General features: G+C 41.9%; 1 protein-coding gene across 1 annotated transcript; it reads left to right on the top strand.

Moving 5' to 3' along the window:
- Nucleotides 1-77,140: 77,140 nt before the first annotated feature.
- DAP (death associated protein) lies at nt 77,141-139,879 on the top strand. Its single transcript, XM_076330341.1, has 4 exons — nt 77,141-77,307; nt 89,843-89,939; nt 133,781-133,823; nt 137,007-139,879. The coding sequence occupies exons 1-4, from the start codon at nt 77,253-77,255 to the stop codon at nt 137,124-137,126; spliced, it is 315 nt and encodes a 104-aa protein (XP_076186456.1). The 5' UTR covers nt 77,141-77,252; the 3' UTR covers nt 137,127-139,879.
- Nucleotides 139,880-144,179: the final 4,300 nt, after the last annotated feature.

Here is a 144,179-nt window from a genome sequence, read left to right as displayed (position 1 = left end):
CTCCAGACCCTTCACCAGCCTCGTTGCCCTTCTCTGGACACGCTCCAGCACCTCGACATCCTTCTTGTAGTGAGGGCCCCAAAACTGAACACAGTATTCGAGGTGCGGCCTCACCAGTGCCGAGTACAGGGGGACGATCACTTCCCTATGTCTTGTTGCATTATCGAGGTATGAACTGACACAAAATCATGTCAGATTGCCCAGGAAGTTTGGATCCTGTCTAGGGTAGGAGAGTAGGTTTATAACACAAAGCATTTAAAATTAACAGGTTTTGTAATGCATTTTCCCCTAGCAGAATAGAAGAGAGTTTCTGAAATTGCTTAGTTTTGTTCCAACTGCTCAGATTTTGCAGAAACTGTAGTAGTTTGTTGAGGCTACAGGGGAAACAATTACATGTCTTCCAGAAATGTCAGTAGCAATTAAAGTGTCTCTAAATCAAAGTTCCAGCAAAACATTTCTTATAGTTGTGACTTCGAATATCATAGAATCATAGAATCATTGAGGTTGGAAAAGACCTCTAAGATCATCGAGTCCAACCGTCAACCCAACACCACCATGCCCACTAAACCATGTCCCTAAGTGCCTCATCTACTCGTCTTTTAAATACTTCCAGGGATGGGGACTCCACCACTTCCCTGGGCAGCCTCTTCCAATGTTTCACCACTCTTTCAGTAAAGACATTTTTCCTCACGTCCAATCTAAACCTCCCCTGGCACAACTTGAGGCCATTTCCTCTCATCCTATCGCTAGTTACTTGGGAGAAGAGACCGACACCCACCTCGCTACAACCTCCTTTCAGGGAGTTGTAGAGAGCGATGAGGTCTCCCCTCAGCCTCCTTTTCTCCAGGCTAAACAACCCCAGTTCCCTCAGCCGCTCCTCAGAAGACTTGTTCTCCAGACCCCTCACCAGCCTCGTTGCCCTTCTCTGGACACGCTCCAGCACCTCAACGTCCTTCTTGTAGTGAGGGGCCCAAAACTGAACACAGTATTCGAGGTGCGGCCTCACCAGGGCCGAGTACAGGGGCACGATCACTTCCCTACTCCTGCTGGCCACACTATTTCTGATACAGGCCAGGATGCCATTGGCCTTCTTGGCCACCTGGGCACGCTGCTGGCTCATGTTCAGCCGGCTGTCAACCAGCACCCCCAGGTCCTTTTCCGACAGGCAGCTTTCCAGCCACTCTTCCCCAAGCCTGTAGTGCTGCATGGGGTTGTTGTGGCCAAAGTGCAGGACCCGGCACTTGGCCTTGTTGAATCTCATACAGTTGGCCTCGGCCCATCGATCCAGCCTGTCCAGGTCCCTCTGCAGAGCCTTCCTTCCCTTGAGCAGATCAACACTCCCACCCAACTTGGTGTCGTCTGCAAACTTACTGAGTGTGCACTCAATCCCCTCATCCAGATCATCGATAAAGATATTGAACAAGACCGGCCCCAGTACTGAGCCCTGAGGAACACCGCTCGTGACCGGCCGCCAACTGGATTGAACTCCATTCACCACAACTCTCTGGGCCCGGCCGTCCAGCCAGTTTTTGACCCAGCGCAGAGTCCACCTGTCTAAGCCGTGAGCCGCCAGCTTCTCGAGGAGAATGCTGTGGGAGACGGTGTCAAAGGCCTTACTGAAGTCCAGGTAGACCACATCCACAGCCTTTCCCTCATCCACTAGGTGGGTCACCTGGTCATAGAAGGAGATCAGGTTGGTCAAGCAGGACCTGCCTTTCATGAATCCGTGCTGGCTAGGCCTGATCCCCGGTTGTCTTGCTCATGCCTTGTGAGCGCCCTCAAGATGAACCGCTCCATAATCTTCCCCGGCACCGAGGTCAGGCTGACAGGCCTGTAGTTCCCTGGATCCTCCTTCCAGCCCTTCTTGTAGATGGGCGTCACATTGGCAAGCCTCCAGTCGCCCGGGACCTCCCCCGTTAACCAGGACTGCTGATAAATGATGGAGAGCGGCTTGGCAAGCACCTCCGCCAGCTCCCTCAGCACTCTCGGGTGGATCCCATCCGGCCCCATAGACTTGTGAGCGTCCAGGTGGCGTAGCAGGTCTTTGACTGCTTACTCTTGGATTACGGGGGGTTCATCCTGCTCGCCGTCCCTGTCTTCCAGCTCGGGGGGCCGAGTACCCTGAGGATAACTGGTCTGCCTGTTACAGACTGAGGCAAAGAAGGCTTTGAGTACCTCAGCCTTTTCCTCATCCTTGGTGACAGTGTTCCCCCTCGCATCCAATAAGGGATGGAGATTCTCCTTGGCTCTCTTCTTGTCATTAATATATTTGTAAAAACATTTTTTGTTGTCTTTAACGACAGTGGCCAGATTGCGTTCTAACTGGGCTTTTGTCTTTCTCATTTCTTCTCTGCATGACCTAACGAGATCCCTGTACTCTTCTTGAGTCGCCTGCCCCTTCTTCCTACTTCACATGGAAGTAACATGGCAGGTGAGTTTTCAGTCATTCTCTTTTAATTTAGAGATTCAGCACTAGGAATAGCTCCTGGCAACATTATTGTGCAGTAACTTCTAAAGCCCCACATCAGGAGTGTCTCATAGTACAATATCCATGCTTAATAAGAGGGTCATGGAGAGGAGGAGAACCAGAACAGCAAAACATGTCTAAATCTTCAAGGCTTTATTAAACTAGAAACTCAAAGTTTAAAAAAAAGTCTCTTTCATGCAGTGGCTAGAAGTGCCATCTTAGAACTTATCTTGTTAAATACGAGAGTAGATGCAACCTAGAATCAGAGAGAAAATAGCAATAACCCCCTATAACTTCTATTAATTTGGCTGTCGAAAGCCCGGGTTTTCTATCGGGGTAAAAAGTTGTAAAAATTAGTGTATTCATACAAAACCATGCACATTGTCACAACCTGGGGTTTCATTCCTGTTTTGCAATTATAAAATGTTTTCCAACCATTAGATTGAGGACTTCACTTGTGCTACTGGAGATTTTACTTGTGATGGTTCATTGTCTCTCAGTAGCATGGAGCTCAACTCTGGCAGTATGGGTCCTCAAGCTGCTCTAATATAAAAGCAAAAGAAAAATGACTCCATACAGTGGCAGACAATAATAAGAAAGAGCAAAAGTTGGCAGACGTGACCATGGGAGAGATACAGACTCAAGAAAATGTTTACATGAAGGAAACTTACAAATATACCTGCTTAATGAAGTCCATCAGCTTTCTTTTGTGAGCCAAAATCTGTGTATTGAAGGAACTGAACACAGCAACCTTTCCTGAATTCATAATTGCCACAGTTAAGGAAGCAGAAGTAAATGCATTTGCATTTATGGAAGTTACCTTCCACTGCCTGCCCTTTAAAGTCTTTGCCCTTGCAGAAAGTGACAGCAATACACTGTGAATTAATTCCCTTCTTCCACATGGGCAGGAGAATATCTGTGCCAGAAAAAAACCAAACCAACCCAAGTCATACTGTGATTAACAAATTATACACAGAAAGAATCTCTTCCTGTCTTCAGGGATTAGCTGACAAGTATTCCTCTTGATGTCACCCTAATTGGTGGAGAGGCTCAAGTCTGGGCTGGAGGACCTACTTAACTCCATGTCATTCACAATGATTTCCATGAATTTGGAATATGCAAAACAATTTCTATTTTTCGTTTACATTTTGCTGATTATGGAATAAGTAGCGTCCCCTCACCTACATTTTACAGACTGGTGGTAATGAGATCTCCCGATTACCCTTTACTATATTATGTATTAAGAATGTATTAAATGCCCGATGGGTTTGGAATAACAGTCTACTTCTTAGAGGTAGCACATGACTGCCACTATCTGCAGCCCACCCTCCTCGTATCCCTCCAACATTCAGGACTGTGTGTAAGAGATGTTAGAGGGTACACAGCCTTGCTTGTTCCCTCTAACATGTGTGCGTGGACCTGCAGACCCTGAATTTGACTACTCCCCTCTCCCCTTTGGACCTGCTGACAGTGTCTGCCTCCACAACGTCCCGCAGCAACAAACCCCAGATGCTCACCACCCACAGCCCAGAGAGGTGCTTTCATTTCTCTGTTTTAAAACAGTCTCCTACTAGTTTCCTCGAGCATCCCAGTGCTAGTACCTCATGGGATCTGGTTAACAGCCCAGTTCTGCATTCGCTTCATCTGCTGCCTTTGTGATTTTGTAAACCTCAGTCATATCCCCCATCCGTCTTCTCCTCTACTCACTGAAGAGCCACAGCCTCTTTAGTCGCTCCTTATGAAGCAACCCCTGCATCCCTTTGATTGCTGCAGTTTCTCTTCTCTGTACCTTCTCTAACACCACCACGTCCTCCTTGAAATGTGGCATTTCCAATACTTTCCTGATGGTGCCCAGAACCTTGTTGGCTTTTCTGGCTGCTGTTCCACAGCAGGTCAGTGATTTTGGAAAACAGTCAGCAATGGCTCCAAGATATCTTTCCTGAGTTGTAGCTGTTTGTCCTGAGTTGCAACAATATTTTATGTTCCCTTATCATATCTTCTCTTAATACTCTTTCCAGTAATAGCCATGGTCATTTGCAACTCACTTCACGCAGGCAGCAGCTCCAGCTTTCTGATCTCCTGTTGCCGTTCTCAAGCTTCTATTTCACTTATGTTCCTTTTGAAACAAAGTAATACAGTCTGATTGGGCTACCCAAGGCAAGCAGAGCAAGACGTGGCATTTCTGAAATATTTTTTATATTGCACTCTGGATTTTTCTTTGTATAGTCTAACTTCCCAATCAGAAATTTTGTTTGGTATAGAAACTATGTGGTGTTTGACATACAAAGTATGCCTTAAGTAGCTTCTTCATTTTATAGTTCAAAATGATTCCCAGTTTTTGAAGAAATTTCAGCATATCCAGAAACAATGGAGTATTGTATTCTTTGGGTGTTACCAAATGATAGATATTTGTAGAGTTTGGAGTTCTTCACAAGCATTTCTAAAATATGGAACAACATACTGTGCTCTCTTACTCATTTCCATTCCTCTTCCAAACCAATCAAGACTTCAACCAGGTCTATCGGGACCAGCTGCATACATGCCCATGTATTTCTACCTTGTTCTTTATCTGTAGAAGTGTTTTTGTAGATGCTAGGGCTTCTTGCAAACACTATACCACTTATCACAGCACTTATCCTTTCAAACACTCAGGTGCTGGAACAGGTGCATGAAGGCTATGAGTAGGTTTCCAAAAATATTGCCCTGAAGAAGCTCCTGCCTGGCCCAGCTACACTGTGCATATCAAGAGAGAGTAGGGATATGCAAAACTGATTCAAAAAAAGAATGGAAAGTGTGCCTTCCAACAATTTTTTATGTGAACAAGTAAAAAACATTTTTAAGGGCTAGAGAGCCACAGCCGTTTTTGGAAGATGGAAGTAAAAAGGGGTTACAAAAGCACACAGAATATTGCCAGGAGAAAGAGAGAGAGAAGAATTCATTTGAGTCTTAGAAATCACGGTCTGCAGTGAACTCTAATTATTGTTTTCCAAGGAAGGCTGAAAGCAATAAAAGCACTGATAAAAGATAACCTGAAAAGCAAATCAAAGGTGCCTGGGTTTTTGCTGGGTTTTTTTGTTCTTCTGTAAAGCTTTGTAATTTCTTATCATATATATAGAGTATATCACATAGTTGTGTACTATATATTGTATATTACATATTTACATAAATATAAATCAGCATTCATATATGTAATGTTTTCTAATTATATATTCATAATATACATTTCATAAAATACTGAAAAATATATGCAAAGTTTTCCTTTAGATCACAGTCTTGCAAGAGGTGCTAAGCCAGAGAGATTTTTCTATCTACTTCAGGAGAAAAAGTTATGAGGAGGGCAGTTCAACCCGTACACAGAAGAAGAGGCCAAAGACCATTTCAGTCAAGAGGATCAGGTTCATGTCCCACACATCAAATTTAACCAAATACAGTCCTGAAGATATCTGGTGCTATGGTCGAACTTCATACTCTTGCAGGCTCCCTGACACCTATTTCTTGCTAATACTGAAACAGCATCCAGAATACCTATGTAATTTCTACTTTGAGTCGTCTTGCAAACCCTAGTGAGGAAAATCCTTTCTCTGCTAGTCTTTCCACATTACAAGATTTTTTCCGCTCATCAGCTGCTCTTTTGCATGAAGAAGGAGTCTCTGAGTGGAGGCAATACTGATAGCCTTGCTCTCCCTAAATGGCAACTGCCAACCCCCCCCCCCCCAAAAAAAATGAGTTGCCAGTTGGACTTTTCTTTTGATCTGGGGCTGCTCTTTGATTAGCAGTTGGCCTTCCTTCCCTGGCTTGCCTGTGGCACCTTTAAACATCTGTTGCATTAAAGGGGTCACGTCATGGAGCATACTGGGGATCGGCCTTAAGCCCCACTAGCTCTTAAAGAAGAAAGATTGCCTGCCCTATTACAGGGACAAAAGGTATTTTCATTGGTATTTTAGACGATTTTAGGAAGTTTATTTTTTTAAATCAGTTTTCTGGGGAAGAAGCAAAGCATGATCTGTATTTGAGTCAAGTATAGGCCTCTTAGCCATGGACCAAACAGATGCACAAATCAATGCTCTTGGCAGCTATGTGAATGCGTGTAACCACATCTCCTATTCACTTCCAAGGAAGTTGCTTGTCTAGACGTTCATTCAGTGCTGTGAAAAAGCAAGGCAAATGGCACTGCTGTGTCTCAGTGCTCTTCTGTACATTTATCACGTCTTCATTCTTAGAGAATAAACCAAGGCATTGCATATGGTGTTCGTTGACAGTGCAACAGCTCCTGTACCATTAGATGTTTTCTAATAGCTTGTCTAGGCTAGCTACTGGGCTGCGTGCCTTCCATCATCTGTCTGGCAACTGACTGGCTTCAAGGGAAGGTTTGCAATTTGTAAGACCTGGGACTACCAGTCTACATTTTCCTGTCAACTGGAGTAGCTGAATAACTCTGGTAGGCAGGCTCATTTGGATGCCACCTATGGGGAACGAAGTTGCAGGCATTGGTGCAAGCATTTCAGGAAGCAGAGCCCAGCCCCAGCTGTGACGGATGCCTCAGAGCACAAAACGTGTTGCTGTCTCTTGAGACACTTCTCTGCTGTACATTTGGACATATGGAGCAACAGATTGGTGGACAGGGAAACTGGTTAAGTTAGTCTGTAAGTTTACTGACATTAAGTCTGATCAGTCTTCCTGAATGATGATTAACATATTTGCAGTTGAAAGGGTACAGTTTCAGGTCTACTTTAGAGTGAAGCGTCATTGTTTTGTGATCTCTGGACAGATTGTTATAGGGGAATGTTTTTGCAGGCTGCTAGTAAGCTAATGTCATTACTGCTAAGCATTCTGCCTGGGTGATGTTTACCATATTTTATCTTTAAAGTGCTCTGTGGTTGTAGGCCTACTTGTTAGAAAGATTTCACCTTTCTGTGCTCCTGAGAAAAAGAAATGAAAAAAAAAAAAAAAAAGGCTTTCAGCAGTGCAAATAATATTTAGCCCTGTAATGCTATGAAGGAGACCAAAGCCAAGAACGAGATTTGGCAATGTGGATTCCAGGACACCGAGATATGACTAATATGGCTCTCTAGCGTGCCCCCTTTTGCTTGTTAATGTTTGAGTTATGCCTACACTGTTCTTCAGAGTAAATTTTAAGACCATGTATCAAGCAGTAAACATCCAGCTGTTAATAGTGTCAAACATACAGTTAAACCAAATGAGTAACATCAAACTCTTTCTAAATAACCTCAGTTTTTCAAGAAAATACCTATCTCTTTCCACTAATACAAAGTAGAAATGAACAGAGCACAGGCAGTCATTAACAAAGAAAACTAGTTCCATCTCTCAGGATTCCTTTTATATACATTTTTTTTTCATCTGGGATATTGTCTTCCATATCTGTTTGTAGCATGATCATCTTGTTTGGAAATTGAAATTCAAAACTATAAGCATATACTGTTCTATAGCTACAATGACCAAGCAAACAACCTGGCTAGTGAGAAAGGGAAATTAGACATGATCTAAAAAAAATGCTGTAACGTACCGTCTCATGTGCATATGCATCTGTGCCATGGAGCCACAAGAAGTTACGTACTGCTGGAAATCTAAAGGTTATTCCCCTTACGTCCAGGTGGCAGAGTCCTGTGCATTTGCAAAAGAGGACCTGTCTCTGTGCCCCACTGCTGCTGTGAAGTGGCTCTTACACGCAGCAGCAGCACGCAGGAAGCTGCACGTGTTTACACATTTCCGACTCTAATACCATGCTGGGCTGGTGAACACCAAACGATGCATGGACCTTTTCTGATTAGAGTGATTTATTAGGAGCTGTGTACAAATAGTACATGCAAAGTGTAGACTGAAAGGACTGAGGGGAAAAGTGAAGAATTGTTTTTATGTATTTATGTATTTACATATTTACGTATTTATGTCATTTGGTGCATGTTTACTGTCATGCAAGAGGGACAAGGATACACTGTGCACATATGCTATAGAGACAGAATACAGATGGCCTAGTAGGTTTATAAAGCCAACCTATAATAGTGATTTTCTTTCATCTCAGATCATGAGTCCTGACCCTTTAAAGATAAAGGATCTGGGCTCTCGCTGAAAAATTAAAAGCTGCCATTCAATATAGTACATTGGAAAACAGAGAGCAGTGTAGGGTCACAGTTTTTTCCCAACGTGACTGGGTATTTGAAATTGTTATGAAACGTATTTGCAGATGCAGAAAAGCATAACTGCAGGGTGTTTGGAATCAATCTAAGTCTTCAAAATAATGATCAAAGGAATGAAATAAAAAAATACGTGAAGAGCATCCAAAGATACAGAAACCTTTGTTATCTGGTGATTCCACACGTATGTATGAAGTAACCTACCCGGGTCCCGGATGGATCTCCTGAGAGGTGGTAAGCAGGAGGACTTCACTCTGAACACACAGCAACTCAAACATCTGAAGATTTGGTTCTCTGAATACAGCCTACAAGCAGCTGACAGAGACCTGCTTAAACCGTACGGGACGGGAAAGAAGTGCCTGCAGTCAGGAATTCTCCACTGATCCACAAAGCAGAGAGAATGTGGATGGCATAATATCCAGCAGCAGCTGGAATATCTATTTTCTTAATGATGAGCAACTACCTATGTAAGCTGCTGTTGGAATAACAAGTTTCAAATTTGAAACTGCCTGATTAGGTTATGAATAGGCCCCATGTGGCATGCCGTTTGGTTATCTTTATATATGCTTTTTAAAAATGAAGGAGTCAGGCTTGGAAAGATTATGCTGCACTTTGAGTAGTTTACCTTTCAGTAGACATTACAGAAAATAATTTGCAGAGTCCACAGAGACTGCATATTACACAGTGCATAAGACAAAGAAATGGATACCATTTAAAACAACGAAGGAAAATGTAGAGAGATGATCTGAAAATAACAGGAACTTACTTTGCTTTTACACTACCTATTCCAAATTGCAGAAGAGGGAAGAAGCAAAGTGAAAATTTTGAGGAATTAAATGAGTAGTGTGTGAGATGAAAAAGACTAAATGCCCTTGTAAAATTAAAATCTCAGTATTACTTGTAAGCCTCTTATGTGCTAACCTGTATATTTTTGTGAAGAGTAGAGAAGAGAGCAAGTTTACGTATTAACACCACTTCCCAGGAATACTAGTGGCATGGAAAGAAAATATATTTTGGTGGTATTAACAGGGCCGACTTTAGAGACAGGAGACACCAGATGATGGACAGATTCCTCTCCTCTGAGGGGGACCATGCGGTGCATGGTCTGGCTGGAGGGAGCCTGTGCAGGGTTGTCCTTTCAGATACCCTGACATCAGAGCTGTAGGACAGAGCAGTAAGACCACGGTGGCCTTTCACAGCAAGCATGGTTTTCAGATAACCTCTCTGGAGTATTTGAGAGGATTCAGGTTAATGTGCCCAAGATCCAGGTGGGAAGCATATTGAGAGTTTCTTCCTTTTTTGTTGAACATCAGGGTCTTCTGCTGAGGGTCCTGGAGAAAACTTTGTGAAAAACAGATAGCTAAATACAGCCTCTTAGGTTTCCTTTGTTCCCAGAAGTGACTGCTCTCCTCAACAGTGTACAAGCCAGGTACATTTAGAACAGACAGTTGAAGTCAGGGAACAAACTATGCTTTTTTTGTGTCCTGCTCTTTTAGTGCTTCCTCAAGGAAGCTTCACATGCTGCTGAGCAGCACAGTCACTTCTGGGAACCAAGACTTCTTCTTTGTATGTAAAGCCTGGCTTTCAGACCTAGGTTTTAATCACAAGCACTAAATCCTTTCTTGGCGTCAGTTGCAATCAAATCCTTCTACATTTCCATTCTCAGTGTTGCAGACACCCAGTAGGTAAAGCCAATTTGCAGAAAACGGAAAGTCGGTTTGGGATGGACTGGAGGATTTATCACGTAAGTGTGGGGCAGCTATGTGCTTGCTGTCTTGATAGCCTTGCCTAACTTCCAACAGGAATCCTGGCTTGAATAATCGGTTACTGTTGTCTACATGCAAAAAAGGACTTGAATACCTACGTGAAGTTAGTGTCAACATGCACTTCCATCCAAGGCTGCGGGTGAAAGAGCTAAGCTGGGACGTCGAGTGGCCCCTGCAATGAAGTGATTGCAGCCTGAAAAGAACAAATGGGACATTCTGCAGTTGCACGCTGCAGTTCTGGAGAAAAGTGATATGACCACCTGGAGATCAGATATAAATATGAAATTAGCTTGAAGAACTTTGTCCTGTGCACTGAGGTGTTGAGAATATAGCCATTTATGACTAAAGAATGCTCAAAAATGTCTTCAATTAAAAAAATGCCTCAAAATAGGGAAACTTCAGGATAAAAAAGTTCTAGCCCCCTGATACTACTGGTGGTTCATTGGCAGGACTACTCATGTTTGTTTTCTTATGTTTATGTTTGCATTTTAAAAACTATAGGCAGTTGTGCACAAAATGCATTCACAGGAAGGGTGTCATTGCAGCTGCAAGGTCATGCCAGTCTAAGTCAGCAAGAGCCAGAATGCCCTGTCACCTTAGCTTGTACCACTGTGTCTATGTGTTTATCTACATATGCAACTGCCTGGGAACTTGATTTTCCACTATGTGGGAAATCGCATCATTTTACAAAAAAAAATCTTCTGCACTGGATAGAAAACAACAACAAAAGTTGGTATCACTGGAATAGAGGGGGAAGTTATGCTTATTTTATCAGAATGAAGGGAGCTCTCTGCACTGTACATAGTTTTATGTTTTCTGTATCTGTATCTTCATATCTGCATTCTGGGTTGTGACACCCTGCCTTGAAAGCTTTGTTCATGGTGGCTGTGATGGAAAGAGACATGAAGAATTAAAAAGAGGGGGGAAAAGGATGGAAGAAACTTTAGACAGCAGCAGCTGTGCTAGGTTGAAACTCAGTAGCTCCTCCATTCTTTAGAATGTCAGTAACACCTTGCTGTTGACATTGGGCAATGGTAAAAAGCCAAAATGAAGAGCTAGAGCACTGTAGCAAATAGTGCTTCTACTGCTCACATTAACAATCAGAGCATGTAGCTGGACTCCTTCCCTCGCCAGAGACTAGGCAATAAATGAAATTTCAAGGGTCTGATGAGCAAAAATTCCAAGGTCACTCAACCTGAGTAGGATAAATGATAATAAGCTTTGCTATAAATAGCAATTCAGTGACCTGTTGTTGCAATTCTGGGTGAGTTATCAGTGATGAATTTTCAAGTATTCCCCATTAAGACTATTATGCACCATGTTGAATTTCAGTCTCTAGAAGTTGCAGCTCTTTTTCTTCCTCAGACACAGGGTGAGACACATCCTATCAAACTGCAGCCATTTATGAGGCATCTAGTTTAAGCTAGTTATTTAGGCTTCCTCTGTAATAAAGAGGGATTTATCTTAGTATTAGATGAATTGACTTCTGGAGGTGCCTATTTTCCTTTCTGTTAGCTATGAAGGGAGCTTACATGACCGTCCTTAAACCAAGGATCTGTCTTTCAGGACGATAAAGCATGAATTCCATTATTACGTTTAGTGATACCCAGTGTCTGTATAGTCACTAGTCATGACCTTCCATCTCACCCTACGGGGTTAATAAAATAAAGCGCAATACTTATTCTAGATATAGACATTTAAAACACAAATGTTGCTACATTCACATGGGAAGAAAAGGACAAGATGATGGCAAACACCTGGCAAAAAAGAAGGCATTCAAGTGAGCTTTCAAAAGCATCACTGAGTGGAGGCAGCCATGTGAGCTGGTTCTCCTTTCCTCCATCAGAAAGGGTCAAGAGGTTATGTTTGTGTGGGTCGCCGTTTGTAGTGTTAACCACAAACACAAGTGACACAACAGGCAACCCTTGATGTCCAGCAGTCTCCAAGACTTTAAAAATTGTCTTAAAAAGAAAGGTAAAACCCTAGTATAGTCTCACGATTCCAGGAGCTGAGGCTTTAAAAATAAGACTTCTGAGGGGGAAAAAAGCAAGAAAAACCCACAACAACATGACAGATGACAGCCTTAACTGCTCTCATTAATCTCAGGTATGTCAAGGCCTGACCATTCTCTCATGATAATATACGTCAATGTAATTCCACTGTAGTCGTCTTCATCTTCGAAAAAAAATGAGGGGATGGTTTACATTATCAGTAGTATGGGCCGCCTTCTTCTATTGATTACAAGTTTTGCATCTCAGCAACCACAATGAATTCAGTGTAAATATTTCTAACTTTTTACCGTACAGGCAAGAAGAAACTGATAAACATGATGATTTATTCTTTGTCAGTCAGAATCTATTTAAGTAAGGCATATTCTCTATTGGGTTCTCAGTGATACTGTATGAACATGAACTTGCATTGTTTAATATCAATTTGCTGCTAAACAAAGCCTCTTCTGACTTTAGTGTGACTCATGAATAGCAAATTAATCAAATTTGGAGCTGTTTGTTTGGTCTCTAAAATGATTTAATCAGACATATCTCATTTAGAAAGTAATTTAATAACAGAGGTAAAGTAACAGTTAACACTGACAGAGTCATGCTTCAGTGTGAAGCAGATTGTTTACATCAATTGGCTTATGAAGCCAACATGCAGTATATAAAAATGCAGACCTATCACCCTACTCTTTTTGGATCGATAGCTTTAACAAGTTCCTAATAACACGTTCCAAAAAAAAGCATATTCCAAAAAAAGCATTCAAGTGGAATTTTGTTATCCTTTTGATTTGTGAAAGTAAGTGTTTGGATTCAATACACAATTTTAATACACAATGTATCAAAAAGTCAATATGGGTCAGATTAATACTAATTTACAAAATCTGAATCACTGATGTCACTGGAGCTCCTCGGGTTCAATTCCTGTGATGGACGTATCCCTAGACATGTGAATACATTGTAGAATAGGAAAAGTGCAACATGAAAATCATTCTCTGTGGAGAGAAGACTTCATAAGAAAAGTCATGAGTAATAACTTGTCAGTGCCCTAACTCCATAAGGAAAGGATTGCACTTGTTTAAGGAGCAGGACAAAGTCATCCTGCCACTACTGTAATGTTGTCACAGGAAGAGAAAGGAGACAGATGCTAAGAAGATCTGGGTTTCCCAACAAGCGTTGTCGAGGCCTTCTAAAATGTATGCTTTAAAAGTGCACTACCGTTGGTACAGGAAAGGTGAAAATAATTAAGAAAAGCCATCACTTGTACGTCCACACTGAAATGATTCATGCTGCTATATAAAAACCTTCATGTTTCAGCAGGCACAAAAAAAGGACTCAGCTGGGATACAATGTAACATTTTTTCGGGTTATAATTTTTAGTACATAATTTAGGGTTTGCATTTATCACTCTTCAGCTGAGAGATGTAAACTGTTGGTTACACAAATAGGAACTCTATGATGAGTCAATCAGGCGTACATTAAAGACTTTACTAAAATCTGTACTGGATCTCCTCTTGATATAAGGCGATGTTTACATGAGGAATCATCACCACCTCAGCTCTCCCATAGTCCCTACCCACCACTCCTGTGCTAACCTCACCCTCCCTGGCCTCTCACTACATGTTCAGCATCATATCATGCTCCTCACCCTGCCACAAAATGCCCTCAGCTCTGCAAACTCTATCACACATCTCACTAATTTTGCCCTTCTTCCTTCAGATCCAGTACTAGCCTTTGTTTCTGTTGTGGTTTAACCCGGCAGGCAGCTAAACACCACACAGCCGTTCGCTCACTCCCCCCACCCCCAGTGGGATGGGGGAGAGAATCGGACAGAGGAAAAAAAAAAAAGTAAAATTTGTGGATTGCGATAAGGACAGTTTAATGGGACGGAAAAGTAAGGGAAAATAAAAGTAAAAGTAATGATAAAAGAATATACAAAACAGGTGATGCACAATGCAATTGCTCACCACCCGCCAACCGATGCCCAGCCAGTTCCCGAGCAGCGGTCACTGCTCCCCCCGGCCAACTCCCCCCCCAGTTTATATACTGAGCATGACGTCACACGGTATGGAATGTCCCTTTGGCCAGTTTGGGTCAGCTGTCCTGGCCGTGCCCCCTCCCAGCTTCTTGCTGGCAGGGCATGGGAAGCTGAAAAGTCCTTGACTAGTGTAAGCACTGCTTAGCAACAACTAAAACATCGGTGTGTTACCAACATTATTCCCATCCTAAATCCAAAACACAGCGCTGTACCAGCTACTAGGAAGGAAATTAACTCTATCCCAGCTGAAACCAGGACAGTTTCGTCAGACCCTCAGACAAAAGGAAGCACAAACCAGGATGCCTCCCTGCTAAAGATGTGCTTTTTAGGTGGTTGTTTTATAAATGCAGAAGGCCAAGAGGCACTGGCATCATGTATAACTGACAGGATACTGGCTCTTGGCTCCATCTGTATTTACAGAGACATAAAGAGGACTGCAGTGGGTCAAGCCAAGCATCTGTCTAGTCCAGGATCCTCAGTTCAGCAGCAGCCAACAGCAAATGTACATGGAAGAGTCTATAAAGTAAGGTAACGTACAACAAGGGCAATATTTTCTTAAACTTTTCTCCTAGTTGTAGCCCTGTAACTACGATCTTTAACAATAACAAGCAAAAGGACACAGGCTTTAGCCATGGCAGCAATTGCCTGGTGGCCACGTGCCTGTTGCATCCTTGCATTTTCTTTGCTCTGGGAGTGCCCAGGGCAGAGAGCTGGCACCCCTACGTAGTCACTGCAGGACAAACAGCCCCTCCAGGTTATGGGAAGGCAGCGTGCAGCTCCGAAACTTTGCGTGGGAAGCAGGGAGAAGGAGGTAGGCTGTGATAAAACATTATATAAAAATATCCCCAAAGACACCCAAGGCTGAGGAGAAAGGGACCCCTGCTGCAGTCATCACACTGCTCACAGCAAAGACCTCAGGACACTGATGACTTGTTGCAACCCCACTCCATTTTTCATGGAGTCCCCTCACTGAGAGGGACCCTTGGAAGGTCCTTCAGAGCATCAGAGAAAAGGAGGAGATATCAATAAATCTTCTTGTAAAACAATTTTAACTGTATTACTAATGAGGTTTCTCTATATTAAATTTGGACTCAGAGTGCATGTTATTGTAAATGCACTAGTAATTTGGACTATTAGACTGTTAAAACATAGCTAAACTGTGTTCCCTTTCGCCAATAACAAGGTTTGAGCGTAAATAGATTCTGAATGTAAACAGCTTCCAGTAAACTGCCAGCCCTCTCGGGAATTCCTGAACCAGAACTGGTGTCTCTATAGTTAGTAGCTGTGAATGGGCTGTTTCTACCATGATTTTGTCCAGTCACTTTTTAAACCCACGCAGATCACTCCTCTTGCAAGGCTGGGCATACATCATGTGTTATCTCACAGGAACTAGTGAGCTGAACAAGGGCTTTGGGGCACATGCATTTTGTAAATCTGCTCTGCTTTACATGACAGAAAAACAGAAATTCCCATATTCTCATTAAGCGTTGCAAAAGCTTCTCCATAATTGTGAAGATGTGTGAGAACATATGACTGTGCATATTATTACAGTGTCCGCACCAACATCTTCCTAGTGTCCAAAAAGCTTTATCTATGCGGTTCTCCAACTGTGTGGAATGGTTGATTTTGGTTTTGTAATGTACCTACTACTGGTAGCTGAAGTGCATTTACTTAAGCACCTTGTAGGCAGCACTTCACCTCGATATGCAGAAGCGAAGAGGTGGGCTTTGAACAGAATCTGGAATTCCTAAAGGAGGAAACAATATTTGAGATATCTGGCCTTGGTGTTGACCCTTGGCTTACAGAAACTACAGAACAGCACAAGAAAAATCTGTCAGATCAGCTAAACCCAAGAAACAAATCAGCTCAGGACTCACTGGAGACTCTTTCCTGTGTTTGTACACTGCAAGCCACAGCTTTACATCCACAGGCTTGTTTGCTGATGATATCGTTTCTCCCCACCTTATAAATGAGTCAGGCATGACTCTGCTGTTAGAATATTCAAACATGAACTGTGACTTCAGTAATTTGCCACTGAGTTGTGCCTTTGCCCTGGGAAATATGTATACACTCTCAAAGGCAGTGAATGAAATAAAACTGTCACAAAAACTTGTCTGCAGTTCTTTATGAAACAATCTGTCGGAACTTCTCTGCCTGTGCAGCAAGCAGCAGGTGCAGAGACCCAGGATGCTTCATCAAAAGCATTATGAAAGTGTCTGTTTTCCCTGGGAGGCTGAAGAATATGATTTTCTGAAAACGCCACTTTATTCATTATTGGAAGAAAAACCAACCCAGCAGTTTTAACAACTACTGGAAGATAGTTATGTTGTGGTAGTACTGAGCTAGACCTTAGAAGAATAGCATTTATCTAATAGCTCGTCTTTCCCCGTTCTAAGCAATGTTCAGTGAATCACGGCACATCTCCCTATCTCAATTTTCCACTATATCTACTCCCTTTCTTCCATTCTTTTTCTGCCCTAGGCTGCCCATTCATTACGGCAATGACTCACTGTTACTATGGGTAGCAACAGACACAGTAGTGAAAGATGTTTTGGCACTGCTAAATGTTATCATTATGCAAAAAAACAACAGTGTTTAGTCAATCTTGTTCAATATAACATCATCAGAAGGCCTATATTAACTTTTCTGTTTGGGGAAGGCAGAAATGTTATTGTATACATCCTTATTTCAGGAAAGCACCCTAATTTTGGACATCCTGTGCCTAAAGCACATAAAGTAGAAGGTAAAATTGAAAAGTGAACTGTTGGAACTGTTCCTCATCAGGAAAAATGTAATACAGTTCTTTTGAGAAATTAATATTGTGCTCATAGCTTGTGTGGATAGATGATCTCAAATGGCTTTGCGATTGCTGATGGTACAAAAACTCTCATTTGTACTACAGGTTGGTGAGCAGATCAAAGAATCATAGTCATGCGGGTGGGAAGGGACCTCTGAAGGCTAGTCCAACATGCAACTCAAAGCAAAAGTATCACCAATACAATATCAGATCAGCCACGGCTTTGCCAGGCCAGTTCTTGAAAATCTTCAAGGTTTCTCATGTTCCCAGGTAAGCTGTTCCTGTGCTGCACTGACCTCTTAGTGAAGAATTTTTCCCTCGAGTCCCACCTGAACCTCCCAAGACACAACTGGTGTCCTTTGCACCTTGCTCTATCATCTGTGACTGCTATGCACGATTTGGCTCCCCCATCTTTGTGACTTTCCCTGAAGTAGCTGTTGGCAGCTATTACATGACCCCTTATTTTCCTCTCCTCCAGACTACACAAGCCCAGCTCCCTCTAACTGCAGGCCCCTGACCATCCTGGATAGTGAAAGGCTGTCAGCACCACAGCTTTGTTTGATTCTCCTAAATTAATGAAAAGACCTCCTAGTGAAACCTAGGTGAGAAAAACAAACGAACAAACAAACAAACAAAAAACCCAACCAACCAGAAAACAACTTGAGTGAGGTTTTTAAGCTTTTTTGGAATAATGTCTCTCACACAAAATCAGAGGGATTTTTTTTTTTCATATGAAAGCCACATTACATTGAACTTTAATTTTTTCAGCAAACTGTCCACAACCAAGTACCTTCACAGTACTGTCTCCTGTAATAACCGAAACTGCAGTTTGTATTTTAATGGTTTTTGGTAGTATTGAAACAGTGCATCAATTGCTATTTGCATATTAAGTACAACAAGCAAACCCCTGCCTAGCACAGCAGTACAACTATGCATTATACAGGATTCAGCATCTACATAATATGTATCAAAAGACATATTTGCATGCAGGCAACCAACCACATAATATAGGTTAAAAAAGTGACAAACTCCAAAAGAACTGTGGGATAACGGATTCAAATATGTACAGAAATGACTGAGTCAATTCCAACATTGGTTTAGTGATCTGGAGCCGTCCTGATATACCTTAACAGTACACCTCCTTCTATCCTCAGCAGACACGGGTTCTATTCCTGCTCAGCACACGCACATCTACTACAGTAACCTCATGTATTTTAGGCTGGACTCTGTGGCAAACCTGAGCACAACGTCTGCTGTTTCTGCAGTATTTTCACATTTTTGGCAAGACGTCTGCAGTGATCGACAGTATACTGCAGCTGTAAAACTGGTTTTTGGGTGTGTCTTAGATTTGCTGTCTTGCAGCTCCACGTGTTACCTTTGTAAATTTTCACAGGTCACCCTCTGAACTGTGTCTGTCACTGTTTTTGTTCTGAGAGGTTCTTGTCACATGGCATCTACTCTGTTTCCAGACAGGCACGTGATGATCAGTTCCCTGGAAAAAGCTGCGCTCTGTTCTTTTGACTGCCTGATCTTTGTCTGGGGTGGCCAAAGATATTCAATTAGATAGATCGTTTGGTTTAGATCTTTAATGCCATGGGGGCAACATGCCATTTTTCTTCCCTAAAGAGCAGCATGTAGAGTACAAGCTGGCCTACTGCTCCAAGGCAGTACGTAAGCAATGCATACCTTCACGCTTCAGAAAGCTCTTTGTCATTGACTGCAAGTATATAATTTCAAACACCCTGATCCAGTCACAGGCCCCAGTGTGCACCACAGGGATGGTGAAGCTAGACTAAGGGCCCATCCTTGTCACCAGCTTGTAGTATACCCAGGAGAAATGAAGGAGTGGAGTCCTTGGAAGCTGTTTACGCAGGGAAGTCTCTGGCAGTACCGCACCGCCAAGAAAAACGGCAGGGCACAGCACCCGAGGTCACTGTATCCATCCCCTGCTTTTCTTTTCACGTGGGCACGTAGAAGCATTGCACACTCTCGTCCAGTACGAATCCTGCAATGCTGCACAGCTTCCCATCTTTAAATAGCTAGTTATGCAGGGCAGCTCACTTTAGCCATCCTTGCAAGAATATCGTGCCTGCTGTATTGTTATTTCATATTTACTCCTTCATGAACAATCTTCTCTATAAAAATCTGTCTGATCAAATGATAAGTAGTGTGTTGGGGGGTTTCAAAAGCTGCTCTTTCTAGCTATGTGCAATGAGCCTTGAGTAGCTTGGTTTTCTCCAGTTGTGAAACATGGTTCTCCATTTCTGGGAAGGGTAGAAAACATAGCTTTCTTTTTAAGGATTGCTGAATCTATATAAAGTAAACACAAACCATCACTAAGACAAAAAGAAAAAAGAAAAGGTAGTGTTAGACAGTCTTTCTGTTAATGAAGACCCTGTTGAAACCAAGATACATTTTGTTCTCATTGGAGCTGTCCAGTTTCCGATATGGAGGAAATACCCTGGGACATCTAACAAATGCTTTCTAGTGCCTTCATCTTTTTTGAAAATTCCCATTGAAAAAGTGGAGGAAGACTACGAGCTGAGATTTCATAATCCCTGTGTGAGGAAATCTTACTGAAGCAGTGCATTTTCGTTAGCAGGGAAAAGAAAGGGGAGAGAACCTGTTAAACGAAGTGAAAGCAGGAGGGTAGATTTATATTGTAAGACTTCTGAATTTTGTTTTCAAATGCAGAACTTTATCTGCTGTTCAAAACAAGAAAATAATTTCCTCTGGTCTCGGTGAAATCCAGAAATGATGGCAACCTGCTGCCTGCTGCTGCTTTACTTCAATGGCAGCTTCTAACAGCAACTCCCTTTCAGGAAAGCTATCTTTTATCTCTGAGGGGGGGAAGAAATAAGCTCATTAGCACGTTTTCTTTGTACACTAGGGATGCTCTTCTATGTCAGTCCAAGATGTGGGGAGAGGCACTGTAGGGTTGCTGGGACCTCAGGGTTGTCCAGTTTCATTTTTCCTTCCCTTGTAATTAGGAAATAGTCTTAAAAGTGAGGATACAACAGGCCAAAAAGAGCAGAATGACAGAAGTAGGGCTTTGTGTTCAGCCTCTGAGAGCTTTATTGCACACAAGATTTGGAGACTATTCGTTTGCTATTAGCTTCACCTTTTTACCTTGATTTGCTTGTGTTCATGACTTTCTCTTCAGCCTGACAGACCTTAATGTCCATTACCAGGATTTTTTTCTCTGAATTTTGCTACCAAGCTAAACAACCTGCATTGAAAAAGTATCCTGATGTTAATGATAATCCAGCTAGAAAGCACTCCCTAAAGGAAAAAAAGGCATGAGGAACAGGGCTTCATAAAAACTGGAGGCTTCTGTATTTTTCATGTATAATTTTTTTCCTAAGATGATGAAAAATGTTGGCTTATAGTAACATGCCCCCACCTCCCAATAACCTTAGCAGGTCTGGGCTTGTGACTTCTTTAAATTGGTATCATAGTCATCTTACCCCTTTCCTGGGCAATAAAGCCCCAGAGTGCTCGGTTCCTTTTCTCACAGGATTTGTTGGGGGCTCTTTCTAACTCCATAAAGTTCCTGTAGTCTGGCTGTAATTCAGTGAATTATTGGCTAGGGGAAAATTACTGAAGCTCATGATGACAACATTGTTCATCACATTAAACAGTGTTGCTGAGGGGGGAAAAGTTGTACTTCCAAGGCAATGCACCTGCAGAGAATTAGCTGATAAATGAATAACAGACATGTGGCTGAAAACATTAATGGGGAAACATATTTTTAAGAAGAACTTGGGTTTTTTTGCAACAAACTCTAAATGTGTGATCTTAGCAGTTAAAATATTTGGCAGTCCAAAGATGCAACACTACACTTTGTGCCATGGGAAGCAAATTGCTCAGACATTTTTCCCTCTTGCGTGCTGTTTGATGGTTCTCTTCCCTGTCATTTTGCCACTGACACTAGCATTGCACAAATAAATCATCATGGCTGGTGATTCTTTTCCACTCCCACAGAAAAAGTGGGAGCAGGTAACTACCTGCCCAAAAGGGGTGACCATCTCTGTGCTATTTATACATCCTTGCTTCAAGTATTGTTAACTATACTCTGCAAGTTTATGATGATTATTTTATATTTATACTACAGTAGCAGTAAAAGATATCAGCATGTTACTGCCAGACCCTCAGAAGTATTATTTGGCTGTCTAACTCCTGGGCTTTGGTTGTTGTGCAGTGCCTGAAGTGAGAGGAGAAGGCTGTGTGCAGATGGAAGAGGTAGTCAAGCATCAAACTACACTGTTTGCTATAGCACCCTTGATTCCCATGTTGCAGCTTTTGGGAAGTATGGGGTCAGTAAAGAAGGAGCCTGCAGGAATAAAAAGGGATGAGCCAGCGGAATGGTGCCATGGAGAAACGTACTTTATCCCCCAACCTCCTGATGGAGAATTCCTACGTGATGCTCATTATTAAACTTTCTGGAATAATTAGGTCCTTAGTACCCAAAACCAAGCACAGAAAGGGCTGGGTTTGCCGAAGTGTTGATCTCTGAGAACAGTGACTGAGAAATCTTGGGGCTGCACAATGAACTGCTGTTAGAAAACAAGGAAGAAGAAAGCGATGAAACTCTCCGCTAGTCGGTTTCACGGTCATTCCTGAATGCAGAAGAATGCAAACAGAGGACTTTGTGGAAGTGTCTGGAAAGCAGTGTGGTCTGGAAACGTCTGGGAGGCAAGAAAGCTTTCTGACCATCTTTCCGTGTCTATACCCCAGACCTTTATACGGATCCAACTAGGATAGGGTCTTCTGTGCCAGGTCCTCTCTGACCCCTATCCTCACCTTTTTATCTATCCTTACTTTCCCCTCACCACCTTAATTTATTCCCCATTGCTTCCTCTCACCTACTGCCTCCTACTTCTTCTCTTCAATCTTCCTTCTGCAATGATATTTTCACTGTACGCCACACCTTTCCTCTCTCCACATCACAACTTGTATTATTTCCTCCATTTCTTTCATTCCCTGGCATGAGTAGAGTAGCATCAAATTCAGTAATTGTCAGGAAAGTTTTGATCATTCCCTGAGTCCCCATTACGTGTAGTCCCCTTGCTGAGATAAATCAACCTCAGTTGACTTAAATTTTCTTCTTTCTGTGGGAACATGTAGTATGCCTGATATCCAGATGTCTAACCTGAATCTTTCCTCCGGAGTTTAAACCTATTACTTTATCCCCTGCCTTATTACAGACATAGGAAAGAGCTTATTCACTTGCTTTTAGCAGCAACATCTTTACACATCTGAAGACTGTTATTACACTACTCCTTGACATTTTTCTCTCTAGATTAAATAACCTCAACTGACTTAACTTTTCCCTGTAGGTGATGTTTTACAGCGCTCTCATTGTTCTCTCTGCAATGCTTTTTTGCACACCCTTTTTAAAGCATGTCACCAAAAGTGGACATAGTCCTCCTGCTGAGACCCTGGCAATGCTGACTGCAGTGGAATTCAGTCTTTTAAGCTATAATCCCTTCTTTCTCTACCTATATATAGAGATATAAAAATAGAAAATATCTTTCAGTATAGCGGGTTTAGTGCTGCTTTTTTTTTTTAGCAATAACATGACACTGCTGACTTATGTTCTTCACTATAAAATCTTTTTTTTTTTTTTTCCTGCAGAATGATTTCTTGCCCGTTCTTGCTCCTAGTCTGTTTACATAAAGGACTGTTCCTGCCTAAGTGTATTACTTCTCATTACTGAATGGTAGCCTGTCTTCTTTGCAGAATATTCCAATTCAATAAAATTATCCAGAATCCTAAGCTTGCTCTCTAAGGTCCTTTCTAGTTTGACACCATCTGCAGATTCAGTAGTCATACTTTTCCTTCCATTGCTTCCACTGTCCCACTTTCTGTTCCCAAACTTCCTGATCGAGATTATTCATGAAAATGTTAAAAAACACTGTATACAGATCAACCCTTAGTGGAACGCAGCTTGACATATTTTCTCCCATTTTGACAGTGAATTGTTGTTATGACAGTGTCTCATTTTCTAGACAGTTTTCCCCCGTATAAAATTAATTCATGTAGTAGTCCATGTTTCTTTAACTTACTTATAGACTGTAATGGAAGGCAATGTCTTTCTAAAGTCAAGATATATGAAATCTGATGCTTCCTCCATATACACAAGACCTGTAATTCTGGCATAAAATAAGAACAGATTGGAAAGTCCATGCTGGATATGCCCCCTCACCTTATTATCTTCTAGGTGCTTATGTACAGTTTGCTTGATTATTTGTTCCGCTATTTTTTTGTGAGTGAAGTCTCTTTGTTACCTGTGCGTTAGCATAGGTGTTTACTGTAGCCTTTGTTCATTGAATCAGTATTTCTGACAGACACTGTTAGTATTAATGCATGCCATTTCTCGCACACAGACCCACAAAAACAACGGAGAGACAACTGAAGGAAGTGAGTAGCTTTGGCAGTTGGCATCTGCTGTATTTGTGGTTTACTACGTAGCGTGCATTACCTTATTCCACAGCCTTGTCCTGGCTGCTGCAGTCTGAATCGGGAGGAACCTCTGGGTGGAGCAGAAGATTGTGCTTTCCCTGGGAGCCACTGAGCAAGGCCTGTGGAAGGCGTCAGGGGTCAGGATGGGCCCAGCTGAAGGGAGGCGGGGAGCAGGCAGTCAGGCAGCAAGGAGCCTTCAGAACGGCCAAGGAGACTGCTGAGAAAAGCAGAAAGCAGATGAACAGGTAACAGCAAGAGGAAGTTTCCTACAGAGCCAGAGGATATGGTGTAGGTCTTGTTACAACCAGAAGTTAGCAAGTAGCAAGCCTGTAAGAAGGGACTTGCCCTGCAAAGGCATGGTGGTATAATAAAGACTTGTAAAAAAGTCCTTTTATTTCTGTTCGTTCTCATCCTGAATTTTCTTTGTTTGAAAAAGTTTAGTCTTTTAGTTTATGGTACAACCTGACTTCAGCTTTTAACTACCCTTTTGATGTCCTGACTACAAGGAGAGGTCCAATAGTGCCATCTCAGTGCTCTGGGTGATAAAAGGTGTCATTGTAGTAGTCATGAAACCTCGGCTCCTCATTTTTCATCACCCCATACCAGCCTGCTCCCTCTAAGTATTTTGGGCAACACTCTCATTTCCAATGTCCCCTGCCTGATTTTCCCATTTCACAACACCACCGTTGGTGATGGTTGGCATATGAGTATGAAATGCAGGGAGTTTGGTTAAGGAAGCTCTGGAAGGCTCACAACCCTCAGCCAGCTGAATTTTCCTCCAGAAAACTCTGATCGTGGGGAGAAGCATATCTGTGGTTGAAGGGGATTATGGCATGCACTACAGGTGACATAACAATTTAATTTTCTTTGAGCTTGTCTCAGACAATCTAAACTACTTCATAGAGAAGTGTTACATTGATTTGTATAGCTGATATTTTATTTATGAATTAGATATCTTCCAAATCCTGAATTATCTCTATCATCAGGCTCCAGCTGTGACACGCATAAGCAGAGCTGGCTCAAGGCATAGGAAATATATGCAAAATCAAATTTTTCTCACCCAAGTATGACACACCAACACCAATCCCTTGTCATTAAGAGTCCTGCAGAGTTGGGCTTGCTACTCATAGGGCTGCCTGGGAGCAGGAAGGGGGGAGGTGGCAACCACAACTGCTGGGAGGAGCCAGGGTCCCCATCTCATGGAGAGCCTGGTACCTCCGGGATAGCAGCAGTGGCCAGCCTGGCATTTTAGGACTGAGCATAGGCAAAATAGGCAGCTTCCTCCTTCTCCTGCCCTCCCACCCAGTGACCATTTTGCTTCCCCATGGCTTTAGCCAGAAGGCAGGTGACTGCCTAGGGCCATATCCACCATGGGACTTTGTCTAGTTATGGCTGATTTTACAGCATCTTTTTGGAGCCTGTCATACCCCAAAAGGGTGTGTTAGGAACATGGGTGCCATATACTTGCATATCTTGTGCCCTGTTGATTTTGAGAAGTTGGGAGAAGGGTTAGGAAGATGGCAAACTCCACGTGTAAAGCTTTTGTGTGCTTGACAGCTTGACACACACAAAAAAAAGGGGAGTTTAGTGGCAGAAGGGTTAAAAATATTTCCTCTTCTTTCACAGGGTTTCTCTGATTTGATGGTCCTCACACATTCTCTTAGGTTTATTTTTTTTTACTTTTAAGCTACTTTGAAATCTTTAGATATGAATGTATACTAAATAAAACTGTAGCCACAAGGACATAGTCACTGTTAAATTGCAACAAGAGTCTGATGGCTTTTTGCTGGGCAGGGCTTTTCTCCAAGAGGATTCCCAGAGCAAAGATTTGTGTAGCAACGCAAAATCCAGGCAGCTCAGTGAGTGCCTAAAAATGTGGCCCCTAAGCAATGAGCCCAAAATTAAAACCTCAGTACCTTAGCAAAGCACGCCAGATCTTTCTGATATTATTTGCACGGCTGTTCAAATCTTTTTCTTCAGTGGCAGCTCAGAAAAGCTTCAATCCTGCAAACTGATATGCTTGGAAGACCCTGTGCTGTGCAGAGCCTCCTCAAATACCATAGCTTCTGGAATCGCAAGACAACTCTTCAATTATGATCAGTAGAATTTACTGTTTAAGAAGGCATTTTTAAATAGGAATTTCCATTTTGAAACCTCTGGAAACTACAGCAAATAGACTAACAAACTCTATGGCAAATTATCACTTTCTAAGCCTTACGTTTAAGAAGACCTGCTCACTGATACCCTTGAATATATTAATTTTTAGGGTCATAGCAACTGAGACCATCTGTCACTATCACAGCTGTGATGATTACTGCATCATAGAGGCTTTGGAGTTTCGAAAGGGAGGATTTAATTCTTTCAAGAGGAAACATGGATAATATTCCTCCAAGCAGAAAGTCCACCAAGTCACTAAGTTCTCATTACAGGGATTTTCTGTAGGAGAGAATTTTGCACATTGGCCTGAAGCTGCCTCAGATGTCCAATTCTGGTCCCTGGCACTCTCTATCAGAAACAGGGCAGCTGAGAGTGAAGATGATGATCGCATTCTCGTTGCAGATTAGCTTGAAACAAGATTTCACTAAGTCATGGGTACTAGAGGGTTTCTCTGGGTTATTGTGGTCATGACTTGCGTGTGTACTGCAGGATGTAGATTGTTCTACACAGGCTCCCAGGCATTAGTGAGGCTACGGAAAGTAATCTTTTTGGCAGCAGCAGCCTTTGTTGATTGCAAAAACTGTAAATGCCAGGGGCTACTCCAGCCAAATAGCATATTTCATCCTTTGGAGTCCTGAGAGCGCAGGCAGGCTTGGTCAGGCCTCAGTGACTTATTTCATCTCAAGTAAGGGAAGCAGAGTCAGCGCCAGTGCTGTTGAACGGGCCGTTATCTCCTATGTCAGATTATTCACACAAAAGAGTTCTTATCAGGAGAGAAAAATTTGTCACTATAAAATAATACTTTTAGCTTTAAAGTATTACTTTAGCTACAAAATAAATTCTTTTAGCTTAAGGAGCACTTCAACTTTGCCCTTTTATGATTTTGATGCATGGGAATGATTCTAGAAACTCTTAATATCTGATTTGTTCTTCTAGCATAAATGTCTCTTTGCCTTCAACCTCATGCATATACAGTGTATTAAATATCTAAACTAATGATACATTGCAAAGTAATATAATTTAAGTATTAATGAATTGTCAAACATCTACTTGGATTTTCTTAAAAACCAAGCAAGGCTGAAAACAAAAACCATTTAGATTCTGGAGACAAAACAATTATTACTCTGTAGTTCCTTCTCTGGTAAGACACCTTTTTTTTTTTTTAACACTAATCGTGGATGTTACTAGGACATCTTGTATTTAGTGTAAGGATTCGGCTATATCATGGGGATTGCTACCCTGTGTGAGCCACATCAGTCTGTGCTATTATTTTCATTTTTCAGGCGTAACCTCAGAGTACTATGCCTAGTAAATAAGGAAATAATTGAAGCTTGAAACTCATGGAGTGCTTTAGCACCTTTGTTTAGCACATTGGCACATTGAGTTTTTTCACTACATTTCGCAAACTGCAGTTTATATTGATATAATAGTTACTGATTAACTAAAAATATGCCATCATATTAGCTCTACCAAATGGCTGAGGAACAGACTGGGAAGTCATTACCCATCATTAAGTCAATGGAGGAAAAGGAGGGTTTCACAACTGTTCTGTTCCGTCTGCTGATCTTTCATCTGCTCTTTCTTAGCCTGGGCTAATGGATCGAGTCTTCAGCACAAATGGAGCTGTTTGTAAGTTCCTTAAAATCTCACACACACACTCTCTCTCTCTCTCTCTCTCTCTCTCTCTCTCTCACACTCACAGAGGAGAAGACTAGGGCAGAAGGTCGAATAACTGCAAAACCAGAATATTTCCCAGTCCTTGCAGCATTAATTAGTGGGATGTCATTGGCGTGTCGGCCTTTGCATGTCAGGGAAAATCACACTACACTATTGGCAGACTATGCCTGTCATGGGATAGAAGTGGACTGACTTCCCAGATATAAAAAACAGATCATGCTGCAATGACTCAGAGCTGAGTACAAACACATGCAGAAGGTGAGGGGGATTCTGAGGGAGCTGTCACTTTGCAAAATAATTGTTGAAGTCTATTGAGTGACCATATACACCTTCCACTGCTAAGATGATCAACAGTTGGCAGGTCCATCTCAAAAAGTTCTACTTACCAGGGAATGTCTGTCTCTGTCTATATATTTATACCCTGTTTACCTTCGTGGAAGAAATTGGCACACTTCAAAAGCCCTTACCTGTATCATAAATAGACAAAAAGTAAAACTCGCTTCTTTTTAGACGCCTGAATTTGTTGTTACATCCTGACATCAGTGAATCTAATCATGGCATGTGGTAATAATACAAACAGTAGAACAGCTCTCAAATTCACCAGCTTGACTTGGACAGCAAAACCAGAATTAATTCTACTCTTATTTATCATCCTCTCTGTTCTTTCCCACGTATATACACTGCAGTCTTTAGGTTAAAAGGTCCACTCATAATAAAAGATTTTCTATTCTTGTTCATCAGATTACCTCATTTAAACACCTCTGTCATGGCTGTTTTTTGTACAATTAGCTTTACCCTAAGTGAGAACTGGAAATCTAAATTGCCTGGCACTCTCTTGCCCAAGAGAGTCAGATTAGCTGGGAATACTGGGAACACTTCCTGAAATTTTTCTTCCAGTAGGTCTATAACAAGGACTTCAAACCTTAAGAATTTAGGGTATCTGTATAAAATTTTGAAATCCAGCTGGGACATCTTGCCTGAAAGAGGGGCTGTGACTTTCAAATCATTCCCCCAAACCTCTTTCAAAGCCCGTTTCACAGTTCTTTCCTCTTTTTTCTTTGTGTGCTTAACAGCTGCCAGGTCTCTGCACTGTATCATTCTCCCGTGCTTCTCTTCTGTACCCCTTTATCATCCTCTGATTTCAGCACTGAAAGGTAAGTTTTACTGAGACTTGCATGCCTGGAGTTAAGTCTTTAAATAAGGACCTTGATTTTCAAAGGCACTGGACACTTCCTACTTCCACTGGAGTTGGTGGAGTTGCTCTGGAATTACTTCACTGGCGTTTTGAGAGAAGAGTGCAGTGGCATGCACCTCGAATGCCAACCTTACCATGGTGGATGGGAGAAGAGCAAACCAGCCCAAATGTTGGTGACGTTCTGACAGCAAAATTATCTTACCTTCTAATGATTTCATGATCCTACATGACGATTAAAAAAAAAAACCCCAAAACCCCCACATCTAGATTTCAGTTTATTAGCATAAGTACACTGCTTGGGTTGGAATTACCTGATACTTCATAACAAAATAAGGAATAAGGCAAAATTAGTCTGGTCCTGAGACTGTGGTGGGAGTATTTAACATGGGCCTAAGTCCTCTGAAAGATTCTGGGAAACAAGGGCTGAATTTCTGTGGGACAGGCCAAATTTTGAACAAAGTTAACTTGAGCCTCAGCTAATCTCAGGCTGATGCACAAGCAAATCTTGGCAGACGCAGAAATCCTTTTCATGGCACAGAAGACTCAGCAAGGGCTCTCTTTCTTTCTGCAGACAAAAACAAGCATGTTCTCTCATTTGCTTGGAAAGACTTTACTCCTGCTGGCCCAAAGCAGCTACCTAGACTGCTTGGGAAAAGCCCCCTGAACCTACATGGGGTCTTTCCCCACATGAGAAAAGGTAAAACCCCAGACATGACCTGCTTAATGAAATGCCTATCAATTTCTGGCAAGATGAAACAAACATCTGGATGATCAGAGAAAAAAACAGCATCAGAAAGGAAGAGTCAAGAGAGTCAGGAGAGAGCTCCTCAAATGTGACAGGAAAATGAGGGACAGAATACGAAATTACCTATAAATCTTCTTTGCATCGCTATCTCACAGTTCACTAACCCCAGCTCCTGCTCGGTTTGTAAAGCTCATAGAGTCTCCTCCTGCTTGAAAGAACCTGCAAGTCCTGGGTTAAATTGGCCATGAGTGCACCAACAAGATCTGCAACATCTTCTCTCACTAAACAGGGTTTAGCATCTTGCGTTCAGGATCACCTCTGATACGGTGCAGCAGAGAAACCTTGCGTTATTCTGCTGTGAAAACAGCTATGCTGTGAGAGAGAGCTGTGAGAAGCCTTGTCTGGGGCCTGCACCCTATGCTCAGGAGCTGTGTTTCAGCTTAGGCCCTTGCTCCTTGCCTGAGCTACATGGCAGGTGCACCTGTGCCCAGCCATGTATCCTACCGATCCTGACCTTGCCTTGCTGACGTGACCTCCTGCTTCATCACTACAGACATTTTTGGTGATTGTTGTCAGCTGAGCTTGGTTACTGCTCTGCTCTTGTTCAGGCGCATTGCTCTGCCTCCTTTATGCTTGAGGATGCTGCCCCTGCCTGTCCCGCCATCATCCTCAGCCCTCAGCTCACCTTCCCTTGTGGAGCAGCCTGCTCTTTCTGCTCCCTGACAGGAAATCTAATTCAGATTAAATTTAGCCTCATCCCCTGGCCCAAGTGCTTTTACTATATGTGCGGTTCAGAACTTTCTAAAGAAAAACTGTTATGTTGGAAAATTGGATGCGTCCACCCAGTAGTTCAGAACTTAATGCCCCCATTTAAGTGTTGAGTGATTTCTGAAAAAGAGCTTCCAGTTGAGTTTTCTCCAAGTAGATCTAGTTTCTGTGTACCTAAGCCATACCGAGAAATTACCAAAAGCTGGTAAGTGGAAATGGGATTTGCTTCCAAACTGCACCAAACCATTCTCTTAGACAGCCTTTGTGATCCAAAATGCACCAGCTAAACACATTGACTAAGGAAGATGTTGATTTCCACATGAGGCTCCACAAAGGAGAAAGGTTTCCTTCCAGAGTGTCCTGTAAGCCTTTTCCCTGAATACTTCAAGATTCTAATGAGATTAAAAATGTCTACTTTCCCCCAGAAATTCTAGAACTTAATTAATTGTAACTCTGTCATTAGTGCATAGTAGTAAGGCACGTACTGACTATATAGCAAAGAAGGGTTGCTACAGATTTGACAATTAAGCACTAGTGCACAAGAGGACCCAGACATAAGGCTGTGTTCTGAAATGCTGAAGCAAAATTCTGCTTTCTACATTTGTGAAGCCTCAATTGTAATAATACAAAGAATATCAACTCATAGAAACCAAAATTCAAATTAGGCAATGTTCTCCTTTTCCTAGAAACTACTAATGGAAACCATGCCACCTCTAATTTAGAGACTTGTCTGTGTAATGGTGCAGACTGAAAGCTACACTTGCAGCTACAAATTGCCCATGTCCTAGAACAATCCAACATTCAGAAGATGGGCTTATCTGTAGGGACAAAATCGGGACATCCAAAAGTTTTAAGCATGTGTATGAAAGTAAGAATCAAACACATGTGAAATACCACGTAGTAAAATCCTTTGTGTTTAATGTGCAATGCAGTCTTGCACATCTCAGGCACAATTAATTACTTCCTGTTTGTCCTTCTGTGTAGTAAGGTCTTTATTAGTTTTGCCTGCAGCTTGGCTATTACTGGTATTTTTTCAGTGAAGTCCTAAAAACAGGGACAGAAAATAATCTATTCATTAACTCCAGCCATTGTAGAGTAGCGTCAGCCTCTGACCGCAGTCTAGATGAGGGGTAGTAGCTGGAAAGAGGTTACATCAGGTCAGTCATTTGGGCTCTTTGCTCAAAGTGTTGGGCTAAACAGCTGTTCATGGGATTACTCACAAACAAGGCTGTAAAAAGAAGACATTCAAAAGGTAATCTGCATAATATTTTAGGAACAAAACTAAATCCCCCAATTTTGAATAATCTGTAGTGCTCGTCATGCTGCCTTGGCTCTGGCAACAGTCTCAAAGTTAATTACCCTTTTTTATTCCAGTTTTTCACACATCATTTCAACTATAGTGTTAGTAATTTTACCTTTGATGCTCTTTTTAGCTGCTCACCAGTTCCGGCAGCCATCTTCTGGGAATTCTGAGATCTGGCTGCAAATTACAATGCTACAGGCAGACTGCTTAGAAAGAAAGCATGGTCAAGGAATGTGGCATTAGACTATGTTCTTGACAGGTATTTTTCAATAGGTTTTGACTTAAGTTGGGCTAAACATTTCACTCTCTTTCCTTGACCGGAGCCAACATTTTTATGATTAGATGCCTTAAGGAACTGTGCTACACTGGAAAAAAAAAGCATGGTTCTTTGATGCACAGAAAAAAAAGAAAAAACTGTCATGTTGGCTGAGACTCATTAATAGCTCTGCTTTTCAATTTTTTATAAGTTTGCTGTGTGTTTTGGGAAAATGGGACATGAGGAAAAAAAGCATCAAGGCAAAGCTAGTGGCACTGAGTTCAGTGTCTGCTTTTTAGACTAACAATTTTGTTGTGACAAAACAATGAAAAGTTTATACTGAGATCAGAACATCTTGGCCTCTAGTCATCTGAACACTGATGCACTAAAAATCGTGTATTGAATTTACAGGCTATGTATATATGTACTGAAAGTATAAGATAGATTGTAAAATAGAATAAAGATGTGTTCTGTACGATAACCTCACCTGGACTGCAAGATTCCCAGCTAGATTTATGTAAGCAAGAACCTCCATTAAACCAAAGCCTTATATGATCTCTACCATCAGCATCCAGAAATTTTTAAACTAGGCTACACTCTTTGTTATCTGAGGGCCTTCCAGTAGAGCGTGAAGAAATTTGACTAACATCTGTCACAACTTTTTCTTCTTGTACTCTTAAATCTTGCACAGTGGTGTCATGAAACTATCAATGAGGTAGAATACAGAAGGTTTTTCAGGCTTAGGTTCTCTGTATAATGCATGGAGACAGAGGGATACGTGCCTAAGGGATTCACACAAGCCAGCTGGCTCGCTCTGCCAGGCAGCTAGCTTACCTAACCAAAACAGAAAAAAAAAAGCTGAGATGTCTGTCTTACATTTTGCCCTCTTTAGAGCCTGGATGCTTTGCCCTAACGAAGAGGAAGGTGCTGGCTCCCTTCAGGCTCCTGCATCCCCCCCAGGGTCAGGTGCCAAAGGCAGTATCTCACACAAAAAAAAGAGGACAGAAATAGATTGCATGTGACAGCTCAGTTACTGAAGTGGGAGCTTCTGGTTCAGCTCTCTCTTGATATACCTCTTACGAAGGAAAATGTTTTGACCATCCTGCTCCAGAAATCCCAAAAGAAGTGCAAGCCTCACCAAAGCAAAGTGTGTTGTATTGCGTTAGAGATGAAGGCTGTGTAAAAGGATCTATTTGCTATAGCAACCTTTTCCCACCTTCTTCTTGGGAAGAAGCTGGAGCATTCATATATTTTTTGGGTGCAATAATTTGGAAGCCACCAGGCTGCAGCATTCTGGTGTAAAAGACTGTGGGGCACAATCTGTTTCTTCTCTTACACTAGTTCCACTTCATGTGAAACTACTAGAGAGAAAATAAACATGCCTCTAATGTACTGATTTGGCTACCTGCTTGGGCAGAAAGAAACTGCAAGTCACCATCCACGTTTCAATGGGGATGCAACTGAAGTTGAGTCTTTTGAATCCTGGTCGAGTGCTCCAGTGAATACCTCTCCTACTTGTCCAGTATTTTAAGTAGTTCTTCCCTCCTGATATCATACCCTGCACCTTGATGTTTTTTAGACAACATTCATACTCCTTTTCCTAACGAGGCTCTTTGAATAGTGTTCTGTATGTTAACCTCTCTTTTTCTCTTAATTCTAATAGACCTTATTTCCAACATCGGTTCCAGCTTGAGTTCATTTTTCTCTAACATAAGTAAGCAGAAGTGAGACATTATCAACACAAACTTCTTCTCCTGCTGGAAGTGTTCTGGGATTATTATGGTTTTTTAATGATAGAGAATCAGGACCTTGTTTATTTCAAGTTGGACTACATCAAATAATGGAGCATGCTGCATTTATTGAATTGGATGTCTTTTAGCTGGGGCATCTCCAATGTCGTATGTTTTGCAAAAGGTCTCCTGAATGAGTAAAGCTTCAGTGTGGTTGTGATTTGCTTCATGTATCTGCCAAGACCCTAGAAAATAAAAATACGAATTATGTTAGAGGAAGGCCAAGTATTTGTGGTAACTTTTGATGAAACTCATAGCAGAAATATGCCTTTCATTAATAACTTTTTATTTGTGCTAGTTGTAACATTTTCCATATGTTACATCTGGTATTTTTCAATTAAATTGAAAATAAAAACCAATCATCTTACTTCTCACAGATGTTTTCTCTTACCACATGCTTGTATTTTTGTTCTGCCTGTCTTCCCCACCTCTCTGTTGATCTTTATGCTTATTCTTAGCTCCTACCTTAGCTTGGTCCAGTCCTTCAAGCACTCCTCCATGTGCTTGACATTAGGGACCTGCCGAAGTAGAAACATAAATCCCAATGTGGCTGGAGCATTGGAAATATTTTAAGGATATAGGATGTACTTTTGCTTCATAAGCCTTCCCACAAAGTAGAGCCTCACTCTAACCTTAGTGCTTGCATGTGACTGAAAAACAAATTAATTTATAAATAACCTCAAAAGAAGAAAGAATTCTTGCCTGACTCCTGATGTAGGAACTGCTTTTCTCAGTTACCAAGCAGAGTGCCTGGTAAAAGTAGCTGGTTCTTGACATGTTGAATGGGCAGAGCAAGAAATTTCACAAATTTACGGACTTGCTTTAAAAAAGTTGTATGCGGATGCATATGAAGAACAGATTTTGAACATTAATGTTTATATAAACAACAAATAATTACTGGGAAACCTTAAAATGGCTTTTAACAAAAATAAAACTTTGTTTCCCAAAAATAAAAGACTTCAGCAAGCATAAAGATCAATTAAAAGAAATGCATCTGTGTTTGTCGTTTCAAAACATAAGGAAGACGTTGATTCCAGAGAGACATATCAAGCATCTCCTTAACCTGAACACTACACTTCAGTGCAAAAATAACTAATGGGAAGTATGGATTACTATTTTCATTTGTCAACAGTTAAAGCACTTGGAGTAGTAGTAGCAATAGTAATAGTAGTATTCCCATGTCTTGTAGCTAGTGAAATGCAGGACTTGTTAGAGTGCTATTGTGCAAAGTTTACATATTAACTGTAAGAAAAAAAATTTAAAGACCACTTGGAATTGTACTTTAATTTCTCTACATTCTTTACAGGTTGGGAAATTATCTAGACAAAGTAAAGAGTTTCACTCTTAAGGAAATTCACTGCTCAGCTTCTCTCAGCACTGTTAAATATAGGGCACAATTTCAATCACTAAAGCAATTCTCTGTCCTTTCTGCCAGGTACACACCTGCCCCTGAGTCTTTTTTCTGCCCATGCTGTGTGCTGAAATGGAAAGATATTTGCATGCTGTTAAAAAGAAAAAAAAAGAGGAATTTTCTGCTGTGAGAAGTGATGAAGATCACTTAAATGTATATTAGGGGCTAGCTTTTGCCTTTAAAATCAGAGTCCATTTACACTGGGATAAAAAGGGTGCTGCAGTTCAGTTAGGCCTCTGGGAAATATTTCAATTGTCTATAAATAAACACTTTGTGGCCTTCTTAGTACTCTTCAGTGTCTTGTATGCAGTCTATCTCTCTGACACCTCTATGTAAGGTAATGGAAAAAATGATCACTCTGCAAATAAATTCCTTCTATACTAACTTTTATTTTATTTCCCCTTAGTCAAGCATAAACCTTCACTTGAAGTTGTCAGATGTGATTATTGATCTGGGTCCGACAGCATAACACTAGCCAAACAGTCCAGGAATAACTAAAAAGTTGAGTCTTTCCTTTTTCTTGCTTTTAATTTAAATTTGATTTTAAAGAAGAGTAGCAAAGAATGGAGAAAAATGTAGCAAACTACTGAGGTTAAAGCATATTATCAAAGCAGAATCATGTTTTTTGTGGCTCAGAAGCCCGGGAACCGTCCTGGAAGAGCAGTGTACATGTGGCCATAGACCTCTCCGCACCTGGAAGGTTTGACATACTGTGCTGACTGGGTAAAGACAAAAAGACAAAAGACACTAAAATTGAAGCAAAATTGGAGCACTGCCAATCTTTAATGAAGTCTGGCAGAAGTATCTTTCACCATGATCTTGCCCTGCACATTGGAGGAGGCCAACGTCCCTTTTCTATCTTAGAATCTTAGAATCATAGAATCATAGAATCATAGAATAGTTTGGGTTGGAAGGGACCTTTAAAGGTCATCTAGTCCAACCCCCCTGCTGTGGGCAGGGATGTCTTCAACTAGATCAGGTTGCTCAGAGCCCCGTCCAACCTGACCTGGAATGTTTCCAGGGATGGGACATCCACCACCTCTCTGGGCAACTGAAGCCAGTGCTTCACCACCCTCAGCGTAAAAAATTTCTTCCTTATAGCTGGTCTGAATCTACCCTCTTTTAGTTTAAAGCCATTCCCCCTTGTCCTGTCGCAATAGGCCCTACTAAAAAGTCTGTCCCCATCTTTTTTATAAGCCCCCTTGAAGTACTGAAAGGCTGCAATAAGGTCTCCCCGGAGCCTTCTCCTCTCCACGCTGAACAACCCCAACTCTCTCAGCCTCTCTTCATAGGGGAGGTGTTCCATCCCCCTGATCATTTTCATGACCCTCCTCTGGACCCGCTCCAACAGGTCCGTGTCTTTCTTATGCTGAGGGCTCCAGAGCTGGACGCAGTGCTCCAGGTGGGGTCTCACCAGAGCAGAGTAGAGGGGCAGAATCACTTCCCTCGACTTGCTGGCCACGCTTCTTTGGATGCAGCCCAGGATATGATTGGCCTTCTGGGCTGCAAGTGCACGTTGCTGGCTCATGTCCAGCTTTTCATCTACCAGTACCCCCAAGTCCTTCTCGGCAGGGCTGCTCTCAATCCCTTCATCCCCCAGCCTGGATTGATACTGGGGGTTGCCCCGACCCAGGTGCAGGACCCTGCACTTGGCTTTGTTGAACCTCATGAGGTTCACATGGGCCCACTTCTCCAGCTTGTCCAGGTCCCTCTGGATGGCATCCCATCCCTCTGGCATGTCAACTGCACCACTCAGCTTGGTGTTGTCTGCAAACTTGCTGAGGGTGCACTCGATCCCACTGTTTATGTCATTGATGAAAATATTAAACAGTACCAGTCCCAATACGGACCCCTGAGGGACGTCACTTGTCACCGATCTCCATCTGGACATTGAGCCGTTAACCACTACCTTCTGGATGCGACCATCTAACCAATGCCTCATCCACTGGACAGTCCACCCATCAAATCCATACCTCTCCAGTTTAGAGAGAAGGATGTTGTGGGGGACCGTGTCAAAGGCCTTACAGAAGTCCAGACAGATGACATCCATAGATCTTCCCTTGTCCACTGATGTAGTCACTCTGTCATAGAAGGCCACTGGGTTAGTCAGGCAGGACTTGCCCTTGGTGAAGCCATGCTGGCTGTCTCGAATCACCTCCCTGTCCTCCATGTGCCTTGGCATAGCTTCCAGGAGGATCTGTTCCATGATCTTCCCAGGCATAGACGTGAGACTGACTGGCCTGTAGTTCCCCGGATCTTCCTTTTTTCCCTTTTTAAAAATGGGGGTTATATTTCCCCTTTTCCAGTCAGTGGGAACTTCACCGGACTGCCACAACTTCTCAAATAAGATGGATAGTGGCTTAGCAACTTCATCCGCCAGTTCCTTCAGGACCCACGGATGGATCTCATCAGGTCTCATGGACTTGTGCACCTTCAGGTTCCTTAGATGGTCTCAAACCTGATCTTCTCCCACAGCAGGCGGCTCTTCATTCTCCCAGTCCCTGCCTTTGCCTTCTGCGGTCTGGGCGGTGAGGCCTGAGCACTTGCTGGTGAAGACCGAGGCAAAAAAGTCATTGAGTACCTCTGCCTTCTCCATATCCCAGGTAACCAGGTCTCCCGTTTCCTTCTGGAGAGGGCCCACATTTTCCCTTGTCTCCCTTTTATCCCTGATGTACCTATAGAAGCTTTTCTTGTTGCCCTTGACATCCCTGGCCAGATTTAATTCTATCAGGGCTTTAGCCTTCCTAACCTGATCCCTGGCTGCTCAGACAATTTCTCCGTGTTCCTCCCAGGCTACCTGTCCTTGCTTCCACCCTCTGTAGGCTTTCTTTTTGTGTTTGAGTTTGTCCAGGAGCTCCTTGTTCATCCATGCAGGCCTCCTGGCGTTTTTGCCTGACTTCCTCTTTGTTGGGATGCATCGCTCCTGAGCTTGAAGGAGGTGATCCTTGAATCTTAACCAGCTTTCTTGGGGCCCTCTTCCCTCCAGGGCTTTGTCCCATGGCACTCTGCCAAGCAGATCCCTGAAGAGGCCAAAGTCCGCTCTCCTGAAGTCCAGGGGAGTGAGCTTGCTGTGCGCCCTCCTCGGTGCCCTAAGGATCTTGAACTCCACCATTTTGTGGTCGCTGCAGCCCAGGCTGCCCTTGAGCTTCACATTCCCCACCAGCCCCTCCCTGTTGCTCAGAACAAGGTCCAGCATAGCACCTCTCCTCGTTGGCTCCTCTACCACTTGGAGAAGGAAGTTATCATCGACACATTCCAGGCACCTCTTGGATTGCTTATGCCCTGCCATGTTGTCCCTCCAACAGATATCAGGGTGGTTGAAGTCCCCCATGAGGACCAGGGCTTGTGAGCGTGAGGCTGCTCCTATCTGGCTACAGACTCTGTCTTCCTCATCGAGTGGCCTGTAGCAGACCCCCACTGTAATGTCACCTGTCCCTGACCTCCCTTTAGTCCTGATCCATAAGGTCTCAGTTGGCTCCCCATCCATCCCCAGGCAGAGCTCCATGCACTCCAGCTGGTCACTGACATAGAGGGCGACACCCCCTCCTCGTCTCCCCTGCCTGTCCTTCCTAAAGAGCCTGTATCCCTCCATCCCAACACTTCAATCATAGGAGCCATCCCACCACGTCTCTGTGATGCCAATAAGGTCATAGCCCCACAGGCGTGCGCACGTCTCCCAACTCCTCTTGTTTATTCCCCATGCTACATGCGTTTGCATAGAGGCATTTAAGTTGGGCCCCTGATGAAGCTGTCTTACTGGCTGGAGTTCCCTTGTGCTGCTCTTCAGGCGCTCTCCTGCTGACCTGTGTTCCTTCTCCAGGCTCTGGGCATCTATTGCTGGCCCTGGCATCAAACTGGTAGAAGTGGGATGGATTGAGGTTCTCCTCCTCCAGCAACTTTTGTTTAAAGCCCTCTTCACCAGCTTGGCAAGCCTATGACTGAAGATGCTCTTCCCCTTCTCTGACAGATGGACCCCGTCAGCCCCCAGTAGACCAGGTTTCTCAAAGTGAGTCCCATGGTCTAAGTAGCCAAACCCCTGGCTGTGGCACCAGTCCTGTAACCACTTGTTGACTTGCCAGATTCGGCTGGCCCTTTCAAACCCCTATTTCTAAACCAAATCTTCTCTACTTTTGTCAATTCTTGCACAATCAAAATTGTGTGTTCTGAAAGCTTTATTCATGAAGTTGTGTACCTTGGTTTAGTGGCAGGCTGTAGTCTTGTTTTGACATATGGCCCTCTGTAGTAGAGAAAATATTTCTGAAAGTTTAGTATAATGAGGAAAGACTCATCTTTTTCGAAAGCACTGTGGATGCCCTGGAGGCTTATTTATTAACTGATATTTTTATTGCAACTATTGCAAACTCCAAAGCTTTTAATCCATTGATTTCTGAGGGAATTTCCTTGAGTAAAATATATAATGAAGCTTGAGTAAAGATACGATACGAATCCCACATTTCTAACCTGAGGCAGAGCTGGCTCAAGGCTTTGCAGAAGTAGAACCACAGAATCATAGAATTGTTTAGGTTGGAAAAGACCTTTAAGATCAAGTCCAACTGTTAACCTAGCACTGCCAAGTCCACCACTAAACTATGTCCCTAAGCGCCTCATCTACACGTTTTTTAAATACTTCCAGGGATGGTAACTCAACCACTTCCCTGGGCAGCCTCTTCCAATGCTTGACAACACTTTCAGTGAAGAAATATTTCCTAATATCCAATCTAAACCTCTCCTGGTACAACTTGCGGCCATTTCCTGTTGTCCTATCGCTTGTTACTTGGGAAAAGAGACCAACACCCACCTCACTACAACCTCCTTTCAGGTAGCTGTAGAGAGTGATAAGGTCTCCCCTCAGCCTCCTCTTCTCCAGACTAAACAGTCCCAGTTCCCTCAGCCACTCCTCATAAGACTTGTGCTCCAGACCCTTCACCAGCCTCGTTGCCCTTCTCTGGACATGCTCCAGCACCTCAATGTCCTTCTTGTAGTGAGGGGCCCAAAACTGAACACAGTATTCGAGGTGCGGCCTCACCAGTGCCGAGTACAGGGGCACGATCACTTCCCTACTCCTGCTGGCCACACTATTTCTGATACAGGCCAGGATGCCATTGGCCTTCTTGGCCACCTGGGCACACTGCCAGCCCATGTTCAGCCGGCTGTCAACCAGCACCCCCAGGTCCTTTTCCGACAGGCAGCTTTCCAGCCACTCTTCCCCAAGCCTGTAGCGCTGCATGGGGTTGTTGTGGCCGAAGTGCAGGACCCGGCACTTGGCCTTGTTGAACCTCATACAGTTGGCCTGGGCCCATCGATCCAGCCTGTCCAGGTCTCTCTGCAGAGCCTTCCTACCCTCGAGCAGATCAACATTCCCGCCCACCTTGGTGTCGTCTGCAAACTTACTGAGGGTGCACTCGATCCCCTTTATCATTGATAAAGATATTAAACAAGACTGGCCCCAGTACTGAGCCCTGGGGAAGACCACTTGTGACCGGCCGCCAACTGGATTGAACTCCATTTACCACAACTCTCTGGGCCCGGCCATCCAGCCAGTTTTCTACCCAGCAAAGAGTACACCAGCCCAAGTCATGAGGTGCTAGTTTCTCTAGGAGAATGCTGTGGGAAACAGTGTCAAAGGCTTTGCTAAAGTCTAGGTAGACCACATCCACAGCCTTTCCCTCATCCACTAGGTGGTCACCTTGTCATAGAAGGAGATCAGGTTAGCCTGATCTAACCTAACCCTTACGCAGGTTAGCAGGACCTGCCGTTCATAAACCCATGCTGACTGGGCCTGATCACCTGGTTGTCCTGTACATGCTGCATGATCGCACTCAAGATGATCTGCTCCATAACCTTCCCCGGCACCGAGGTCGGACTGACAGGCCTATAGTTCCCCAGATCCTCCTTCTGGCCCTTCTTGTAGATGCGCGTCACATTTGCTAACCTCCAGTCAACTGGGACCTCCCCAGTTAGCCAGGACTGCTGATAAATGATTGAAAGTGGCTTGGTGAGCACTTCCGCCAGCTCCCTCAGTACCCTTGGGTGCATCCCATCTGGCCCCATAGACTTGTGAGCGTCTAAGTGGTGTAGCAGGTTGCTAACCATTTCCCCTTGGATTATGGGGGCTTAAACCTAGTAGAACAGGCATGCTTGAACTTTTCTGTCCAAAGAGGAGGTAAAAACTTACTTTGTTGTCATTCTGAGGCAACAAAATAATTCTTCCACAGAAAAATTACCTTTTTGGGGAAGATTAGAAGAGTGACTACAAGTGATCTGTAGAATATCTGTTGACTAGTGATGGAGGAACAGAAAGATCCAGTGTGACTTTTGGAGATCTGATTCCCCCTTCATGACTCCTTCCCTCAGCTAATCAGCCCTAAATAGGAGACAAAGCCTTGCACAGGCAAATAAGAGCAGCTGTACTAGGTTGATCCAAAAGTCCAACAATCTGTATCTTATTTGTGACAATGACCAAAACTAGGAAAAACTGACCAAAACTTAGGGCAGAGGAGAAAACAAAGCAAGCATATTGCAACCCAGTATATATTGGTTTTGCCAGCACTAGCACAAGGCCAGAGGCTTGGTGGAGATCTGGCAGCACAGGGTCTCAGGACGTGTCTGGCCCTGCCTTGGCAGGAGCTGGTTTTAGCCGTGGCAGCAATTGCCTGGTGCCCACATGCCTGTGGCCTCCCCTGCACTAGTTTCATTCTGGGAGCACCTGGGACAGGGGGCTGGCACCCCTACATAGTCACTACCAGAAAAAAAACCAGCCCCTCTGGGATAACAGCGCTGGGGGAGGGCAGCGTGCGGCTCCCAAACTTTGCCTGCAAAGCAGGGAGAAGGAGGCAGGCTGTGATACGAAAACTCATGAAAATACCCCACAGCAGAGCCCAAGACTGAGGACAGAGGGACACACCCATCATGGACATCGCACTGCACCCAGCTGAGACCTGAGGTTGCTGATGACTTGTTCTGACTCCCACCATTAATCTCAAGGAAGACTCAAGTCTTTATTTTGGCACCCTGAGGGACATCAGGAGGGTGAACACAACAACAGAGAAAAGGGGTAGGTATCAATAAGTTTTCTTGTGTAACAATTTAAACTGCATTATTAACGAGGCTTTCTTATATTAACCATGTAATTTTTACAAGTAGACTGTTAAAACATTAACTGGGCTAACAATAAATTCTTGGTTCCACATATATGCCTATAACAAGATGTTGATTGCAATAATGTGCTCTGTTATCCCAAATTCTCTCCCAGCATTCCACAGCTTATGACTCAGGGACCACCTGAGCCAGATATGGTGACTTCGTACTTGATAACTTTCCGTTAATTAATTTTCTTCCCCCCAGAATTGTCCAGTTGACCCTTAACTCACAGAAAATTCCAGCATTCACACCATCTGATGGAAAGGTGTTTGGAAGGTAAGCTACATGATGTATGAGAAATTGCCTTTGTTTGTTACGAAATTTGCCTAAAGTTTGTTATGAACTTGCCACCAGCTCACTTTGTCTGATGCCCCCCTAGGTGGCAAGTAGCAACCACTACCCTAGTAGTGGTTCCTTTGTCTGCCACCAGCTGACCTCCTTTCCCCTATCTCCAGGGGTTTTTGGTTTATACCACATCTCTCCCATATGGGCCTCTTTTAGGACCTTGCTGCTTCTTCACGCCTGGCATAGCCCTTTTGGCTTCCCTTCCCATCCTTCCCTAGAGGATGCAGGAGGGTTTGCTCTGCAGATATCTGCGCCTCCTGCAGCTGGTCTATTAAGAAGCTGCCTTGCAAAAATGACTGGCACGTCTGGGATCCCTGTTGCTATTTTCAGCTGGGAGCTCAAGGCTTGAGATGTCATGGAAAATGACCTTCCTTGAAAAACAGGATTTGTAGATTAGCGTAGTAAAATGGGAATAATTCCTGCTTTCAGGGAACCTGTTTGGATGACAGAAGCCTCGGGGTTTCTGGATACATGAAATACCAAACACAAGAAATCATAAAATCTGTTAAAAATTTGTGATTTTCCAAGATGAAGTGCTCAATTTATTCAATCAATTACAGGACATTTTTGAGAAGCTTTAAATACAGAAAAGGCGCAAATTCATATAATGTATGTCTCACCAAAGCTGGATTCTAGAAACCAGCTTCTGAAAAGCAAAAGCAGGAACTGAAATTCAAATTGCCTGAGCCAGTGCACTGACCGTAGAGCTGCTGAGGAGAAGCGAGTGGAAGTGGAGGCGAATGGCAGCCACCGCTGCCCTCCGAGCAGATAACCAGCCATTAAATGCACTTAGGCAGTGCCTGTTGACAGGGTCCCTCTGGCAAAATAGGTGGCCCTGCTAACGGGGCTCATGCATGAATAGGTTTCAAGAGGCTCTGCCTTGTCAAGACTGAGACACTTCTAAGTTGGCTCACAAGCAGAAGTGCATGCATAATATGAATATTAAAAAAAAAAAGGTACCTTTGAGGGGGTTAGGCATGAGCAGAGCGCAGGTTTTTGAGGCCTGCAATGTTGGTCTTAGATATCTAAATCCTGTCCAAGTAGTTATGTGGGTCTGCTTGTAAACATCTTTTTCCAGCTTTCTAGAGTGGTAGGAGAAATGATAAATCATACTTCTGTGTAATAATGAGGACTAATTATGTATTTCTTATAGAAGTGAAGAAAGAAGAGTCACTTTTTAAAGACACAAAGATTTCAGGAAGTGCATTGTGCCAATTAGATTTAGCAGTACCATTAGGAAATAAAACTGTATTATTCAATTATCAGTCACATTTGTAGCCATTAGTTGCCCTGGAAACTTGTCAAAGCTTTAGAGTACGGCTGTCAAAGCAAAAACTGCAGAAAAGGAATACTTTAAAAACAATTTGCAATCGACCTTTAAATGTTATTTTCATCAATGAAACTAACAATGTGGAAGATTTCTCAGAATAAATATCTTATGCCTGACTAAAATTATATAGTATTATTCTTGTGTTTAACTTGATATACCTACATATATATATATATTTACTTGATACGCATACATACGTACATATATTTTATATATATATATTACATTAGATTTTTTTTTTACCAGCAGTAGGTTTCCAAAAATTCATTTTGGACAAAATTAGGACATAAATGTTAGAAACAGGGGCACTCATATCTCTTGCTCCAGGTATAATAATGATCTTAGCAAGAGTGAAGATGAAATTTCTCCCCTAGATGTTTAGTAGTACACAATCAGATGGCTGAACTATAGATTCTGTTTTGTTTGTTTGCTGCCCTCCTCTGATGCCCCAAGTGCCAGTCACTGCCAGAGGCAGGATTTCAGACTTGAATTGAAATATATTTCAATATAGATAATCTTGCAACTGCTTGGTTCCTATGCAGCGAAAACACAGTAATGGGAGACTGAATAAATAATTTAATCTGAGGTTTACTATGCTCAAATAAATGAGAGTTTCATGCATGGAGGAAAGATTGGCTCCCAAGTGCATTACCTCGGATGTACGCAGGACATACATAACATAAATATGTTTTTATACAAGATAAATGTAATTCACAACTTTTTTTCTACTTCAGCAAGCAAATGAGAGGCTAGATATTTTACAGGTATTGACTGCTAATTAAAATTGCTTTGTACAAGATTTTAGAGACTAGTATAACATTACAGCGGGAAACATTCAACAAGAGTTGCTATTTTATAATCCTAAGAGGTTTCAGTATTGTAAAGAAATCTGTACTGTCCTTAAATCTGTTCTTCTTTTTCTACCTTTACTCAGGACTTCTTTCCACACCTGTCTTGTTTCTGTGCGTGGCATCAGAAAAAAATACACATAACTTTTCTAATTGTATCTTTATAGAAACACTAAGAAGAAAGGTTTTGTGCTTAGTACTTTAGGATAATAATCTAAATTGCCTGGCGACCCTTTATTCCAGCTTGGGTTCAAAATGCAGCCATGACTTGCCAGTCAAACAAAGAAAAAAAAAGCTTATAACACTCCCTCTCAAACACAGAACAGTGATTGCATTTTTTATAGCATCATCGTTTGCTACTGATTATTCCCAGGGAACATCAGCCTAATAGACAGTGGCAGTCTTCTAACCTCTATGTGTGTGCGTGGCTTAGATATATTTAAATACATGCTACAAGGGGAACACACTGTGTGGAATACTGCAATGAACACAGGTTCTTCAACTCTACTGATAAATGTGACAAAGAGTATTTTACAATTCATGTTTCAAAAACATCTAGTAAAACGTAATAAAAGAAAAAGTAAGGATAATAAAAGCGTAGGCACATGATGTTACCAATTTAATGACGTTCATTCCTTTTTTTAGCAGCTATCCCACAGATGCCTGAGGAAGCACGTTTGCCTTTGTTAAAACAAATCCATTCTAGAAACTGTTCTGACATCCATCATTAAAGCATTTTATGTGAGTAGTCTTTCTTACTGTATTATTAAACCGTTCATTAACATGATAGATAAAAACTCCATTCCACTGAGAATCTGCCACGGCATTACAGAAATGTACCCTGCTTGGCAATGATGAAATATGCTGTGACAGGAAAACAATAACACAATGTAACTTAACATCAGCTTTTCAAATTGTGGAATATTTCTATTGTGTTACTTAGATTATATACCAAAGTCAATTTCCTCTTACAATAAATAAATAAACAAATGAATTCCATTTGTACCAGAATTGAATCTTAGCAGTGCAGTCTACAAAATGATTGCTAAAACATGACAGAAAACAAAGATGGAAAACTCTTAGTATAGCACTCACTGCACTGACTCCATGTCATTTTAAGTTCCTGATACAGTTCTTAAATGTGCCTGGACAGCCTGAACTGTATCTCTGTTACTGAGCAAACAGCAAATGACTGTACTTAAAACACCTGAATCTGCACAGGGTTCAGTGAGCAATGTATTTAGGCATGAAGGAGGACATCACCAGCCGCTTCTTTCTTCAATATACTACAGGGAAAACTATATTTTCAAAACTAGGCTTTATAGGCAATTTCTCATACTATTACTGCAGTGTTTAAGCACCTCACAGCCTTCATCATCTCTTGTAGTGTCCCTGTGAGAAAAACACGCCTTGGAAACTGAGCTAAAACAGAATCTCAGAATCAATCACTGAGTCTGGAAGGACCTCTGAAGATTGTCTAGTCCAAACCCCCTGCTCAAAACAGAGTCACCTAGAGCAGGTTGCTCAGGGTCATGTCCAGTCAGCTTTTGATATCTCCATGGATGGAGACTCCACAACCTCTCTGGACTACCTGAGTGCTCACTCAGCCTCACAGTAAAAAAGTGTTTTTCTTAGGTTTAAGTAGAATTTCCTGTGTGTCAGTTTGTGCCCATTGCCTCTTGTCCTGCCACTGGGCACTACTGAGAAAAGTCTGGCTCCATCTCGCCTACATCCTCCTTTCAGGTATTTATATACATTGATGAGATCCCCCACTAACCTTCTCTTCTTCAGGCTGAACAGTACCAGTTCTCTCACCCTATCCTCATATGAGAGATGCTCCAGTCCCATAATCATCTTTGTGGCTCTTCACTCTTGCTCCAGTAAGTCCACGTCTTTCTTGTACTGGGGAGCCCAGGACTGGACCCAGCACTCCAGATGTGGCCTCACCAGTGCGGGGCAGAGGGAAAGGATCATCTCCATCAACCTACTGGCAATGTTCTTCCTAATGCAGCCCAGGGCACTGTTGGCTTTTTTTGCTTCAAAGGCACACTGCTGGTTTGTGCTCAACTTCTTGTCCACCAGGACACCCAGGTCCTTCTCTGCCAAGCTGCTTTCCAGATGGTTGGCCCCTAGCCTGTACTAGTGCATGGGGTTATTCCTCCCCAGGTGTAGGACATGGCATTTTCCTTTGTTGGACTCCATGAGGCTCCTCTCTTCCTGTTTCTGCAGCCTGACAAGGTACTTCTAAATGACAGTGCAAGCATCTGCAGTATTAACCACTCCTCCCAATTTTACATTGTGACGGATGCACTCGACCCCTTAACCAACTAGTGGTAGTTTGGTACAGGCTCCAAAGGAGGTAAAGGCCTGAGCTCTAGCCAGGCCAAGAACTTCTCTCGTTCCAATCTGTTCTCTGAAAAGCCACAAAGGAGCAGAGTGACACAGTGAGCATTGATGCATATGAGCTTGGAACACTGATCATGCGATTGACACATGAATAGCAGGTGTCTTTTCCAAGACTCACTTATCAAGGAACAAAGAATGTTGTGGGTACAAGGAGTCTCATGCATACCTTTTCCATTGCATGTAATTTGCTACGAGCCAACCACTTTATCCCATAAATACGACAGCCTAGGTGAGCCTTCTTTGAGCTCTCCCTGCTAGGCAGCGTGGCTACATGGCGGTGATCTCCCCTTGAGCTGGGACACCTCTCAAGGTTGCTCCTCGAGGCAGAGACCTTTTACCAACAATGGATCTTTGGTAAGTGACCGATATCGTGCATAACCTTGTAGTATGGTAACTTTGATTTTGTCTTGGTAACTTTGATTGCATGCTGAATTGATGCTAATGAAACATTGCATATACAATCCCTTAGACATAAACTGTTGACCAAGTCTGAGACTAGGTTTGGACCTGGCTGCACCTAGATTCCTCTCTGAGAAGGAGTTTAGAAAGCAAGGGGGTCCACTCTAAACCTCATGACTCGACGGGAGAGTCTTCCTTACTCTTTATGTCTCCGGTCTCTCTGTGAATCATTCTAACTTGAGTGTAACTCAATTTTCCTTTGTATGTTTCTTCCATGCAGTAATCAATAGAGTGAACCTTGACATCGAACTTTGTTAAGTCGCACTTTTACAACATCATATTAAAACTATTTTTGCTAATACCTTTGACAGTGGTACTTTAAGCAATCTAAATTACTCTTTCTGCGACATATGTTATCTGCAGACTTGCCAAGTGTGCACTCAGTCCCATCATTCAGGTCAGTAATGAAGAAGTTAAACAGTACTGGACCCAGTATTGACCCCTGGGATACACCTCTAGTGACTGGCCTCCTGCTGGACTTTGTGCCACTGATCACAACCCTTTCAGCTCAGCAGTTCAGCCAGTTTTCAATCCACCTCGCTGTCTACTCATCTGACTTGTACTTCATCAGCTTGTCTATGAGGACGTTATGGGATAGATTGCCAAAAGCCTTACTAAAGCTGAGGTAAACCAAGTTGGTCATCTCATCGCAGAAGGCTATCAGGTTGTTTAAGCTTCTTGTCCTTCATGTGTCCAGAAATGTTTTTAGGGATTAGTTGTTCTACCACCTTCCTAGGGATCGAGGTAAGGCTGACTGGTCTGTAGTTCCCTGGATCATCAGTCTTACCCTTCCTGAAGGTAGGAGAGACATTTGCTTTTTTCCAGTCCTTAGGAACCTCTTCTTATCACCATGACCTTTCAAAGATAATCAAGAGTGGCCTCCCAATGACATTGTCCAGCTCCCTCAGCCTTCACAGTCGCATTCCATCAGGTCCCATGGACTTATGTATGTCCAGTTTGTTTAAATGTTCCCTAACCTGATCCTCCTCCACTGAAGGTAAGTCTTTCTTGCTCCAGACTTTCCCATGGGTCTCAGGGGCCTGGGATTCCTGAAGGGAAATCTTACCAGTAAAGGCTGCAGCAAAGACAGCATTGAGTACCTTGGACTCTTATGTGCCCTCTGTCACTAGATCACCAGCCCCATTCAGCAGCAGACCTACATTTTCCCTAGTCTTTCTTTTGCTGCCTATGGACTTGTAGAAGCCCTTCTTGTTGCCCTTCATGTTCCTTACCAGATTCAACTCCAGATAGGCTTTGGCTTTACTAAATCCACCCCTGCATGCTCGGTGTCTCTATATTTCACCTGGGTCACCTGTTTAGTCAGGAGCTCCTCATACATCCATGCAGGCCTCCTGTTACCTTTGCTTGATTTCCTACTCATCAAGACATCATTCTTGAGCTTGGAGGAGCTGATACTTGAATACTGACTAACAATCCTGGACTCCTCTTCTCTCCAGGGCTGTAATCCATGAGATTCTTCCAAAGTCTGCTCTCCTGAAGTCCAGGGCTGTGATCCTGCTTTTAGCCCTGCTCCTTCTTCACAAGATCCTGGACTCCTCCATCTCTTGTCACTGCAACCAAGGCTGCCCCTTACCTTCATATCCTCTACAAATCCCTCATTGTTTATAAGTATCAGGACCAGCAGAGTGTCTCTCCTTGTTGGCTCCTCAACCTTCTGTGTCAGGAAGTTGTCACCAAGAAACCTCCTGAAATGCTTGTGGCCTGGTGGGTTGTCCCTCCATCAGATATCAGCGTGGTTAAAGAGTCCAAGAGGACCAAGGCCTGTGAATGTAAGGCTTCTTCCAGTTGTATGAAGAAAGACTGATCACCTTATTCTTCCTGATTAGGCAGTCCACAGCAGACACCTACGATGTCACCCATGTTGGTCTGCCCACTAATCCTTACCCATAAGCTGTCACTGGCTCATCACCCAGCCGTAGGCATAGCTCCATGCATTCTAGCTGCTCTTTCACATAAAGGGCAACTCCTCCTTCTTGTCTTTCCAGCCTGTCCTCCCTGAAGAGTCTTTATCAGTCCATCACAACACAAGACTACCAAGCTGTATGTGAGCAGCTGTGTGAGTTCTCATCCACAGAAACTTAGGCACCATGAGAACTTCACTCTAAGAAACTTCCAGGGCTGAGGAACTGAGATAGTTCCATGAACAGGAAACAGATTAGCAGAGTTTTGAGACCGTCAGTGTTTGACCTGGCACCTTACTGCCCACTGCCGTGCCAGGTACAACAAAGCCTATACTAGCACAGTGTTCTGCCCAGGCTGATTGGACTTGCTCGTCACCTGAAGCTGTGCTATAGCAGAGGGCAAGACTTCCCGTTATATTACAAGGAAATACTGGAGGAAAGCCAACTCGTAGTTTCAGTGTGTTCTCCAAAACAGTAAAAATTAGATGTAAAATTAGGCTACACTGTGTATATATGAGGGTGACCTTAAATGGAGGAGACACACATGAAAAACAGAAGAAGTATAGAGCCAGTACTTTTAAAACTTCTGATACAAATCTCGGACATGTTCAATTGGGATAAAACATCAGTTCTTTACTAGCTTTTGAAGTTCTTTAACAATTTTAACAAGTTGAAGCTCTGCTCCTCCCTATCTAGCAAAAAATAAGCCAAAATCTAAAAGCTAAGCTTATTTCAAAAGACTTCTAAAAGCAGAAACATGATTCAGTAGTACCTGATGAAAACAAAATCAAGAGTCTGGGGGTTTTGTCAACTTCTATCAAACATTGCTAACTGTAACAAAGACGCAGCCTTTAGTTACAAAAAGATTCTGTAGGATCTAATATTTGTCATATTATAGCATGTAGACCTATAATAATCTTAAAATTTAAACAATTCACAGTGTTTACTTAAACAGATTTTTATCTGAATTACTGCTTGCAAAATCCTTAGGAGAACATCTTGCATTTTCATTGAAAACACTGAAAATAATATCCACACATAACAGGCATCAGATTTATCACCATTTGAGGGACAATTCTTGCAATAATTATCAGAGGATTGATGAGTTAATCACCAGAAACATTCAAAAGGGAAAGCTAAAGTGCATATATTAGACTACATAGAATTGTAGAGAACAATACATTATCTTTTATATTTTCATTTGTATACTGATGCTAAGTTTACCAAGTACCATTATAGTCATTTTTCTCACTGTTTACAAAATGTAGGACATGTACAGTAGTAAAAACCTCTTGTCACTGTAGTAGAATTTTGCTTCTGGCAAGACTATAACTCCATTTAATATCCTTAAGTTAGCACTGTATGTTTAATACACAGCTTTCTCTGGCTTAAAAAGATCTTCGGGTCAACTTACTAAAAATTTGAAACTCTACATCTGAAATGGGCACAGATGTTATAACACCAATACATTATTGTGATCCACATACCCTATTATCATTCTGATAATATTATCTACAAAAATAAAGATACTTATACGCTTATATTTTACTTGCATTTCCTGAATTGTCTAGGATAATGATATATAAACCATAAAATACGACTAATTATAAATTTAAATTTGCATTAAATTGATGGGGAATTATCTCCATTATACCAAAATTGCCTTTGAACTGTAAAAGCCATGTCACCCAGTTTAATGGTACAAAAGTAGCAACTGGTATGGTTCCTGTAGTAGAGCTGTTAATCTTAAATCTCAGAGAAAAAACTACTATGGAATATTTTCTTCTTTTTTTTCAGCCAGAGGGGGTTTTTTTGTGCAGTGAGGGACTGAAAATTTGATAAAATTGCCTCTGAGTACAAAGAAGTTTTGCCCACATTTGAAAAAAAGCAGTAAAAATTAATTCAGTGTCAGATAGCTTTGATTTCTGATAGACTTAGTCCGCTGAGACCTAACCATCAGTTATCTAACCACAGCTGCCTAATCTGCACTGCTGAGGCCACAACTAGACTTTGTGCTCTATTAAAGCATAGTTTAGAAATCTAGCAGAGGGCATTTAAACTGCAAAGCTGCCAAGTCTTACAATGGGAGCAGAATGAAAAACATATCAGCTGATGATCAACCAACCAATTGCTAAACAATTTACGGTCCAGATCTCTCTACTGGAGGAATAATAATCTCAAAAATTCCCTTCACAAAGACAGTCACGCCACCAAACAACTCCCATTTGCAGAAACTCAGTCCAGAGTTGCTATACAGAAACTTTCTCTTTTAAACTAGAAAGCCAATCTGAACCTAGTCCTTCAACTAGGACAGGAGAGGCAGGAAATCAGAGCATTAAAAAGTTAACCTCAGAAATGATGGCTGTTGAAGCTCAGTTTGCAGGGGCAAGTTTCCAAGAAGGTAAGCCAATCTGTAACCGCAACGAATCTTCCCACTGCTACAAATCTCCTGCGGTCCCCGCTCTCTGCTGCATGTTGGGTCATGTCCTGGGGCTGCATTACATGGGCATAGAAATTTGGAGGGGTGTGTGGGACATACGGCAGGGAGGCCGGCTCTTTGAAGCACGATTTGGGCTAGAATGCACTCTCCCCTGCTGCCAGGCCATTCCCTGTCTGGAAATCAACCGGTAAGGTCTCTTTCAACTCTATCTTGTACATGGGGCCAGAAGTGAGACCAGATCAGATGAAGGACAGACATACCCCTCACTACAGCGTCAGCATACTGTCCAGCAAAGTGCAGTAATGACTCTTTCTCATTCCTGAAGCCCATCATCACCTAGATGCCCTCTGCTCTGGCCCTGAGGGCAAATGTCATGGCACAACTGGTATGCATACAACTGAACACTTCCTTCCCAAAACAGTGTGTCCTGACCCATAATGCCAGCTAAGAACAGTTCCCGACCCTTGCTAACTCTGAACTGTGTCTGGGCAGCATCTCAGGGAATACCAGCCAGCAAGGGCCAAGGCTGGGTGGGGGAACACGCTAGCAATTAAACAGTCCGGACAGCCACCAGGCAGTGTCCTGTGAACCTGTGTCCTTCCCCTGTTTTGTTTACCAGCAGGGGTGCCGTCCCATTTCCCGTGGATCCCTGTGGGCTCACTCCCCCAGGAGCTCTGGGTGGTGGCAGTTCCAGGCTTCCAGCAGGGCTGAGTCTCTGCAGCATTTCTCTGTGAAGCTGCAAAGCTGCTGGGGTACTTAAATTTGAGGGAGCTTTAAGCAGAGCTGCCTTTCATCAGGGGAGGGGAGGAAAGGTCTCAGGCCATGCCCAGGGCCTCACTCCAAGTCTGTTGGTCCAGCATTAGTAGATTTTGCTCCTGTGAGGAACAGTACAGAGTACTTTTACAAATGAAGTAAACTGTACATCACCTTGGAAATGAGCATGTAGCTCCCAAAACCAAAGATCCCATTTCCCTGCAACACAGTCCACACACTAGTTCAAACACTAAAGTTATGAACCCTTTCGCTACTTCACGAAGTTGCCAGTGACCCCAGGCAAAGGCCTTCATGTTTCTAAACTAAAATGTTGCCATGTTATGTGCTTGGGCAAAAGACCAAGTTCTTTTATGGTGTGTCCTTCAAAGGGAATGGTGGTTGGAAGCAGCAATATATTACACAAACAGCACCAAAGCCTGAAGGAGAGGGACTCCATAAAGCTCAGAAGATTTAAAGGCACTCCAAAAGCAACACACTAGAGGACATCTAAAATATTTTCTCTGGTCTACAGAGGGAAAAACAACTAATTGGGATTTCTGCCAGCACTTCACAGCACTCAAATGCTGGCATCAGAGAGATTGCTATCCAGCATACTGTAAGATGAACTAAGCCTAGCCTGGGAAGGGGTGAACACATTACTCTGCAGTGAACCTCCAATTTCGGGAGGCTGAAGTGGGTTCCACTTCACAGTGTTGTCATGTAGCTTCTAGTGTGAAGCAGAGAGGGCCTGGCCCACCTGGGACCTCATTGTGCCTTGGAGACTAACATGCTATACTTTGAGGACTTTGTTGAGTTATGTGGGAGATTTGGATGAAAGGAGGGAAGGCAAGGACAATTACGTATATCAATTTTTGGTATCCTCATCAACAGCCATATCAGAGGAACCAGGTTTAGGCACGTACCACTGCTTCAGCGACCATCCAAATGGCTACACAGGTATCTGGAATTGGAAAATTTCAACACAATACTATGCTAAATTTACAATATTGCAGTTAATTGTAGTTGACAGAGCCAAGATAGTCTACAACACTGAAGGATATTACCGCAGTCAAACTGCATTACTGTTCTCATGGTCAAACTACTCAAAGTCCTTGTTTGGCCCTCATTATTCTTTTATTTGAATCCTGTAAAATCGTTATGTTATTCATCCTCACAACACGAGGGGCATGTGATTACCCTCCGTGCTGATAAGCTGAGGCAGAGGAAGGCCAGAAATCAATTTAAGCACATAATTCTTAAAAGCTCCTTTTTACTCCAACGAGCATTTTTGTTTCCAGCAGTCAAGCTACTTAGATGCTTAAAGTTTTGCTCTTGTACATGGACCGATCCTTTTTTGGCTGTGCTTGTGCACCTCACTAGAACAGGATTAAGAGGCATGTTAAAGCACTCTGTGGCTGCCTTATTCTGTTCTTACTGCCTCATTGTTAGCACGCTCCCTAGCATAGGTTTGCCCACGCCTACCTGCAGCCTCTGAGACAGCTGAACCAAAGACCAAGAACACCAGGCAGCACGGACAAGATTGTACCACATTTGTCTGGCATGCACTGTCCTTCAGTGCAATTGCAGGTGACTGGGCAATCTCAAACATTTTTATATGCTGTCATGCCACACCATAATGCATGCAACACATACCTTCTATTTCAGCAATGACAGGCTGTGTTACAGTGCTCTCATTGTTTCAGACACTATGAGCAGAAACATAATATTTACATCCTGGAGCCACAGAAGCACCCCATGGAGAAGACTTAAGGCTAGTTGCTATGTCGTGGATGCACTCAGGCCAAGCCAGGCCAAGCCAGGCCAGGTCTACAAAGTTCAGGGCCACAGAATACTCTTTAGCCCTGTTTAGTGTATTGGTAGTGATGTTGTGGCTGAGCAATTGTTTCTAAATATGATATGGATCCTTAAGTTGTGTGCTGCAGCCAGTACAGCCAAGAGGCATGTCCCAGAAGGAGCGGTCTCTCCTACTCCTTTCCATTAGGATAATGAACTGTTCAGTGTTGGGAATATTGTCCTAGAAGACCGCTGATGTGGATTTAAATCTTCCTCAAGCACTGGAGGAAGGGGGATCTTTGATTTCTGTTTCCTAATGAGAGCTCCCACTCAGGTGACTGCGTGCCTCAAACTTAAGAACTATGACATCAGGCAATATGACACATAACTGACTCTCTCCAAAGATTATTCTTAAGTGATTTGCTTAAGGCCACCTCAGATATCATGGTGCAGAGAGCTAAACCAGACTCGTAGGCACATATGCCATTCACCCAGCTGCTCTTGTTTCTAACCTGCTGGACTTTGCCATGCAGTGCGTATCAAACTAATACTCGGCTTCTATTCAGTTCTATTTCTCATTCATTAATTTTCCATAAAGTATGAATAGCCTGTCTTACTAAAAGCTGGTGCTTCACAATAGGAATAATGGTTTCAGGACCTCCTCCTAAAACCTGTCACCCTTGAAATTCTTTTTTTAAACAGTGAAAGACATATTATTTGTATCACGTAAGGACTGGTGCCATGAAAAACTAAGTCATGCCACTTGAAGCTTCTGCTCAATTTACCAGACATACGACCCAAGTATCAGGACACTTATATAGTAGGAAATGTCATGAAAGCAAGAAAAATGTTTGGCAAGATGTGAAGACTAAGACAGAGTATTTATTGCATCTTGAAATCAGGCAGGACAATTAGTATAAAGAATTTTCTGAAATAAAATGTACTAACTAAATAACTACTTTGCTAGATAATAACTACTTAGCAGAGTAATTTGAGAGCAAAAGGTCCATTTATATTTTCACAATTTAAATTAATTGGGTATTTAATTAAATATTGTGAGACTGTGGTACTATGTTAAAAAATGCAGCTGGTCAATGCTTTTTCTGAAGATAAGGAAGTCCCTGAAGATCTGTAAATGTTAGTTATTGAGGGGTGATTAAGCACGACAGCAAAATACTCAAGTACAGAAACTCTAAATAAATCAAATGTCAAAGGCATAATGAGAAAAGATACAAATTACTTTTTTATTGCAAAGAGCGAATTTTTAGTAAATATCACAAACTCATGAAGCTATGTGCAGCAGGGAGGCATCTCAGCCTGACCACAAGCTATCATTTATCATGACTGCCAGAAGCCATCATCAACATGGCTTCATGTCCAACTAAACTTTTGGACTCAGGCAAGAATACACTGTCAGGCTTGTACTTTACCTCCCGGGATGAAAGTTAAAGCTGCTATTACATCAAGCCTCTGGGCAGCTTCTGCTCGGACGTTATTTCAGTCACACAGTGAATCCTGCTGCTCTGGATCTTCTTCCCAACGACATCTCCCAACCAATAAACTTAACTCATAAAAAGATTACATGATACCCAAGGGGATGGTTCACCCATTGAAACATTCAGAGCCTTGAGTGGCAGTTTGGTTTGATCTGAACAGATACGCAGCATGTGGTGAAAGAAACATCACAGAATCAACCATTAAATACTGTGAGGGAGAAGACTGACTGTTCGCCACAGCTCTGGCCATCTCGGGTCAGCTAGTGAGGCAGCAAGGACAACCTAACTGCGCTAGCAGAGACAATGGGAGAGCAGAGCTGGGCCTCCTAGCTCAGACAGACAGCCACTACCAATCATTTGCAGAGGGTCTATAAGCCAGATAACGAACCTGTGGGCACCATCATTCAAGCCTGGTCACCAGCAGAGAAGCTTTAGCACCCCCTGAGGGAAACCGGCAGTCCCAGCCCAGCCAGCAGCTAGTAACTTTGGGCTGTGCATTGATGGGGCACAGAAAAGGCAATAATTAATCCAGACACAAGGGAAGAGCCAGCTGTTAAGATGGACATGGCCAACCAACACACCACCACATTGTTCCAGGGCAAAAAAGACACAATAAAATACATAGTCAGCTAAATACGGTAAAGTGAAACAAGTAAGAGGTTCCTGTAAATGTGCAAATCTTGACAGCAAGGACTTTAGATAAATGGTAAAACACTGGTAAGATTATAGACTTAACGGTGATTGCTTGTGCAACACTTCTGTAACATGTTTTTCTTGTAGTCTGCTCTGCCGAGCAACCTCCACTTCCCAGCTAGCCCACCGGGAAGCTCGGCTCTCACTCAGCCAGATGACTCATGGTTTTAGTGACACTGTGAGATACGTAGCCTGTTTTAGGCATCTGTGCTTAGTCTGTTGTAGGCTCAGATGGGAGATCACATGAAGACCTCCGAGGTTTGGAGTCCATAGGACACATGCCAGTGAATACTAGTTAGAGCCTCTCCTTTGCAGCCACAGCCCACACTTTTGGGCAATGGCTTTGTCATACCAGCTTAAGCACCTGTTTTTCAGACATGGCTGACAGATGCTTATATATTACATCTCAGGTAATTGCTTTTCAGGTCCTTTCCTTGGAAAGTCTGCTACCAAAATCCTTGCGCATTTTTGATGCGCTTGCAGATTTTCTCTGACTTAGAACAGAACAGTTGCATTTAAATTGATTTAAATATTTAATATCTGTCTTTCACAGAGTGAATAGTAATGCTCTCCAAACTTTCCTAGTTATGTACCCGCAGAAGTGCTTTTTCAGTCTCCCCTGTTGCCGTCAGCTAAACGTGAAAAACGTGGATTATTGGTAGCAAGTGTGTGAGCCTTTCCTTCTGACTTGTGAAGCTTCAGACACAACTCTCTGGTGTCTACTGCTCTGCCTGACCTCCCCTTTCTTCTAAATGATATTGAAACTATTATCACTGGCTCTGTCTCCCCCTTCCTATTGTTCCTTTCTTCCCAAGCTCTTTTTCCCCCTGACAATTCAATTTTCTGAGTTTCTGTGGTATAATTTTAATCTTTCCTGTGGTTTTCTAGAATTATCTTCAAAGGCCGTAAGGTCCTTTCTTACAGGTTCTTCCTGCTGCAATACAGAGTTCCCCAGGCTTATCTAATTAATGTGGCTTGCATAAGTTTGTAGCAATTTAGCCAAAATGAATGAAAATTTGTGTTAAATTACCAGAGCTCAGGGGCCTGCACTTCCAACTTTTTATTTGGGTAACTGACAGAGCCTAAATAAGTACCATAAATGCCTCGGTGTTGCTCACCACGCAGTAGTATTTTAATCTTCAGACTCAAGTCTATCCACAAAATGTCGTTTGCATTTTCTTTCTACTTTTATCCAGCAGCCTCAAAGCATTTTGCAAAAAAATGTACTAGTTTTGTGTCAGGGTGTTTCTAAGAGACAAATAAACACAAAAGTGCGTGCAGTAAAGCTGATTTACCTGGGGTGCGGAAATGGAAAGTGAAGTAGCTCTCTAACAGACTTACACTAAATGTCGCAGTCACCCTACTCAGAGGAACATGCTGCCAAGTGTATCTTATGATTTCTCTAATGAAGGGTAACACTTGTCCTTCTTCAGCTGCGGAGAATGACGTGCCAGCCATCTGGCCCAAAGGCTGCCCAGTGTCTCTGAATGGTAAATCTGTCTGAATTGTGGGAAACGATGGACACTAACTGGCAAGGAAGATTTCCTCCCTGGCATACATCAATCAGCCATCTCCTTCTATTTTGAGAACTAAGTAGGACTCCCACTGTGTTGTTTATGCAGCTGGAGACAGAGGTTTTATGCTTTATGCTTTCCCTCTGACCAATACAAGATTTGCTGGGACCCGATGTAACTTTTCAGGAGCAATGTAATAAAATCAGAGCAGTTGGGAATAATAGCTGCGAGTCCCAATTGCCACTAGGTGTACTATCAGTATATGAAAACCAGATATAAAAGACTGGTCTGGGCTTTTCTTTTTCTCCCTTTTAATCTGGAATGTATTCAGACTGCTGAGGAATTGTTAACTTTGATATCGGCTTGTAAAATATGGACTGTGCCTTCGAAGGCATCCCAGTAAGAACTTGCAATAACACAACAGTGAAGAAAATGCAAAATACTCAGTGAGCCACTGAAGCTCTGCAACCAACTCTAACAGATTTTCACAAAACTAAGTTCTGTTTTAAGCAAGGAAGTGTTATGTTCAGTCAGTGGCAGACTAAGAAAACCTATCTTACTGGTTAAGATCTGCCGCCTCCTTTTTTCCCCCAATCACCATCCTACCTTTCTTTTTGATGGAAAAAAAAAATAGTAAAAATTAATTAAAAGAGCTGCTAAAGCAGAAAAGAATATTTTAGACATATGATCTTCTGAGTTCTCTCCAACAACATCATCCTAGGTAATGGCTTATCACGTAACATTTGCTTTATTTTCTCTTTAACAGTAGGATATTTCCAAACTTGTGCATCCCATCTGTATCCATTTTCACAATGACTGAACAAATGCAATTAGTCTGCAGTCAGCCATGTAATGGTCTCCTACTACTACCACTAGGTATTTTTAGTCCATGGATTCTCTTATTTCTCAGCTATGCTTTCTTCCTTTTCCTAGCTTACATTTACTATCAGAGTTGCTTTTTTTCCCTTCACTGCCATTCTGTGTTACTGAAAGAATCCCATATGATTTACCTTTTCATATTTCTCTCATGGTCACCTCATTACAACATACAGATGGTTGAAAAAGGAGGAAATTTTTCAGTAAAATTATTGCAAAATTTGCCTTTATTTCTTCTCAAATTCTTTACTTTGCATTATTTCCTAGATCTGTACAGTCTGCCTTCTACCCAGACTCCTTTCTACTTGTTACTATGTTTTTACAAAGATATATGAACTGCTGGAGAAGAGAAAATCTCCATGTCAACCTATTGAGAAAGGAGTTCCGTTTCCTTCTCCCACAACAGATTTTCAATGATCCGCCCACCTTGCAGCAGGATGCGACATTGATTTTTTTGAAGTCCAGATTGCAGTTCTCTTACGTGCTGATCAGAGCAGAGGTGAACGTGACTTTGTGTGTGCTCTTCTTTGCCTACGACACAGACACCCAGCAGCCTTTCTGACTTTGCTTCAATCCGTTAAAAACAAAGACATGTCGCTGAATCTTCCTTCATCTTTCGGAGTGTTAAACATGACATGCTTTAAATTCTCTGAATTTGTCAGCTGGTTTCTTCACCAAGCTAAATGCGATGTTTCTCTGCCTGTATCAATGATCTTGGCTTTCCTTAGAGCTGCTTGTTGAACAGGCCTTTCCATCTTTCAGCATCTTTAATTCCTGATTTTGTGGTCCGATTTCGTGCTGTGTATGTGGAATTTTGTGTTTGTTTGTGGTGGGTTTTTTTTCCTATAAGGCAGTCAACTTTTCTTAATTCTAGCTTCCTTTTCAAAGTACTTCTCTGAAAAATGGTGAATCCTCAGTTGTACCTCCTCAGCAGTGAAATACTTTTACCAGGTTTGTCTCTAATATGGACAGTGCACATGCTGAAAGCCTTCTTTACAACAGAAAGATGCACTGATTTAATTTAAACCAGGTTTTAAGCCAATCTAGTTTAACTAATGAAAATTCTTGTGTAGACTTTCTTACTTGGTATAGCATACACAAGTTTTTCATTGTCCTGAATTAAAAATAAAAGAAATTGATTTAAGCTCAAATAGGAATGTCTGTGCTATTTATTTAAAACTGCATACCTAAACAGACTGGCACAACTTTCTCATGGAGAAAAGGCTTTAAACTATACACAGTAAGATAAGAAAAAAAGTATATACAGTCCCCTAGAGTATTTTTTTCTCTATACTGCCAGTTGCCCATCTTTTCCACACTTCTATCTCTGATTGCAAGCACATTTTTTTAGTTGTTTCCCAAAACAGAAACTTGCATAAATTTCCTTGCAGCTTCTGGGGGCCTCAGCGATCTCCAGAAATGTTCTTGTGCTTACACTTCCTATTCACCAGTTCCTGTGTCCGTTTTTACCCTGCTTTTTCCACACTGTCTCTGCAGATTGCACTGGCTTTAGAGCAATTTTGAACAATTAGCCTACAGCATCTCCCTTCAAAAATTTAACCAAGCTTCTAGGAATATCTTCAGAATATATATATTTTTTCCCGCAACACATTCCTACCTTTTAATAGAGAAAGAACCATTAAAAAGAAATATTCTGACAGGGAATAGAAAATTAAATCGATTTCTACCTTTACATTTGCCTAAGTTATATTCAGAGGCAGGAGAAGTAACTGAAGAAGTTACAGAAATACAACAAGCCTGAATCTTTCACTACCTTAGAGAACAGCCAAGCTTCGCAGCAGTGATTTCATCTCTGAGTCCAAAATCTTCAGCTGGAAATACTTTCCTTGTTTCCTTTTGAACAGGCTGAGAAATATTTTCTGCCTTCATCTCACTTCTCTTCCCAGCAAAAGAAATTATTCTGGTTTCTCAGTCAGCTTATTTTCACTAGGTATTTCAGTTTGCACCCTCAGCTCAGGTTCATGTGTGTGAACCACTTAAGCAGACCTGATAGGATATCACTATTGTCTTTTTTTCCCCTTATGCATAGGCATATTTGCTATTACATTTCCTTCCCTTTGATATCAGATTAGTGAGGCTACATTAATTATTCATTCCTCTAGGCGACTGTCATGATTTAACCCCAACTGGCAACTAAGCACCACACAGCCGCTTGCTCACTCCCCCCACAATGGGATGGGGGAGAGAATCGGAACAGTAAAAGTGGGAAAAACTTGTGGGTTGAGATAAGAACAGTTTAATAGGTAAAGCAAAAGCCGTGCATGCAAGCAAAGCAAAACAAGGAATTAATTCACTGCTTCCCATGGGCAGGCAGGTGTTCAGCCATCTCCAGGAAAGCAGGGCTCCATCACGCGTAACGGTTACTTGGGAAGACAAACGCCATCACTCCAAACGTCCCCCCTTTCCTCCTTCTTCCCCCCAGCTTTATATGCTGAGCATGACGTCACATGGTGTGGAATATCCCTTTGGTCAGTTTGGGTCAGCTGTCCCGGCTGTGTCCCCTCCCAGCTTCTTGTGCACCCCCAGCCTCCTCGCTGGTGGGGTGGGGTGAGAAGCAGAAAAGGCCTTGACGCTGTGTAAGCACTGCTCAGCAGTAACAAAAACATCCCTGTGTTATCAACACTGTTTCCAGCACAAATCCAAAACAGAGCCCCATACCAGCTACTATGAAGAAAATTAACTCTATCCCAGCCAAAACCAGTAGAGCAACAAATGCTCTGTGTTCAGTAGTTGACTGGCCCAGTTCTTTAAGCTCAATAGAGATGTTAGCTTTAGCTATTCCAGGGAGGACAAAGGAGAAAAGATACCTCAGCGAGAGTTCAAATTTTTATACCAGATCATTTTCCTACTGCTTCTCACAGTGCTGCATGCCTTTCACTTTATGAAAGTTGACATTTAAAAAATCCTTTAATTCAGTGTTAGGAAATGCTCTGACACCCAAACTGGCAGAATTCTTGGGTTAAGCATTCTCCTCCACTACTCTGCTGCTTCCCTGACTAGTACCAGTCACCAGAAGATGCTTCTTCCACTTAAACCCCTGTCTGACAAGCTCCAGAAAGGAAAAAAAAAAATGCATTCGGATGCTGGGCATTGCAAGAAAATTCCAGTAAACTGTTCTAAGGTTAGCTGTACCTATGGGATTAAGTCATTAGCTATTTACCATGAAATCATCCTTAATTCAAGCCAGCCTAAAGTAAAAGGGAAGAAAAATGTTTGCCTACAGAACTTAAAATAGGTGGTTGCAAAATTTTCTGAAGTCAAAGTGCTAAATGGAAACGGAAAACACATGCGGATCTTTGGTCATTATTTATGTTGGCTCTAAAGTTTCTTCTCACCCATTATGAGGCAGCTGAGAGACTGTTAGAAATTCACATCCTCTTGACTGAGGATCCAGCCTTGAAATAACTACATTCTCAAGGATGAGTTTGTGGAATGGGATCTGGGCTCAGGGAAGAATGTTGCCTTTCATAATACGTTCCTTTAAACACATTTTAAGGATGTGTTCAAAATCAAATTTCTCTTCCCACAAAATTTTGAACCTTCACTTCTTAAATGAAAGGTTATCCTTCACTTTGCATCTTTTTCCTGACTATTAATTGCCCTTGCCTCTTTGAAAATGCTGCTTTCTTTTTGGCAAACCAGACATAGTAATCTCCTTGGCTTGAGTATTAGCAAACTGTTAATCAGTTTATCACCAACTGATACGCTTCTCCTCCTACCTGATCAAAACCAAAAATACTTCCGAAAGTCAGTGTGTATTATCTCTTTAATCAGAAGGTTTTATTTCACGTAAGGCTTCACCCATGTTTTATACAAACATAACAGTGGACTATGCCACATCTGTCTATCAGATATGATCACTGGACCAGAGGCAACTGAACTCTACCCCATAGGGTAAGTCAGGCGTGGGATGTCTGAAGAGTATCCCCAGCTGACAGCTACATTCGTAGCATGGGGTTTGATTCACTTTTGGTCCATGATGCAGCTAATCGGGGTCAGTGCAGCATGCAGGCTCTCATGAAGCGCTTCTCAGACATTGCAGTGGCACTCCAAGGCCACTGCAGGAACAGACGAGTCTTCCAGGCACAGGCTACCTTTGCTGGAGTCCCAGCATTTGCCAAGCAGATGTCCAGGGTAAAGCCCCTCATAGCTGAGGGGACAGCAGAGATGCCCAGGTGGGACAAGGAGTGTGGGCAACAGGCCACAAACCCTACTCCAACAGATGGAGTGGAAGCACTTGAGGAGTGTGTGATTTTTGTTTGGGATTTTTCATTTTGTTTTTTCCCTACAGACTCGGGAGTCATGAGATATGAAAAGTGCCCATTAGACTAAAAAGCAGCTAGATTGTTTTCATATATATTTCATTTGCTGAGGGTGAGTTTGATGCAGCAGAACTTTATTCGAGGATTGTCTCCAAAGGACAAACAAGATTATGTGAACAGAAGGCAGGCAAAACAACAGGTATTTAACTGACGTATGGGACTGAGCAGAGCAAGGAAACGGGGCATTTCCTCCTGAACAATCTGTTGGTGGAGGGATTTCCATCAGTTGTTCAGAGTTGGTTGCAGTATGGAGGACTGGCTAATCTTCTGGAGCTATTTTCATTGCCGCATTGGGAAAAGACAGCAATAGAGCAGAGAAAGGAGAAGCCAGAGATAACAACACACATTACAGAAGCAGAGGCGGGCCATATAGAGCCTTTTGAAGGATGCGCTTTTAACCTGTGATTGAATTTAGACAAGAATTAACTGATGGACGGGGGACAGTGGAGTGGAGTGAAGTGTGACTTGTGGCTGTTGATAATGACAGCAAAAGTGCAGTTTAGTTTCAATGTAGAGCGCTGTCTTTTAGACAGCTTATAAACTTTCACACTGCTGTGCCAGATGCAGGTTTGGAAAGTAAGATTAAGTTTGCGTCATGGAAAAGGGCAAGTAGGACGATAAGGAGTAGAAAAGGGCAAGGAAGGAGCACTAATCCTTGGGCAGAAGGATGAGGTAGTTTGGGGAGCCAGAACTTTCCCAGTTAATATGTATGAATTTGAGGCTCTGTTTCAGGATAACAGAGACAATAATAAGAGACAATATTTCTAGCAGAGTTGTCCTTGAGGGGGAACCAGGAATACTGTAACAGCCAAGAATTTAAAATCAGTAGAGGGTTGGAAAGAAATGGCCTGTTAAAAAAAAATAAATGAGGTGGCTGCAAAGAGGATTATGGGTCCCTTTACTCCTCTAGGACAGGTATTGACAAAAGGATGTGATGAATTCAGAATGATCCATTCAGCCCCGCTCTTATCCTCACAGAGTGTCCATAAATGATGGTGGTGACCCTCAATTAGTTCTTTGATACACATTTTCCTTGACCTAGCAGTATCAGTCATTCTTCCCCACGGCCTTGTAACATGGCTTGCAAATTGTAACACCAAATTGGTATTTCAGCTATTACCAGCTCACCATCATGATTTCAATTTGCTGGGATTCAAGATCCAGGGACAGTATTTCTTCAAGAAAGCAATGTCAATAGGTTGCTCGGTGGCCAGTACAGGCTCTGGTAATTCATCAAAATGCAGTACAGGCAGTGAAATGGGAAGTGGAAAGCCTCTGGCAGCTTACTGTCCTCAGGACTTTGCTGGAAAGGGAGGGAAGAAAGGACAGTAGTACACAACGTGGTAGTGGACTGTGGTAGCAGGGAGGTAAGAAGTCCCTGTGGCCACATGAGAGGACAGAGGGTTTCTGTGCAGAAGCTGCCTTGGGAAGGTAAACAAGCTATAGGACCCGTCTAGGACCAACACATGCTGCTACAGGAGGAGTGGATAGAAATCAGAAGGATAAGGGGGCAAAGAAGGATCATTCAAACAATTGCAGGTGTTGCTGGGGGACATTTAGATCTTGTATGCATAGTGGTAGTGATAGCACAAAGGCACGATGCACTACCCACTGCAAAATTTGATGGTCATGTACAAAAGAGGCTTATCTGTTAATGAGCAACATGATTCACCATAACATAAACTTGTAAGGAGTCTGCGGTGCAGTGCTGATGGTATTACACCTTGTTCCAAATAAGGACATAGGAGGCCTAAGTAAATGTATCTGAGGCAATTAATTTCAATTTCAGGACAACACATTTGTTTGGGAAATGAGCTCCTCAACCAGTGAATTGCTCAGGGCAACGCCTTTGTGCCTATGGATCCTGAGTAAGGGTCAAGTCAAGGGATGCAGGCCTATTTTGCACCAACGATATGGAGGGCCTATAAAAGCACATTCTGAGGAGTTTTTGAGGTTCTCAGGGAAGGTAAATCTGGAGGAAAATGACCTCTGCAATGCATATGTAGCACAATATGGATTTCCTCATCAAGCAGGGACTGGCAACATCCACCAGAGAAGGCCAGTCCATAGCCATTGCTCTGAGTACAGGGCTGATGGATTCTATGGAACGGTGTAGGAGTCCCAACTCACAAGTTGGGACTGAGAGATGGTCAGACCTGGATTTCTTGGAAACAAATGGAGAAAACACAGGCCTCATAGTTACGGGCAGTTACAGAGCTTCACTCATCAGGCTAGACAGACCTTTGCCTTCACACATGGCTATTACTTATGTAGCATGTGATGCATACTGAAGTGTATCTTACTGTTCTTTTGGAGTTTTGAGAAGAAACTGAAGTGATGCCTGATATGACAGTCTGACTGGTCTATCCATACCTGCTATAAATGCAACAAATACACCTCTACATATTCTAATTTTTTAAAATATAAAAATCTGTTTACACACAGTTTGATGACATATCCACTCTGCATTTAGCTCTTCACCTTGTATAGTACTTCTACTGTATTTTATTAGATATAGCTGCATATGTGTATATACATACTATCTAAATACATCTGTATACACTATAATATACTATGTGCAGGGATGGAATTAGTAAAGCTAAAGCTTAGCTGGATGAGAAACTAGCATGGCTAGGAAGGTCTGTTAAGAAGGACTTCTGTAAGTACATTGGCAGCAAAATGAAGGCTAGGGAAAACTAGGTCCTACCTAGGGGACCCAGTGAAAAAGGATATGGAGAAGGTGAGGTACTCAGTGCTTTTTTTGCCTCAGTTTTTATTGGTATGTTCTTCCCTCAGGTGTACCAGGAACCTGATAGCAGTCAGTGGAACTGAAGCATTAGTCATGGTAGAGGGTAACTAGCAGAGTTAGGGATCACTTAAGCCAGCTGGACATATAAGACTGGATGGGGTACATCCAACAGTGCTGGGACAGCTGGCTGCTATCATTGCACGATCTCTATCGCTTTTGAAAGGTCATGGCAACCACAAGTAGGTTTCTGAAGACTGGGGAAGGCAAATGTCACATTCCTCTTTAAGAGGGGCAAGAAGGAAGATCTGGAGAAATATAGGCCAGTCAGCCATGCATCAAAAAGTTGGGGATCAAATTTTCCTGGAAGCCATTTAGGACTGTAGGGTTGACTGTTACAGGTGCTAAACAGCTGCCATTAACACAAGCTCATCATAGGTCAGCATCTTTCACTACCTGACAGGGTGGCTGTCTCAGAGCTTAGGCACAAGCAGCCACTCTTAAAACACAAGTGAAGTTGGTACTCAGCTTCTCACAGTACAGCATGGTGGTGGGTTGACCCAGACTAACAGCCAAGCACCCACACAGCTGCTCACTCCCTCCCTTTCTCCCACTCACTGGGGGGCACAGAGTGGGAAAAAGAGAAAGCCTTGATGCTGTTCAAGCACTGCTCAGCAATAGCCAAAACACTGCTGTGTTATCAACACTGTTTTGGTCACAAATCCAAAGCACAGCACCGTAAGGGCTGCTATGATCATAGAATCATAAAATCATTAAGGTTGGAAGAGACCTCCAAGATCATTGAGTCCAACCATCAACCCAACACCACCATGCCCACTAAACCATCTCCCTAAGCACCTCATCTACATGTCTTTTAAATACTTCCAGGGATGGGAACTCAACCACTTCCCTGGGCAGCCTCTTCCAATGTTTCACCACTCTTTCAGTAAAGAAATCTTTCCTCACGTCCAATCTAAACCTCCCCTGGCACAACTTGAGGCCATTTCCTCTCGTCCTGTCACTAGTTACTTGGGAGAAGAGACCGACACCCACCTCGCTACAACCTCCTTTCAGGTAGTTGTAGAGCGCGATGAGGTCTCCCCTCAGCCTCCTCTTCTCCAGGCTAAACAACCCCAGTTCCCTCAGCCGCTCCTCAGAAGACTTGTTCTCCAGACCCCTCACCAGCCTCATTGCCCTTCTCTGGACACGCTCCAGCACCTCAATGTCCTTCTTGTAGTGAGGGGCCCAAAACTGAACACAGTATTCGAGGTGGCCTCACCAGTGCCGAGTACAGGGGCACAATCACTTCCCTACTCCTGCTGGCCACACTATTTCTGATACAGGCCAGGATGCCATTGGCCTTCTTGGCCGCCTGGGCACACTGCCGGCTCATGTTCAGCCGGCTGTCGACCAACACCCCCAGGTCCTTTTCCGCCAGGCAGCTTTCCAGCCACTCTTCCCCAAGCCTGTAGCGCTGCATGGGGTTGTTGTGGCCGAAGTGCAGGACCCGGCACTTGGCCTTGTTGAATCTCATACAGTTGGCCTCGGCCCATCGATCCAGCCTGTCCAGGTCCCTCTGCAGAGCCTTCCTACCCTCGAGCAGATCAACACTCCCGCCCAACTTGGTGTCATCTGCAAACTGACTGAGGGAGCACTCAATCCCCTCATCCAGATCATTGATAAAGATATTGAACAAGACCGGCCCCAGTACTGAGCCCTGGGGAACACCGCTCGTGACCGGCCGCCAACTGGATTGAACTCCATTCACCACAACTCTCTGGGCCTGGCCGTCCAGCCAGTTTTTGACCCAGTGAAGAGTACACCAGCCCAAGTCATGAGCTGCCAGCTTCTCTAGGAGAATGCTGTGGGAGACGGTGTCAAAGGCCTTACTGAAGTCCAGGTAGACCACATCCACAGCCTTTCCCTCATCCACTAGGCGGGTCACCTGGTCATAGAAGGAGATCAGGTTGGTCAAGCAGGACCTGCCTTTCATGAACCCGTGCTGGCTGGGCCTGATCCCCTGGTTGTCCCGCACATGCCTTGTGAGCGCCCTCAAGATGAACCGCTCCATAATCTTCCCTGGCATCGAGGTCAGGCTGACAGGCCTGTAGTTCCCCGGATCCTCCTTCCGGCCCTTCTTGTAGATGGGCATCACCTTGGCAAGCCTCCAGTCGCCTGGGACCTCCCCCGTTAACCAGGACTGCTGATAAATGATGGAGAGCGACTTGGCGAGCTCCTCCGCTCCGCTCTTGGGTGGATCCTATCCGGCCCCATAGACTTGTGAGCGTCCAGGTGCCGTAGCAGGTCGTTGACTGCTTCCTCTTGGATTACGGGGGGTTCATCCTGCTCGCCGTCCCTGTCTTCCAGCTCAGGGGGCCGAGTACCCTGCAGATAACTGCTCTGCCTGTTAAAGACTGAGGCAAAGAAGGCATTAAGTACCTCAGCCTTTTCCTCATCCTCAGTGACAATGTTCCCCCCCGCATCCAATAAAGGATGGAGATTCTCCTTGGCTCTCTTCTTGTCATTAATATATTTGTAAAAACTTTTTTTGTTGTCTCTGATGACAGCGGCCGGATTGCGTTCCAGCTGGGCTTTTGCCTTTCTCATTTCCTCTCTGCACGACCTAACGAGATCCCTGTACTCTTCTTGAGTCGCCTGCCCCTTCTTCCACAAGTGGTAAACTCTCCTTTTTTTCCTGAGTCCCAGCAAGAGCTCCCCGTTCAGCCAGGCCGGTCGTCTTCCCCGCCTGTTCTTATGGCGTACAGGGACAGCCTGCTCCTGCGCCTTTAAGACTTCCTTCTTGAAGATCGTCCAGCCTTCCTGGACCCCTTTGCCCTTCAGGACTGTCTCCCAAGGGACTCTCTCAACCAGCGTCCTGAACAGGCCAAGGTCCGCCCTCCAGAAGTCCATGGTTGCGGTTTTGCTGGCCCCCCTCCTTACTTCACCAGGAATCGAGAATTCTACCATTTCACGGTCGCTAAGCCCAAGACGGCCTCCGACCACCACATCTCCCACTAGTCCTTCTCTGTTTGTTAGTAAACAGCAGGTCGAGCGAGGCACCTCCCCTGGTAGGCTCACTTACCAGCTGTGTCAGGAAGTTGTCTTCCACACACTCCAGGAACCTCCTAGACTGTTTCCTCTCTGCCGTGTTGTATTTCCAGCAGACGTCCGGGAAGTTGAAGTCCCCCATGAGAACAAGGGCTAGCGATTGAGAGACTTCTGCCAGCCACTTGTAGAATGCTTCACCCAAGATGAGAATTACCTCCACCCCAGCCAGTCCCAATACAAGCATGAAAAACCTTCTAATGATATTTTGATAAATACTTAACACAGGATAAGTGAACATAAAACTAGACTTCTGTGAAAAGTATAAAAATTGTAATACTAGCAACTAAAATAAATTAATTTAAATTATGTAGTCTGGACAAGTGGAAAAAATTGAAAACTGGTAAACAAACTGAATCTTTGTGCAAAGAAAAATAAAATATAGATGCATACTTTAAAAATGTCTTATAACCTTTAGTTCTCAGCCAGCAAGTATTCTGAAAATATACTCATTAAAACTGACAGAATTCTGGAACACAACTGAAAAGCAAAACAACCCTTCCACCATTGTTCAAACGTTGCAGCTTCCTAAGGAGAGGTCATAAGACTTCCCAACCCTAAAGAATGCTGATACTTTGCATTTTTTTCATGTAAGAAGAAAGAGGACTGGAGAGATAACAGGAGAAAGAATGTGTTAGCCTTATACCCTTGAGCTGTGATGAAATACCAGTCTACTTACATTTAATTATGTTCGGTTTATAACAAAGCATTCAGCAGAAAACATCAGTAAGAATGTTGACACGCTCACACTCCTTGTAATAAGAATGAAGAATTATAGTTGGAAATCTGGCATCTAGAATTCAACTGAAAAGGGATTGTTGCTCTTTAGCAATTAGTTCTCTCCGTAACATAAAGTAGTATTTCTAAAGGAAAATTATTGGGTAGCTTTACAACTGAGCTATGTGTTAAGATTGGGTCAAAGATTAAAAAACGACCACATTACTCTAGACAAAGACACATTTGGACTAAATATACACCACAATATATAATTTCTTGTTGTCTATTACTTAATGTTCTCTGGAAGGAACATAAATAAATAATGCATAAAGACCTAAACTTTGCAACTGATACATTTGCTGCAAAGTTAACAGAAATCTTAGGTCAACTACCAAAGGTCTGAAACTAAGGCACTAATGCTCTTCCAGGAGAAAAAGTGGTTTTTAGAATAGGTCTGGCTATCTCTTGGAAGGATAAAGCGGAGTCAGGTAAAGCCTATGTCAGGTGTGGAAGCCGAGTACCAACTTCACTTGTGTGTCTTAGGAGTGGGTGCTTGTGCCTAAGCACAAGCCTGTAGGGTACTGAAAGGTGCTGACCTATGATGAGCTTGTGTTAATGGCAGCTGTTTAGCACCTGTAACAGTCAACCCTACAGTCTTAAATGGTTATTTCCGAGAAGCTAGGGCCAACTGTCCATACTTGGGTACATGCAAAACTCCCTCTGAAGCCAGGAACAATTTCTATGAAGTAAGAACCTGAAGATATTGAAATCAATGAAGTTTGGTGTTATTTACCATGGATGTGGTATCCGACCCTAAATACGAAATATGGACACTAAGCAATCATTACTTCCGCAATGAGTGCTTACTGGAAGGCTTGCAGTCAGCCATGTTCTCAGTTCCCATCACAACCACAAAAAAAGCCAACGTTCTGATGTTACTGTTTTTAGAAGTAAAATTTAGAAAAGAACCCCCACCAAATCCAATGTGCTTGGAAACACTAAGAATTTAAATTAGTTTGACTTTTTTTCATTTTCACTTTTGAACCAACATTAATTCTTTCCTTTATTGAAATAGCACAGCTTCCACAGGTCCAAATCAGTTGCAATCTCAAAGACAGAATGGGATGAGAAACAGAGGAAGAGAGAAGTGGTAAGACCCAAAGCCAAGTATAACACCTAATTCTCTTGAGCTTCATTTGGGAGCCATACCAGTAGCTCCTAGGAGCAATTGCAGTCCCCATTCCCACTGACACTGAAGCTGCCATGTGACTCAAAAAACCCAAGAGGCTGTGCATGCTCACACTCGTGTGGGGGGAAGCCTTGTCGTCTACAGAGCTAGAAGAACAAGACCCTCTCTAACTGGGCAGCAGTAACATGCCCCTTATCTATAATGATAAAATACGCGTTTCTTTAGTAAGTCCCAGACTAATGAGACTTAATGGGGAGAGAACAGTGCCTCAAAAGGCCTGGCTTCTGTTTTCATCTCTGCTGCTAGTTTGGCTTTGGCAACTTATTCTTACCTCTCTGTACTTCCATTTACCCATTGTATGGCAGGGGATGATGAAAATGATGGCCTTTACACAGAACGTTGAAATCTTTTGATGAAAAAACTCCAAAGGATGGCTTTTACTTTCCCTGTTGCACTAGACATCTTCCTTCGTCCCTCTCTCCCTCCCTTCCTACTTTCCTTCTTTCATTCTCTTTCCCTCTCTCTTTCTTCTTCCCTCTGTCCTCCTCCCACCTTCCTCCCTTCCTTTCTTTGAATCTATAAATTGCTTTATTAATCTTCCATATCAGAATACTTCCGTAGTATTATCACTGTGAGTAGTGTCCTAAGGCAGAACTGAATTGCACTGAATTGGAGGAAGAACAAACAGTGATATTTTGTAGAGCAGGGTCTCTGGAAACTCACAGGGGTTTATTCACTTTATTTTGCTTTATTTTCCTTTTAGTATATAGTGGTAGAGACATTTATAAAGATTTTAATGAAAAGCACTAAATTTTAAGTCAATGTGAGGCCATATTGTAATAGTGGTTTCCATTTGGGTTTTCCTTAAAGGCAGAATTCTCCCGTGAAGTCAAATATAAATTTCTACTTCAGCCGTATGGCAAATAACAACCTGTAACTGTTCTTGAAAAAAAATAAATCTACCACAAATTATGTCACTCTAGCATGCACCATGTCTAAAACTTAACAGGTAAAATAATATTGTAAACAACAGTGGGGAGCAGCAAATGTAAAAAGTAGTAATTGCTTCTAAGATAACTATTAGCAGAAAACCAGAATGCTTTTGTGGAAAAGGCATACAGAGCAACTTCTTAATTTGCTACAAACCTCCTGAATTTTATTCACATCTCAGCAGTAATCCATCATACTGAGAAATTGCTTTCTGTGCTGATTTAACGTTTGATAACAGCTCAGAAGTCTGAGCTTTATGACAATATAACGTAAGAGTGGCAATGTAGGGTGGCAACATTTCTTTATGAAAACATCATTCCACCTTTCTGATGCGATGGACCTGCTGTATACATTTTAGCAGAAACATTTCCAAGGAAATTTAATAAAACACTAAGATAAAAGAGTGTTTGAGTTTTACAATTACATTATGATTTAATTCAGTAACTTCTAACACTCAATAGATTTACATGTTCGCCCCAGTGGGAACTTATTCTAATTCTAAAGAAAAAAATGAATTATATAGGTTTTCCTGGAAAACTGAATTAGTAAATCCAGCGAGCAAATAAATTTGTGTTCCTTGTCAGAGTAACAGTGCAGTTAGAGCAACAACATGGAATCAATCAGATCAGCAAGACACGGAGAAACCAGCAAACACTGGCAACCCAAGTGACTTTAATGAGTCAATGCAACAACAGTCAGTAAGGGAAGGGTGGAAAATTGTTACTAAAGCACATGTTACTCCTTGCCCCAGATTTGCGTGCTTGTTTTCTTACACAAACTGTTTTCCCAGATCTGCACATTATAACAAAATCACCTTTTTGGATGGTGGCCCACAAAATCTCTGAAGATTTCCAAGCAAATCATAGTCTTAAAAATGGCCCCCTTTTCTTAATCCGGAGTAGCAGTGGACAGAACTGAAAGGACTGTTATTTGGTTTTTGCTAAAAGCTTTATATATTTCCATGGAAGTAGACAAGCAGGGAACTTTCCCATCTTGTGACTGTGTCAGACTGTAAGCCCCATGTTTTAAGTAGTGGGTAGCGACATACACAAGTAAAAATCTGCAAACTCAAAAAGTCAAAGTGAAGGATCAAATTCCAAAGAAAACCCTTTGGTTTGTTTATCATTTCTCAGAAACCATCATGCTACCCTAAAAATGTCACAAAGGATTAGAACTACATGGAGAACTGATGTTTTTATTAACTGGCTGGAAAAAACCAGAGAAAAATAATTTAGTTTCTCAGTGGTTTTTAATCCTTAAAAATAGCAAAATCTTAAAACACGTTCAAACAAAATAGCCCAACTTTCAAAACAACTAATTGTTTTCAGGCGAAACTATTTTGGATGCATTATCAAAATCAGCTGGTAGTTTTCATTGACTTGATGCTTACCTATGAATTTGGCAAAAACCTATTCACCGAGAGAGTTTTGCCCACCCTACAGCTAAATACAGAGCATTTTATCGTGCTTCCCAGGATTTACAGCATGCATGTGCATATGTGTGCTGGAAATGACAGCGGAAGTCGAGTGGCAAAACATTTAGCTGCCTTTTAAGCGCTGAGTGACCCTAGGTTGCACTATTATAATCTCCCCTTGACTTGAACCCAGAAATGGCTTTTCTATGTGTTTCAGTATTTTCAGAAAGAAGACAAAGCTTTGCTGCAGGCCCTGAGTGAAAGCACACCAAAATTGCAGCCATCTGTTAAGTACCGGGGAGTATTTTCGAAATAGACATAAATGATGTCCTAATCATAGTTCAACAGACTGCCTATTTTTAAAATAGACGGCTTACTGAACATAGTTTGGGCTAAAAAGCACAAAATAAGAACCTAGTATTACTGTCAAAAGTGCTAGAAGGGCCAACTGCCACTGAAAAGAGTTTTTATATGCATGCTTTTGCATACTTTCCTATCTAATCTCTTCACGTGCTTTTTTTAACTTAGCCTTTAGGACCTGTGAAGGGCTTTTTTCCTATTTTTGGTTGGGTGTTTTTTTAATGCGGGAGCTGGGTTTTCGCCTGCACCGTCACCACAAAAGACGTAGCTTCTTTCTGCTTGCTATTTTAGTTAAAATTAGTAGTAGCTGGAGAGTACTCTTTCTTGGTTGTGCTGGATAATGTCACAGATACTTGAGAGGTCTATCATGAGCTCTTACCTATTAATTGAAGGGGTGTGCTGCGGAATCCTTCACAAAAATGCTCTTACTCTAAAACATCCACCGGTCTTCAAAACACGTTAAAACATGAAATAAAAATATTCTAAGCAGCCTGATTTATTTACTCTTCCCTCGCGGTGCTGCTGCATTTCAGTGCCCTACCCTGTGATGCTGTCATTCACTAGTTTTCCAGTGGAGACTTGCCTTTGCTACAGTCTCTGGGAAAGGGGTGTCAGCACCAGGCGTGGCTGACTTGGCAAAGGAAGTTACCCCACGGCCAACTTTTTGTAAAAACTCTGCCTGTTTTTCTCCGAAGTTTCCCACAGTTGCTCCCATTCGCGCGCGCTGGTACAAACAATGGGACTGCTAGAAACGACAAAGTGACGGAAAACTCCCGGCATTTTAATGCCTGTCACCTACCTCTGTATTTCTTGTACCTTGGCATAATCAGGAAGGACATTGCTACTAATATTATGGCACCGCTGCTAGCTGGAGACATGCATGTTGCCTTAGATCTGCCAAAGAAACAATCACAGTTTCACAAAAGTGAAATCTCACTTGCAACCTTTACGGCATCTCCTCATTTAGGTGCTTGATTTTACAAATATCTCTTTTTTTTTTTTTTTAATTTGGGATTTTTGTCTCTTTTTTGCTTTTCTCTCAACATTTTAAAAACAATAATGGAATAAATAACTGAAAACTAAATTCCATCCTATGGTATCATACTGACACCTATATAATTCTTCTGCAAGCACAGAAATTTAGCATCTGCACAGGCCCCTGTTGCTTGAGGAAACGAGTAATTATATATACTAACAACTACAGCAGGGTCTGAGAACCTCCAGGCTCTGGAGGTTCCAAGTCCTCCTGCGCCTCGGTTCTTCCTGTTTCCATCTCTGTTCCCCTCTTCCAGTCCTTGCTCCTTCTGCACCAGAATGGCTTGCCTTGGGATCCCGGCTTCCAAACCTGATGCACAGCTGCATTTGCAGGAAATACCCTGTTTCAGCCCTGTGTTTCCGAGACATACCCAGGACAGATGTTGTATTTGAGCAGTGAAGCCACAGCAAGCCTTCATGCAAGTACTTGTGTTAGCGGCGACATGCAAAGTCTTGTAATGTTATGAAATGTTGCCAGCTTTCACAAGAACAGCCAAAGTACATTTTTGATGCAATTCTTCTTCCCAGTGCACCTCCACATATCAAATCCTTGCACTGAAATATGAAATTATTACCGATTCTTAGAGAAAAACCATTAACTTGTGGGGTTTTTAATGTCATGAAGCACATTTCTTTAATTTCAATTCTGTAACAGCTGGTTGACCTGCAACAGCAAAAATTCATACCGACTCTAGTAACTAGCACAGGGAAATCCAACCCAAACATACCTGGGAAAACCAAGAATAACTGAAAATATAATATTTTAATTTGAATCCAGAGGACAGTAGACAAAGAAGCATTAAAATCTCCACTTAGGAGATAATTCTGCTCTAGAAAAGATTATAAGCTGAATAGACTTTGACGGAGACTGGAAAGGGAATTGGAGTCATTTGTGTTAGGCTACACAGAAGGTGACAGAGCTGAAAATATAATCGGAGACTCTAAAGTGCCGTATGTGTAAGAAACTGAAATTACCCAGCAGCAAAATGCAAGAACTTAGTTACAGCATTTTCATAACATTTGTTCATGCAGGCTGTTAAGGATACTACGATGTGATTATATTTTGGACTGTTGCCACCCCCCCCCCATATATTTACGCATCACTTACTTACAACGGTGATATAATTGTAATAAAGACTGATAGCAAGTAACTAAAATATTACTACATTAATTTCCCTATAACATACCTGGGAGGCAGTATTACTACAGCGCTTTGGGGGGGGTTCAACTTCCAACCATCATACGCTCATCTGTTGGGGGACTCGCTTTCCTTATGTCAAATTATGAATGAAAACCAGAACAGCCTGTATGGTTTACGCTTTGCTGCTAAAATAATTAATTTAGGTATCATGCTCCGTGCCTTCCCACATCACTTGGAAAATGTAAGAGAAGCGTTTGAAAAATTTCTTAAACCGGTGTGAATCAGCACTGTGGTTTCAAAGAAAAAGGTAGTGAGAGCTGAAGCGCAGGCAAGATGAGCGCTATACGTGCCGCTTCACACATACGTGGTTTGGCAGAACAAAATGAAGTGGAAGATGTGAATTGCCAATTAGTCACTAATGAAAAGTATTATTTGAAGTGTGCAAGCACGTAATTCGGAATCATGTTAATTGCCTGTGCCGTTTCCTCGTAGCCATTAAATAAAAAGGTGTATTACCCTCTAAAACTGCATATGCTATCCAAACGGGATTTCAAAGGCAGTCGGTTGCAGGAACCAGTTATGTAAAGCAAGACGAATTCGTATTGCTCAGAGGAAAAAAAAAAGAGAGGCAGGCTTCAGCAGGGTGGCAGAGTCGCAACACCGACCTCACACGTAGCAGTGGCAAAAAGGATCACGCGAAGAGAAATTAAAAAAAACCCCAAACGCTCTAGGTAAACACACAGAGAAATGGAACCAGAAGTAGCTTGACGCGGAAAGCCAGCAGGCGCCGCGGAAGGAACTGGCTGTAACAGCCCCAGCAGCCGCCAGCTCTCCGGCAGCAGGCCGCCGCCGCGGCGGAGGGTCCCGCGGCCCCGTGGCGCGGGCTGGCGGAGGCGCGAGGGCGGGGGCGGTAGTCGCGTCGCACCGCACCGCACCGCACCGGAGCTCCGGCCCGGCCCCGCCCCACCCGCCGGGCCCGGCGGCACCGCCCTCCCCCGGCGGGGCGGGGCACGGTTCCCCTCCCGCCCCCCGGTTGCTGGCGGCGGCGCGTCCGCGGTGGGCGCGTCCTGGCGGCGGCGCCAGGCGGCCACGTTGACAGGGCGGGAGCGGGGCCGCGCCGCGTAGCGCAGCGCAGAGCAGGCTGGGCGCTGGCCGTTGCTCGTTGCTCGGCGTCGGGGTGCGGGTGCCCGGTGCGGGGCCGCTGCCACAGTAAAAATGTCTTCGCCTCCCAAAGAGAAAGCAGAGACGCGGGCCGGACACCCTCCTGCTGGTACGGCCGCCGGTTCCCGTCTCTTCGCTCTTTCTCTTCCCACCCCTGGGGACGCGCCGGGGGGGCCGGGGCGGCCTGGGCAGCCGCGGGCCGGGAGGGCCCAGCGCCCCCGGGAGAGCCCGGCCGGGCGCCGGTTCCCCGCGAAGTCCCCGGCTTGCGGGCGCCGGGGCGCTGCCCGGGGCTGAGGAGGGTGAGGGCGGTCTCGGGCGGGTCCCGCCGCCGCTGCCGGGGGATGTGAGCCCCGGGTGGTTTCCCCGTGCTCCTCTGCTGGGGCGCCGCCGCCCAAAGCAACGTCTGGTCCGGCTTTCCGGCACTGGGAGGTGTGCGTGGGTTCCCCCCCTCCCCCTCTCGATCTCTGCCTGCCGCTCGCCCTCTCCCCCAGCTTTCCCTGCCCTCTGGTAGCCTTCGCCAGTAACGGCGGCAACGCTCCCTGCCCTGCATTCCCCAGAGGAGCTCTCTGGTTGCAGACAGATCCTCGTCGGGTTTGTGCTGTTTGGCATCTCCAGCTTCTGAGCCGGGAGACAGACAGCGTTGTCTTCATCGGTCCTCGTCTGTGAGGGCATCCCGTCCTCAAAAGGCAGCGGAGGCCTACGAAACCACTGCCTCGGGTGGTGGCTGATAGGCGGGAAGGGGAAAGGAGCAGTCTCAGCCACATCACAGCCTGCGTGGCTGTTCGCAACACAGTGCAAGCTGAGTGTGAACAGACAAACTGCAAATTAATAGCACTCTGTGCATCCATTTTGCCTGTGGGCGTTACGGTGCGAGTGCTAGAGCAGGCTGCATGCTCCTAGCTTTGATTCTGGAGGCTGGCAGGGTAGGAAACAAGTAAAGCTTGCTAGCTGCCCAGCGAAGGCGCTCCGGCACCTTCCACCCGCAGCTGCATGCTCATGGGCGAGCAGAGCGGCGGGCGGGCGGGGTAGGAGCTGTGTTTCACTTATGGTGGGGCACTGATCTGCCACTGTCCGTAGGCAGCAGCTCCTCTCTGTACACAAGTGGGGTTCAGTTACTCACAGTATCCAAGTTGTCTTGTTCCTTCACGTACTGTTAGTTTTTCTTCTTCTTTATTACAGTTTTCTTAAAAAAGCGAACTTTGGTCCCTGCACCAGCAACTTTTCATGTGTTTTCTAGTGTTTCCTGGTGGAATAGTTGGAGATTTTTTTTTTTAAGTGTTTCAGTCAAAAAATGCCAAAATTCTTATTCACAGGGTGGTTAGTTTTATATTCAAATCAATTGATAAGATTTAAAGCTAAATTTGAAAACAATTTTTGAACCCTAATCGAATTCTGTTCTTTTTATAATGAGGACCTGAAATTCCTTTAAATAGATAATAGAAGTGAGAAATAATGGCTTTGCTTTGCGTGGCAAATACAGTTCAGCAGTACAGTTAAGCCGATCTCTTGGCTGAACAGTCGTCTCAGTTCTGCAGCCTCCCATATCATGGCATTAGCTCTTACCTGACCTCCTGGTGAGGGAACCAAACCAAAGCACCTTTCCCAATGTTGACAGCTTTTGGCTGCCATGGCTCCTCGAGGTGGCTTGCCTTGAGGTCAGGCAAATGTCAGGTTCTGTGTGAGGGAATGGTTAAGACCTTAGGTTGGTTTAGCTGTGTCTTCCTGCTGCACCATCGATGGAAAGGGAACGAAGCATAAATGGCGGGTATTTTCATTTAGATGCTTTGTAACTGGATTTTCTGATGTTGTTGCATGTTAGAGTTTTGCTTCAAAACCTGTCTTTTGAAACAGGTGGAATTTTTTTAAAGACCTGAAGTGAGCCTCCGTAGGCCACATGAGAAGCTAGCGATGCACAGTGCAAAAGCACAACTGGAGTACAGTACAGGTTTCCCTTGCTGTCAGAGTATTGCAGTATTATTTTTTTCTTTGTAAACCGTGTATCCACATATGAACTGAAGAACTTTTTCAGCTATGTGCCTTTTAAGATCATTAGTATCCCTGAGGGTTTTTTGTGAGTATGCACCAATTCAGCTTTGGAAGGAAGGTGATCACCAAGTATGTCTTTGAGGCCAGAAAAAAATTAATGCTTTACAGTATCTCCGGGTTGTTTCTAGAAGAAGATGGTTCTGAGCTGGCTGGCAGAGGAAAGCGGCCCTGTGGTCTCTTAACACTTGGAAAATCCCCAATAAATGTGCTGACTAGCAACAGTTTATATTTACTCTAGGGGCTGAAGCTAGGTTTTAATCCTCTATCTCAAGCCAGTTTAGATCCTTGAATAATAATGTAATGCAATAGGGCAGTTTGCAAACAAGTTTTAGTAAAATGAAAATCAAAAATTCTTAAATAAATAAAAGATGACTACATAAATACATGTGGAATTGTGTTCATAAATAACAAGGCAAGTTCCTAGCAAGGCAAAGATGTGAATAGGGGATCTTTTTGACTAATGGCTTAAAAGTTCTGGTTTTGCTGCATACAGTTGTATAAAGAGCCCCACCTGTAATTACAGATGTGTCTTAGCCCACTAAGTATGAATTAGACATGTAAAAGTTAGGAAGGATTTGGATCATCAAATTAAAGCAGAATTGACAAGTCCGTTGTTTTTCATATGCACTGTTAGCCCTCGCTTACTGACTGCGTGCAGTCTGTTAGCTTCCTCTCTGCATTGATCTTTCATATGGGGAAAAAAAAAAGACAAGAAAAGCACTTGAAAAGACAAAGGATAATGAAATGGAAAGAAACCTCAAGGCCTCAGGCTGGTAACAGGGTGCTTGAAGCAACTTTGAACTCCTTTCTGAAACTTAAGAAGGCCCCAACTTAAGCTTTATTAAATATCCAATCTGTCAGTGAGATCAATGCATCTATAATACATTGCTGAGTAGGTTTGTACAGCTTGCAGTCCCTCTAGAGAGGTCTCCATAATTATGCTTTTAGCTGTTCATTTCTTCTGGTAGATACTGTGGAGGAATAAAGCAAGGTGATTGTGTTAATAGTTTATTTATGAAGCTTTACAGTAGGTTCATGAAAATAGTTACGTGCTTTTTCCTACATTAAAAAAATATAGCTCTGAGCCAAGATTTCTGTGAAACGAAGGTATGTAATAACTCTTACTTCAGTTCTTGTTTTGTCAGGCACTAATGTATGCTCCCTTAAGCTTGCAGAATGGCATATTTTGTGTTTCCCTTGGTCCTGGCTTTTCATACATCTTATCAATGTAATGGAATCTGTTATTACACGGTACATAAGAAATAAATTTTGTTTAATATTTAATATGATGCTCAAGGAAAATGGGAAGCTGCTGAAGCTCTTGGTTATACTCTGGATTTCTAAAAGTTCCTGTCTGGTTGCTGTGACCAGCGGGCAATTTGCATTGAGCTGGAAGGTTTCCCCAGGAAGGAGTGCCTTGGGTCTGCAACCTGAGCGGGCTGGGGCTGGGGCCATCGCAGAGCTGCGGTGCTTCTCTAGGTTCTTGGTGCTAGCTGTGACTCGGTGGGATTTATTTCAGAATTCAGTCTCAGAAACTGGGAGCAGTCCAGAAGAAGCACTGCAGTGGGGGGAAAGGAAAAAAAAAAAAAGGGTAAATAGACTGAGAGTGTTTACTGACTCCAGATCATCTTGAATGGTAATTGATTAACACAGTTGTTTAATACATTTCCAAAAGGAGTAGTCATACCCTTAAGAGGAATGCAGGCTGGCGTTCACAGGACAAACAAGACAGTCCCATCTGCCTCTCAGGGGGGGAAAACATGACAGATGATAATTGAAATCCAAAACTCAGCTCTTGTCCAGCAGTGGGGCAAACAGACTTGTGCCGTTGCTTTTCTTGGAGCATGCTGGCAGATGGTCCCCTCTTTATTTCACGCTTTAGAGGCTCTTGTCCGTCCCCACTGTGGGAGCTGTTCCCAGTCCCCTTCTGCCTTAGCACAGGTCCCACCTGACCTCTCCTGAGCAACTGCAGCCCGAGCTCTCTCTTCAGCGCAGGAACTGCTTTCTTCCTAATCCCAACGCAATGTCATTGACACCATCCTCTTCTGGGCACTGATTTCTGGCAGTGTTCTGGAAGGTGGTTTACCAGTTATTTAAATCCTCTCTCTGCTCTGTGCAGGATTTACAATAAGGAAATCTGAGCTCATATTCTTTTAAGAATGACTTTTAAATGACAATATCACTGTGGTAAGCATCTGTCAAATTATGTAGTAAATGCTAGGCAAGGAAGAAATAGATTAATCCTCTCAAGTCCAAGAAAATCTCACAAATGGAGTGGGTTTTTCTTTAGCTTGGTAGGTGGTATAATATTTTTTCCTCTCCGTCTAACCCTGAGGTAGTGTAGCTTGGTTGAAACCTTTTGAAAAGGAAAATTATGTTGCAAGGGTATTCCTCTTAAGCTAAGTCTTTTGAAACTGGGTATGAGCATGCTGTGTCACAGGTGGCAGAGATGTACCTTAGCTGTACGTATAGGATGCTGGTCTACTTATTTCACTTTTGTTCTCAGAAATACAATGTTTGCTGGATTCTTCTTTTGGTTTCCCAGATCTGCGCGGTAACCCTGGATTACTAAAGATTGTTCAGTTATGCACCAGTGTATTTTAGCTGATTATACTATGCCTGTAGATATTAGTGCAGAAAATCAGACGTTCAAGGTTATTAATTTACTGCATTGGTCATTCACTATAATGCCTTTTAATTGTCTGGTTATTTGCTTTGTAATCCCTGTTAATTCTGCATACAGAAAAATCTGAACGTGTTAGCTGCGTATCTTTGCCAGTGACAGATAAAGAGAAAACAAGTGGCTGGTGGCCTGATGATACATAGTATGAGAGGAGAGAGATTTTAGACCACCTAAATTAGCACTAAATCTTCAGATATTGTTTTCTTTCATTTTCTATTAGATGGTGAAGAATGTGGAAGCGTGTGTGCATTGTCCAGAAGTGCTGTCTGTAACCTGGCAGATGTTGCTGTGGAGACAGCATCTTCCACAAAAAGTAATTTGAAAGGAACTAATAAGAACTGATTGTGCAATGATGTTAAATTTATAAATGAATGTAAATAAAACATACCAATCACTTTGATTAACTGAGATGTTGGAACAAGACAGCACTTGACAGAAGTCAGTGTTTGCTTTTGCAATTTCTAATTAAATTTCTAAGGAGTTTGCATCAAGAAAAATTAATAGGAACTTTAATTTTTGTTTCATTTTTAAAACTACATTTCTTTGTTGCCTAACCTTTCTGTCTTTCCTTGTCCCACGTGAAACATTTCTCGCCAATTTAAGTATTGTAAGTTTTATGCTGGAGAGAGAAAACAAAATGGTTAGCGTGGGATTTGGGGGGGGGGGGGTTTGATGCATGATAAGGGGACACATTTTTTATCGGTTTTAAAAAATATTTCTTTGGTTTTGTCTGTTGATCACCTGTCTTTAGTTAATGTCCTTTTTTGAATCAGAAGTTTATCTTTTAAATATCAGACAAAGCTTAAAATGTATTTAAAAAATCCCAGGGCCAAAGAGCTGTCACTTTCTCCTAGGGCAGGTCACTTTCTCTTTACTGCTTGCCTTCACCCAGGCTGTAAAATTTATGGACAGGAGTGTCCTTTCCATTGCTGTCCTGGTTAAGAACTGAGAACTAAAACTGTTTTGTAGGTTTCAGGGATTAGCACTGAACTGCTGTGAGGTGCCTTAATCCTGCTGGGGCTGGGCACAGGAGGGCTGTCGGAAGTACAGCCTCCCCTAGCCACGCTGGCAAGCCGCTTTTCCTCCTCTGGCATCCTGCTTGCTCGGGCTGTGACGTCTCTGCTGAGGCTGTCCACAGACTTACCGTGTTGTGGCAATGTGAAACACAAACCAACGCGTCTGTAAGGTGGTTTCTTGACTCCTGACCGCTATAGTGTTTTTCTGATGTGGTTGCTGATGGCAATGTAACCCGTCCAATTAGCTAACGAGATGCATCATCTTATGTTATGCTGTCCTGTAAGCGTGTATAGCAATGGTTGAAGCAAAAAAAACTCCAAACTACAATATTAAAACAGAAAGCAGATCAAGAGCAGCCTGCCTGTTGCTCTGCTTAGTAGCTGCAGTGTTAGGCCTGGCTTGGTTCCTATTTTATATTTCACTTTGGAGGGGGCAAATGATGAACATAAGTGGATTTGCCTTCAGTTCTTGTTTTGCGTTTCAAAGGGATGCTTTCACGTTTGGGTAATTTCTAAAACTAAATCATGACAAGGATTTGAAATGTGGTAAATGCTTATGTTTTGCAAAACAAAAAGCTCTGATCTAAATGCAATTTAAGAGTCCTCCTAAACTTTGCTTTTTATTATACTGTTCATGACGTACTTGTATAAATGCTATTATTATAACTGTAGTTTTTAACTTGAAATGACAAGTGAGGTTCTTCATCCCTTCTTGTTTTATGGGAGTATTTAACATTCACATTTGTGGCTGTCCTAGTTTCAGCTGGGATAGAGTTAATTTTCTTCCTAGAAGCTGGTACAGTGCTGTGTTTTGGATTTAGGATGGGAATAATGTTGGTAACACATTTAGTTGTTGTTTTAGTTGTTGCTAAGTAGCGCTTACAGTAGTCAAGGACTTTTCAGCTTCCCATGCCCTGCCAGCGAGAAGCTGGGAGGGGGCACAGCCAGGACAGCTGACCCAAACTGGCCAAAGGCATTGGCCATTCCATACCATATGATGTCATGCTCAGTACATAAACTGGAGGGAGTTGGCCGGGTGGGGGGGTGACCGCTGCTTGGGAACTGGCTGGGCATTGGTCGGTGGGTGGTGAGCAATTGCATTGTGCATCACTTGTTTTGTATATTCTTTCATCATTATTGTTATTATTATTTTCCCTTCCTTTTCTGTCCTATGAAACTGTCTTTATCGCAACCCATGAATTTTACTTCTTTTTTTTTCCTCTCCAATTCTCTCCCCCATCCCACTGGGGGTGGGGGGAGCGAGCGAACAGCTGTGTGGTGTTTAGCTGCCTGGTGGCTTAAACCACAACAGTCCTTTTGGTGCCCAATGTGGGGCACAAAGTGTTGAGATAACGACAGATCTGACCAGAGCGTGTCAAGGCAAATTTGTTATAAGCATTCATCATATTGGTTTAACAGTCGCTGGTCACAATGTTGATTAATTTATTCTCAAAGCCGTTGTGCTTGCTCTCAAAGTTGTGTCATGTAACACCTTTCTTGCTGCATATGTTCCCTGTTGCGCTGTCTGTCACCTCTGGGAGCTGGATCAAGGATATCATTCTGCTGCACTGTGTAACACTACTGGTTTATGATGTGATAAAATTTATTGGTCATGAGGCTAATCATTTGTACTCAGCATTGCCATCATCTCCGTACCTCAGGAGCCACTTTTCAGAAACTATTAATAATTACACTCTTTACCTTTTCTCCTCGGGGAACCAATCTATGGGGGAGATGGGGGGGGACACTTTCCCCCCCTCCTTCACCTTCCCTTTCTCCTTCAGGCTAGTTACAACAGCTCTTGAGAATTTTTAATATCTTTGGGATGTTCAAACCACCATGGTCCTATTGCTGTGTCTCCTGAATGTGGTTCAGGTCTTGATCTTGTTTAAGATTAAACAATAATTTAAGAAAACCAACCAGAGATCACCCCCGGTGACAGGCACTGCGGCTACTCCAACTCCCACGACAGGCACTGCAGCTGAACCAGAGAACCAACCCATGCCGGTATCAGTCGCCCCATACACAAGAAGAAATACACAAGAAAATCAACTCGTTTAGTAAGGGATGAAGATGAACCAGGGCCATCATGAGAACAGGAGGAGGAAGAGGCAGAACCCATAAATGAGACGGTAACCACCCGATCCCTATCCCTGAGCGAGCTGTGAGAATGCGAAAAGATTTCAGCCATCATCCAGGCAAGCACATTGTCCAGTAGCCTGGAATTAGAGGGTAGGGAAGCCAAGCAGCTGGGATCCCTTTCCAGGGAAGGGGACATTGACAAAGCGACTGGAAAAGGAGCACAAGCCCTCAGCCTCTGGAGGCGACTCGTCAGGTGTGAAGGAAAGGTATCCCTTCAAGGAAGATGTTATATGTCACCCAGGCAAGTGGACCACCATGGAGAGGGGTATCCAGTACCTGAGGGAATTAGCCATGCTGGAGGTGATTTATGGTGACCTGAACAATGAGCAGTTATCCAAAGATCCAGATGAAGTCAAGTGCACATGACCCATGTGGTGGAGGTTTGTACGGAGTGCACCATCGTCATAATCCAACTCATTGGCAGTAATGACTTGGAAAGACAGAGAGGAACAAACAGTGGGTGAGTTGGCTGGCCAACTCCAGCAATACGAAGAAAGTCTCTCTTCTTCGCTACGGGCCTGCATCTTGGCTGTGGAGAAACTGTCCCGGAAGGTCCAGCAACTCGAAGAGGATATGTCCTACTCCCCACCTGTATGGACCAGTATCTCAGCCATTAGGAGTAAGTGTCCCTCTGCTCAAGAGAGAGGATGTAGAGGGTACACACCACAGGCCACCCTGTGGTTTTATCTGCGTGACCACGGAGAGGACATGAGGAAGTGGGATGGGAAACCTACCTTGTCCCTAGAGGCACGGGTACGTGAGTTGCAAGGAAAAACAATCACAAAAGGGGGTTCTTCCAGGAAAATTGCTGCTCCAGTTTCCAGCGAGCAGTTCCCCAGACAGAGTAGATGGGCTGATTTTACTTCCGATCTTAATAAAGGGACTTTTGATTTGCATTTACAAGAAGTGAGTAACGGATACTATGACCAGGAGTAGAGGGGCCCTGCCTCCAGCCAGGTGGAGGAAAGGGACAACCGGGTTTCCTGGACTGTGTGGATTCAGTGGCCTGGCCTTCCAGTACACCTGGAACCGACTGCCCCAGGGGTGGAAACACAGCCCTACCATTTGCCATGGACTGATCCAGACTGCACTAGAACAGGGTGGAGCTCCGGAACACCTGCAATACATTGATGACATCATTGTGTGGGGTAACACAGCAGGAGAAGTTTTTGAAAGAGGGAAGAAAATAGTCCAAATCCTTCTGAAGGCCAGTTTTGCCATAAAACAAAGCAAGGTCAAGGGACCTGCACAGGAGATCCAGTTTTTAGGAACAAAATGGCAAGATGGACGTCGTCAGATCCCAATGGATGTGATCAACAAAATAACAGCCATGTCTCCACCAACTAGCAAAAAAGAAACACAAGCTTTCTTAGGCGTCGTGGGTTTTTGGAGAATGCATATTCCAAATTACAGTCTGATTGTAAACCCTCTCTATCAAGTGACCCGGAAGAAGAACTATTTCAAATGGGCCCCTGAGCAACGACAAGCCTTTGAGCAAATTAAAGAGGAGATAGTTCATGCAGTGGCCCTTGGGCCAGTCTGGGCAGGGCAAGATGTAAAAAATGTGCTCTACACCGCAGCCGGGGAGAATGGCCCTACCTGGAGCCTCTGGCAGAAAGCACCAGGGGAGACTCGAGGTCGACCCCTAGGGTTTTGGAGTCGGGGATACAGAGGATCCGAGGCCCACTATAGTCCAACTGAAAAAGAGATATTGGCAGCCTATGAAGGGGTTTGAACTACTTTGGAAGTGATTGGCACTGAAGCACAGCTCCTCCTGGCACCCCGACCGCCGGTGCTGGGCTGGATGTTCAAAGGGAGGATCCCCTGTACACATCATGCAACTGATGCTACGTGGAGTAAGTGGGTCACACTGATCACACAGCGGGCTTGAATAGGAAACCCCAGTCGCCCAGGAATCCTGGAAGTGATCATGGACTGGCCAGAAGGCAAAGATTTCAGAATATCACCAGAGGAGGAGGTGACGCGTGCTGAAGAGGCCCCACTGTATAATAAACTATCAGAAAATGAGAAGCAATGTGCCCTGTTCACTGATGGGTCCTGGCGTATTGTAGGAAAGCATCGGAGGTGGAAGGCTGCTGTGTGGAGTCCCATGCGACAGGTAGAAACTGCTGGAGAAGGTGAATCAAGCCAGTTTGCAGAGGTGAAAGCCGTCCGGCTGGCTTTAGATACTGCTGACCGAGCAAAGCGGCCAGTGCTCTATCTCTATACTGACTCCTGGATGGTGGCAAATGCCCTGTGGGGGTGGTTGCAGCCATGGAAACAGAGCAACTGGCAGCACAGAAACAAACCCATCTGGGCTGCTGCATTGTGGCAACATATTGCTGCCTGGGCGGAGAACCTAGTTGTAAAAGTCCATCACGTAGATGCTCACGTACCCAAGAGTCGGGCCACTGAAGAACATCAAAACAACCAGCAGGTGGGTGATCAGGCTGCTAAGATTGAAGTGGCTCAGGTGGATCTGGACTGGCAATGTAAGGGTGAATTATTTATAGCTCGGTGGGCCCATGACACCTCAGGCCATCAAGGAAGAGATGCAACATACAGATGGGCTCGTGATCGAGGGGTGGACTTGACCATGGACACTATAGCCCAGGTTATCCATGAATGTGAAACATGCGCTGCAATCAAGCAAGCCAAGCGGTTAACGCCCCTCTGGTATGGAGGACGATGGCTGAAATATCAGTATGGGGAGGCCTGGCAGATTGATTCTATCACACTCCCACAAACCCGCCAAGGCAAGCGCCACGTGCTTACAATGGCAGAAGCAACCACCGGATGGCTGGAAACATATCCCGTGCCCCATGCCACTGCCTGGAACACTATCCTGGGCCTTGAAAAGCAAGTCCTATGGCGACATGGCACCCCAGAAAGAATTGAGTCAGACAACGGGACTCATTTCTGACACAACCTCATCGACACCTGGGCCAAAGAGCACGGCACTGAGTGGGTGTATCACATCCCCTGTCATGCACCAGCCTCTGGGAAAATCCGATGATACAATGGACTGTTAACGACTACGCGGAGAGCAATGGGTGGTGGGACGTTCAAACATTGGGATACACATTTAGCAAAAGCCACCTGGTTAGTCAACACTAGGGGATCTGCCAATCGAGCTGGCCCTGCCCGGTCAAAACTTTTACGTACTGCAGAAGGGGATAAAGTCCCTGTAGTGCATGTAAACAATATGCTGTGGAAGGCAGCCTGGGTTATTCCTGCTTCGGGCAAAGGCAAGCCCATCCATGGGATTGCTTTTGCTCAAGGACCTGGGTGCTCTTGGTGGGTGATGCAGGAGGATGGGGGAGCCCGATGTGTACCTCAAGGGGATTGGATTTTGGGTGAGAATAGCCAATGAATTAAATTATATGATGTTAATTGCTATGTAGTACTGTATAGCATCACTTCTGTGGTGGCTATATGCCATATCAACGGTATCACAGTAAGAATCACCTAGATTAATGAAGAATGAACTTTGATGAAACCAAGCAAAGTGCAGCGATGATAGAACCAGACAAGTGCAGCGGTGATGGGACCAAAACTGGCTTCAGCATACAAAAAATCCAACACCACACACCATCTCTCCTGCCCTGAAGGACTGTTATGACAGATGGAGCCCAAAGTCATGGACTAATTGAACTCAACGAAGATTCTATAGGAATGGCCCATAGACTAAGGGAATGATATCTGTGTGTATATATAGCAAAAAAAACCAGGATAAGGGGTGGTGATTAATGGAAATGTATTGGAAAGTGTGAGACCTGGGCATGACATAGATGGTATAGAATAAGAGGTGGATACTGTCCTGGTTTTGGCTGGGATAGAGTTAATTTTCTTCCTAGTAGGTGGTACAGTGCTGGGTTTTGGATTTAGGATGAGAACAATGTTGGTAACACACCGATGTTTTAGTTGTTGCTACGTAGCGCTTACAGTAGTCGAGGACTTTTCAGCTTCCCATGCCCTGCCAGCGAGAAGCTGGGAGGGGGCACAGCCAGGACAGCTGACCCAAACTGGCCAAAGGGGTATTCCATACTGTGTGACGTCATGCTCAGTATATAAACTGAGGGGGAGTTGGCCAGGGGGAGCAGTGACCGCTGCTCGGGAACTGGCTGGGCATCGGTCGGCGGGTGGTGAGCAATTGCATTGTGCATCACTTGTTTTGTATATTCTTTCATCATTATTATTAATATTATTTTCCCTTCCTTTTCTGTCCTATGAAACTGTCTTTATCTCAGTCCACAAATTTTACTTTTTTAATTTTGTTTTTTCCCCCCGATTCTCTCCCCCATCCCACTGGGGGTGGGGGGAGTGAGCGCACAGCTGTGTGGTGTTTAGCTGCCTGCTGGGTTAAACCACAACAGTGACCTTTTGCATCGTGTTAATGCAAGCCATCACCTCCATTTCTTCTTCTGACTGCTGCAAGTTTACAGGGGTGGGGGAGAGTTAAAACAGAGTTGAGTTTTCTAAAATGGTATTGGAAGCAGGTGGTAAAATGAGCTGCAGCTTCTCAGGATGAGCAAAGATGGCATGATGTGAAGGGGAATGGCAGATGCAGTCCTGAAGTAGCTGTTCCTCACGCTTGCCACTTTTAAACACTTTGGACCCCTTTTTTAAACTGTGATTACTATGAAACTATTCTGTAAAATATTGGGGGGGGCAGCAGGAGAGAGTAATCCTTAAAACATTCTTCACTTACGCTGATTTGACTGAGGTTTGTTGTGTCTCTCTAATTTTCATTCTAGTGAAAGCTGGTGGGATGCGGATTGTGCAGAAACACCCACACAATTCTGATGCCAAAGAGGAAAAAGATAAGGATGACCAAGACTGGGAAACCAGCAGGTGAGCATTTTGATTTGGTGTATGTGCTGTAGCGAATTTCCATCACCTTCAACCGTATCACCAGTTTTGTTTTCCTTGTGGATAGCAAACCAAGGATACAGTTGTTTTTGTATCATAAAATTGATTTAAAGCGGTAGCAAGTTATATGCTCCTTCAAAAGAATTGGGGAATTTGGGAATTTTTACCTTGCTGAGCCTCCTTTAAATGATCCTGCCAGGTAAGAGAAGGTAAGAGAAGAAAGTACAGTTAAAGTAAGACATCAGCTTTCCTAAAATCTCTGAACATCTTTTCACACTGTGCAGAAATATAGAGGTTAGGCATATTTGGTCACAAGTGTTAGGCTGTCAATCTGCATATGAGGTCGTCTTGCTGTGTGCTAGATGATTCCTTCTACCCTTTGGCCCATACTCCTGTCTCTGCGAGGTATTTGACAATATGGTGCTTTTTAAAAGACAAGTAAAAATAAATGCTATTAATATTGTCTGCTTTTATTTTAGGTGGGAATTTAGCCGTTTTAGTGGTGGAGGATACCAAAACTAACAGTTGTTACTGTAGATTAGTAAATCTACTTAAAACTGCTAGTAACTGCTGTGTAGAAATGAAAGCAGGGAGGTTAAATGTACTGTTGCTGTATTTCTGTTCATACAAAAGCCACCTGGTTTTGTGCAGCTTTCCTTGGCTAGCTGTTTTTCTTTGTAGCCAGGACTATATTTACCTGAAATCTTTATTTACTAACTTACTGCATGGGTTTGTCCTTGCTATTTGCTCAAGGCAAAAAAACCAAGAGAGCCATTATTGTGCTTTGGTAAGCAGACTGACTTATATGATGTTTATTTTACATGTAAAACAATGGTAATAAATGGGCATTGTGAAAATGTCTGTGTAAATAAGAACAAATGTGTTCATTCACTAAACCACAAATTGACTAGGAAATATGTTTATGAGAAGGGAAAAGTAATTTTAATTAATATATTCAAATGAAAGGCAGGAAAACGAAACTTTATGCCATTTCTTCATTAAGCAAATTGGTTATCTTGTATTTCTGTTCAGTGGAATGTAAGTTGGAATAGAGTTTGTATTGCAGTCAGGTTTTGTCCAAAGGAAGGAATCATATTTTGTGGTTAATTTAAACTCTGCTTGGGGATACATCCTTTTATTTAAGGTGTGTTATATACCTGCTTATCCTTGCATTTCCTTGGCATGCCAACCTCATGGTGAGGGAATCTTGTTAGGATCCAAATGAGAAGACTTCTTACGCCTGTTCACAGATCTAAACCTCTGTTATAATATAGCTATCTGCTTTATTCCTTTCTTCAAACAAGATTGTAATTTTCCCCTCTCACTCAAATAGTGTAGGGAAAAGTTAAAATTTAACCTTTGCTATTTGTGGCTGTGTCTGCTTTAGCAGGTGCTGTGGCACAATAGAAGCAGATCCGGTGGAGGGAAACAGTCAGTGCTGAAGACTGTTCACACTGTGTGTGTTTTGGAAATTACTTAGTCTGGTCTTCTGGACTGAAGGACCAATCTTAGCTGGTGTGTGTTAGGCGTCTCCTTGGACTCCGTGTTCGAGTTTAGCTTCATCTGCAAGGAGTCCAGGTCAGGTGCCCTGAGACCAGTCCGCAGTGCAAAACAACACGTGGCCAACAGAACGATCAGGAGGAGGAGTGCACTCCTGATCTTAAGATGCTAACAAATATGCACTGTATATTAATACTGTAAAGCAGGTCTGGGAGCAATTTTTATGCTTTAAAGGCAGAGGAGACAGTTTAATGACCTCTAGAGCTACCTTATTAACTAGGGAATACTTAACTGTTGCATCTATTCCCTCAGCCACCCGATCAGTTTATTGACAAAATATGCGCTCAGAGTGTGCTCTTCGCTGTGTTTTTTTTGTAGAGCATACATTATTGGTCCCTATTAGGCACTTGTGCATACAGTTATTCTTGAGCCTGTATATTAATGCAAAAAGCATTGGTCTGAACTTTTTATTTCTTTGTTTCAGTCCTCTTGAGAAAGAAGGTGGCAGGAAGGACATAAGGAGCTTAGTTAGATGGGAACTAATTTGCATGAATTATAAAGCAAAACTGTAAGTTGGGTTACAAGTCTGAGAGAAGTTGTTCTCCTGGTAGAACTGAGAAACCTTTGTGTCTGTGAGGGAAAGGGTTTAATGTGCCTGTTGTAGGCTCCTGTGGGAGTACTTCTGCAGCCAGTGGCTGTACAAGCTACAGATGTGAGCAAGAAGTTACTTAGCCGCAGACAGGATAAGCAAACTCCACAGGCCACATAGTACATAAAGTTGTTGTTGTTTGTCAAAATTAAATTACATTTGCAGCATGTCACCTGCTTTTGTGCTGGAAGGTGCAGTCTCCTGGAGTTTCTGTGTCTCTGTTCCTGGTGATTCACAGTGCCCTTCTAAAACACTTGGATTTCCGATGCCTGTGGAGGGAGGTTTATCAGGAGATGGGGAGAAGAGGCCACTAGCACTCTGTTCTGGTTTCTCTGGCACATATATATGTATTTCTTGGTCATTGCTAGCTCGTATTTTATGTCCCTTTGCTAAGCAAGGGGACATCTGTGTTTTTAACTTTCTAGTCTTTGCCATTTTAATACAACCATTTTAAGGTAATATCGTTGATATGACGCAATCTCTACTCCCTGGTGCATGCAAAGTCAAAAGAAGCAAACAGCCCTTCAGGCAAATCTTACCAGGTGATATGGACAGCTGACAATGATGTGAGAGAAAATAATAAAACAGAGAAGAGTAATTTGTGCGTGTGTGTGAAGAGGGAGGCTAGGATGATCAAGTGATTATTTTAATCTCATTGTAGGCTTAGTTGAGGACAGAGTAGTGGAACTGGCAGTAATTCGTGGCAGAAGATTTTGAGCTATCCTAGAGTTCCCTGGGAGCTCCGGGAGTACGTGTCCTCCCCACGATGACACGAATCTGAGCAGCTGCTCAGCAAGAAAACTTTCAGCTAGAGTTCATACAAGTACTTGTAGCTCTGGAGATAGCTGGCATTGTTTTTGCAGCATGCTTGCAGAAAAAGACATTGAGTCAGTGTTTCTAGTCTTAATGTAAACAAAGCTGATACACGTAAACACCCCTGAAGTAGCTAACTGTGCTGTGATAGAGCTGACTTTAAAGTAACGTTCACCAGGTGTATCTTCTGTGACATTTCTTTTTCTCAGTTGTTTACAACTTGCAATCCAGTCACTGTAATTTACTCTGCAAAGTATTTTATTCAGTTCTGATTCCTAAAATAAAATTGTTATGACAACCTACCATTTCATGAAATGGTAGGCTGACTTGTCATAATGGTGATTTGTGATCCCTTAAAACAATATGTGGTAGATGATTTTATACGTATTTAAACTTTTCCTACAAGGCAGTTCTCAGCCTTGAGCGGTAATGGAAATAATTTTATATGTCTGGTATAAATACAGTTTTACTTAGAGGAATGGCTGGATATGATTATATGGAGAAGACTCAATGAAAGAAGGGCGGGATTGCATCATTTGGTTTAGGTGAACTAAAAAAATGTGTGTGGCATCCAAAGCCAGTGGCACCACTGTGGTCAACGTGTCAGTGGTAAACTTGACTGTGAGGTGGGGTCCTCCACCCACGTGTTCCTCAGGACAATACTGATTTTGATCAGCTGGTTGGAGATAGGGTACTAGCTAGATTAACTTCTGGTCTGATCCGTTATTGATTTTCTTACGTTTCTGTAATTGCTTAAGACTTGCATTGATTTGTTTTTTGGATATGGTTGCAGTTTTGTTTGATTGACAGTCATACCGATTGCTGCTGGAAGGGGTTTTTTTTGTGATGCTAGATGAAGGTGAAACATACAATTGGAAGTAAGGTTATGAATAGAAACCATCATTTTTCAGGACTGTATGTTGTCATAGAAAATATTTGGAATAAGTAGGCTACTCATATTCCTGGGCTTTATTAGAATGCATGTTTAACTGAGATATGCAGTATCACGCGCACTCCTGTGCCAGCATCTGACTCGAGCCATAAATACTCCTGAAAGACAGATAATTTTAAGTGAGAGCTGCTTGTTCAGTTTTGCACAAGAGCTTCATTGATTGTCAGTCTGGGACCTCAAGAACAAGAAACTATAATTATATATCAGCATCTGGATTTAAAAAAAAAAAATTAAAGCAAATATCTGGCTCATTTTGTCTTTTAACAAACAGGGTAAACTGCAAAGGCTTTCATGTCTAAAGACTCTTTCCTTCTCTTTTGTTATATTTCTGAAACAAAGTGGGTAATTACAGTGATTTAATTACTGAACATAAATGCAACAGAGTGGCTTCTCAGTATACATATGTAAATTGTATGTGTTTTGTATCTTAAACTTACCTGGAGATTGTGAATCCAGTATTATGTCTGACTTTCTCATTAGCTCTAGAAAGAATAAATTATGCAGCCTGGATTTTAATTCAGTTTAGGATGTGGATATTTGCCTTAGCTATATTCATTGGGCAAAAGAAAAACATTTAAAAGGATAATTTAGAATGTGGTGACTCAAAAGCAAAATCATGCTAATGAAGCATATGGGTGTCAGTATGTCAAAAAGCCGGTCTCGGTACTTACTCAGTTCCATGGTGAGAGAGGAGTTGTCGAAGGCCCCTATCATCCTTCAGGTATCTCTGTGTTACTTGTTAAGTCTGAATATGCTAGCTAAGCTGTGCCTGCTTTTTTTTCTTTTAGAAGTGCGGTGGAAATCTCAGAAATTCAGGCTGCGGGTATATACTTTAATCCAAGAGTAAATTTGTTTTTCCTTTCCCTCACTTTGCTCTGTTGCAACTGACAAGAAATAAGCCACAGGCATGATTTCCGTTTTTCATTCGCCACTGAAGATTCCGCTGTCATTGAAATGTGTTTAATTTTTGCCTTGTAATGACACCTGTCCAAACTTCTGACACAGTTTTAAAAAATGTAAAGTAGATTATACAACTAAGCCATTCGAGCAGGTTTGTATGATTGTTTACACTCTAAATATGGAAATGCCTGAAACTGTTTCTCTTCCTTGTATTTCACCCTGTTGTTCTGGTTATTTAGCTGGGGCAGGAACTGTAAAGTGAAAATCCTGACCCTTTAACTTGGGAATAGCTGCCCTTCAGCACAGCCAAGACCTGGGAAATAACGTCTGGTGTTCAGCTCGCTTGCACACAAGTCCTGTAGGAGGTCGTTTCCATCATGGATGAAGATGTTTCAGTCCAGTTAGTTCTAATGTTGGCTGTGGTAGAGGCAACAGTCGTTTGACAGAGGGCTTTGGAGTTCTAAGCAAAAAAAAAAAAAAAAGTGAGATACCTTACAGCTTGTTAAGCATGGAAACCAAACCTCCATGAACAGGTAGCATTATACTTCTGTAAATACTCAGAGTGAACAGCCCGTTAGTGTTTCTCCCATGTAGCTCACTGACATAAAGCTGAAAAAAGACCTCTTTACCTGTGTTCATGCATCTATAAAACCAAAATACTGGAAAAGTAAGCAGGCATTGACTCAGCATGGTGAATATTTAAGGTTAAAAGAAAGAGACAGGTCGGGACAGATAGGCTGCTACATCTTCTGCCTAAGTTTTTGGAGAGGAAATGTGCAACTTTGGTGGGTAGAGGATTGACTGAGTCTCCCTTTCTGGCAGCAGGGCCACATAAGTGTTGGCTTAAAAGGCCCCTTGGGCTGTTGTGTCAGTGGAGGCACCTCTGAAGGAGTGCACTGATACTAAGTACAAGCATCTGTCAACATCTAGATCCTCCTCTTTGACAGAATTCACATTTCTTCCACCACTTTTCTAACCACCTCTTTTTTCCCCTCTTTTTGGGGCCTGATTCTGTTACCTCTGTGAGCTGATGTGGCTTTACACAAAGATTATGTTTACAGACTGTATATTGCCATTTTATGCTTGACCATATAAAAACTGAAACTGGGTTAAATGTATGGATATAATGGATATGACTCTTGAGGGGTTTTATTCATGTCTTTGGCCTTTGAGCTCTCATTACTCCATGTGGAGCTTTGGAGGCAGTTGGCCTTAGAGGATGAAATGTCTGGGAGAAATGCAGTGAAAAAGCAACCTGGCTGTGAACACGATGCTTGCAGTTTCTGGGAAAGATGCAGACTGCAGCAAATGTTGGGCATTATCCCATTGTCATACCAGAGTTTGGTGTGACTGTAACTTTTTCTTTACTTGGTTAAATATTGCAAAGGCTAAAAGGAAGTTTTGCTGGCAAAAGAGCTGTAAAGAATTTGCAACTATAATTTTGCAATATTATTAAGCAGAGTACAGAACATAGCGCAGTGAGGGAAATAGCTTCCTACCTTCTCCAAAACATCTTTATTTTCCAGAAAGATTTGTGCTTAGTGCTTCTTTTATTTTTTTTCCCCTCCTCCCTCTTATGTTTATTATTTTGGACTTAAATTTACTTCACAGTTAAGGGAATAGCTTCTTAATAGTGGCACACTCTTCTCCTTTACATAAGTGATACTGCCTTCAATGCGTTTTCCCACCTCATTATTCATCTTTGTGTCTTTATCTTTTGCATAGAATTTTTATGATTAGCAGATGCTCAAGTCCAATAAAGTTTATGTATGCATAATTTGTTTAATTATAAAAACAAAACCCAATATTAGCAATTTTCATGTGATTTTCAGGACAATACCTTCTGCAGATGACCAGTTACTTGGAGAAGTAGCAAAGTAATTGCTATGACCTGTGTTGAACATTATCAAAGGCATATAGAATCATAGAATCATTGAGGTTGGAAAAGACCTCTAAGATCATCAAGTCCAACCGTCGACCCAACACCACCACCCACTAAACCATGTCCCTAAATATATGTCCCTATATACGGTTATAGATTTAACTGTAGAGAATAGAATATGTAATACTGATTTTTAAATGCAGAACTACTGTAAGGCAAGAAAAGAGGCTGTGAATATCTCCATTTAAGAAGTGAAAATATCTGTGAATGTAGGGAATGGAGAAAAAGCTAGACAAGATTATGAATGAAGCATTCTCATACAGGAAGATGTGAGTCTTCTGAAAGACTGTTTCATGCTTCCAGTATTTCTTGATGATTGAAGCAGTAGGTTGATAAATCCATCAGTTTAAGTGCTAGTTATGACATTATATGGATAGCTCTTTTCATATTCCTGAAGTACTGTGTGCATGTGTGAAAGAACTAAAAAAGATCTCATATTTCCTCCCCTCAAAGTGAATAGAAGATATGCCATCCAGCTCAGCGAGAGCCAGGTTCAGTCCCAAAGAAACATACGCTGTCTTATGAAATTAGCTGGAAAGCTGAGTTGAATTGTCAGCCAAGCTGGTGTAAGAAAAAGATTTTAAAAGAATGAAAGTCTATAATTTGTATTCTGTGTGATGAGGAAAGTGAGAAAAGCTTAGTCATATGCAAGAGGAAAACGGATGGGAGGGGAAGCAGCATGTTGTGAGTGACACAGCTTAGTATGGCGTTCCACGTCTTTACGGAAAAGTAAAATGTCTTAAGCTAATAGCTGGAGCGGTGGCATTTTGCTTTGTGCTTTTCTCTTGGTATCTTTCTGAAGTAGTGGAATGCATGGGATGAAGGTCACCATGCCAGTTTGAAAGCGAAGACAGTGTTGAAACAGATATTACATGGGCATTATAAAGCACAAAAAACTCCAAACCCAAAAGAATAATCAAATGCTTTTCATTATGCCAGCTAAGCCCAAATCTCTGTTATTGAAGTGTTCAGCAACACTGAGAGCATTTCTAAAGCTAACGGTATAAATTTCTACTAGAAAAAGCTGCCAGAGGACCATATGCTACTCGTTTATTTAGACTCAAAATTCTATGTTTGAAGTGACATCACCATGAGCTGAAAATGAGTAGGAGGTGTGTGAGATTGACACCATGTGTGCTGGCGGGGGTGGGGGGGAATCTAGTTTTTCAAGTAGCACCTTCCTCTCCCTTAAGTTTCTTCTGCCTCAGTTGCAGCAGGCACTGAACTCTGAAGCAGTTTAACATTAAAATAAACTTTAGAATTACCATTTCTTAACTGTCACTGGGCCAAACAAGAGGGAATTTCAGTCAGCTGCTCCCAGGACACTGGTACTAGAAGCAGGAGATACAGGAGAGATAATTAAAGACAACACTGAAAACATTTGTTATATTATCATCAGAGTTCTATTTAGTCTGCTGTAGCAGTTGACAGAGCTGTTCATTGAAGCACATTACTTGATGGGAAAATGTTCACTGCAGTAGGCTTGCTGCCTTCTGATTTTATAGTAACATTTCAATGATTACATCTTGGTCACAGGCATCCTGTTAAATAAATGGCAATTAGTAAAAAATATTTTGGCAACATTCACACAAATCTTAGTTCTGATGAGTTTCAGTTTCTCTGGGACTCATTCCTTAGGACACATAGAACACGGTGAGCCTGGGGCTGTTAATGCGTTCAAAGAGGAGCTGGTTTCTTGCTGCGGGGTACGACCAAAGTGGTTCATTCTTTTCCCTAATGATCTTGAAATGTGACTTTTTTTTTTTTCAGATTGTTAGAGCCATAATTAAATACTAGGCTAGCTCTCAATTATGTAGAAATCCATGGCACGCTTCATCTAGCACCCCATACTGCAGTACTGTATCAGACAGTCCTAGGGTCCCCGGCGTGTTTGGTTTCACCAGTGTCTTTTGCAGCAAGCGGACTCTGCCATCCCCGAGTCTGGAGGCATTCATTCAGACTGAGTTCCTGTTGCTTGCCTTGGGATTCTGTCTGGGGTGGGGGGAGGTAGCATTAAGAGCAGTCTTCTCAAGTTACAAATTTCACTCTGGGAAAATGACAAATACAGAGGACCATATTTAAGACAGATGCTTTTTTTTTTTTTTTTTTTTTACTTTGCAGTGCTGAATGTTTGTCATTGCTTCCCAAAGTCTACTCTAAAGCCTTCTTTTTGATTAAAAAAAAAAAAAAATTAAAAAAAATGCACAGTTCCAGGTACTACAGTGGAAGAGCTAGGCTGTTTTTTGCTGGAACAGCTTAAGTTGTAGTGTCTCTTTTGAGAGTATTTGGAACTACTGAAAGTCTTCAAAATAATTCAGTAAGTAAAATTTCATTACTGAGTGTGTGCATGCTTGTACACCTTAAACGCTGATAATGAGCTTGACTTGTCCTCCAGTCCTGATGGTCACTCTCCTGAGACTCTAACCTCGTATTAGCGTTTAGAACATGCGTTGATAAACTGTGTTTACTATTTGGTGGTTGTTAGGATGATCAAGAGTACTTTGCATTACTTTACTTATGAAAGCTGCCATTGCTAGATTTTTTTTTTTAAATCTTTTATTTTTGCATGCAACATATTAGCATATTTGCTAATATGCAACATGTTATTGTTGCTAATAAGCGACTTATTTGCATGCAGTATATTAGACTTTTGAGTTTGTGGGGCACTAATGAATTAACTGACCAGCTAATGCACAACCCCATTTGACTTGTTTGTTAAAATGTTGCTGTTGCATTGGAGGTGATGGAATGAAATTTCAGTAAACTGAACTGGGTATTTTTACACTTCTGTGATTCTTCTTTTATTTCTGGGATTGTGCTAACTTGTAATTCTAGAGGAGAAGTGTATGTAGCCATGTGTATGCTGTTTTATATCAACAGTGACACTAATAACATTACAACAAATTCTTCCACATAAGGCTATTTAGAAGGCTTTTGACTAAATGAAATTTAGCATTCTATGATTCTATTCTATGGTTCTTATTTATTGCTTTGAAAACTGCTGTAGAATTAATTTCCTGTTTTCAGACATTACACAATTCTGTTTCTGCTTGTGTGTTTGAAAGATTTTATTCTTGTTCCAGTTTACAATGGGGAAAAAAATGCCAGAACCTCAAAAGCTTCTAAGGAGTGAGCTTCGTGTTCTGCTGTTTTCTCCAAACATAGGCCGTCTGGCTGATAACACCGGCTGTTCTGGTTCTTTCCCTGTATTGGGATGGTTTGGATGACCTCTAAATGGCTTTGAAGTTAATACTACATTTTTCCTTCATGTCTTGTAAGCAAGCACAATTACAGAAAACTTGCAGTCTTGCAAATTATTGCTGATAATGTATTATTTATTCCTGCTGCAGCCCTTTGGAGGATCTCCCTTTATGACACCTTGTTTCGTGTTGTGTCTTACTCTTGAAATTATTTCTGTATTAGTTAGTGATTGCCAGTTGTCCTCTTCCAGTTGTATTTTCCTAAAATGACCTTTTTTTTGTGAAAAGAGTTCTAATGTTAAGAGACTTCTGTGTACGTGTTCCTCCTTCAATTTAAGTGTTCCTTCCTAACAATTTAGCTGGTCTGATGATCAGGAATTGGCTCTTCTATATTTTCTGCGTCAGACTAAGAAATAAAAATGGTGTTTAGGAGCTGTATAGTTCTAATGGAAATAGATACATCATAGTGTCTTCTGCTATATCCCATAGTAACTCAGTTTAATGAGGGGCTTTGCTGGCATTTTTTGGAAATCTGTGCATACCAGATAGGCTAGAAGATTATTTTTTTTTAATTGCTTTGATAATTCTTTCAGGTTTTAATACCTTTCAGTGGGAAGAGGAAATTCGCCAAGTTAATGCACACTGTTTTTCCCTGCCAATAGGAGGAGAAAAGGGAAGATAACTGCTCGCAGTTAATATACCAGATTTTGTCTTCCTCTCCAGCATTTTTTTAAATTTATGTAGGTTTATTAGCTAATGGCTTTTTAAGACACTGTATAGTTCATGCTTCTCCCTGCCTGTTGCCATGTCTTCTAAAACAATAAAGAACTATTCATACAATGAAGGAAAGGGGGAGTTATAACCTCATTGTAATCTCTTCCTTCCTCTCCTGTTTTAAAGAATATGAATGGCTATGCAGGGCTATAGCATGGAGCTCGTGTCTGTCCTCGCCTGCCTGTGCAGCACTCCCCAACAGATGGTAGTTCGGGGAAGTGTGCAGGAAGCGCCGGTGTAGAATGAGCCCGATGAACTTTCCCAGCATCTAGCAATCCAAATTACTGCTTAGAAACTTGCTAATCATACTAAATTACTGCCATTGGACCTAGCTCCTATTTCTCTAGCCCTCTTTTGAGCATATGTACATTCGTCACCTTGATACTCATCTTCCTGTGGAGGTAGCACCACAGTAAGTAGTGTATGCTGCAGAAAGGGTTTTCTTTTTGCTTGCCTGTTAACTTTTTCCTGTGCCCTCCAAGCCTTACGTACTAAGAAATACTGAATAACTGTATTTGTTTTACCTTCTCCTCTCTGCTGTATATTTTTCGTCGAGTTCTATTCTATCTTTTTGTTTGTTTTTGTGGTGGGATAACTAGAATTGCAGTGTGGAGGGTAAAAGCATACCCAGACTTACACACAGGCGTAGTTCCGTTTTTCTGCTTCTTTTCCTTCTCTTGATTGTTCTTGTGTTCTGGTTGTCTTTTTAGCTGCCTTTAGGGTATTAAGCTGCTGATTTAAAAAAATCTTTTCACGGTGATTCTAACATTTGTTTTTGAGTTTAATAACTGTTCTAAAGCCCATCATTATGTACGTACAGTTAGGATTGTTTTTCCCGGTGAGTATATTCTACATTTATCAAGGTGTCATCTTTCTCTTTCACTTTATTGTTCCATCGCTCCTGTGAGATCCCTTGTAACTGTATACATTCAGGGGTTTTTTTATGCTGAATAATTCACTAACGTTAGCATATATTGTCATCTTGCTAATGAGACCTCTTTTCGAGATTCTTGCAGGATCTCACTGTTAACCTCCGTCATTATGATATTTGATTTATTCCTATGCTTTATTTCCAGTTTCTGATCCTCGAGAGTGTCTTCTGCCATATCCTATGGTAACTTGGTTTATTTAATGAGGAGCCTTGTTTGCATTTTTTTGGAATTCTGCGCATACCAAATAGACTGGAAGGCTTTTTCTTCACTTGATCATTCATTCAGATTTTAATACCGGTTGCATCAAATACTTAGCCAACATATATAACCTCTATTTTGGGGTAATTTTACTTTGAAAACCCACTCATTTTCTGTGTAGAAAATCCTGAGCTAAAGTTTTCTAACACTGTTAGACTCACTAGGTGGCATGCAAAAATATGCAAACAAAGGAATTAAGTAATAGATTAATATGCTGAATCTAATTCAGCATTCACATTGCTGAAACAAATTAACTCTTTATTTGCTTGTTTTTAATATTTCCTTTTCTAAGTTATTTCTTTGTACCTATTTAAGAGAGAAACCTTGGCAAGTAAATAGCTTCTATGAGATAAGTGGCATTCATTTGTTTTTATTTGAACTTAATTATGTTACTACAAAATGTGGTGAAAAAGATTATCAAATGGGAAAAAGTGTCTGTACAAAGAACCTAACAGCAAAATTTCTATCAGAAGTCATCTCAGATTTTTACGGCCTTTGTAATGATGTTTGCTAACATTGGAGTTATTGAATCTTCACAGTTTGTTTAGTCTGCCATAATTTCAGTGAGTGTTTACTGCTGTGAGATTCCATAGCCAATCTCACCTTTCAGTAGAGAAGGCGGTGTTGGGCCAAGCTTCTGGGCAAATATTCATGCATTAGGATTTGAATGAATAAACAAAAGCAGTATTTATGGAATAAATACCATGGAAATGGTAGACATATGACTTCATATATGCAAACAGTGAAAGCACTGATTGTTGACAGTGACCTCAACAAGGAAGTAAACAGTGAAATCTTCAAGTCTGCAGGTGATATAGAGCTGTTTTGCTTAGTTAAGTGCCCTACCAATGGTGAGGAACTCCAGAAAGGACATCACTAAACTCTACAAAAGCCCCTGGAAAATTCATGGAAAATAGTTTGTTGAGGGCTACTAAATACAAGGACACAGCCTCTGGCTTGGGAAGTTCCCGAGCAGCAGATTTCTGGAGAGTGCTTTCAGGAGCATTCTTCTGCATGCTCCGTCCTCGTCTCCTTCCCCACGTGTTCACTGCTGCCTGCTCGGAGTCAGCAAAGTGAACGTGTGGTCTAACACCGTACAGCTTATTGTAGACTGACATAACATTAAGATCAGTTGCCATTTCAATAGAGACATATGTGTGTTGAGGAAAAGGTGACCTCATGAAAGATTTATGTATTGAAACTGAATAAGAGAAGTACTTGGGAATTTGGCTTCTCAGTGGCCATGGTGGCATTAGTTGATTATAGAGGCAATCCAGTAGTACCGCTGCACTAGTTTGCAGAACATTTGTGGTTGATTTTTAGGGACTTGAAAAATTGGAAGCCTGCATCAGAGCACCTTCTAGGAAGGCATTTTAAAACTGAATTCTAAATTACTCTAACAAATTGCTGCTTTTCTTAACCCTGTTGTAAGTAGCATAAGTAGGCTAGATTCGCAGCTGGTGTCGACAGGCCTGCCTCCATAGCCTTAGATGAGGATCTGGTCTCTGTATCCTACGCCTGTTTAGTCTGTAGCGTATCTGTAGGCTCTATAGCAAATTTAGGGAACAACTCAAAAGCAGTGTTATTCTCCGGATTCACCGCTGTTGCACATGATATTATTAATACCTTTAATCTTGCAAGATTCCCTAGGCAAAAAGGTCTGGAGAAAATGTAAATCTAATTGCTCAGACGTAACCCTGATACTGTTTACAGTACCTCAGGAAATCTTTCCTGGCTAGATTCTGAGAATTAGTTGGGGGGATGAGGGGTGGAATTCAAGACATACATGTAAGTTTGTTTTGGTTGGGTTTTTAAGATTTGATTGCCAAGGAATGCTTCCAGGAGTTCAGTTTTGGCATAGCAGCATATGAGTTAGCACCTTAACTCTTCTAGACTTTGCTTAGATTTGTACCCGTTATCTTTAATATGTGGCATAAATTGCATATGATTAATTCTTTCCTGGTTTCTTCAGACTGTAGTCATGGGCATAAATACAGACTGAACTTTTCTAGCAGATACAAGAAAAGAATGAAAAGCAAAGACAGGAGAAGAGCCTTGATTTATACATTTTTCAGTTTGATTTCCTCTTTCTTAAGATGGAGATAAGAGTTGCAGTGTTAGTTGATGATTCATGATCTGCTAAAATCAGTTTGACTAAAAGGGGAAAAAAAACCTCACCTTAAAAAACATGTTTTAGCTTTCGAAATACGGAAAAGGAAGGAAATGTAAGCATTGTCTGAAAAAAGAATTTTACCACAAGTCTGGCAAAGATTTTGTGGAGAAATGTCTGTGTTTTTCCAGTTGAGAATTGAGAAAACAACCTGGTGAATATAGATTAAAAACTTAAGTGCCACGTGTTAGTCTAACTAGCATAGTCTCTGCAAATAAATTCTAGTGAGACTAGTCAGTCTTTGGATAGATGTCAAGACATGGATGGTTTTGATCTAAAAGTTTAATTTGGTTCTGTACATCCATCACGTACTTTCACTTCCCTAAAGTAAACTGTTGGAAGAGACGAAATATTGCTGTATGGAAAGAAGCTTGAAAAATCATTATGCAGAGTAGAGTCGCTTTAATTCAGTGTGTAGTACTTGACGTTCGTGACTTTTCGTACTCAGAAATGAGCTTCTCTTCACCCCCCTGCACTCCTGGTGTGGTAATTTTCATTTAGGATGCACATCTGTGGTCCATCTGCTGCTAGGCATCTTGAAATATTTTGGAAATGATGTTGTTCTGGAGATGGTGTCCTGGAAGGGTTCACATTTGGTAGAAGCAGTATTGGCAGCATAAATCCTGACTTCTGTGGTAGCGCTCGTGGGCTGGTAATTACAAACAATCCTGAAACAATCAGAACTGACATCTATCGTGTCCATGCAGTAGTTGCGACCAGAGACACTTCTTCAACGGTGTTAAAAAGTAAGTCTCTTTAAGCTAGAGCAACAGAAGCATTTCCTGAGGCAAGAAGAGTCTTCTGAAGACATGCAGCCTCTTGTCGCAGGGTGTCAGCAAGGCTGGTGAGCACTGAGGGTCAGTGCTTGGGCTGTGGGTGGTACCGCGTTCTGGGAATAAGATCACAACCACCCAGCTCAAAGTGCAAACCTGACCTGAAGCTGGTGGGTAGGTCTGACCTCAGAAAGGACCTCTCTGCTCACTTTGGTCTTCGCACCACCCCTGTTCAGAGCTCTCCCCTGTAAGGGTGCATGATAAGTGAGAACCTCCATTATTTTGGTTTTCCTAATCTCCCCCAGTCTTAACCAATCCAGGAGTTGATGGCTGTGGGAGGGAGAGGGAAAACTGGTGGCTACTATTGCAACATGAAGGTAAGCCTGACAGAGTAGTGAGCCTTATTTCTGTTAATCCATGTGGGAATTCTTTTTTTTTTTTTTTAACATAACACTTGGTAGGTTTTTTTGGGGGAAATTACTCTGTGATTATTCTCTTAAATCAAAGCCTCTTAAGGAGGATAGCATGTTGTCAAAAGCAGGAGATCTTTAGGACTGGCCATGAACTGGGAACCAGCTGCAGTAATAAAAGCCTTTGCAGGGAATCCAACAATATCTTTAGTCAAAAAATACTAGTGGCACCTTTGTGCTAGCCATACTCTCTTCAGATGAAAGATACTGCAAGTGAAGTAGCAGGTGTGGCAGGAGCAGCTGCTGGAGAAAACGCGCAGCCCCACAGCACCCCAGCAGGGACGGGTGGTCCCCAGGGTGGCTGCCATCACCAAAGCAGGAGAGGTGGTGAGCCAGGGCTAGAGCCCACCTGGGGAGAGGGGTTATTCAGCTGGGACAGCGCAGGGCAGGGCTGAGCACAGATACACCAGTGGTAAAATGACATGAAAGAGTAGTTTAAGAAAGCAAAAGTCAAGCCATTCTTGCCTACTAGGGTATCTTAGCATGTTAGCAAAACAGAGGTTGGTCAAAGCATCTGGTATCTTGTACTGGTGTTTTCAAAATGCATTTGAAACAGGCAAGGAGAAGTAAGCCCTTTTAGGGAACCTGATCACCACATTATCTGGTAAATAAACTACTTAATGAGCAGTTATAGAAAAGGTGGAAGTGGATTTTTCCCAGAAGTCCACAATGAAAGGGTAAGAGGCAACAGTTGCAAATGGCAGCAAGGGAAATTCTGACTAGACTTAAGGAGGAAAAAAACCACCATAGTGATGATGGTGGTCAACCACTGAAAAAGTTGCTTGGAGAGTTTTGGAATCCTCATCCTTGGAGATACTCAAAAATTATCAGGTCAAGGCATGGCAAGGTTGCCCTACTTTGAGCGGGAGGTTGGACTGGTCACTTACAAAGTCCTTCCAATTTAAATTTTTCTGTAGTACTATGAAATAGGAAGGATCTAATAGAAGTATCAGTAAATCATGTAGAGAGGTAGCGTGGGATGCTTCTGTTTACCCTCTTCCATAATACAACTGGAACATCCAGTGAAAATACGAGGTAATAAAAGGAAATATTTGTCATACGGCCTTTCTCAGATGAGCTACAAAGATACCACTGAAGTTTTGTTGGTAGGTCTTCTAGCATACTGACTGGTTCGTGTGTGTGTAGAGAGGTTTTTTTTTTATGATCATTGGTTTCTCACATTGCTGTGGTATTTGAAGATTCCTTCAGTTGCACTGTAGTCTGCCTTGCCTTGCACATTGAAACACTTCCGAGCAGCCAGCGGTCTGGTTACTGTCTGAAATATTCATGTGGTACCTTGCCATCTTGACTGGACTCTTTCTCTCTGTAGTGGGGAGAGAAAGAAAGGTGGAGGTTGAGACAGTGTGCTGTCAGTGGAGTCAGACAACTGGTAGAACAGTTAAATCTCTCTTCTGTAGCAGTAGCTCTGCCTCTGTTACAAGCTTCACCTTGGAGCACTGGCTGTGGGCTAACACAGTTTTGCGCTGGTTAGCAGATAAAATGACTGAAGTCTAGGCTGCGGCCAGAATGTGAATTAACCTCCTTCCCCCACTTCCACTAGCTAGGAGGAATTTGTTGCATGAGGTTATTGACAGACGCAGTTTGGGCCCTGTGCTTACTCTCCAGGCCAGCCAAGAACCAGCTTGTAGTGCTTTTGGATTTGCAGCCTATACTGCTAACCCTCTAACTCCAACTTGAGATACCTTCCTGACGAGAGAAGAGTTAAGAGCCTTGGGGGGGGACAAAGCTGACTTCTTTTTCTCCCTTCACATTTCTGTAGAGGTGAATAACTGTTTATATGAGCCTGATTGTGAGTTAGAAACTACAACTGTGTTAATTTATGATCTCGTCATAGTAAACAGCAGCATAAATGTTTACTTCTATAAGCAGCCTCTGAAAAAAAATTGGTTGTGGAATACTGTTGGTTTGTGTTCCCACCTGTCCGTGATCATCCAAGAGCAATTGCAGGCAGTTGTTCTTTTGCCCCAGAGGCCGCCTTAGACTTTATCCAAGGGTATCTGCAGTGTCTCCTGTGCTGGGTAATATATGAACAAATTCTTCAGGGACTCAGGCACATTTTAAGGACAGCAAGCTGGCTTCAACTCAGCCCAGGTGAGATGAGATATTATTGGGGAGCCCTACAAGGCAATGGGGTTGCTGTTACACTCAGGGTGACCTGAGGTGTGGAGGTGCTAGCTTTAAACACTTCTTTTCCCTTCTGTATCTGCCTTTAAACTTAGGACCTTTGCTTCCTTGTGCAGGAATGTCACCACTGAGGTACAAACGTCCTTCCTCTGCTGCTGTGTGCTCCATCAGGGCCCACTGAGAAGCTGTATCCAGTGCACAGATCCACAACTTACTTATGAAGTAAACTTCTGCATCTTAAGTTTAGTTATGCCACTGCTCTGTGGAGACCTGTGTTGGTTCTTACTGAAGTTCATGAACCAAATGCAGAATTTTGGTTTTAATCTGTAAGTCCTGAATGTTTTTGTTCTTCATTACCTGGCATAGCTGCTGAACTTGAGATTCTTCAAGAAAACATGCTGCAAGAGTGCTTTGAGGAGGTTATGAAAATCTGTCCGACATACTTCAAATCTGTTAAAAAGAGAAAGGTCAGCTTTGCTAGATACTTTGGGACTTCCTGCCTAAGAGAGTAGAAAGACTGAGTTGAGGTTGATCAGCAGGCTTGACAGGCTGGGGAAGTGAGTCAATATGAACCTCATGTATGAACCTCATGAAGTTCAACATGGCCAAGTGCAAGGTCTTGCACCTGGGTTGGGGCAACCCCTGGTATCAATGCAGGCTGGGGGAGGAAGGGATTGAGAGCAGCCCTGCCGAGAAGGACTTGGGGGTACTGGTAGATGAAAAGCTGGACATAAGCCGGCAATGTGTGCTCGTAGCCCAGAAGGCCAACTATATCTTGGGCTGCATCCAAAGAAGCGTGACCAGCAGGTCAAGGGAGGTCATTCTCCCCCTCTACTCTGCTCTGGTGAGATTCCACCTGGAGTACTGTGTTCAGCTCTGGGGTCTGCAGTACAGGAAAGACGTGGACCTGTTGGAGCGGGTCCAGAGGAGGGCCACAAAAATGATCAGGGAGATGGAACACCTCCCCTATGAAGAGAGGCTGAGAGAGTTGGGGTTGTTCAGTGTGGAGAGGAGAAAGCTTCAGGGAAACCTTCTTGCAGCCTATCAGTACTTAAAGGGGGCTTATAAGAAAGATGGGGACAGACTTTTTAGTAGGGCCTATTGCGACAGGACAAGGGGGAATGGTTTTAAACTAAAAGAGGGTAGATTTAGACTAGATACAAGGAAGAATTTTTTTTTACGCTGAGGGTGGTGAAGCACTGGCACAGGTTGCCCAGAGAAGCTGTGGATGCCCCATTGTTGGAAGTGTTCAAAATCAGGTTGGAAAGGGCTTTGAGCAACCTGATCAAAGCAACCTTAAAGATGTCCCTGCCCATGGCAAGCAGGGGGTTGGACTAGGTGATCTTGAAAGGTCCCTTCCAACCCAAACCATTCTGTGATTCTATGTCTACAAGTAGTTCTTTAATTATGTTGTTTTCTATTTTGTGGGGTGAAATTTCAGACCATTGGATAGCTTATAAGTGTATTTTTTTTAAAAGTCCAAGCAAAAAAAAGAATGTCTGGCTAAAGCATGTTTGACCTAGAAACTTGATGTCATTGCAAACAAGAGCTTTGGAGGGTTTAAAAAGAAAGACTTACAATAGCAATGTTTATAGTCTCATTTATATATAAACTATCTTCCTCAAAAAATGCCAGCCTCCATGTGATATAAGGAAATTTCTTCCTACTATAAACAGATTCTTGTATAATTTGCTTACTGTTGTTTGTCTGACACCTCTTCCTGAGGCAAGATGAGCCTGTGAACGAGAGGGAACACTGGCTGATACTGAATTAAAAATACCAAGTCTTCAGGGCTAATTTTGCTAGCATTTCTTTGAGTGTTTCTTTTCATTTAGATATGGCAAGACAGCTGTCCTTCAGTGTCCTTGATTTCTGGTAGCTAAACATCAGGTGTCCTCACTGTGTTACTTTGGTTATTGTTACTCGATCCTGGAGCCACTTTGTAGACCTCAGTTGCAAACGGGTAAGGGCACAGATAGATGAAGAATCTGAGGATAAGCAATGAAGTGCAGGGGGTACTGTGCTTATTAAGTGTCAGTTCCTAGAGGGTATTGTCATCCTCATTTAACAGGCTAATGTAGGAGAAGTTCTCTCTCCCATTCTGTTTTTATACGTTATTAGCTGCTACGCTAGTGAATGACAGGAACACCTAAGTCCAGATTTCATGTCTGCTTCTTTAGGAAGGGGAGAAAATCTTCGTTTCGTGTACCACCTGAGGGTAAGTTAGAGGTTTGCTGTGTTTGCAGTAAGAATTTGTGGGATGACAGGAAGAGCAGTACCACCTAGCAGGAAGAGAGTATCACAAAAGCTGTATGCTTGATGAAGGAGGTATTTTGAAAGAGAAGAGGTATGTGTTTTAGTTAAATTAACACATGTTCTTTCACCAAGGGACTGCCTGTCAGGTTTAATTTGAAATGAAACTAATTGTTAGTCTGACAGCTTGATGTGCTGGGAAACACAATAAATACATTGGTACCAAAATCGTTTTCAGCTCTATTATCTAACTGTTGTTTGACTTAACGAGAAAGGAAGAGCTGAAACATGCATGTTTTTGGGAACAGCTGCCTATAAATTTTGCTTATATGGAAATAATGCAAGTTTTTATGCTCTTTTCGTCAAATGCTTTAAAAAACTGTTGTACTCTTGTTTCATAATCTTTGCTAATTAACATAGGCATAAAAATATTGCCAGTTCTGGCGACATGTTAGTATGTTTATTCTGATGTTTTTGGTCCTGTTAATACTTTCTTCCCTACTGTAGTGTATCTGGGACAGAGAACAATCCGAATTCCCTAAACTATCAAGATGTAGAACTAAAGCATTAATTTGCATTTTTGGTCATAAGAGATTTCATTAGAATCACTTGAACTTTAGAGAACTAATTGCAAGCTTATTTTACAGTTGGTATTAAAAGGACAGCAAGGTCACTTTCTCTGATCAAAGTGAAGACTGAAAAGAACTGCTTGGCAACTGGCATAGATAAACTTGGAACCAATTGTATGAATCATCAAAGTTTTATTGTTATTGCTTCAAACTAGTGTAATTAGGCATTACCTTTTAGGCAGTCACAGAATGCAGTTGGTTCTTTCCAAAATTAAAAGAAGCTTGCCAAACACTGCTGTGAGACTGGCTTTGAAATGGAAAAGACAATGGTTTCTCAGAAAGGTAAGATTTCAGGCACCAATCTGGATTAAGTGCTGTCTTTGTAGGCAGCTGTCTTTACTGCTGCCACCAGTTTCTTATCTTTGCTTTGTTCTACCAGGTGTTTAGATTTTCTGAAGAAGTGACATAACGTTTATCAGCTCTTGCCTTGTGACAGCGGCCAAAACTGCACAACAGTACCAGAAAGATTTTTAGCAAAACTTTCAAGTTAAGTTGACACTTAAATGTATGTAGGCATTTGTTTCTTTCCTGACTTGCTTTTTTCTCTCTCTCTTTGCAATCTGCTGTCAGCTCTGGAGTGGTACTGGTTAGCGGCAGCAGGGAAATGTTCTGCTTACTGAAGTTCCTTTTTGATCCTGCAACAAGAAGTATATCAGCAGAGGATCCTGGCTGTAGAAGTATCCAGGGACTAACGTCTCCAAGCAGTAATTTATCAGAGCTAGATAATAAGGGTAAGAATTAAAGATCTTGAGGGGATTAATATCTTTCTAGGACAAAGAATGGAGGTTCAGGGAGTAGGAGGAGGCTCCTGGAAGAAAAGATTGTAATTGTCTGAAAAGATAATGGGAAGGTGGAGTTATCTAAGTATGAGAAAGAGACCTGGACTGTACTAGATAGGGCAGAAAACTGAGTGAGAGGCCTGGTGAAATTAATAAGGAGCTAGGTAGAAAGGGGGAAAGGAAGCAGGAGATCAAAATTGAGATTCAAAGTGGAATGGCAGAAGGGATTAAACTTAAGAAACAGAAGGGAGTGCAGAAAAGCGTCTGTGCTTCTAATTCTGCTGCTCCTTTGTGGCCAGGAACTAGACACAAGATATTAGCAGAGTGTCCTTGCCTCATGCAGTGCTGGTCAGTGCAGAGGATGACAGCTTGTTGCTACTATCACTTACCCTTCTGACTTAAGTAACTAATATTCTCAGTGAATATAACAATCTACAAATCTTCATCAGTGTGATGGTCAGTATGATGCTGTGTGATGAAATCTGTTTTCCCACTTTGCTTTTTAAAAGCAAACTTGCAGAAGATTCTATCCCATGCAGGCTTACCATCCAATGAGCTATGTGCAACCCTGCACCCCTTGTGACAGTGATCTTCAGAAGAACAAAAAAAGCTATCTTTCTTTTCCTTACCCTGCTGCAAGAAAGATTTCAGATAGCCTGAATAATATTACTAGGTTAAAGTAAGCTTTAAAAAAAAAAAAAATCTACTTAACCTTCATTGAGCTTTGGTTTGGTCGTTTCTTCTAAGAGCAGCAGGAGCTGTGGAAAACCTGTCCGTTCTTTCAGACATGTTTGTGAATTTAATAACTGTTTCAGACTTAACTTCTCTTAATTATTAGACCATCACACTTAAATGATACCAATCAGAAGCTTCATATGTGCAAAAGTTGTCTTAAAGTAACAGTAAGACTTCAAACAAACAAACAAAAAACCTACAAAACCCCCCAAATCTAAGAATTAGGGTTAAATCTGTTCCCATCTATATATTCACTGACAGACTTTAGTTGCATGATCAGCTTTCCAAGTTTTCTTCAGAACTTGCTTTATTTCACAAAATTTATACCATTAAGCAGCTACTCACTCAACCTTTTATAATCCCCATTGAATTTCCTGTGGCTCTAGTTCCTATTTATTACACTTTAAAAATCTTTTTTTCACAACAGTTTCTGAAGATGGGTTTTTTCATGGTGCTTATAAGTGGTGCTTCCAGTATCAGTTTATTTTTAAAACATTCTTAAGGTATGAAGAGGCTGAGTTTAATGTTAAAGTGCAGAGCGTACAATTAATTGGCTGGCCAGATTTGACCCTAAGACCCAGTCATATTAAAATACTTAGCTTGCATGTAGCTTTTTGTATCTTCTAACCATAGCTCCTGTTGCCTTTATTTGTGTTGGCCATTCTTTCTTTCAATCGAGGATCTCCAAGTTGGACACGAAAAAAAAAAAAGAAAAGAAAAAGCATAGTCTGTGAAAAATTTGGTTATGTAATTTGCTGAGTATAGTTTTGGCACATTCTCCGGGAAATCACTGGACTCTCTTAGCCCTAGATGTTTTCTCTCTTGAGCATTCCCTAGCTTATTTGCTAAACTCTTTCCAACTATTACAGCAAGGGGATCTACTTCTGCATAATCCTTATTCATCACCAGAGGTCTGTTCTGTTTGCTGAAGAAAGAGAGAGTTATATGAGAGTAAAGTGTAAAAGAAATGAGTCGAGCATTCAATGCAGTTTGTGAATCCTGGTTATTAGCTGTTTATTAGTAGACAAACCGAGTAGAATCATCTAAATCCCATTAAGTAACATCCAGTTCATACATACCTTCATTATACTCTTCTATCGGTTTCACAGCCTCTTTCATTTTAAACAATGTACATACCATTAGCAGAATTTTGTTTTCTACCTGGGTACATGTTAGATGGGAGTGTAAGTTAATTTTGGAGATTATTTCAGATGTATGCTGACAGCAAAGGCAATTGTGAGACTTCTGAACTCTCTGAATTGATTGCCTAGCTGGATGGGAACAGGTGCAGACAAAGAGCTGTTGATGAGAAGGGAAGCGATTGCTGTATGCTTTCTTTAGTCATTAGCACTTTTGCTAGAGGTTTGCTATTGGTCACTATTAGAAACAAATTGCCTGGTGCAGATTGCCTGGTTTAAAGTAGTTTACTTCTAAGCTTTTTATAAACCTTAGTGTCTTATGAACACAGTACAGGCTCTGGATCATAGGGTAATTCAGGTTGGAGAGGGCCTCAAGAGATCCTTAGTCTAGGCTCAAAGCAGGGTTAACTATGAAGTCAGACCAGAAGGAATACTCAAGGCTTTATTCAGCCAGGTCTTGAAAACCTCCAAAGATGGAGGCTACACAGTGCCTATGAGCAACCTGATCTATTGCTCGACTGTCCTCATGGTAAGTTTCTCCTCACAGCCAATCTTAACCTCCCTTATTTCAACTTAATCCCATTGTCTCTCAGCCTGCAACCATGCACTGCTGTTCAGAGCCTGGCTCTGTCTTCTTGATAACCTCCTTGTAGGCATTGGCAGGCTGCTGTTAGGTTTCCCCAAAGCCTTTGTTCCTGCAGACTGAACAAACCCAGTTCCCTGAGCTTTTGCTCATAGGGTAAGTGGTCCAACACCCTGAGCATCCTGATGGCTCTCACTGAGCTCACTCCACTTTATTGATGTCTTGTGTTGGGGGCCCAGAACTGGATGCTGTATTCCAGATGTGGTCTAGTGAGTGCTCAGCAGAGGGGGATGATCTCCAGCACAAAATACTGCCGGCTTTATATGCTGCCAGGGGAGACTGCTGGCTCATGTTCAGCTTGCTGTTCACCAGGACTCCAGGAGAGAAATGTAGTGTATTAGTTGTAGAACTTAGTCTGATATCTTCTTCAGCTTCATCATCTATAGCCTGTATTTCATCACTTAGCACTCTGTGTAGGTTTCTCTCCACTTTAGATTCAGGTGTCACCTCTCTTTCACAAATCCCAATCTTTTGTCTTCATCTGTTCCTGCCTGGCCTGTGAAACTTACATTTTCTGCACTCAGGTCTCCTGGGATTTTCCTCTGTAACAGTGTATAGTAGGGACAACACATAGAAGCAATGATGATAAAGCATAGCTGGTGTTCTGTGTGTTGTTTTTGTGGATATTGCTGTCTGCCAAAATTCCAGGACAGTCCCATTTGGCCCATGAAGCTTTGAGGAATCTTGTACAGGGTGAACTGTATTCACTCTGCCTTAGCACGTGCATAGCAGATACATGCAAGCACAAATGCTTTATCTACAAGCACAGATGGTGTATCTCATTAGACCTCCTAACATAGCTAGAAATTTAGATGAGCTTTTGGGCTTGTGGACCTTTATATATTTGAAATATTCAGACTTCTGTTTCACACCTGAAGATGCCTACACATCTTACCTTGCCTGTGTCCTTAGGCCGTCATGGGAACCATGCTGTCACCTCAAGACCTCATGTTTTTTTGCCATGCTCACAAATGCTGGAGGGAATGTTCTTGACAAATAAGCAGCAGCTGAGACTCTCCTATAAGCTGTGGCAATGCTACTGCTTCTTAAAGTTGCTTCCACTCTCAGTATGGCAGAACAACTTACCTTCCCTTGAAGCTATTCAAACAGCTGGGCTACATCCCTGTTTTCCAGGGGATCAGCACTTTCTGTGGTAGAGATTTCTGCTACCTGCAGAGGGTAGGCAACCTCATTGCGGTGGAGGAAGTCAAGTCCTGGTGGGAACTGTCTCTGTTCTGCTGTCAGTCATGTGTGAATATTTCAGAAAGTATCAGGATGAATTTTTAAAAAGTTAAAAGGTAATATGCTCTGACTTCTGTATAACTAGAGGTGTTCCAGTGAGTAATGTCATGTGAGTCCCACCCTGTGACTTCTGTTGTACATCTCTTCAAGGTCTTCATCTTTCTTGCATTTATCTTCCCTTAGCTGATGAATTCCAGGAACCAGTTGATCCCAGAAAACAACCCTTAGCTAGTCAGTCCACTGATCTTAAGTATCTGGGAGAAAGAGGTAATTTTTCTTGGGTTTTCTGGAATTCAGAGGATAGCAATATAGAACATAAGAGATTATCATCTGTCTGTTGCAACCAAACAGTTCAGCATCTTGGAGAGCACTTCTGGCCATCGATAAGGGATTCATTCTCACTGAGACAGACATTACCTTGGATGAAGCTCTCATAGTTAGAGAAAGTCATCTGCAGTGCATGAACTAATGCTGCCAAAGTACAGCACAGGAATAGCTGTCCAGCTATACGTTGGATATTTTTTTTGCATTGGATTAATAGACCTGAGTACACAGAAAAGTAGAAGGCCTGAGGTTACCTTAGTGTCTTTTTTCTTCAGATAATAAGGTCTAAAAATCTGGACTGTTGTGTAAACATAAGGATAACTTGTCATGGGTAGAAATTTTAATTCAAAGCTTTGTGTTTTCGATAGAAAAAAGTTGGCCATGTGTCTTATAGTAAGAGAAACTTGTTATTTAAAGTGTTGATATCTGTCTAATTTAGGAAATGTGCATTTTTTTCCTGGCTATGGAAATCATCTCAGCCAGAGCATGCTTTGATGTGAAGGGTATTATGTATTCCCTTTTAAGGGGATGTTGCGGGTTCCTGTGTCCAAGCTATAAACAGGATGAAGCATCTCAGGCCCACTAAAGTAAAAGGCAGTTCCTAGGACTAATTTCATTTTTTTGCCTATGTGTATTTATTGCAGTTTTAGAACTACTTTTATGGTGTCACTTTTATCAGTGGTTCCCTATTTTCTGCTCTCAGAACTGGTTAAACCACGACACAAGTTAATTTTCACAGGACTTGACTAAGATGCTGCTGAGTCACAAGTTCACCAGTCTTCTGTTAAGTTTTTAATGTCTCTTAATCCACACAGTTTCTGTGAAGGTGAACAGTGTTGACTGTGGAGGTCCATGCTTCCCAATTTTGTTTGCCTTCCAGGAATTTTACGTGAATCTTCCCCAGGCAGTTTCAGGAGCTCAAGGTTTATCTAGGCCTTATATCAGTGGTACAGTACTTTTTTAGTGTTATATGTACCCCTTACTTCAAATACGTCTCCATATAATAATTCCTGAAGCTTCCATACCCCAGAAGTCTCTCATCTGTTAGATGAGAAAATTAGAATGGTTGAATTGTTTTACACAGAAGTTGAGTTCATAAATACAAGGTAGGAGAAAATCAAATTGCATTGTGGAAATAGCCCTATGTAAAAACTATTTTTGTAGATAATAACTTTTAAGAGCTTATCTATATAAAAAGTTTCTTTAGCAGGGCAAATGTAATACTGCTGAAATTCGCTACACTGCTGCTTTTCATGGAGGGATGTACATGTACACAGTTAATTCTAAACCATAAAAAAGTAAATGTCGGTATCATGCTCACTTCATGAGTTCATAGTTCTGTAATTAACTTTGGTATTTATTGCAGAATAATCACTGCATAATCCGATGTATATATCTCAACTTAAAAAGTTCTGATTGCTCTATATGGAACTATATTTGGCACTTAAAAGATTCAGGTAAGGTAAAAGCTAAATGAAAATAAAATCTTTTGAAGAAGAAAATATCTTATTCCTAATTTTGACATTTCAGTCCCATTCTTATAGTAGCTTTTTTGTTTTCTTGAAGCACCTAAGAGAAACTCTTAGAGTAAGAATTGTATTTCTTTCAACAAAGGAAAGAAGAAAATGCCCAATGTTTTCCCAATATTATAAATTGGGAATTTATAACGGATTTATAATTTATAAGCACTTCAAAAAAGGCAGTCAGGAGGAGCCAGGGAACTACAGGCCTCACCTCAGTCCCTGGGAAGGTGATAGAGCAGCTGATCCTGGAAACCATTTCCAGGCACTAGAAGGACAAGAAGGTGATAAGAGTAGTTGGCATGGATTCACCAAAGGGAAGTCATGCTTGACAAACTTGATAAACTTTGTGATGAAAATATCGGCTTGGTAGACGAGGGGAGAGTCTTGGATATTGTCTACCTAGACTTCAGTAAGACTTTCAATGCTGTCTGCCATAAGATGTTCATAGAGAGGATATGATGAAGTATGGGCTGGATGAGCAGACAGAGAGGTCGATTGAAAACTGGCTGAATGGCAAGGCCCAGAGAGTGGTGATCAGTGGCACAAAGTCTAGTTGGAGCCAGTAATTAGCAGTGTACCCCCTCGGGGCAGTACTGGGTCCGGTCCAATCCTATTCAACATCTTCATTAATGATCTGGGTGATGGGGCAGAGTGTACCCACTGCAAGTTTGCAGATGACACCAAACTGGAAGGAGCGGCTGGTACGCCAGAGGATTGTGTCCAGTTCTGGGCTCCTCAGTACGAGAGAGAGTTGGAGCTATGGGAGGGAGTCCAGTCAGTGAAGGACCACAAAGATGATGAAGAGACTGGAGCATCTCTCCTATGAAGAGAGGTTGAAAGACCTGGGACTGTTTAGCCTGGAGAAGAGAAGGCTCAGGGAGACCTTATCAATAAGTATAAATACCTGAAAGGAGGGTGCAAAGAAGAGGGAGCCAGGCTCTTCTCAGTGGACCAGAGGCAATGGGTGCAAACTGAAACACAGGAAACACTTTTTTTTTCTTTTTTTTACTGTGAGGGTGACCGAGCAGTGGCACAGGTTGTCCAGAGAGGTTGTGGAGTCTCGATGCTTGGAGATACTCAAAAGCTGTATGGATGTGGTCCTGGGCAGCCTGCTCTAGGTGGCCCAGCTTGAGCAGGGGCTTGGATCAGATGACCTCCAGAGGTCCCTTCCAATCTCAACCATTCTGCAGTTCTGTTGTGGACTGCTCTGTAATTACAGTTCTGTAATTTGTTTTATTAATTTTTTCAGTGTTGTTTGTCTTTTAGACTTGGCTCTTCTAGTTCTCAAAAATAAGCAGAATCATTGAAGACAGTTTTATGAACTCTGTAAATAGTATGTCCAGGGAATAGGTTAGGAATTAGTGTTTCCAATACTCTGAGCAGACTTAAGAGACTTAGAATAAAGGAGTGATATAATCCAAGACAGCAATTTTAAATCAATCCAAAGTGTAGTGACAGACCTTTAGTAAGAGTGGTCTTAGAGGAAGCACTTGTCCTTTGTGCCGCTGCCTGGGAGGAGCCACCCAAGCAGCACATACTAGAGACTGGGTGATCCAGGAGAGCCACCTAGCCTTTTCAGAGGAACACCTTATGCAGGCATTCCCAAATGTTACAAATTGGGTTGGTGGGACAACGAGGAACCATGTCTTGGTTATCTCTACCACTTTACTGGTCCAAACTGTCTGATCTGAGTTCTGATCAACAGACTGCCAGTGTCAGATGAGTGCGTTTTGTGTGCAAAATATATATATATGCAGTGACATGCTCCACAAAGGAAGAAAAAAAAAACCAGTGATCTTCAGAGTGAAACGTGCTGCAAACTGCCATGGGCATCTGAACCTCCAGAGACAGCCTGCCCTGAGCACTGAACCAGTGCATCACTCTAGTGATGACAGTGTTATCTGTGGCCTGGCGTCTGTTTATGGGCATATGGGCACTGCTAACAGAGCCTCAGCTGCGGTCAGATAAACCACTAGGGAAGATACTGAAGTGCAGGTCCAGGGACAAGGTCACATTAGCAGTGGTGTTTGAGTTGGCCTGTGCTTGCAATGCCTGTTCTGTACTTAAAAGGACTATGATCTTTTGGGCTGTCAGATCCACATTTTGCACAATATTGTATTTCCTTATCATTGCAACCAAATTGTTCATAGAAAAATACCAGTTAGCTATTGAAAATTAGGCTATATAGACTAAAAACCAAGATCATGTATGATGTGGTAGACAACCAGCTCTTTTGCTCTGTCCTGCTTAATCTGTGCATTCATGCTCAAATTCTTTTCACATTTTCCCCAAGGATTATATCAGATGTTTCCCTTTTGTCATGCTTCTTTGACAGTGGTTATGCAGGCTAAGTTATGCATTCTACTGAAAATTCAGAAGTGGTTTCTCAAGTGCAAGTACCCTACTTGAGACTCTTCACTCGGTTTTCAGAGGTACAGTGTTCCTGTTTAAATCGAGTGAAATTGTGAATGCCTAACCCCTTTGGAAATTGCAGCAGGTTATATTAATGAAAATACCCAGACTTCAAGTTTACAAACTGCTTTTGAAACTGTTGCATTATGTGCACAATAGCTGAGATACTGAATAGGTTTTCCTTAGATTTTCCAAGGACATAAACACCACCAAATTAATCTTCACATGGCTATGTTAATATTTTGATCTGATCCAAAACCTGACCTACCTGAAATAATCACAAGCCTTCCTGAAGTTCTAAATATGCATTTCTATTAAAAACCCACCACTGAATAGTCACACCTGTCAGCCTGATTTAAGTTTTTAATTAATTTGTTCCTCAAGATTACCATACCTAAAAGAAATGGTAACAGCTGATCAAATTGCTTCATATGCCAAGAGTGACAGTGAGATAACACTAAGTGAAATCAAAATGAGACTTTCTGAACGTTGATTGGTTGGTGAGAAAGTTATGAGAGGTTGCTTGCCAGTCTGTGAGACCTAGAGAAAGACAGGTAGGAATTACTTCAGGGTGGACTTTCTTAATAGTGAATTGGCTTAGCTCATGTTTTCTGTAGCGTTTCCATTCTGCGTTAACACCCTACTGTTACTTGAAGCTCTGCAAAGCGAATGCAGACTAAAATCAGCATGACTTCTGTTACTTCCACGGATGATCGTGGCTCCCCCTTTGACACAATGCTAGGTATATCATTTCTATCGCATAGCATGGTTGTACCATGCCAGCACAGAGCAGATACAGAGACTGGGCAATTTCCCGTGCGTTTTTCTTCTGCTGTGGACAGTTGCGGGCTTCCTATTTCAAATGCTCAAGTCGTAACCTTTTGATTCATAAAAGATTGAGGACCTCCAGTGGTCTATACGGAAACTAGGGTTCTGGAAATAGAGGTACCAGAACTCATACATAGATACCTGGTGGTTCATTACTGCTGATGGTTTATCAGTGCTTTTCATAGCAGTTGCAAATCTGTCTTTTGGTGCTCTCTTGAAAGAGAATGAGAGTGCTTCTTGTCTCTGCATAGGCTACAAAACACTTGGATCTTTTTTCCACGTGACATCAATAAAATGTGTCGGGAGGGATTGCATACATGCGACTGTAGTTAGCCCACGCACACAGAAAAGGGGGAGAAGAGAGAATATTTGTACACCAGTGTTGTCTTTCTTTGTACGCTTAACAGGGTCATAGCCGAGCACTTTGTCTGGATCAGGTGGCAAGCCTGTGGCAACATGCCATTACTGATACCCTGCGGTAACTACATCAAAGCACTTCATGGGCAAATCAACGGCATTTTTTAATTGTCTTTTCATACGCTTTCTCTAGTAGTATTATTGTCTACAAAGCAAGATGCCTAGTTCTTGTAACATGAAGCGTGTCCCTGGATGTCTCTTCTGCCCTGTCATCTAGGCCTGTCACAGGAGCTTATACTTCCACTGTGTTTTAGGAAATTTTTCCTGATATTTATGCAGTAGTACTGCCAAAGGAGAGGATCACCTTTTTTTCCTTCCTTTTTTCCCCCTCCTCTTTCCCCATCCTTTCCCTCCCCTTGCCTCTACAGTTTCCTCTCCTACTGTACTTCTGCCCAGTACTCACAAAATTCTTGAGCTATCTGTCCTTGTCCTCTTACTTCCACTCGCAGATCAAGTAGCATGATTGCACCATGTTTTTTTCTGTACTGTGGATTGTGCTATTATCCTCTTCGAGTTGCATCAGGAAACATTACTGTTCTTCACAGCAGAGCTTCATAAACGAAAAAAGCAAGCTTTATTAAACCTCCTGTATAATTTTTTACTTTTTACTTCCCTTGATGTGTTACACTAATGAATGAGGATCGCTGCTGTAAAATTTGTGGAAATTTCTCTTTGCAACTGGAAGTGGCTAGAAGAGATCCCTCTGATAGACAAAAATGAAATTAAACTTCAGTTTGCAGCTGGCCGTTATGTTGGAGCAATAGCATTGCTGTCATCTGGGTGCCTAGAGTATGTCTCTACGGGTTTCTTCTATATAGAGATTTTAAATAAATATGACGGGAGCCCAATACCCTTCTGTCAATTTTAATGTCATAGTGGCAAGCATTCTGAGCAAGTATACACAAGAGGTCTGTCTTCTCTCTTGAAAGTGCAGGTTAATAATAGGAATGCCACATTGGTTAATACAAAATTTTGCCATAAATATAGAGGATGAAAATTAGAAAATGGTTTGGCCTTTTGATAAATTAAGGATGTTCTCTTTACACCTGGCCTTTTTGCTTTTTTCATGGTGATAAACTCAAAATGAATGGGTAGGTATTTGACATGAAAGGACCGTGCAAACTTGTTTGCTGGTTAAAAGTTTGCACGTAACACTTTATCAAATGTCATCTCAGGAAATAATGTGAAAGGAGGATTATCATTATAAGTGACTACAAGTAAAAGCAGTAAATGTATTGGGTATAAATTCGGCTTCTCGTGTTCTTATTTTGGGTTCTTAAATGTAACTATCAAGTTGTGACCGAAAACTTGTAGTAATCCACCTGCTTGTTTTTTTCCCAGCCCCCATCAGAGAGTAGATATTCACTGGACCAGCATTATGTGTCTGGGAGCAGCCTGAGTTGTAGTCCGGCTTCACCACTTGATTTGCACCTACCATGTGGTAGGTGCTCTGGGAATCACTAAGAGACTGAGAAGTGACCGCAGATAGACACCGTTTCCCAAAATACATTATCGTTACATCTAGCTTTGTTTCTTTCCATTGATCTTCACTATTTCATGTTTCAGAATTTTTGTCTGATCTGAATAACAAGTTTAAATAATATCTCTAATTTTCAGTTAAATGAAAACAGATTTTTTTTTAGTGCCCAATTTTTAAGATTTATCTGTATTGCAAGTTATCAATACAGAATTTAGAGCCTTAATGGAGTGTGAGACCTTTCTCAGATACATGTATTTCTATCAGTATGATGTCTACTGTCTCTCACTGTTCACACTCTTTCATGGTATGTTTTCCTGATGCGAGCAGGTTAACCGTTTGAATCCTTTCTTGGTGTTTGACTTGGCAATCTCAGGCCGGTATATCTTTAATTTCCTCCCTAAGTCTTTGATAAAAAAAGAAGAAAGTTAAGATCCAAAATGGTGCAGTTTCTCTGAAGTATTTTTAAGACTTCTCGTTGCAGAGGTTTTCAGCTGCTTCTAAGATCATGTGAGTTCAGAAGAGTTCAGCTGAATCAGGCAGTGCATCATCTTACACTCCAGCCTGCAGCAAAATTTGGTTGCTACAAGTTCCAAATTCGTGATCTTCTCCATTTACATGTGAAGTGATTATGCTGTAAGTTACAGAGGTGTTTTCTCAGGAAAGCACCGGCTTTGGAGATATGTTATCCAAAGTCATCACTCCTTAGAAAATAAACCATTTGGTGATTAACTTGCCATTGTGCACAGTTAATGTGTTGGTTTTTAAAAACAACCGAAAATCTATTGGTTTGGGAACTAGCCCTTGGGCGCTAAGAGGCTGTTGGGAGGTAGCTAGAGGTGGAGGGGATGGTGAGGACAGGATTATTACTTCCCCTGTACCCTCTGCCAAAAAGCACCATTAAAAATTCCCTCTGGTTCCTGCTCCTGCAGATCTTGAGCTCCCTCTAACCACTTGCTTTTGTAATGAAAACTAAATGGGGATGTGTTTTATACTGAATTCTTAAAATAAAGAGTCAGCATTACACAGATGTTTAGCTGTACGTCCCAGCAGATTGGGGAGTCTTAATGGTGGGAAGGGAAATAAGAAAATGTAATGGAACCAGGAGATAAATAATGGGAAATACATTTTTGTGGTGGTGATGTCTCATTTACAAAATGTTTCTTCAAAATGTGAAAATCTGAAAAGAATAAGCTGTCAGTAAGTCATACCACATTATGAAAAGTCATGCAGTATAGCATTTAAAAATGTGCACACCTGGTTGTGTGTATGATAGAACCTGCACTTATTGTGACAATTACTGTTTCCACTTTTTAATTGTTTGAAAATCTGATTGCAGTGTCATACGTTTTTGTTAATTTTCACACTGATGTACTGGCACTCCATTACACTGTTGAACTACATAGAGTAAAAATGACCTGCTGAATCAGGAGACACCTCTGCATTTGCATGTTAATAGACTTGTACAAAAGGTATATCCTGGTTCATTAGCAAATAAAAAGCTATTAATTAAAATGTTTATATGTCCAACTACACACAGGATGACAGAAATGGCTTTTTGAAGCATACAGAGGAATTGAGGAATCTTTAGAAAAAAATTATTTTTTTTGCTAATCTAATGTAAATTGATACTTAGATACGTACACTTTATTTCTGAAATAAGAAGTACAATTTTACTGATGCCCATTGTCCCTGATTTCAAAGGTGGGTAAGCTAATGATTTCTTAAGTCAACTCCTATTATTATATTGTCACTTGTTATAACATCCAGACAGTGGCCAGAGGTACTACCACTAGGCAGATGGTTTGGAAAAACTGTGTACTTGCTGAGGGTGCCCTTCAGCTAGAACTACAGAAACATAACTTTAGACAGCACTCTAGCCAGAACTGTGCCACCACATATGGATAAAGTAAAATGAGTCATTTTTAGTGTCTTTTTTTTCTTTTCTGTTGTGCTCTGTATGGAAATTACCAGTATAAAATACTAGTACAAACTACCAGTATAAAGTACCAACAGTATTGCTGCTGCTTAATAAATGTAAACTCAGCTGAGACCGTGCATGCTTGTTTTGTTTTCATTCGTCAGAGAGACTGATCTATTTGTCTTGTTAGAAGCAAAGTGAAGAAGCAAAGTTATGTGTGCATCACAAACAGAAAAAATGTAATCTAACCCTGTTCTGTATGGTAGAAGGTAATGTTGCCGAGTGGTTAGCTGCCATCTTGCAGGTGCTATAGTACTCCTTTAAGGAAATGAACTGCTTTAGCTATTATTAAAGCAATTAAAAGCCATTCAAACAAATGGAGCACAAGGACTTGACAGATCTAACAGACTGAACTAGAAAATTAGCAGTTGTTTTTGTTAGATTAACAGAAAAATCACTAGTGGTATTGACATTCAGGAGTTTGTAGTTGCTTTAAGTTTTCTACATCCCATTGAAATGAATGGGTACTACTATAGAACTATACTCAGATGTAACAGCACATTGATCTGTTACCCATTTGCATTGTCATGGCTTTTATTATCACTTAAAAAAGCTAGACATTTACTTCACACTCAGTGAAAGCTTACCATCCAAGAACTCCTCTTGAAATCCTTCAGATTGTAATGCTTTGAATCCCATTGCTATTGATTTCTTCAAGGCCATTTTCTGTGTATTTTCTTGGTACCAAGTTCCAGTCCCATTCATATTAGTGGAAGTTTTGCAGATGATTGTAGTAATATCTGATGTTGACCTTCTGGATTAAACCCTTAAGATAAACATGGAAGGAAGAAAACAGCCTGTTCTGATTGCATTCAGGTGACTGGATGTTTCGAGATGGAAAATGAAGATGCTGCCTTTCTGACCGCCACAGCTCAGCAGCAGGCGTAGTAATGGTAGTAGAGGAATGAAGTGGTTGCTTCCTCTCAGGTCAACGGAGGTCAGTTTCTCTGTGGAGAAATTAAATTTCTCCAAGTTCATTTAAACAAAGATGCACCCTTGTCTAAATCCCTTTTAGAGAACTTTGTTCCTTGTCTTTTGTCACATTAAAAACCTAGCTGGGCTAAGTTGATTAGGGGTTAGGTGGTTTCTTACTATTAAAAGTAAACTGTTAAGTTGAACATATTTTTTAATTCTGTCTTCTGTTGCTCCTTTATGAGCTCTAAATACAAGATTGCATACTTAAAGAATGTTTTCTTTGTTTTCTATGTCTGAATTAAGAGGAATTCTAGGTTCCAGGATTTACTGGTCTCTTACTCCTATGACAAGATTTATGGCTTTAGAAATGCCACTTGCCAATGGAGAATAGGGAGAATTGTGTCGGTAACTTTGGCAGGGTTTGAACTAAAGCAAGTTCCTGGCCAATACAGCCAGCTCACACAGTCTTCAGCATGGGATCTGATACTGCCAGAATGTCTTCATGACCTTCCACAACACCCTTTATCGTGTAGTTTGGGGTACTAAGAAACGATATTGCAATTGCTCAAAGCAGTAGGAAAGTGAAAGGTGCACATCTACTGAATAGTTAATGGCTTGAGACATTGGAAAGCAAGATTCAGGTACGAACTCTAACAGGAAAGGTTGGGAAATTCTGGGCCACTGCTGTGTGTTTCTGAGACAAACAGATTCACCTGGGCAGGAGTGAGCAGATTTTTGCCTTCTCATTAGCTTCTACCTTCTGTGCACTGACATCGTGTATTCCTAGTACAATGTCATGCCATTTTTCCAGTTCCACTCTGTCTTTCATGTGTTGGGAGATGGAGGAGCTACAGCAGTGCTGCAACTGGCTGATGTGTCTCTCTAGCTGAGACACTGCAGTGCAGGCCCATGGTCATGATATTCTCGGAAGTGTGTTACTGTCATGGGAACATGCACGGGGATACACTTCAGCACTTGACTAATACATGGAAGACTTGGTCCTCTCTCCCCTTTCACCATGGCCTTTGCTGGCCATTTTGCAAATGCTTAAAGTCTACTCTACTTCATTCCTTATTTTAGAGTTTTCTTTGAGTTGTGTCACCATTTAAGTACTGCTTGCTTTATGTCAGTTTTCATAGCTCTCGTTTTTCCACAGTTAAGTGGCTACAGATATTTAGTGGGCTAATGCTGCCATTGCTGCCAGTGAGAAGTTTGTCATTGATGTTCACTAAGAGCTAATGTAGATCCTGCGATAACAGGGCTGAACCCTAATAAATGAACCAACAGTTGGAGAATTACGGGCTATTTCTAAATCCTCTGAGTCTATAGAAAAGGTGAAATACTTAAGTCTTCATTTTGCGATCAGAAGAAGGCATGAAAGAGAAATTTACTGTCTGATAGCAATGTCATGTACAACAATATAGATAAAGAGATGGTGGATATCTTTCTTAAATAATTTTCTTCTATGGCTAACACATGCACTAAAACCAAAGATGAATGAGAGGCTGCTGAGATTAATCAGGCCATATGCTGCAATACGTTGACAGTGAATGTAAGAACAATGAATGTCAATCAGTTGCTATTAAATATAATGGCCAGTGATTTACCACCTCATTAAAAGGTCAGGACACTTAATTTGCTTGTATGTGAATAGCAAAACAAATAGTTATTAAAATTTCCTGATAGTGCACCGAGTTCTTCCTTCAAGCACATTAATTTTGCCTGCATAGGAAGAGGAACAATTTAGCAGAGTGGAAGCTATCTCATGGGGTATACTGGGGCACAGACTGACACACAGGAACAAGAAAATTGTTTTCCAAAAGTAGTGTCTGTAGGTATGTGTATGAATTTGTGTGTGTGTGTGTATATACGTACTGCATTTCATCAAGACTTGGTGTCAAGGGGAAGTACTGCTTTTTACTTGTTTTAGTGTTTGCCACAGCACCTGGATTTCTTTGAGGTTGTTCCCTACTTACTGTACACGATACTTAGAGGTTCAACAGTGCCATCCTGTGGGTGATCATAAAGGTTTGAAAGCTATGGCAGATAAATAAATGACCTCAACAGGATAAATTATCATAGCATATCAGATACTGTATGTCCCCGTGCAATCAGCTACAGTATTTCCCTCTGGTAGTCAGTCAGACTAATTATTGCTTTTCTGTCCAGAAAATTAATAACCTAAATGTATTATAACCAATGAGAAAGTATTTCAGGCAAGCTGATGAGCAGTGTGCTTGTTAGTTTTACTCTGTTGCTGAGAAATGTGGTTTTAATCATCTCAGTGTGTTTTTAATCATCTTGGAATTTATTTTCACAGACAATGCCAAAATCAAAGGCAACTATGTAAATTCAAATAAGCAGCCCTATAAAGAAGTATCTGGACATCTTTAAAGAGGCATTAGACTGAAACTAAGGCTAGTTAGCTTTCATGTTTCATAACCAGAAAATATGAATTCCCAAGCCACCTTGAAGATTAAGCTGGATGGTTTAAACAACTGGCCAAAATGCTTCTAATTCCAGAAAGATAAGAGCAGGATTAAAGTCTGAAGTTTTGTTGACTGAAGATGAAATTCTGCTCAGAATATTTGGAGAACTTTCTGTTTGTGGAATGAATATCATGCCAGGACAAGGTATAAAATAGCAGAACTTGCTTTAATTAGGGAACAGTTGGGGGATCGATGGGTAACTGCAGATCATACTGTTTCATATATGTTTTCCATTTTGCTTACCTAAGCAACATGTTAACAAGAGTGAATGATATATTTATTTAGAAATGAGCAAGAGGAAATAAAGGGCAAGCTGCTCAGTAGAAGGTTCTGCTCACTTTTCAAGTCCCTGCTGTTTTGGGGTGCTGGAGGGGCAAGGTGTGTGCTGTCTGCGCGCTGCCTTTGCCCGGTGGTTCAGGGAGTTGGGCACAGCTCCGGGTTCTGCATAGGTGCTTCTTCAGTTCGCAGCCTATCGCGGGAATTTCTCCTTTGCTTTGCACAGCTAGAGGCCAACTATGAGTCGCAGTACATGCCACTGGATGATTTGATTAAAGGAAGGAAATACCAAATTACAAACTCCACCGTTACTCTTTGGTAGTTAAAAATTAGAACATGATTTGTGGTTCCGAAGTCTTTGAAAAACACATCATGCTATTATTTATATATTTCATATGTCTGTTTGCCAGGCCCACTTAAGCAGCAAAAGGTGATTGCCAGTGATAAGACATATCATTAATTCCCACGAGTATGAAAAGACAAATATGAATCATTCCCATTTAGAAGATTAGTTTAACGTAGCTTTAAAGTATTTAACATTTTTCTTCCTATTTTGACAAAAAAAATCTTCTAGCCTGACAAAAGCCTTGCATCTGTGTAGTTCTGTCTTTTTTAAAGTAGGCTAACCTCTTTTAGATATTGGCATATTGGGAATCGTGAGACTGTGCTTGTACCCTGTTTTACAGTATGTAGGTGAATTTTGGATGAATCAGATGTATTGGGAAAATAATCTCTTACGATGTTTAATTGAAGGCAGAAAGGGTAATGACAGATCAAAGTTTAACCTCTGCACAGAAGAGATTTCTTTGTAGTCCTGATCAGTTTAAGGATAACTTGAGCCCTGGAGCATCAGCATTCATAGAACTTTTACACATTTCTAATCTGACTGATATGAATGGGTTTGCGTCATATAAATATCTAATTCTGGTTTTGAATCTCACTAAACTCTTGATCTTGATGTTGCCTTATTTGCAGGAGGTTCTGCATTTAATTCTATGGTATCTTAAAGGTATCTGCTATTATTAGATTCAAATGTATGTCTTCTACTTTATACTATAAAGTAGGTAAATGGGAACAATAGTCTTCACTCTTTTGTATACTGTATGCAAATAGTTCTTAGCTCTTTCCTCATATAGAAGGTTCTCTATGCTCTCTCAGCTGTTTTTTCCATCTTTATTTCTGCTCTCGTTCTTTACTGTGTTCCTAGTGTTTCATGGTGTTCCTGGACTGAATAGAGTATTTTAAATGAGGTATACTGTGAGGTACTATTTTTACCATTGCTTTTTCTTATTCTTTATTTGTCTTAGCATGTTGTTTTGAGTTTTCTGATCACCAGTGAACATGGAGCACTAGCCTTCTACACTGTCTTACTGGCTGCAGTAAGACCCATTTCCCCTTTCAGGATCTTTTATAGTTCATGTGGAAAGGAATGACGCATATGCGTGGCTCTCTTTCCTGGTTAGTCAACTCTAAACGTAGGCTTTTGTTTTGGATCACGCTGTGAGCGATGCTCATAGTCCTTCCTCCAGATCGGATCTGCCATTCAACCTGCCACTGGAAACCGGCATCAGATTCAGATCCATCCCATCAGGTTACGGTGCGGTAGGCAATTCAGATGCTGCAAACAGGAGAGTGGCTGCAGGCATTCACCCCCTGCACAGCTGTGGGAACATGCTGCGCTCTTTTCTGCATTTGGGACCACTCTTAAACAGCTGTGAATCTGTGTAATCTATATATGTATACATACATAGCCTCTGCACGTGTGTGTGTGTGCCTACACTGCATACATAGATAGATATAGTTAATAACTATAAAATTCCCTGTTAACTTAGAAAACTAATTTATTCAGTTTCTCTATTTTAAATGGAGTTGGATAAATACTCATCTGCCCTATGTACGTTCTGTGGCCTGTAGGAGATTTCACAGTAATTCCAATGTCACTGTGTTTCTCTTTACAGTATGTCTGTCAGACTTCAGTTCAACTAATCCCTCTAAGGTGAAGGCATAAGATTTTAGTATTATTACTGCCTCATTTCATCCAGTTAATGATCTTTCCAAGTATTCCATCTTCTTTGTGATTTACTTGCGATGTCAGATAAAGATCTTATTTAAGCTAAGTATTATGAAATAATAGAAATCTTTATTTTATTTGAATACAATCAGGATAAATGAATCCAGTAGAGAGTCTGATGTTAAACAGGTGCAGTTCTTAGCAGCATCGCACATGTAAAATCAGGGTAAGTTCTTTGAACACTCAGATCTTAACAGATGTGGGTTTTTTTTCCTCCATATGTTATAATAAAATAAGGATTTGCTCTGAAAGTATTGACACACACTCTAAGCAGTCTTGGCAAACACGCCGTTGTATTCCTTACACAATATCGGCTGTGGCTATTATTTAACTTTAAATAAATGTGCGCGTTAAGAAGCTGTAAAGCACATATGTGTATAAACAAAGTCAGTTTTTGTCAGAAAGTAGTATTTTTTTGCTTTCTTGTTTACTGACGCCTAGACAAAGGAATGCTGCATCTTCAAAACAACATCTGTCAAACCAATTTTCATCAGATTAAGTATATCCTCAAAGCAACCATCACAGCTTACAAAATGCTAGAAATGTAGGTTGTACTTTGCATAAAACACCAATAGAATTTAAAGCACTTGAAAGTGTTTTACAAATGTAGCGATGATAGCCTATGCCTATTCTCCATTTTTGTTTCTATTTTCGGTAGGTTCTTGGGAAAGATAATGAGTGCTGTTGCAACACTGCAATCCCAGTAGATGTCCCAGAGTGCAATTACGGAGTTATGGTCCTGGCAGCTAATCTGGGTCTGCAAAAGCCGATAGTCTGGCAGTAGAAATTGAATTTATTGCGAAGAAGTTCATCTGTAGAAAGATTTCATTAAGAATGAAATTAAAGCGTGAATCAGTGGCTGATTATCCAGGCCTTTCTCTGATCCATTGAATTCTTCATTAGTATAGTTGTGTGATTATATATGCTCTGGCCTGGTTCTGGTTCTATAGATCATCAAAGATAACTGATAATACTAAATTTTTAAAGATCTTTTCCGGGACAATGTAATCTAGTAAAAATGGAGGGAAAGCCAGCGTCTTTAACATAGAACATAAATACACACTCAGTCATTCACGTTTCTGGCCAGCTTTTTGTCTTTTTCCGTGCTAGGGAATAATTAATGCATGAAAATGAGCTTCCTAATAGGTTGGTGTGTCTTCCATAGGAGCATTTAATTTCAATGCTTCCATTACAAAGCATTTTGCCTTTGTAATCAGTTAAGTAGAGAGGTGAAGCCTCATTACAGTGTGCGCCCGCAGCCGAATGTGGGAACTCGGGTCAGCCAAAAATGAACACCGGCACTTCTGTAGAAGATCTTTGTGGGTGGAGAGTAGAGGTGCTCAAGCTGGAAGCCACGTCAGTGTTCCCATTAATTCTTCTGTTTAGAAGCTGGAAATCTAGCATAACACAAGAAGAGTCCAATCAAAAAGCTGTGGAGAGGACGAACAAGGGTGAAAGTTGAGGACAAATCTGTTCCAGCTGCACCTGGATGTAGATACATTTTTACAACTCTGGTTTCCCATTAGATTGTTCCCCGTGTGTCAGTGAATTGCCCTGTGGTATCCTAAAATGTTCCACATTAACCTTAGGTGAGTTAGTATGAGGTGTTTTGGTGCCTACCATGCACCCGCGGGATAGTCCTAATTAGTGTCCTGTTCCTAAGACAGTGCAACTGAAGACAGTCCCAGAACCCATTGCATACAGACAAGGCTAAATATGTTATTTCATGATAGAGTTCAAGATAAATGCTTTATATCTGAAGGATATAGTTTTTACCAGGAAAATGGTATTGCTGATTTTTGTCTTCTTTATAAAGATATGCTAGCTAATTCTGCAATACTGCCTGCGGTACTACCTGAAACATGAAACTCAGGCTGGATTTTTAGCTTAACTGATTCTGAAAGTGATTCTTACAGGATCTTCAGCCTAATTCCTTAAGCAAAAGAACATACAACTAAGTAAAACTAAGTATGAAAATGTACCAAATATTCTAACTTTATCCAGCTTTATTGCATAGCCAGGGAACTTGGCACTTGCAAGCTCAGGTCCTTTGAATATTAATAGCATGACATTTTGAACAGGAGACCAGGGTTTCTGAGACGACTTTTACGATTTGCAGCGGGAAAAGCTGTGTTTGAAACAGCCATTATGCTAGAGACTCCTTCCAGTTGTCATTTTTGGCCAAAACCATGGAGCATTTAACTTGTTTTTAAAGCAAGAAGTATGGAACAGACAGCAGATAATACAGTCTGGTGGTAGACGGACAAGCCGTAGCACGTTCAGCAAATACAGGCTCTTTTTGGGAAATGTTGATTTGAATTTCATGCATCATCCAAGCATAGTGAACACTGAAAGGTCATAGTAAGAATATAAGGAAAAAATCCATCTGATTTGAATTTCTCACTATCCAATATTGCTAATAATACAATGTCAAACAAATAACTGTTTCTCTGAGTGTAACTAAAGCCAGATTCCATGTATAGTTGAAAAATAACTTGCCACACATTTTTTTTTTCCATTTACTGTTCATTTCCTTTATAATGTCATGGTGTTATTTTATGAATGGTACCTTGAGCCACTGCAGTACGTCTGTGTTTTCTCAGTCAGAGTTATTTCTTTGAGTTTGTTATTCAGCTTCCAGGAAATCTCATGCAGACTAACATACTAATTGGCTCAGTACAATTAGGATAAAATGAAAGTGTTTTCCTATTGATCTTTGCTTCTTATCAGAAAATTAGATTGAAGAAGTCTAATACAGCATCAAAATATTCTTTCTCATTGCAGGAAATATCACTGGTACTCTTAAATGGAGGTATTTTAGAGCAGAACTTCCTTCCATTCTCCTTTTTTCTAATCCTGTCTTTCTGACTTTTAAAAAATTTCTCGAAGGGATGATGAGTCTTGTTAAATAATGAGGGTGTTCAGAGACTGTGTAGCAATACTATGACTTAAACAGGGCTCAGGCAATATTTATGAGACCATTATATCACGGTCTAATACTGTGCTGCTTGTTACCTTAACTTCACGTAACATCATATTAATAAATCTTTACAAGCTGCGTAGTTGTAAAGTGCATCTTAATAATCAGTATCATTCCTCTAAAAAAATCATTTGATTTGTGTTTGCTTTGTGTTGTTCCAACCTTGTCAGCCATAACATCACAGGGTAGGGACCCTTCTCATGGTCCAATTAATGAACCACCTGCTCTGAGTCCTTGATTATGGACATGCTCAGAGGGAGGCACAACTTGACCTCCACACCCTCCTTCCCTTTGCAATGCCTCAGGTTACATGGTTTTCTTACAGAAGTATTACCTCCATTGTGGAGATCTTCTGGAGCTCCTGGTCTCAATCCTTCTGCAGACTCGATGCAGATGTATAGTTTTACTTGCCCAGGAGACCACTGAAGTTGCTGAGTGTTTATAATTTAGACGCTGTGGCAGTGCCCACCACCAGAGGTTAACTGTTAGACGTGGCTGCGCTTTGGCCTCCATGTAGAGGTGGTCAGTTCAATAGATCGGTGGCCCAGGGAAACTGATCCCTTATGCTGACCAAGCTTCAGAGTCGAACTCTGCCTGGGGAGAGTCTGTTCTGATTGGCATGGATGGAGGTCTGCAAATGAAAAAGCAGGGCAGAGTTTGCTTTATGTTTTTTAACATTTGTTTTATTGCAGACATGATTCTCCTTCTATGTACCAGAGTAGATAAATATCTGCTTGAAAATCTGTCATTTAAAGTAAAGTGTTGTTTTTTCTGATGCTCAATCCATTTGATTGACAGATATAAACTTGAATTTTATTTTATTCTCCATCACAGCAGTAAGTTTAGTCCAACTACAGTTTTCATTGCTGCAATACAAATATACTAAGCCTAAAGTACTGCTGGCAGCTTATATAGAAAATTTGAGGATTAAGAAACCAATGCAAACAAACAAAGACTCTCAGCTTTAAGTAGGGAACAGAGTGTTGTTGGACTAGCCTTTTACTGCTCCAGCAATTAATGTGAAGTAATAGCAGCCAAAACCTACAGGTCTGTTCTTGGTTGCAATAAGTACTAATAAGGCAATAGTAATTTGAAGAGGAAATTTGTCTTGTCTGTTTGAAACATTCATTAATTGCCAAAAATGCCACTTTTTTTTGCATTGTATGTGTGATGTACTTTTCATTTTTACCTTCTAAATAATTTGTACAAATAATCCCTCTTATTTTTTTCAGCCCACCTAAACCAACGGTGTTCATCTCTGGTGTCATTGCTAGGGTAAGATTACCATTAAATTTCTTTCAATTGTAGAAAAATGATTGTAGGCTTTTCAGAATTATCACTGATCAGAGCAAAATTAATCTTTTTCATTCCCCTTTTTTATGAGAAGAGGCTTTATGTTTTGTATATTTAAGTCCCTTTGAAATTGAAATTTTGGTTTTGTGTGAAATAGAAATTATTTATTGAAATTACTTCCACCGTTTTACTTTGAATTTTAGCACTTTAAGTTTATTGGATCTTCTTTTCATATCTAAGCTAGATATTACTGCATTCATTTTCTTGAAAGCGGTTGCATGTAAGTCTGCTGCTATAGCTTGATCTGTGATGAGGAGTGACAGTCCTGCCTGTAAGGATGCGTGTTTGAAGATACATGTTTCAGCTGCCATATGTGCCTTGAGGTACTTGGGATTCAAGGCGTTATTCCCTGGATTTTAACAGCAGGCAGGACCTGGAAATCCATAAGCTAAATCATTAGTATTAACTAGCCGTTAATCGTGTGATCAGTAATTCATGCCTTGTGTGTTGTGACAGGGTTTTTATTGTGGCTTTACATGATGGGTACCTTTACCATGATGGCCTTACGTCACTGGGGTGTGCAAGGGGGTGGTTTACCTGTAAGATGCTGTGGTTCTATCAGATCACGTAGGTGGACAGAGTGAGCTGATGCAAGTTTCCCCAGCCCATAGGGGTAGTAGATAGGCACTGCTGTATTTCCTGGACCTCCATCTGCACCAAGGTGGATACCTATTTAGGCATTTAGATGCCTAATTACTTCTAACTAATTATTGCATTAATGTTTAGTAATTCTGATAGCACTTCAGCAATTGTAGGGTAGTGATATTTTTATGAGTGACGTAGGAAATCTCAGACATGAAAAACACAAGCCCCCAGTTTAGTAGGCATGCAAAAGATTCAAAATGGAAAGAAACTATTTTCTTGATTTTGTAACTCAGCTCTTCTTTAACTAATGAATTACTTGATAGGGTACTATACTTATCCTCAGTAAGCTGTCAGCTGCAGGTTTATTTATTAATGTATGAAGAGCAAAATTGTTCTATGATTTTCTGAGACTTTATAGCTCCCAAACGTGTATCAAAATTTCCTCTCTATGTGATAAACAAAACCTAGCAATGCTTTTTTTGAACCCAGAGTAATTTTTCAATTATATTTTCACGTTTCCTGATAGTTCTCATCAGTGTCAAGTGGAGGTGTATACACTGTGACCTGTCCTGTTTAACGTCTTTATCAGACAGCAGGCTCCTCATCAGGTTTGTGTATGGCACCAAATTGAGAGGAACAGTTCGTAAGTTTGAGGGCAGGGCTGCTACTCGGAGGGACCTGGACAGGCTGGAAGAATGGCAGGCAGCAGCTGGACACAAGCCAGCCACATGCAGGACAGCAAGAAGGCCAGCGGTATCCTCGGCTGCATTAACAGGAAAGTAGCTGGTAGATCGAAGGAAGGGATTATCCCCCTCTGCTCAGCATGCTTTAGACCACATATGGAATAGTTCATCCAGTTTTGGACACCCCAGTGTATGAAAGGTATTGATAAACCAGAACGAGTTCACTGGAGGGCCACCAAGGTGGTCAGGGGCTGGAGCACATGCCCTGGGAGGAGAGGCTGAGGGAACAGGCCTTGTTTAGCATGGAAAAGAGATGGTTTCGGGAGGACCTAACAACAGCCTTCCCACATCTACAAGGAAGTTATCAAGAAGATGGAGCCAGGCTGTTCAGAGTGGTGTGTGGTAGGCAGACAAGAGACAACAGACATAAACTGAAATGGAAGGGCCTGACTAGACATAAAAAAATAAACTTTCACTGTGAGGACATTCAGGCAGTGGAGCAGGTTGCCTGGAGGGGCTATTCAATCTGTGTCATTAGAGGTTTTCAAGACCAGACTGGACAAAAACCTTGAGTAAGTTGGTCTCAAGCTCTGCTTTGAGCAGGAGGTTGGGCTAGAGACATCCTGAGGTCCCTTCCAACCTGAATTATTCTACAGTATTTTGATTTGAAGATAGGCATTTCCTGCTAACACTTACAGACTGACTCTGTCATCTGTTCAACTGTTACAGTACCCACAAGTCATAGAAGAGCTGCATTCACATCACCCGTTTGAGAGAACAAGGTGTGAGGGGTCAGAGACGTGTGGAAAAGGCAAACAGCAGCATCAGGGGGAAAGAAGGTAGAAAATGTCAACTCCGAGGAGATCTTTGAAAACTGGAAGCAACTTGGAGTAGAGAAAAAAGTGAAAAAATGTAAAAAGTTAACCTAGTGATCAAAATTAAAAAGTTATGTCAGAACAGAAGGGAAGAATTTGGAGTAGATTGAAATGGGGTCAGGTGTGAAACAGGCCATCAGAGATGTCAGCTTTGAACAAAATACCTCTGTGTAAAGTTGTCACCTCGTGAGCCGATGGAATACAGGGAGTTTCTGGCTTGTGGTATGTTTGTCCCAGTTTCTGAAGAGGGAAGTTGTGGTGCTATTCTCTTCCCCCTGTCACTGAGCACTGGTAGTAGTTGTTTCCCATTGCTTTTTGAAAACCTCATGGGACAGACCCTAGAAACGACAGTTGTAAATAGGTGGCGTAAGGGTTAAGCCTAAACTGAGCCTGCCCAACAGCAGCACGTGAGAACTAACAATAGCAGACCTGGCTAAAAGAACATGTTAAACTTAAAAGCCAGCCACCCCTAAGATTTGAGTCGAGTAGTTTTAGATCCTACCTTTCTTCCCACAGAACTGGCATTCCTGCAGTAGGTTTCCTTGTGCAGGTAGTTTTTCACGCTGCCTTACCTTGTTTATGAAATAGTCTCCTCTTTCTGATTGCTCTATGAAAATCAAATAGGTCAAGGAGATCTGACCGTACAGAGCCAGTGAAAGTGGCATAGCATGAGGAGCCATTAAGCACTGGAGATAGGAAATGGTTTTTTTTTTCCCTTGGGTCACTTTAAGATACTGCGTTCTTGGATGGTGTGTGTAATTGGAAGAAGTGAAACTTGCATAAGTGAAATTTTGAAGTTGGCTAAAAGAATGGCAAGATAGGACGTGTACAGGGGAACTTCAGAGTAACATGCAACACTGTTTTCCATCTGCTCTTCACATTTTTAAAAACTTACATCCACTTGAACTGGAAAGTATGCTTTTAAGATTTCTTAAGTTTTTCCTGGTGTGTTCTTTGAACAGGGTGATAAGGACTTCCCTCCAGCTGCAGCTCAGGTGGCTCATCAGAAACCACATCCTTCTGTGGAAAAGTTTCCTCACCCGCAACATGTCAAACAGCACATCCACCAGCCTCGCAAGTGAGCTCTCCATCAAAATCTCAGCCAAACTGCCGTCAGTGAATAAGTTTTCAAGAGAAGGCGAAAACCGTTTAGGGTTCACACTGTCAAATTAGTAAAATTTACCTCTAAAATAATACGCTGTTTCTTCTACTTTAATTCCTAAGGGTTAATAAGAATGAAGACATTGTTCAGTTGTTATCTCGGATAGAAATTCTCTATTAAGTATTTGCTGATCAAGGGTGTTTTTTTAAATAAGATTTCCTTATTGCCAAGATAAAACTTTAGTATGTATAATATGATTAATGAGCTTAAAACTTGTACTTTTAGTTGTGGCATCGCAATAGCAGATAGTTAATGTAGTTTTTATGCTAAGCCAGTAAGGAAGAATAGCCCTTTTGTACTGGTACCTTTACTATCTGGAGGGAGTTTATTGTGTGTGTTGAGACAGAAAGCGGTGGTTGTCTTGTGACGTAGAACCCTTGCAGTCCTCAGTATCCTACGGTGTTACACCCCAGTAGCTGTGCCCTCTGATTTCAACTAGTGAGATGATAAAAGGACCCAAAAACATTCTCAAGTGGGCAGAAATCCAGCTGGATCTTCTTTACACCCCTTTGCACTTGCACAGTCTTGCTGAGGTTCTTCCATTTGGAGGTCTGTGGGTATGGAGAGGGGAGAGAAATCAGTTAGAAGAATACTGCTGCTGTAGGCAACTGATTTGTGACCTCATGGGTCTCACTGGGGGGCTGTATTTTTATGAGGTGATGATTTCTCAATTCCAATAGCAAGCTGAAGGAGCTCAGGACCCTCCAGAATCAAACTTAAAATAAACTGGTGCAAAATCTGTTTTCTTTTTTTAACTTACAGTTTGAGATCACTGTTTGAAATTAAGAGATACCATTAGTAAATGTGTTTAACTGTATGACCCAGCCTCTGTTGCGCATCATATTTTTTCCTAGTCTTCTTATTGTGAATAAGGACAGTAGTGATATGAGGGAATAAAAAAGTTACTTTTCAAATAGAGCAATCAGATTAGTTTTGGCCACATAATTAAATCTTTTGATTACACAGTTCAAAATCACTTAGCTCTATCATTTTCCTCCTGCAACTCATCTCTGTAAAACCCAGGAAAATAATTTTTTTAAAACATTCGACCTACATTTTTAAAGTGTACTTCTGTTTTTAACTTAGTATAAATACAGTACAGCTTTTAGTACCCTCTAGGTTTATAAAACTTCTAATAACGTCAAAAAAGTGGGTACTGGAGCTAGTGCTGCAAACATTCACCTAGCAAATCAGAGATAAGTTTGGGGTCATTTGGGGCTTTACTAGTTCATTGATGTTTAAAATCAAATAGTATAGAAAAACCAGTGAGGAGAGTCTTAAAAATACCATTTTTTAAAATTTCTCCAGATTAAATAATTATTCCTTGAGTAGCTGTTTTAAAACAACAACAACAACAAAATCATGTGAAATACGGCCCATTCCACAAGTGGAATAACTCACTTCATGTGGGTGAAAGGGACCTGTCATTTCCATCTCTTCATAGGCTTGAAATGGAAATGATGTTTTGCAAAGGGTATGCATGGATATATTTATTCTACACCCAAGCAAAGATGTACAATCTGTATATGCAGTCCTTATTTTCAGTTTAATTACATAACCGTACTTGCCTTAAGGAATAAGCATTGTTTATAAGAATTTTTCTGTATTGGAATATGCATTATTTTTAAAATACACTTTCTGCTTCTGATGTCGGTACATCTGCGGCCTTGTTCGTAGCCACTCATGAGCGTACAAGTGATTCACACATGAGTAACTCATTCATAAGGGTAGCATTGTTGAGCCTCGTGGAATATCTGCATGAGGTAATTTGCTGGCAGGAATGTTTGCAGATTCAGGACAGAAAGTGCTGGCATCTTGTTGATGGTGCAGCCAGTAGCTGTCAGTCTGCTGCATCAGCGATGAAGCAGATCATCACAGTTGCTTGGTACTGGTAGCTGCTGGCTTGAGAGTGAGCTGGATAATCTTGTGCCTATATCTGAAGTAGTGTCTAGACTCTAACTGTGGTCAATGGTGATGTAGTCAAGACAGTCGGTAGAGTTTAGGTATGGCGTCTTTGACCAAATGGAAGTGTCTTTCAAGATGAGCTGGATCACTCTGGACTCCATTGACTGCAGTGGAAAACCAAATGTACCTCAGTGTAGAAGCACATGATTAGGCGGGGCTGGGTACCTCTATTCTGTGTCTAGTAATAGCTGGTAGAAATGCATTTTTCTATCTTCTGAAAGAAATACTACATTTCCATTCTAATACTAAAAGTTAGGAACATGGATGCTTTTGAATTACGAACTGCTGCTCCTGGTTGCTAATGCAATATATACAGCATATATAGACAATACTTGAATTTTGTCTTTGATTACTTAGCTGGACATGTAAGTTTGTACAATGGAGTATGACTCTCAAGATAGCTTTAGCAGCTTTTAGAGTGCAGGAATTCCTATATGGTTAGAAAATATCTCTGTATGAAAGCATATTATATGTTGTTGGGAGGTATCCGTGTTTATACATAGGTGTCCTTACCAAAGCAACCTTATGTTGCCCAAAATAAAGGATCGTAACCGGTGATCTGGATTGCCTGGTTGTTGATACTTTTACAATACGTTACAATAACATACAAGCACAGGAGATGTTCAGATGTTACCTTGAAATGATTGCAAAAGAAATTTTCTGTAACTGTCGTGTGGCAATAATGCAACAATAAAGCATGAAGTTGTATATTGGGCTCTTTTTTCTGTATGTACAATGTAAATCAGCAGGGTGCGGTTTTGTGGGGTTTATTACTTTATTACAGAATGCTGCACGTCTAATCAACATTTTATAGATAGTGAAATTTATTAGGAAGTTTTATGACACAGTGGTTGAGCTGTTTTGGATAGTCCAGTCTTGTTTAAAATAAAAACTAGATGCTACCAGCTAGAATGGGAGTAGCTGTTTTCCGCTACGAAGTTGGAGATCCTCACTCAATCTTTGTGAAGCTATAGAATCTAAGCCTGGTAATAAATCAGTATGGTAAAGGAAGTGAAATTTAACATTTTCCATTGCTTTTCAAGTTCTAATCTTCTTTCAGAAAAAGAAAGTATTGTAATTGGAAGAAGTGGCAAGCTTCTCATAAAACTGCAGTTAACATTACATAGTGCATGTCATAACACAAGTGATTCACGAAAGAGTTTGGAGAAATGGCCGCAGTGTTTCTGGAAGCTTTCTGATACTTCAGGCATCCTATATTTAGTATATGTGTAGTGTGTATATAACACAACAAATATGTGTGATACAGTGCAGATATGATAGATTTACTGCCCTGGGACTATTGCAATGTTACATCCTTAGACTCTGCACTCACATAATGATGTGCTACGTTATCCAAAGAATGTCTTCTTTCATTAAAATTTGGGGAGAATACACGTGCATGACGTCTGGCATGCTGCTGAGTTGTCCATAATTATTCCAAGTTCCATGGCCCTGCTATCAGCAGTATTGCAAATGTTATTAGAAATTATTGTACTTCTGGTTTCAATGCTATGGTTTACCCTTTTGTCATCGGATGTCTTGAAACATAAGTCTTGTACTTTCATCTGTGGTAGTATGATCATCACATGCTCCTGGCTGTTCAATGAAAATATTCACAGCAATCTGTTTCATACAAAGGTGAAGGGGATGGATTGGACATACGTTTTTGTTCCTTTGGAATAACTTTATTCTGAATACTCACCATCTTCACGGAGGAGGGAGGTGTGGGTTTTATAAACCACTTCTCATGTCCCCTTCAGATTTGGGGATACCAAGTTTAAAATGAGATTTATAGGCCAATGCCTTTAGCTATAGGATTAAGATAGGTTAACTGCATTTTAGAAAATGTGGAGATGTCAGTAAGGGAACAGTTAATTTTACAGCAGGAAGAGATGTTGCTGGTCAGATGCTGCAGTGATGTAAAGAATTAAGAATTCAACTGGTTTAGTTGAATTTCTTGGCACACAAACCTCCTCCCTCACAAGATAAAGACAATTAAATATAACTAGTTACAGCTAACATTATCTGCTGTGTCAGTAAAAGAGGAATCCAAATCATAGTGACTGGAGGAGCCTCGATGAGAAGTAACTGAGTCAAGTCTACAGCAGTAAATCTTCATCAGACTTCTTCAACAGGTGGGTAAAATAAATCTGCATTGTAGCTGTAGCCTTTGGTAAGTGCTCTGCATGATTGTATGATGTGTAATTAGTAAAGGTAATTACTAAGTACCTGACTTGCTTTCCTAAAGAATTCTTTTTTTCCTCAAAATTTCTCTATCACACCTCTGGCGTGCACACATTTTTCTTAGGAAGATGGAGGTTTGTATTTTGCTTCTTGCTGTGTTCTTGGGTCTCCTTCAAGAACGTGTATTTATTGGGTTTCCTCATCCCCCATCAGAGAAGAGACTGCATCTAGTGTGTACTATTTTTTGAGTCTTTTCATAAAATGGTAGCGCTAGTATTTCGATAGGAAGCCTGGGAGGAGAGGTGGAATGGGTTGTATTTGACGAAGCACTCCATGAACAAAGAAGTCAGTTCTGTTGCAAAGACTGTTTCCCTTCGTTTCAGGATGCCGATCAGAGGTGAGAACAAGAATATAATACCATTTTCTGAGAATATAATTTATTACTGCTTGGAGCTGATGGGCATGCATGGATGCTGATGATTTTTTGCAAAACACACTCCCAACGCTGCCAGGGACAAAACTGAAACACAGATACTAAAGCTATTGCAAGCATAGATCTTGCAAGTGACCTTGAAAGAAGCCCTGTAATATAATTTCTGCTGCCCAGCTTGCGTTAGAGATGTTTTTAGAAAAGTCGAGTGGCTGGTGTTCTGTAGGTCACTCGTGGCTTTAGAAAAAGAAAAGCATTTGTAATCCACAGTGATTTTAAGGATTATAAAAATTGTTTAGCTGTTAACAAGCTGTGAGCTCTCTACAGCCAGCAGTAAGGACGTGTATTACCTTTGGTGTATTCTCACAATGTTGTGACTAAATCTGGTTCAGCAAAATGTTTTTTATGCTTCTTTCTGGCTGACAAACAAGTGGCAGGTTATGAAGGTATGTAAAATAACTTCTTACAAGCTGTTTTTGGTAGGTTGTCTCGGGTGTCAATGGATGTCCAATACCATGTTAAGAAGGATAATGACGTTGCTTTCTTACATACGGAGGAGCAAGTGCACTGGAGAGCGCAGCAACTAACCTGGCTTCCCTCTTAAACCAGAAGTGTCTCTTGAAATACAGAACAGGGGATTTAGTTAAAATGAAAAGCAAAAGTTAGCTACTAATCTCTGCATGCTGCCACCGGCTGAAATAACTAGTATCTCATCGTGTTTCAGACATGACTGAAACCACAGATATGTTCAATGCCTTTTTGAGTAAAATTGCACCAGTGTGCTGTGTTTGGGTGTGAAGGAAGACAGGCATCAGTTTTCTCCTTGTTTTACACTTACTTGTGAATCTACTGTATTTATCTGAAAACTTTGCTTAGTATTTAAAAAAAAAGCCTTATTTCTAAAGTCAGGTACACCTAATCTTAGGCTTCATTTCATTTTTCAAATGATGTCTCACTCTGCAGTGAGGGTTAACCTTCCACTTGTTTGAGTTCTGCTGACCTCATGGTTCATTTCTTTAAAAAGCTGTTCTAATCCGTGATTATTTCTGTGAATTCAGAGCAGATTTTCACAAACAGGAGCCATGGACAGCAGGTTCCTACTAAGAGACTCCTAATGCTGATTGGGGTCAAGGAGTAAAGGGAGAGCCCACAGAAGTGTTTCACAAGGTGGGCGGGTGGGTGATATAAAACAGCGGGCAGCCTTCAGCTGCCAGGGAAGGCCCAGGAGGTAGGGGACAGTGGCAGGGATAGTAGTCTTGAGCCAGCAGGACAGAGCAGACATATGGGCCTGGTCTTTTTCACCTCCTTCTGTTGTCCCTGGCATCTGATACTGGAGCATCGTAGAAGCACGGGCTGAGCGGACCTCTGGCTCTCAACTCCAAGCAGGTCTGTCCCCAGCGGCAGGGTGGATCAGCGGGGTTTGTAACACGGTAGGGGGGAACTTCGAGGAAGCTAAAGGTCTTGTAGCTTTCTCTCTTGAAGACCAGCAGACTGGGGCACGTGCTGGTGGAATGTTGTGCACTTCATTTTATTTTTTGGTGTATTTAAATCTGCAATGAACAGGATCTGTGACAAGTATTAAAACTAGACTAGTAAGTGGATCAGCACAAAAGTGGATTCAGTTGTGCTCTTTAAAACTGTTGTTAGAAGATGATGAGAGAAAAGAAACTGAGCTATCATCTCGTTTCAGAACTGGATACTGACTGTTTCTTATGCTGCTCAGTGACCTCAATTTCCACTGCCTAATTATATACTGAAAGTACAATTCATTGATTTGTAAATCTACATGTCCTTGAATCTTTTTGCATGGGAGAGACCTTTGGATGAGGAAAATCTGCAAATGCAAACATATTTTAACAAACTTCTGGTTCTTTAACCTACAAGATATAGTATAAATATATATATATATATATATATATATATATATATATATATATATATATAATCTCTCTGCTGCAAAAGCCAGCGCTGGGTGTATGCACGTGGAGGATGTGGAGTTGAGACATATTCTAGTTGAACCAAGACCTAATTAATATTCTAGTGTGTGTGTACCTACAAAGAGAGAGAACAGTCAATTTTAGAATCTAAAATCTAATATTTTATTCATCTCAGAGGCATTAATCAATGTGAGATCAGATTCCTTGGAACGCACAGTTTGGGTGAACACCTTTCACATCCTTTTTGCAGGTAGCTTTTCACTGTGTGAAGTCTGAGTTGCTAATAAAAAAACTACATTAGAAGCCGATTCCTTATCTAATTCCTACTCTCTGGATAAAAGATAATAGCAACTGCAAGAATTCTGTTTTAGGGTCTGATTTATCACCCAGAACAAAATAAACATTACCCCACTGCTGATGTGACAATTGTGACAGCTGGAGGGGTCTGGAATGAAAG

This window comes from Aptenodytes patagonicus, chromosome 2, assembly GCF_965638725.1.
Source record: "Aptenodytes patagonicus chromosome 2, bAptPat1.pri.cur, whole genome shotgun sequence".
Taxonomy (NCBI): Eukaryota; Metazoa; Chordata; class Aves; order Sphenisciformes; family Spheniscidae; genus Aptenodytes; species Aptenodytes patagonicus.
Note: the sequence above shows the minus strand (reverse complement) of the source record. Positions and strands in the feature narration are given on the sequence as shown.

What these genes read in the sequence shown, in the direction of transcription:
- DAP (XM_076330341.1), top strand. Translation starts at nt 77,253, where the DNA reads ATGTCTTCGCCTCCCAAAGAGAAAGCAGAGACGCGGGCCGGACACCCT. An exon ending in CAAGACTGGGAAACCAGCAG is followed by an intron (nt 89,940 to 133,780) that starts GTGAGCATTTTG and finishes TATTTTTTTCAG; the next exon opens with CCCACCTAAACCAACGGTGT. An exon ending in TCTCTGGTGTCATTGCTAGG is followed by an intron (nt 133,824 to 137,006) that starts GTAAGATTACCA and finishes TTCTTTGAACAG; the next exon opens with GGTGATAAGGACTTCCCTCC.